A 144,179-nucleotide genomic window follows, 5' to 3' on the forward strand; every position below is an offset into this window, starting at 1 on the left:
ACAGAGGTTTTTGGGTGGAATAAAATGGTAGAATAAAGCTTCTAATATAGGCATATACGAAAAAGAGTAAGCATCGGTAGACGGAAATCATAAATCCATCAACAGTGTATGACATACAGTGGTCATGTCCCACAAGTCATGAGGTGAATCCATCAACCCGATTCAGTTCAGATTCACCTCATGTAGATCTACACAGTGAAGAACATTAGATTAAAAAGTATTGCAGGATACACCCTTTGCATAGGGTATAGGAGAGAAGTGTCTACGCAAATACTCATCTCCTCCTCTAAAAGAGGGTACACGGAGAGAAACAGTATCCATCAATGAAAGAATGGATATGATCTATTTAAAACGATGATCACTTGTTGTCTCAGAATGTATAGTGGGAAGAAAATCATATACCTTCTTTCACTTCTGCCCTTAGGGTAAGCTATTTTGGGTGAGAGAAGAAGAAGATTCATGGCAGGATCAACCTAAGATGAAGACATCTCATCTGATACTTAAGTGAAGAAGACGATACTAACTATTGCCTCTACATCTTAGATATGGCCGTAATGACATCCAAATCTGTCGCAAGAGGGTTGAGACAGATGGAGAAGAAGAACGAGGGCGCAGGAAGGAGAGATGGACCAGCGAAGCACCTTGCGGACGAACGTCTTCACTCCTTACAGAGGCGGTGCAGTGCAATGAGCTCACTGCACTGCCCGATGTCTTGGTACTGTATGTAATAAATGCATGTCCAGGCTTTTCTAGGTTGGCACTTGTATAGCCCGCCACGTACAACCGTGGATTTCAAATCCATTTCAAACGACGGAAATTATATTTTTTAATAATAAAACAATGCAATATGAAGTGGGCTTGCGATCCAAACACGCCCTAAAGGATTACATTAAGAAATGTAAATCGATGGGATAATTTGAAAGATAGATTTCGTTTATTCTGATTGGTGTGAGACGATTCTTTGTTCCTCTCTCCACTACTTGGCTTATAGATACTTTCCCTGTTCTGCTTTCTTTGTTTTTTCTTCTTCCACGTGTCATGCAAACACTTGAGCTTGGTAGCATTTCTCTTGGCGACTCTAGTAACGGGCGCCGCCACCTAATACATCATAACTCCACTTATCAAGAAGTCTCCTCTATACATATTCGCACATCTATGAGCGTACCAAGCAAATCCGTACACATCACACGTGATCCCTTCTAATTGGTCGTGGCAGAGTACAGCCCTGGTCGGGACAAGGACAAGCAATCGTAAGTGCGGAGGTGGACCCAAGTACAGGTACAGTGTCCTGGATCATCGGTGCAAGTGGGCTTCATGTTGGGCGATCGAGAACATCGCCCAAGCGTAGATGATGGATCAGTCTCACAAATTCCTTGATGGGACGATCCTATTCCTTTGACCGTTGACCTGCAAACGGTTCACACACGAAATAAAGACACGGTTCACGTTATCTGGGAAAGGGCCAAACATTAGACAGCTGGGATCTTCCAATCTGAGACTTATTTTAGAACGTGGTCCATCCCTATAATGTTCCTGTCTATTCGTGCGCGTTCTTTTATGAAAGAAAACAAAAAAAAAAGAAAAAAAAGAAAACTTATGGATTTTGATTTTCCTTATCTTGTTTGTTCGGGTCCTTTTTGGAAAATGATGCTCAAGGGAGTGGCCACGTGGACCATCTATCACCTTTGAATCCAGAATTCATGCTGATCCAATACTCAGGTGGGCCACGCCATAGGAAAAAGGGGTAAGGGGCGCCCACCATTAGTTTTGTGTAGGTCCCACCTTTGGTGTCTATATACCATTCAAATCATTCATCTACGTGCCTTTTAACCACATGGAATTATTAAAAAAATCACACTGTTTTTTGGGTGGCCCACCTGAGTGTTGGATCAACCTGATTTTTAGAATCGTGGAAGGGTGGTATACCCAGTGGACAGACGGGGTGGATTTCATGCACGTTGAGTCTTTCCCACGTTAGATAAAAATAGCTCCAGTAGGTAACTAAGAGAGGCCCACAAGCGTTTTCCATATTGACACGATCCATAGCTCAAGTGGTAGACTGAGTGAAAGATACCTCGTTTCAACGCTGAAGTCTTGGCATCGATTCCTAGTGGGGGTGGCTAACAGTGAAGTGTGATCTGAGAGTGGGTGTACTTGCAAGCTAACAAAAAAAAAAAAGTGTTTTCCATATTGAAGACGGCCACCACACGCCAATGCAGGCATGTGGAATCCTGGCCCATCATATCAACGATCTGGATTGCCAAACTGTGAGCCCCACAGAGCCTCACTAACCCTATGATGCCTCCAATGGAGACTCTATTGAGAAAAACACACTCATTTCCATAAGAGAAAATAGAGGAGACCGAGGGAGAAACATAGCTCTCTCAATGGCAAGAAGAACACCATGCAATCTCTCTTTGAGTGCATGCATTTAAAATGGAAACGTCCATACAGAGTTACAGTTAAGAGCTATTACAGTTAATGGTATGAGGCGGCAAAGACCGATCCATGACCATGCCACTCATCACTGGTGCCGGCGTGCTCGATGGACCCTGAGCTAACACTGCCTGTCCATCTTCTGCTGCTTCCAGGCCCGCGTCATCATTGCTTCCACCAACATTCTCTGTACGGATTGTACGTAGCAGGCCCTGCAATCTCAACAGGTAACTCTGGCCCACCGGCTGTGTGTGCACGTAGCTTGTGACCGTCACAACACTGGCAGAGGGCTGCCGCCCAGAGTCAGCGTGGATGTTGGAGAGGGCGCTGAGGTCAAGGTTGGGGAAGACAGAGCAGCGGCAACGAGGGCACTTTACATTCAGCCGGAGCCACTCGTCAATGCATTCCACATGGAAATTGTGGGCACAAGGGAGCCCCCGAACCTGCACATGCCCTCAAAATAGGACCCATTCTCAATTTTCTAAAATAAACAATAACTTCTCGTGATTCATGATAAAAACAGCAGGCAATGTTTTATGCCGGCTGCCAAACTGACACAACCATCCTTCTTTATCCAGGCTTGGGACTAGCAATAAGAGAGCACAATACAATACTCCCACTGGCAGATGATGATGAAATAATCTTAAATTTTCAAAATGATAGGAGGGATGATCTTGTGTGCAGACTGTGGACAGAACTCTGCTATCCAATTAGTGAATGTGCATGCTGCTCCGCATCATCCAATTGGTGGGTGACTTCTTGGGTGGGGCCGTAGTGGATGATGCATTGTTCCTACAAGTCATGCTTTACTGCCCAGTTCATGATTACCTGTGTGCTGACCATCAACAGAAGTAATGGGCATCGGCCCACATAAAAAGTCTGCTGAGGGGACGCCTACGATTTCTCTAACCAATGCAATTTTGGTATGATCCATCCCAGGGGTGGCACATCAATCAGGAGGTCTGGATCAATTGCAAGTGCACCAATCAAATCAGCAGAGACTGGTTTATACAGCAAATTCGTCAAATCATTTACACACTTGAATCAAAACCCAGCCGAGTCAACTCGACAAGATTCAGAGAGAAGTCACCGAGAAACTCATTGGTGAGCTCGACTCACAACTTAGTGCGACTCGAGTCCCTCACTGAGCTATCGCTCGTTGGTGTAAAAAGTATGTGGCACGTGGTGATATTTGAACCACCACCTCAGCTTCACAAGCCGACAGCTTTTCAAAAGGTTGAAAGGTGCCAATTTTTATACTTGTCAATATCAAACATCTATCGTTACTCAAATCTACTTAAATATTGAGTTGAGTCAAGTCTTTGAGTCTGCCCAACTCAGCTTGACATCAAGTCGAGTCTTGTTTTTGAGTTTTCGAACAATGGTTTTTACACAGGATCAATACTGTATGGTCTATGCACAGGATCAATCCTTGTGCATGGTCAAGACTCCATTTTATTAATTCAGTTTGGCTAATGTTATGATCTCCCGACACCCAAAATGGGTCCCACATCTGCAACTAGTTAATGATTATCATGATCAGGGAAATGCATGCCCCACCAGCTATAACTACAAAAGTGGCCCATGGGTTCCCATTGGCTGAAGCAATGTGGGCTCTCCAACTGAAAACTGTGGACCCAGCAGGCAGCACTCCATCTAATGGGAATCATTGGACTAAGTGACTAATCAAACCTCATAAAGGCCAAACCCAGGCTGTATCTAACTATCATTGAATAAAATCTAGTCCATCTAAATTGTACCTCATTCCCAACGCGAAACTCTTCAAGACAGATGGGGCACTCGCTGCAATCAGTTGGTACAGCCTTTAATCTGAACTTGGGTAGTTCTTGAATGAGTGCCTCCACAGCATCTCTCTGCATGAACAGGATACCTCAAAACCATCAAGCAGCAAAAGAACAAAGGGGCAGTAAAGAAATGAGTAAAAGACACACATGCGCGTTGGCTTCTTCTATTCGAGTGAATCCCAGATGTTTCTGTGATTCTTTCCTTTTTGTGAGAAATGCTTATAATGATCAGTGCTTCATACCAGGGAAGTTCCATGAATAGCAGCCCCCACCATACAAGACAAAGGTGTATGGTGATGTGGACCATTGACCCAGTCCTAGTGGGCTAGCACATGGACAGGCCATTGCCCAAATTTCAGGGCAACTAATGGCCTGTTTGGCTTTTCATTTTCCCATGAAATGCAAAGTAAATGAGTCATCATTATCATTTCCAGGTGTTTGTTTAATAAGAATTATGGCTTGAAAATCGAGAGCTAAATACACTTGTAAAGGAAGTAGGTAAAGTAAATTGTAATCATTACATTTTCATAATATAAAACTACCATTTTTACATTGATTTCTTGAGTGAAACAAACAATGATGCAAAATCATCATTGCCTTCAAATGTGAGTGATGCCACCACACAATTACAATAGTAAATAATCATTTACCCATTTACAGCCATTTACCATTGTAATTGGAAAACCAAACAGACCCTAAATGATCCTGGCCATTCCAATTTTTGTGGTTGTCCATTTTTCTGGTTGAATGTAGACCATTGCTCATTTTTTTTCTCAACTTTAACATAACACTGATCTTAAAATGTGATAAGTCATCCGTACAGTTGTATTTATACTATTATATAAACATCAACTCATGCCCACATATAATTCACAAAACATATCCATATAAAAATTTCAAAAAATTACATTATACCTTTAAGAAAAAAAAAAAAAAGAAGAGGCGCATCAATACCAGATAAAGAGTGCAAAAACAAGTAGACAACAAAAAGATAAATTGCTGGTTCAGCCTCAGGGCTATCATTCTGTCAGCGGGCTGGGCCTAGGTTGTCTTAGGCCCAGAACCATTTGGGCCTGGATGTCAGGCAGAGGCTATTCAAGATTTTGCATTTTCTAGGTCCACGCCCAGCCCATTGACAGCACTGTAGATGTTGCACTGCAAATTATTAAAAGAAGTGGGGTGCCCTCCTTACCCAGATTGAAATAATAATAAAAAGACGGCAACGGATCACCTTTTCTACCCAATAAGAATTACCTGTGTCGCAGTTAAGTAAAGTCCCGGATGGTATGCAATAGCATCTTGGCCCATCCCTATCAGCTCCTGAACAGCAGCTTCAAATGCCCAATCTGGCACTCGGATTATGTCAACCAGAACCTGGGTTGAGAAGGATCATCATTTTAAACAAAACCATTTTCAGTATAATAAAATAAATAAATTAAGTAGATGCAAAGGGATTACATCCTAAGATGATTCAGCACCAAAAAACTTTAAAATGATTCACATAGAGATGGAGAAATTTGGCTTCCTGCTTCGATAGAATCATGATGGTTGGGGTTTTGATGCAAGAATTATAACTGGAAGTTGGTGGGCACAGGTGGGGATTTGCAAAGAACAGATGACAGCAAAGTAGAAAGAACCGCTCACAAACTCAGATCTTGGTGATAGCTTGAATCGTTATCTAGGACATAAAGCAGCATTTTAAGAAGCCATGGCAAGAGCATTATTGGAAGGAATATAGGACTTGATCTATTTCTTTCTGGTTGCTTTGCTGGTTCACATCCCTAGACAAGTTAGCAACCTCTAATAATGATATCCACTCATGTTCTATCAATTCAAAAGAAAGAACCAGCAGTTCAGAAAAACGACCAGAGAAATTGTAACACTTACCCCATATTCCGATATTGGAATTCCTTGCTGAGCACGTAGTAAATGTGCTTGCCTCCGTGTTAACCACTACAGGGTATATGGCAGAAATCAGGACCGCAGGGAAGAATATATTTGATATATGAACAAATAAAGAGATAACCAATTATGAAGAGTACATCCATATGAGACAATGAAGTATATTAAAACTTTAAATTCAAGATGAGAAAGAAAGGCTTTAAAACCAAAGAACAAATTTGCACTCAATCATCCATGCCAAATAAATGATTGATTAAATAGGAAGTCCATTGAGATGACAGGAATCTAGTTCTAGAAGAGCTCTGCCTTTGAATATGGTTTGCAGGTTAGTGGTTATATTCATAAGTGACAATCCGGAGAGTTCAATGGTAGACAGTGCATTTCCACATTGAGTTCTCAGGTTCGAACCAGCAAGCCGTCATCAATTATGTATTAGTGTTTCTCCTTTCAAAGTTCTAAATCATACCCAGCAAGCTTGTCTAGCATCACATGCTAGAGACAACAACTGTTCGCAAACCTCTCTTTCTGGATAAATGTGCAATACTTACATAAACTGTAGTGTTAGCCATGATTTGTGTAGGCATCTGAGTGGTGTTTGCTAAACATGTATCTGTCGGCTACTGTTATTCCATGCAACCAACTACTTGAGCATGCCCTTTCCACTTGTGGTGCGATTGCAGTACATCTGTCTGCCTCAGGGTGACAATTTGGGTCTATCTTCATTACCATTTTTACACGCACACACACCCCACATGGGCACTCGAACCCATGAGCTCAGTGTTGAAACACACTCTGTCTACCACTCTTCATTGCCTAGTATAAGAGAACTCATCAACAAATGCTTCTTTTACAGCTTACTCTTCTGGTTGTGGGTGCTAGGTGGTGGACCCTGAGTGGCTGCTTTTCAGGGGTTGGTAAATTGACTATTGCTTGTGGCTCATAGGACATGTTTTCAGATATGGAGAATGCTACCAATTGGACTCTAACCCTTATTACGTTATTTTTTAAGGTACTGGCTCTTGTCGCGCCCTTCGCTCTTGCAGTGAAAGATGGCATGCTCTGTTGCTCCCCCCGCTAGCATCATGAAGTGATGCCCGCCGCCTAGTTGATCCTGTCATTAGTCCATGCTTGCCCCAAAGATTAAACCATGCACGTGTAAATATGAACTAGGGAACTCATCCACCATCAGTTTGGATGTAGCCCTAGTTGCTTCCTTCTTGGCTTGCAGGTTTGCCAAGAAAGACAACCCGCTCTGTTGCTTTCCCCATTGTTTGGGTGGTAAGGGTGCCGGTGTCATGAACGGATGCTACCTAGTTGATCCTGCCAGTAGTCATGTGCTTGGCCTTGACTAAAAGATTAATACATGCATGTGTACATATGAACTATGCTCCGGGCTTCTCTAGCACTGCATGCTCTTTTTTTTTTCTTTTCTTTTTTTTTTTTTGAAAGGTTGCATGCTCTGGACACCTACTATTCATGAGTTTTCCTTTGCAGGTAGCTAGCGGGCTACAGCAGTGCTAACGCATAGCCTTGAGCCTGACCAAGTTGACATTTGAGTTGTATTGGTAATCATGTATTGCTGAGCTCCCCGAAATTTCAAGCAGTCAACTACTCCAGAATGCCCCTTCATGTGTGGGGGTGCTTTGTGCTTAGCAGTTTTCCCGGCAACTAACTGTCCAAGACCCGACATTGCGTGAACATCTTTTGGGGCGTTGAAGTAATAGTTGAGCTAGGGACAAATATTGGTTGGGACCATGACAGCATGTGAGTGGTGTCAATGTCAGACTCTCACGATTGGCTCCAAGAGCTCGGGTAAAAGAGGAAGTTTGACATCCAGTGGTAGCAAATGATAAGACTTTGCCAATCAACCATTTCAAGGTCAACACCTAACTGTTGAGGAAAGGCTAGGATGATGATGGCTTCGAGCCCGTAGCTCAATGGTAGATGAGGTGCATTACAACATTGAGGTCTCAGGTTCGAACCGAGCTTAACTATTTAAAAAGAAAAGGCTAGGATGATGATGATGATGACGATGAAACACACACGTGTGCGTGCATGCATGTACATACGTATGCATGTATGTATGACTGCCTGAACAACTTCAAGAACTGGCAACAACTCATAGGTAGAATGCGGCCAACCCAGCCTCAACAGTGAAAGTCAGTTATCCTATGGGTATAAATCCCCAAATAACTTGAACTTTAGACTTTTTATGGTCTCATTGTCATATGAATGTTTGTGGTGCGGCAAGGACAATCAGAAGAAATTTCATCTCCTAGACTCGTAAGAAGTTTGCAGCCATTTCCAGGATGGCAGCGCGAGCATCAAAAAGCTGAAGGTCATGAATAGGGCCCTCTTGGGTAAATGGTCCTAGAGGTTGGGATCGTAACCGGATGCCTTATGGTGTAGTATTGTCAAAGGAAAATATGGGTCTTCCCCAAGGGGTTGGTGGACGAAGGATTCTTCAGCTTACAGAGCTTCACACATTTGGAGAGGTATTCTTCGTTCCAAAAAAGTTGTTGTTGAGAACATTGGTTTCGATCTGGGGAACGGCTTTGCGATTCGTTTCTGGGAAGACCACTGGCTGGGGGAGACAAGACTGAAGGACATATTCCCATCTATTTACCGCCTCACCGTTAACAACGAAAGTCCTGTCACCAGCTTCTATTCTCATTCCGTTTCAGGCATTGTTTGGGACATTCCTTGTTGCAGGAATCTTCACAATTGGGAGGTTAGTGAATATGCCGATTTACTCGATTGTCTTTCTAGCGTGTCCCCGATCTAGGCGGAGCCTGACAGAATCACCTGGACGAGGGATAAATCATCCCACTTCTCGATTAAGTCCCTGTACGTTGTTCTTGCCCCCATTCCTCCCCTGCATCCCTGGCCTCTCCATTTATCTGGAAATATCTAGCTCCCCCCAAGTTTATCTGTTTCGCCTAGCTTGCGTCTAAGAATCGGATCCTTACGATCGACAATTTGAAAAACAAAGGCATGCAACTTGCGAATATCTGCCTTTGCTGTATGGGCAGCGAGGAATCTGTCGACCACCTGCTGGTCCACTGTCCGTTTATCTCCCAGATTCGGGCGGATTTTTCTAACAGATTTAACGTCAGCGGGTGCGTGCCGGCCTCCGCCTTCCATCTGCTGGCATACTGGCACGGCTTCAAGTTGGGTAAAATCAGATCCCAGGTCTGGAGAATGGCAATCATCGCAATCTGGTGGGCGGTCTGGAAGGAGAGGAACGACAAATGCTTCAACAATTCTCAATCTTCGGCTCAAGTAGTGGGCTCTATGGTGAAAAAATTACTTATCGAATGGGCTGCTAATGTCTCTTCTCTTAAGGATTTTAATTTCCTGTTCTTAGGCTTGTAGTTTTTTCTCTTTTTTTGGTTTCTGCCATCTCGGCAGCCCCCTATTTGTTTCTCTACTTCTTTTAATATAATCCCATTGCTTTCAAAATAAAAATAAAAATTTGTCATATGAATGTTTCCTACTCATTTCTAGTGACTATTGATCATTTTTTCTTTAATTTAAAATATGCACATGTATCAGTATCTATATGTATTTTGCTTATTATATAATTAACTTGATATAAGAATGCATCATCATAGAGCAAATTTGCAGTTTACTTGAGATATTTTGGTCATTCCACATCCCCATGCCTGCTTCCATGAAAATATTAAAAACCGCATAAATAGCCATGCATATCTGTTTTTTTTTTTTTTTAAAGTGACAGATTATATTAAAAAACAGAGGGGAATTACAAAGAGGGAGGGAATTCCTGCTGAGTTAGCGAGAATAAGAACCTACAACAGAAAACAGGTTACAATCCTTAATGTTGAGAAAATTATGGGCCCAGTCTGCTAAGTATAGCTGCACTCTCTGAAGAGAGAAATCCAGAAAATTTGATATATTGTTGAAGCATCGCCCATTTCTTTCTTCCCAAACCGCCATCAAACAGATCTTCCAAATCTTATTCCTTTGGATTCCCAGATTGGAGCCTAGAGAACCTTTGAAAAAATCTTCGATTGAATAGGGAACACACCAGGACATATTGAAGAGCCTGAGAACTGAGAGCCAGATTTGGTAAAAGAATGTGCAGTGGACGAATAAATGGTTCACAGATTCTTCAGATTTCATACAGCAAAGGCATATGTTGGGAATTATCATACCCCTTTTCCTCAGGTTATCCACTATCAGCACTTTCTTTTTAGCAACTGGCCAACCAAACACATATATCTTAGGGGGGACTTTGAGCTTCCAAATTTTGCATAACATATCCTGGTTCTTTACTGTTGAATCTGTAGTAATAAAGTTGGATAGGGATTTAACTGAGAATAGAGCCGACTGATCACACCTCCAGACTAAGGAGTCTTCACGAGATTGGTCAGGCTTACAGCTGGCTAGCCAACTTTGAAGGGACACGAATTCCTCATTCTCCCAGTCATGCATATCTGTTTTGTTAAAGCTATGGTTATCTCAGCCATCTATACATGTTTCTCTTGAGACAACAGATACACCCTATTGATTATTTCCCATCAATAGAATGAATTGGATTTTCTTTCCCAATTTTCAGCCACAAAAGTTGTCTTTTATCAGTAATTGCTAGAAAAGATTGAAAGGATACATGAAGCTTTCCAAGTAACATTAATAACCATTTCTCCTCACATTACTGAGCATCAGATAAAACATATTTTTGAAGTTCAACTTATTAAGATGTGAGTTGCCTCACAAAGAAGAAATACAAACCTTGCGGATTGACATACAAGCAATGCAAATGAGTCCACAATAGCTGAAAAGCAACCAAATAAGGAAACCCCATTTTTGACCCTCCTCGGGTAACTGCAAACATTAAACATAACACATACGTTAGATAAAGTTCGTTTGTAAATTATAATGTCTTCTAAACAAAACTTATCTTAGATGTGAACCAAATACCAAAAAAAAAAAAAAAGAAGAAGAAGAAGAAAGAAAAAAGGAACGTACACAGCTTCTTGCACTTGTGAACCATAGCGTACCAATCACAGTCCAAGCCCATAAGAATGGATAAAGTAACAGAGAAAGAATTGAAAGAACCACAATTCTTCCACAGAAGCGAGCGTAACGTTGCTGCCACCCCAGATCCCTAGAAGAACATAAAATAAAGAATGAAAGAAAAAGAAAATTAATTGCATTTTGAGGCGTAACAACAACTGTAGGAAAGTAAAATAAATAAATAAAATCTCTGCCCATTTCTATGGAAAGGAGAGTTAGTCATAAGCACCATCTAAACACCCTGGCAACCACTGAATCAATTGAGAAGAAGATGATAAGAATATTAATATCTTTTAATATCTGTCCACTTCTATTTTATTCATAATCAACAAAAGACCTATTGAGGCCGAATAATGTTTTATCTCAACTGACTGATCAAAGAGAAAATACCTGATTGTGTACTATTCAATTAAGAATTTTCCAGACAATTTAACCAGAAATCAAGGAACTTTCTGTCAACTTGACACGTGGTCAGGTAAAGGTAATGTTTTAAAACCTAGACCAGATGGTCGTACCAGTCGGAACAGAACCAGCCACTGCAACCATTAAAAACCTGGCTCAACTAAGGTTGTCATTTGTTTAAAACAGACACCACAACTACCATGGCAGATGGGTATCCCTTGTTGAAATTGATTTACGGTCTGGAACAGATTGGAACATGTCTGACCAATTTTACTGGAGGTTGGGACGAACCACCCCAAAAATCAGATCGAGGTGCAGTCCATGTTTTAAAACGCTTGGCAAAAGAAAACCAGAAAACATGTGCAAACTCAAATTGTGTTAATAAGGGGCATGGTGTGCCGTAAAGGCCGTTACGTAAAGGTAACGGTGGCAACCGTTACACGTTACGGGGTTGTAGTAGTCATAATGGCCGTCACAGAAAAAATGACCCATAACGGCCATTACAGCCCCCGTAACAGCCCATTATGGGGCCAATATAGGTTTTTCGGGTCTTTTTAAAAATAAAAATAAAAAATGAGAGACCATTATGGCTGTTACGGCCCATATTGTAAAGGTAACGGTAGTGGCTATTATGGCTAGACGGCCAATGTTTTAAGTATTGACGATATTGACCGATATATCCCACGATATATAATGCAAGGGCATTTTCACACCAGGCTCGAGTGGGGTAGCCTGTGGGATGCAGGGACACACTCGGGATGGGTGACTCATGTGATTTGGGACCCACGGGGGAGGTCTCCTGTTCGAGACTCCTCGCCAAGGGTGATTAATACGCATTTCACACCGGGCTCAAGTGAGATAGCCTATAGGATGCAGGGACACACTCAGGGTGGGCGGCCCATGTGATTTGGGGCCCACAAGGGGGGTTCGGCTGAGGTCCTAACCCATGAGATGTGGGGCCTGGGCTATGAGATAGAGGGATTAATTCGTCATACTTTAACAGTTCGAGCTTTTAAAGCAAGTGGTTAATTGTCCTACATCAAATTGGTATCAGAGCGGGAGGTCTCGTGTTCAAGACTCCTCACCGGGGGTGATTAATACAAGAGTATTTTCACACTGGGCTCGAGTGGGGTACCCCGTGGGATGCAGGAACACACTCGGGCTGGGTGACTCATGTGATTTGGGGCCCACGGGGGAGGTCTCGTGTTCGATACCCCTCACCAAGGGTGATTAATGCGCATTTCACACCGGGCTCAAGTAGGGTAGCCTATGGGATGTGGGGACACATTCAGGGTGGGTGACCCATGTGATTTGGGGCCCACGAGGAGGGTTCGGCCGAGGTCCTAACCCATGAGATGTGGGGCTTGGGCTATGAGATAAAGGGATTAATTCGCCATACTCTAACCGTTCAAGCTTTTAGAGCAAGTGGTTAATTGTCCTGCATCAATATATCTTGTCTCCCACCTGTGCAAAAGAAACGCACAGGTAGTGCCAATATATCCCACCTATTTGATCCGGTGAGCATTTTCAATTTTCAATCCATTATTTTCCTGTAAATCACGTTAAATCAATGTCAAATAATTACAAATCTATAATTTTTAATGTTTTCCATGAAAAATCATAAATTTGGAGCTTCGATTTTGATATTTGGGGGAGATGGGCCAAGTTGCGAAAAATTGAAAAGAAATCAAAATTTCTCAATTTCTCGCAAATCAGTTGCAATGTTCGTATCCAAACACAGAATCAAACATATATGTAACCTAATTTAGTTGTTCTTCTTTTTGTTGTTGAATGTATTGCTTATGTTTCCATACATGTCTTCTTACGTTTATAAATTATATGGATAGACTTTGAATGTAATTGCATCAGTTTAGTTAGACAGCAAATATATTAGAACTACATACAAAGGAAACCCCTATTATGTGCACTTTTCTTTTATAATGTTTTGATTTTTAAGTGTGCATTGATGTCTTTTTCAACAATCCTTGAAGTTTCATTGAAAAATTCGACCAATTTCCCAATATTCTCATGTTTCCCAACAACAACGATACATTACGCGATACAACTGATATATCCCATGCAATAACCGATATGTATCCGTATCCCAAGGGCACGATACATTATGCGATAACGATATTTAAAACATTGGTTACAGCCACCGTTACCATTACAGAATACTTTGATAAGGGGGGATTCGACAAATAGCTTGGCAAAATAGAATTGGTAAATTTCCGTTCTCATCACTCAAAAAAAAACTGGTAAATCCCATACTTACCTACCCAAAAAATAAAAAATAAACTGGTAAAGCCAACCCAAAAAATCTGGTCACGGCTATGGTGATGGTGGTGGTGGTTGTGGGTTTCACCACCCTCCATCACAAGCATCTCCATGACACTTTCCAAGGATTTCATACTTCGGAAGGGATGAGCAGTCCCTATTTCCTAGGAATTATAGCCAGAGATGCTTCATGGCTACCAATTAATATCCCAAAATTATAGCAAAAACAGATCTCACCCATGGGACCAACCACTAAAGAAGTAGTGAGTATAATCAAACATCATGAAAAAACAAGAACTTTGTGCCTCTCTCAATCTCTTTTAAGCATTTAACATGAGTTCAAAAACATCATCTACTCACACTCTAACAGGAAACTAGAGCAATAAAGGAACTTTAACAGTCTCAAAATAATTCGATCGGTTTCAATAGAGTAGTAACCTCTGACCAATTAACAGCAATGATCATCCACTTTCAGAAAAGACAGATACAAGCATCCTAGGCAATCTTGGCCATGAATAGATTGTTATTCACAATGAGTTTTCAGCAAAAGTTGATAGTTTCATACACTTCATCAACATATTCCGCTGAACTCGCAAATTTTATACCAACCATTATGTGGATCTTCCTGCACACTCCAATCACGGAGTAAGCTGTGGACAATCCTTTCAAATAGTAGACAAGCACAGTATAGTTTAACTCAAATCAAGACCAAACACAACCATAAAGCTCCAAATGTCATTGGCAAGGAATGGTCCCCAACCATTGTTGACAAAACATTGAAAGATGCACCCAAGAAAAATCAGACAGTTTCCACCATTGTCCTTTTTTATTTTATGGTTTCCTGATTGTTTGATTGGGCTTGTTGGTTCCACCATTGTCATATATTTATTCAATTGTCTAGAAACTTCCAAGTCAAGGAGCACCCTCAAGATTGGACCAAAATCAAATAACACAGTTTGGCTACTTAATTAACACTGAATCAACTAAATTTGTGGAGAGAGAATAGAACGCCCATTTCAGCTAAATTGAGATTTGACTCGGCCTATGATTCGTCAGTTCACTCAATGGATCAAAGTTCAACAGAATTTGAACACATATATGCAAACTTGTATTGATCAACACACTAAAAGTTTCCATTCTCTAAGAGTATGTAATGAAGAAAGAGACTTTCAAAAAAAGAAAAAGAAAAACAGATAGACTTTTTGTTATACTCATAAATTGCACTGAAATTCATTACAACATTACGATGATGCAAAAGCTCTGTACAAACAACATAGTCAGAGTCCTTACAAACCCATTCCTGCAGCCAGGCCATTGTCTATGAACATCAGTAGCCGAAAAATAAAGACAGTTGTATAGTCAACCTAACACAAGATGAAGGCACGACAATGGGTCATGGTTAAGCTCTCTTTCAAGAAATCCAGGCAAAGAATGAAATTGAAGTTTATCAACTGTGTGAGACTCACCACAATCCATATATGCAAAGGATATGTACAAAGATGGTACCGCTTCCAATTGATTGAAACAATGATTCTGAGAATCAAACCGTCAAAGAAGGCCAGAGATATAACCTTCAAACTCAAAAGAATCACTTGATACTCTAATGATGTATGAAATGTATCCACAGAGACAATGGACACATTGCTTACATATACGACATGCCTAAGTAAAACCAAATTGCCTATATTGCTGGCCCACTGTGTAGTGGAAACCCAAAAAAATTGCACAAAACGGATGATCCTAACAACCAGTTGGGTGGCCATCACATGGACAGTTTTTAAAAAAAATGACAAATCCAAATTTGACAGACATTTACTAATCAATCAAACATTAGGACAATGTCCGGAATACAATATTTTGGATACCTCATCTAGTGTGGGCCCAACGATTTGAAAAAAAAAAAAAAAAATTGGATTGAGGTGTGTGTGTGCATACCACATACAGTGGCCATGTGCATGCAAATGGATTGCCATTCTCTGCCAGAGTATCAAATAACTTCTCTGAGAGTTGACATCCAGCCATTGGGTGGTCTAATTCAGAATGGAGAAAAATCAACTATTTCCATAACATAAAATACAAAAGTAAAAACTCATAAAATTGAAGTCATGAAAGTAGTGAAATCACTATCCAGATCCAGAGCCAAGTCCCTCGAATCGAAAACCTCCTTGTTTGGCAGATGCCTAAAAATGAGTTCCTCTCCTTTTAGTTAATCATACATATGTATTAGGGATCATATTTCTTTTTGGCAAAATAATCTTGATAAATGACGACCCAGCAATTATAATCTCTTATACATAATTACGATTAACTAAAATGAGATGAACTCATTTTTAGGCATCTACCAAACAGGTCCTAAGGAAATTGCACTTCATATGAGTCTTTACACATTTTCTTCTCAGCTAATGGTGTGTTCGGGTGTCTTAAAAATGCGGTGGTCGGGCATAACTGATCCCCACCCAAAACTAATGCCCCACTCATCTCACATCCTGCATGAAATGAGCTCCGAATCAATTTCTTGCAGGAAAAAAAAAAAAAAACTGAAAGATAAATCCCACTTTCAATGCCGCCCAAAAGACCATGCCATTTCAATCGTGGGTTGACTCTTAACACTTCCACTGGAAACGTCATTTATGCAGACGTCCAAACGCACCCAAAACTACTCTTTCAAAAAAATCAATTCATTCAGTATAAACAAAGAAAATCTAAAAGATTAAAATATATATATAATGCATGGAAAAAGGATACACGCTCGTCGCAAGCATCGACAGAAAGAATCCGTCATACCTGCAAAAACAAAAATATTCAAAAAATAATAAACAAATACAACCACAATTCTCGACAAAAACAAAAACCAAAAAAAAAAAAAAAAACACTACAGACAGATAATTTCTTGCAACAATTTTCGATTCCGGCCAAAAATATTTTAAAAAACAGAGAGAGAGAGAGAGAGAGAGAGAGAGAGAGAGATCGAAGTCCGACCACTTGAAATCGACGCCTTTGATTGCCATTACAGAGGACCTTCTTCATCTAAAACCCTAGAAATCTCTTCAAGAAAACGCTGCCCCTACTTTCACCAGTGATTAGACGAAAACCACACAAAAAAAGGGGGGGGATGCGAATATTAAAAGGGAAGATTGCATCGAAAAAGAGGGAGGGGGAAATCCCAAGTAAAATGCAGGGGACTCTCTTCTACTGATAGAGACGCCGACAGAAAAGCTAACGGCCGTTTCTGTATTATTTAACGGCGTCAAAATGGGCTCGATTGGAAGCTTGTAAACAGAGCTAAATGGGAAATGGAGTAAATTGTAAGTAAAACTTAATCAATTGTGTTTAGGCTATTGGAGTACATAAAAATAAGTAAATTTGAGCCTCCAGGACTCCATTAAACCACAAGCATAAGGATCATAAACAAGCAGCCTACCGGTATTTTTTAACTGCCTATTAAAAAGCTGATTTTGTATGGTTTAAATCATTCTATTAGTATGATTTTAGTGATCTAGTTGATAATTGAATTATTTCCAAGTATTATTATTGTGTCATGTGTAGGGTGGATATGTGTATACTAACACTTGTTAAATCTTACAACTCTCTAAGAGAGCTCACGAAGTTGTTTCACCTCGTTTACTTCTAAATCTTACACATGAGAGGGAATTTTATTCACGGATGCAATTACTGCAATGTCATTTTATTTTCATGCATTTACTCTTATTCAAACGCATCTCATATATCATTTACTCTCATTTACCTTAGGGTCTGTTTGGGCAGTGGGATTAGAAGGGATTAAATGGGATGGGATTCAAAAAATATAATCATTACACATGGCAGGGATTATCCCCGTTGCCATGGGATAAGATTAATGCCCTCCTTTGTTGATAATAGGGTGGTACATTGAATGGATATACCCACTATCATTTGAAATTACTGCGAATAACACACGTGTTATATCTAAACTATTCATTTGTTTTGTAACCTCATTTTATGGCATGGGCTTAAAAATGAGGTAGATCCAAAACTTATGTGGCCTCAAAGAAGTTTTCAACGGTAAGTATTCAATCCCCATTGCTTTCTATGTTGGGGTCCACTTGAGCATTAGATTTGTCTGATTTTTTGGCCCATGATCTAAAATAATCTCGATAAATGGGTAGACAGTGTGGATATAGCCCACACATCATGGTGGGACCTACAACCACTTGCTAACATTAAGTGAAATTTGCACAGGACCCAATGCAATTCTATTTAACTTCATTCTAAGCTTTTCCATTCTTCCTAAACATGAACTGAAATTGGCAGAGCACCCGGTGAATCCCATCCCACCTAATCCCTTCTAATCCCATGGCCCAAACAGACCCTAATTTACTTTTGCTTAAATGGTAGAGAATTAAGAAATGATCAAATACAACGGTTGTATCATAAGGTCTAATACATCCATATCTTTTCACATACTTATAATATATATATGTAGAATATCCTGTCCGTCCAATAAGTGAAAAATACTACGTTGATCACTTAGAGCCTGCTAGGTTTTTTTTTTTTTTAACGTGAAATGCAAAATGCGGGGAAGTCCCTCATTATTACCACCCCGCCAGTAAGTGGTGTAATAACTTCCCTTCCGCGGCTGAGTAATCACAACACCTTCCTTATAGCATTCCGTGATTTCCAAGGGAAATCCCCGTGAGATCCGGACGTCAGCCTTGAGGCGGTGATGCTACTCTCGAAATGGTACAGTACTTCGCGGGAGTTTGTATGAGTACAATGATCCTCCGATACATAGATGGCTTGGATGATGATATTTTAATAGTAATCAGATGATGTTAATATCTGATTATGCTTCATAAGTCATTTCAATGGTATGGATTTCCTTAGAACACCGTTCAAAGTACAAATTTTGAGCGAACAATCGGGCTTGGCTGGTGGCCAATGCTATTTGGACGAGAGTGCACTAAACCCTCGGTAGTTCACGGAAACCGATTGGCTACTGACCATGCCACGGCCCGTGGCTGGTGGTCGGTGCTGTATGAGCGCATCATGATATATGTGTTTCATATATTCCATTCATCCATTTTTAAAGATTGTTTCAGGGATTTATCCTAAAAATTAGAGGGATATAAGTCTCAGATGGACCACACATAGGAAAGCAATAGTGATTAGATATCCACCATTTAAATCCTCCTAAGGCCTATATTTGACATCCAATCTGTTGATTAGGTCATAAATACCCAGATGAAGGGAAAAAACAAAGATCAGCTTGATCCAAAACTTTTATGCCCCCAAAAAGTTTTTAATGGTCGATGTTCATTCAACACTGTTTCTTGTAATGTGGTTCATTTGAGATTGGGATATACCTCATTTTTGGTCTTATACCATAAAATGATCTATAAAAATAGATGGATGGCATGGATGAAACACATACATCATGGTGGGGTCAATAAATCACCAACCACCAGCTATTGGAGCACAGTCCGTTTGGTGAAGTAGCCAATCCGTTTCCCTCTCCCACCGCCCAAATTTTGGCGCGCGATCCAAACATGCAGAATTAGTTGTCATCGTGAATTTCCTTTGAACTGACCACCTCCAAACAAGTAAAATGCCTCGTGATGGATCTGACATTTCACAGCAAATTACTGTGAAAGTAATAAATGCAAAATGAAATTGCATTTACCGGATTTCTCAAAAAACAAACAGGCCCTTCATTTAAAAAAAAATGCATATATATATATATGGAAATAGCAACAATATAAATACAAAGATGAAACTTGCAATTTGATGTCTTATGTGGCTCACTTGCTAAGCAGATGAGTAATATTTTAAATCCATGTGATTATTATGGTTATGGTAATTGTTTTTGCCTTTGTGATATTCTTTATATGTTATAAGTCAATGGAAATATGTGGATGCACCGTAGCTTATGATACAATTGTTGTACTTAAACATTTTTGTGGAAAGAATGTGGAGAGAAAAACTTGATACAGTGGCAAAGTGAAATTGGTGATGCACACTGAATATCCACGTTGAAAATGTCAGTGATCTACAATGAATATTGGCGATCCGTCGTATAATATTCATCCATTACAACAATTGTCAATCTTAGCAATATTTTATTACAACATTATTACAATTCAACCACTATAACATTCACCCATTTACACATCCATCGTATTCATTCATTACAATGTTCTTCAAAATCAAAATTCATCCATTACAAAATTCATTAAGTTCAAAAACTCCCGCCATTTATATAAAAAAAAATTATGAAGAGGACCACCATACTATTTAATAGTGTCTCGCTCTCTCATCCAATTCGCAAACTCTCATCATCCATACAATATATATATATATATATATATATATATATATATATATATATATATATATATATATATATATATATATATATATATATATATAAAGAACCAACGAAGAAGGAAGAGAGTAGTATTAATAAACAAGGAAGAAGAAAGGGAACTAAGAAACACCATCCTTCATTTCACGTTCTCCTCTTGTGGAAAAAACCAAGGAACGAAAAAGGAAATGGTCAAATTGTGTGACAATGGCCCCATGGTTTAAACTCATTTACATCTTATGTGGGGCCCGTTGTAAGACCCGTATCATAGTCCGTACTGTTCTGTCGACTGTCGCGATCCTTCTCGTCGAATTCCGGTAACCTGCGACCTATAATCGACATTTGCGCGCGATCCTAGGTCATATCCTGTAGATTTGAGCCAGCTTAACCTGAGACTCGTACCATTACGATCGCACCGTCGCCGCAGTTCCAACGCCCCGTCTCATGCGCCAATCTGACGCTTAGATCATTAATTGTGGATTGTGCATTATAATGGTCGTAGACCACATATTGCGGGACCCACCTACTCCATGTGGCACCAATCCCTAGAAAATCATGAGAGTGATGACATCACCTTATCTATAGCCACCTTACCCTAGCTATAACCATCCTTCCTTAGCTATGGCCACCCTACCTACCCCTAGCCCTTCTTATAAGCACTTATGAATAGCCACCCTACCCCTAACCCTTCTTACAAGCATTTATTTCTAGCCACCCTCTCGTACAAGTAATCATGGCCTACCTAAGCTACTTTCTCTCTCTCTTTACAACTCTCTCTCTCTCTCTCTCTCTCTCTCATTTCTCAAACCCACATTCCTGAGCAAGGAAAATCCCACGTCCAAGCCTTCCCATGGAGAGAAAAATGTGATGTGGTGACCCACTTCTCATCCCAAAAATCCTTCATCCAAGTCATTCACTTCTCATCTCCCTCCATCAAAGTGAAGCACAAGGAGATCGGCTTTCCAATGGACCAAGGAGATCAACGGTGGGTGCTTATTAGGATAGATTTTTATGTTTTGATGATGGGCCAAGTGAGGCCTACCGATTGATGGTGTGGATCTCACTTTGGACCCTTGATGTGGCCGATGGACCACTTTGATCCTCATGATCATTCCATGATGGGGCCATTCTCCATGGAACCCATCATGATGTTTATTTTCCATGTATGGATAGGGTCATTTAGACCTTGCATTTGGTGGAGAAAGGGTCTCCACCGCTAAATCCTTGATTTGGTTGGCCCACATGTATTGGGACCCACTTGATGTATGTTTTAAATTATGCAAGGGAGGGCCCATGGTGCCGGGGTCCCTCCATCACATGCGTCCCACTCTATTTCCCTCTCTCTTTCTCTCTTTCTCTCCTTTCCTTTTGTATGATGGTGTAGTTGAATGGCCCACTTGGATGGACCCCACTTTGATGTATGTATTTCCCATGCCATCCAACCCTTTCTTTTGGTGGCCCACGTCCATAGGTGGGGTCCACATCAAACATTGTACTATGCCAAAGCTGTCCAGCATCCAGGGACATTGGACGTTGAAAGGAAAACATAAAAATTAGCCTTGGTTCAAGGCTATTTGGGGTGTAGGCCCCACCTTGATGTAAGTATTCAATCCACGCCGCCCATTCTATTCTCGAGTTCATTTTAGGCGTTGAGCCGAAAAATGAAGCTAATTCGAGTATTTGGTGGGCCATAGCATGAGAAACTATAGTGGTTACCGTTGAAAAACCAACTGCTGTGTTTATTCATCAAAATATATTCAATATTGGGCTTGTTTGGCTTGTATTAAGCCATGGGACCCAACGGCGGGGTCAGATTCCACTGATGCAGGCCCCATACATGAAAAACCATGATATTTCGTGATTTCAAAAAAATAATAATAAGAACATGCAGCAGATGTTGTTGCTAGCAGGCTGGCGGACGAGTAGGACCCAAGGTCCTAGCTGTGGGCCCCACAATGATGTATATTTGTCATCCAATCCGTTCAGTAGATGGGCCCCTGCTTGAAGTAGGCCCCCTCCAAAAATCAGCAAGATCTGAAGCTCAGGTGGCCCACATCATACGAAACAGCGGTGATTAAAGCCTGCCATTGAAACCTATTTTTGGGTCCACAGGAGTTTTGGATCAAGATGAAATTTGTTTTTCCCTTTCATTCAGGGCCTGTATGATTTGTGAAGTAAATGGGAATTACCTGTGAAATAAGTAATAATTACTTACCAGGGAATTGCCTCTCGTTTCCTGTGCGCTGTTGTTGACGGCGTAGCCTTTTGGCGTTAAAATCGAGGATGGCTGTGAAAGGAATATAGGGTCCCTGTGATGTACATGATATATCAACACCGTTCATCTTGTATGTCAGCTTCATTTAGGCCATGAACTCAAAAATGAGGTAGATCCGACCACACCACAGGAAAGAGTGGAAATTTAATGTTTGCCGTATAAAAATTTTGTGGCGCTTAGATGTGTTGGCTGAAGCTGATATTTGTGTTTATCCCTTATCAATTTTAGACTTAGGCTCTAAAATATTCTGATAAAATAGATGGACGGTGTGGATATGTCATACACATCACAATGGGGTCCACAAATGCAAGTCAACTTCTTCGGACCAAATTTCGAGGCAGAATTGCATTTGAAAATCTAAACAAAGGAAAAGGTAATAATGAACTTTTACAAGGGTATTTCCCAATTCCCTTGAAATCAAACAGGCCCTCAGGGTCGTGTGACCCTACCAACGGGTTAGATTGCAAATAAACATTATGGTGGGCCCCACATGGACCCACGGTGGTGTAAGTGTTTCATTCACACCGTCCACTGGCCGTGGACGGTGAAGCCACCGTGATTTATGTGTTATATCCACATTGGACAATGGGACCCACCCCACGTGTGGGGGATGGCAGTGTGTGTGTGTGTGTATTATAATATTGTATATATATATATATTATATTATATATTATATAATATACATGATGGTGGGCCTTTATGTGGACCCCCCCACCATGATGTTTATGTTGCATACAAACTGTCCAACCATTTTGAAAGCTCTTTTTACAGACTTGAGACTAAAAATAAGACAGATCTATAGTCCAAGTGGACCCCACTTTGGTATAAATATAAGGCCATAGGATTAGGCCCATCTTAATGTATTATGGCCTATTGTTGGGGCCCACTTGAGTATAGACATGGGGCCCAATTGGTGTGGCCCATCTGATTAGGCCCATTCAATGTATTTGTGGCCGTTGTTGAGGCCCACCTTGATATGAATATAAGGCCCATTGTGTTGTATTCAAGGCCCATGGGTTATGGCCCATTCCAATGCGCACAAGGCCCATTGATGCGGCCCACTTGATTTATATAAAGCCCATATGAGGGGGCCCATTTGATGTATCTAAGGCCTATGGGTCGAGGCCCAATAAGATGTATATAGGTCCATTGCAATGTGTGATTCCCTATGGTTTGGGTAATGACATTTTTATGGCGGGCCATGCCTTGGGAGCAATGTTAGTTTGACATCCACGTTGTAAGAATAATGTTGGTTAAATGCCCGCATTATAACTCTCCCTAGGGCCCATTGGTAGGCCCATACTTGTTGATGGTTCATCACTTTGTAACATGCTTAGTATATCTCCATGATTCATGCCCATACGCATCATATGTATGCTTGATATGAGAAATGTTTAATCATTGCATAAGTCATTGGGCTGAGACATTTACGGGACTCCTTATGAGATGGAGTGCCCCACATGAGCGCGTGGTACGCGCGGGATTACTGCATGACTGACGGTGTGACTCGTGCATTTCGCATTGTATGTCATGATTCACTGCACGCCCTAACGACATCAGGGCCGTGGCCTCCACAGGCACATCGTGGATGGTCGTATGGGATACCAAAAATATTGGCTCTAGCATTGTGGGCACTTAGGATATCCTTGGGTGAAAATCACAGAACCTTTTTGGTACTGGGAGATGCTCCAACGTCTAGACCGAGTGGATACATGAGTGCCCGAGTGTCGAATACTAGTAGGCTGCGTCTCCCACTGTACCATGGTCGGTTGGAAGGGGGTGTGGCCTTATCCGCCCGAGTGAGAGGGCTATAAGCTAGGCTGAGTTTGACCAACTCGCAAATGAGTCCATTATCGACGAGCCGGGTAGGTATTGGCAGACTACTGGTCAGGCGGATAGTGTGGTCTCTTCCACTTGCTTGACTGTGCAGCTAGGGAGGAGGCAGTCAGTGTGAGGTGTATTAGACTCCGGTGATATCCAGAGAGGAACTGTACTGATATGTGTACTTGATGAGTACTGACACGCTTGCTTTGCATCTCGCATATGACATTTGGCTACACAGGCCTCGCATTATATGGCCTTAGCATGGTCGATGCATTCATGTCTTGCATCACATAGCTTTGGTACAGCTGATAGCATTCATGGACTTACCGCATATTTCTGCATTACTCTGATATTGCACACTTGGCGCTTGCCTTGCGCACACACTTACACCACCCTCTAAGCTTTTGTAAGCTTATGCAAGACCGTTGCGTGCAGGTGTCGTTGGACAGCAGCAGCGTTGAGGCAGGAGCGTGCATCTGATCATTTTGGAGCTTTTTGATCACCTTGTATTTCTCTTTTCCGCATTGTACTTAAAAGTTTTTGATATAGTAGATGTGTGGTGATGCTGTTTTGTGACTTGGTTATGCTTGTGGTTATGCTTCATTACAAAAAAAATATACTGAAAATCCTCCTTGTAGGATCTCATGATCGAAATCTGGTATGTGATTGTCAGGATCCGAGAATGGGACACTACGGAAGCTGTCGGCGCTGGATTTGACAATCGGGAATTTTGTGAGCCCGTTTTCCGAGTTTGGGGTGTGACACCCGTTGAGTTGTCATGAAACAAATCCAACCCATCCATATATAAGGGGTTTTGATTTCATGTTATCACCCTATGTTTGATGGCAAAACTTATCACAATCAGAAAACTGAAAAAATCTCATCATATGTTCACGACTATTCAATTAAAATAAATGGATTCGATCAATTGAGGAGTGAGCTGAATCTTTATTTTTTATGAGGCCCATATCCTTTTTAGAAAAATATTTCTCCTTCTGAGACGAGCCCACCCTACATATGATAAACAGTTGTGGCATAGGTGCATTTTCATCCTCATAAAAATGAAAAAAAACCATTAAAGCTAAAAAAAAAACTTAAGTTTGAAAAATGAGTGGCTAAAGTCATGAACACATCATATCACAAGCCTATTGAGACCCAAAAAAAAAACCCCATATTAGGAGGTTATTGGGACCAAAAACCCCATTTTAGGCGTGCTACTCTTGATACGCAATGACTCAAAAATTATACACATCACACCCATTAATTCATATTAAACTAATTAAATTATGAACCCATTGTTTATAAGTAGTGGTTCCAAAATCAAATTGGTTGAACAATCCTAAACTATGCTTCGTAGACACTTGTCAGTGATAATAGAGCCATTAGATTTTTCTTTCATTTTCAATCGTTAAATAAATGTCCACCAATCATAGAGGTAGATAACCAAATAAGCGTAATCTTTCATTTATATACATCTAAGCTAGGAGCAAAAATATGAACAGCTTAGTTTGAGTTGTGTACCATGTATGCAATATTCACCTATCTTTGCAAAGCGTCCGATGGATATGTGGGGTCAACAATGGGCCAACAAGGGTGGGCTGTAGACTAAACACGGTAGTAGTCAGACATCCTAAGCAATCAAAGGCTTCAATTAGACAATTAAAATGAAATTAGTGAGATAAGTCAACTAGTCTGAGTGGTTGGGATCATGCGACGTGTGTATTGATGCAGGGATGAACGTGATGAGGTTGAGCACTGTCTTCCTCAGGAGGATAATTGTTCCGAATCCTCGAAACTTCTCTGGACTCCTCACAGAGACTTCTCGAATTCGCGAGCAAGAAAGCAAGCAAAATAGAAAATAAATTATATAAAATTCGAAATTGATTAATGAATGAAATAAACGAGTTCACAACCCTTTTAAATAGGGATACCAAGCAATGGGTGAGAAATCAGAAGCAAACTACAAGTAAAACTCCTAGAATTCGTAACTTATTATAAATAGTAAACTTACTATTTATAGACGGTCGCGAAGTCTACCAATGTGCAGGGTTTTTGGCCAAAAATAGTAGGTGTCCTATTTGGCTTCACCAAGCTGTTCTCCTAATCATTATAAGCTCTTTTTGTGTTGAGCGCAACTCCAAAAACCCAATAGATAAAGAGTTATAATCAAACTAAAACTTATTATTTATAGTAAAAACGGAATTAAAATAGGGAAACGACCATCGATCTAGGAATATTTTGTAAATCTAGCTTGCATAACCGTGCATAGATGGGTTGGGTGGCTAAAGTAGCTCGTTCTACCCCGAAATCATATATTTTATGCTCGATTATTCATTTTAGATTGTGAGATACGCCCGATCTAAGGTCTGATGGTCCGGATCACTTTTGTCGTCGACCAGGCCTTTTCTGATCCATCTTAGCCACGAAATTGTCCGCAATCCACTCTAACATCATGTATGGTACATATTGGGATGACGAGGAGAATGATGGGATTTTAAATGATACCGTGCAACAAAAAGTTTTCTCACCCGCATCAATGTGTGTGACATCCACTTTGTCAATTATTTTCTTACTTAAATGGGCCACACTATATGAGCAATGGAGATGGGATAGTCATCCCCAAAGCTTTCTCAATGTCTATCGTGATGTTTATATACCATTAACACGTTCACGATGTGAGTCCCACCTGAATGAAAGGAAAAAACGTCAAAAACTTTGGTGCCCCTTGAAGGTTTCAAGGGTATAGCCATCCCATTCCCATTTTTTTCGTATGATGTGGCTACTTTAGTTTTGATTCGGCCATATGTTTTAGGCTCATGTTCTAAAATGAGTTAGCATAAGTAGTGGACGTGTTGGGAGCTATGGAAGCAAATTCTAAATTTGAATCAAACACATGAAACATAAACGCAACAAAGCATGTATAGAAACATAATTTTTACATTGAAAATTCTCGCAGGAGGGAAAAAACGGCACAAAGCGATGACAAAATTCACTATGAAAACAAATTATAAGAGATTGAATCACTTATCGATACGAAACCCTTCAAAAAACTCTAGCCTCCCTTCAAAATACTCGTATAAACATTTTAGCCCTCTTAATCATATTCTAATCCCATATTATACCCATATTTATAGTATAACAACCGGAATAAGAAACAAATTCCATACTTACGCAAAAATGCACATACCGTCGATTGAGCAACCCTCGATCCATTGAGCACCCATGTTCGATCAATCGAACATGCTCAAAAGTGTCCAGAGAATTTTCAAGTATTTTTAAAATTTTGTCGATTGATTGACCCAGCAGTTCAAGCAATTGAACCTGTTTAAAACTGTATTGAGACCATCTGTATAATCCGAAGCTCACTCGGTCAATCGACCAGGTTATTTAATCGATTTAGATCCTATGTTTCATTATAAATTGAAGACATTCAGACAACAATCACCACTACGGCTTCAATCATCATGAACCACAACTCCAAGCTCCGTTTCTAATCGCCTCTATCATAGCTCTCTCATCGATGACACCTTTCATGCACACTCCGTCTTCATTGCCAGATTCAGAGAAGTCAATCAAAATTCGAACTTCTCTGTGAGAACCACTTTTACAAGTATATTCATTAGATTCCTACTTATATGGTTCTCCTCGATAGTAACACTGACTTCCTCAACCATACACCCTTTTTGAATTTATATGTCACTACATATTCGTCGATATATTTTAGATTCAAACTCGAAAACCTAATGTATAGCCCTAACACTACTTGTTAGGAGCCAATGAAGCAAGCTTCAAATTTGAATTAAACACGCAAAGGGTAAACATAACAAAATATGCACGGGAACACGTGATTTTTTTACATGAGAAACTATCATGAGAAAAAAACCACGGCACAAGGCGACATGAAATCCGCGTGAAAACAAATTACAATAGATAGAATCACTTACTGATACAAACCTTCCAGAAAACCATAGTCTTTCTTCAAAATACTCTTAATCATACCCTAATCCCAAATTATACCCATATTTATAATACAACGACCGAAGTAGAAAATAATTTGTGAAATTATGCAAAACTACGCACGCCATAGATCCAAACATCTATCAAACAATCCTCGATCAATCAAGCACAACTCAAAAGTGTTTAGAGAGTTTTCAATTATTTTTTAAATTTTATCAATGAATCAATCTGACAGTTTTATTGGCCGAACCTGTTTAAAACTCTTAAAAGACCCATCTATATAATATGGGGCTCACCCATCTATATAATATAGGGCTCACTCGATCAACTGACTAGACGGTTTGAATGCTCTAGATCCCCTGTTTTAGTATAGATTTAAAACAGACAACATGATATAGTAGATGTTACAAACACATGAAGGTGGCCCCACAGATTTACTATTGGACGGGTTAGGCTAGTTATAGGACAGGTTCTTCATGGTGGGCCCCCGCCTATTGCACCACTCTAAAGTCCCACACGGATGCAACTGCGGCATGAGATGGTTGTATTTTAATTAGGGTTGTACATCGAGCCGAGTCAAGTCGAGGTGGGCCAAGCTCAGCTTGACTCGTCCATGCTATACTCGAGCTCAACATTGAAGCTTGGCTTGTTTGCCAAAGCTTTTGAGTCGTGCTAGTGGTTCGAGTCTAGTCGAGTTTACCTCAGTAGGGTAAGGGAAAGAAAAAGATTGAATGGGAACGGGTAGGGTCGGGTAGGATTTTTTAGTAAAAACTTTTAAGTTTTAACTTCTTTTCTTTTAACTTAAATATTATATATATATATATATATAATATTAATATAATATATATTATTAAAATATATTACTCGAGCCGAGTCGAGCTCGAACTCGAGCTCCGAGTTGAGTCGAGTTGAAATACACCATGGTTGAACTTGGCTTGAACTCAACTCGAGCTTTAGTAAACAAGCTTGACTCGCCTTGAGTCGGCCTTTCAAGCTGAGTCAATCCGAGTTGAGCCGAGCCGAGTCGAGCGAGCTTTTCAAGCTAGCTTAACTCGTGTACAACCCTAATTTTAATCTACCCCTCGAAAGGTTGTATGTAGTCATAACCATTATCCTACTCATACATGGGACCCACTTTGCAGTCGTGCCGATCTTCTTCTTTTTCCATCTATTTTTTTTTCCTTCTTTTAATTCTAACCATTAGTTAGTCACAATGCATACAGATCATCCACACTGTCCATCTATTTTTTCATATCATTTTATAGCATAAACTTAAAAAATGAGATAACTCCGAATCTAAATTGAACCACATTATAGGAAACTGTGTTGATTGAAGGGCCGCCATTAAAAACTTAACAGGGCCACAAAAGTTTTGGATCAAGCTGATATTTTTTTCCCTTTCATCCAAGCTTCCGGTGTTGTAGTCCACCTAAGATTTTGGAAACGGATTGGCGACTCCCCCTGCCACCAGCCAATGGCAGATGGTCGGTGCTCTGTGGGCCCCACCATGATGTATGTGTTTCATCCATGCCGTTCATCTATTTTTCTAGATCATTTTATAGTATGAGACCAAAACTGAGGTATATCGTAGTCTCAAGTGGACCACATTACAGGAAACAGTGTTGGGTGAACTTCAACCATTAAAAACTTTCTTGGGGCCATAAAAGTTTTGGATCAAGATGATCTTTGTTTTTTACTTCATCTGTGTCTGTATGACCTAATCAACGGATTGGATGTCAAATAAACAGTACAGTAGTCTTTAGGAGGATTTTAATGGTGGATATCCGATCACTATTGTTTTCCTGTGGTGTGGTCCACCTAAGATTTATATTCCTATAATTTTAGGTTTCAAGCCCTAAAATGATCTGTAAAAATGGATGAACGGAATGGATCAATCACATACATCATGGTGGGGCCCACAGAGCACCGACCATCAGCCACGGGGCTGATGGCAGGGGGAGTGGCCAATCCGTTCCCGAGATTTTGATCTACCACATTTTTTTGATCTGAAAATATGGTTAAACCGCGTGGATAAAACACATATCATGGTGGGCCCATAGAGCTTGGAAGCGTCACTGGCCAAAATGCGTCCCATTTAATGAAGATGGATAGTCCTCGAGTCTATTCGTGGTGGGCTGGAATTTGTTGACATTGAGTTTATACTACGGCCGATGATTGCAACCACAAATCCGAGGTGGGCCCGGACACTTAGACTAGGATTTGGCAGTGACACCTCCAACACTAGATGCGGATTAGCTACTGATTATTTTGCTAGCTATCTGGTTATTGAAGTGACTTCACGAAGTTTTATACTATCCATTCATTTGGAGAGATCATTTTAAGGCATAAGCTGAGGTAAATCTAAATTTCAAGTGGACCCCACCACATAAAATAGTGGGGATTGAACACCTATCATTAAAAACTTATTGGGAGCGACGGAAATTTTTGATCAAGCTTATATTCATGTCGTCCCTTCCTCCACGTCGATGTGCAATTATGCATGGGTTAGATCTCAAATAACATCACAGTGGCCCTAAGAAAGTTTAACAATGGCATCACTATCCCCATTGTTTTCTATAATAGGGTTTACTTCAACTTTAGATTTATCTTATGTCCTGAAATAACCTCTCCAAATGGAGAGACGATATAGATACAATGCATGCATTGTGATGGGGCCCACATAACTTGGTGATGTCACTTTAGTGGTGAGACAACTACTAAGTCCTTGGTGACTAACCTGCCTCCTCCATGTCGAAAAGCTCTGTGAGCCCAACACGATGTATGTGATTTATCCATGTTCATCCAATTTTCCAGGTCATTTAAATGCATGAACCAAAAAGTGAGGTAGATCTAAAGCTCGAGTGAACCACACAACAGGAAGTAGTGGAGATGATCACACCTACCATTGAAACCTTCTTAAGGCCCATCCGTGTTTATTTTGCATCCAATCTATTAATAAAGTTACATAAACGTGGACCAAGGGAAAACACAAATATCATCCTAGTATAAAACTTTCACCGGAACTCAATAAGTTTTTAATGGTGTGCATTCAATCCCCATCATGTGGTCCACTTGAACTTTGGATTTGTGTCATTTTTGGGCACTTCTAGTTTGTTTTTGGGATATCGAATGGTATTTGAATCAAGCAATTCTTGTCCCATTTAAAACCTGTCAAGTTACATTTCCGACATGTAAAAAATTGTTCAAGGGCATGTTTGTTAACGCTGAATTTTTGTACTTAATGCGAAATTTGGAAAATATTCCATGTTCAGTGGTGTTTGTTAACGCATAAGGAGAAAAGTGCTCCACTATTTTATGTTAAAAATTTTCTGTAATGGAAGTCCTTTACATTGAAACTTTTCCACGGTGGGAGTCTAACTTAATGGGGAATGAAGAATAAGATGTGTAATTATTATTTTTTAATCCAAAATTATCCTTTGGGAGAGAATTTTTCTCCCTTGCATTATTCACATCCCAACTTCTAACATGGGGCACATATTTGAGGCCACCATGATGTATGTGTTTCATCCATTCCATTCATTCATTTTTAAAAATCATTTTAGGGCTTGATACTAAAATGAGAGGAATATAAATCTCAGGTGGACCACACCACCGGAAAACAATAATGATTGGATATCCACCATTAAAATTCTCCTTAGGCCCAATGTACTGTTTATTTGACATCCAATATGTTGATTAGGTCATATAGACCTAGATGAATGAAAAAAAATAAAGATCAGCTTGATCCAAAACTTTTATGGCCCCAAAAAGTTTTTAATGGTTGACATTCATTCAACACTGTTTTCATGTAATGAGGTCCACTTGAGATTGGGACATACCTCATTTTCGGTCTTATACCATAAAATGATCTAGAAACATAGATGGACGGCATGGATAAAACACATACATCATGGTGGGGCCCACACAGCACAGACCATCAGCCATTGGCTGGTGGGAGGGGGAGTAGCCAATCCGTTTCCCATGCAAATGCTTTTTGGTGAATGTGGCTGAGATTTTAGAACCGGAAGGCGGTGCACCCATCTCCATCTCGTCAGGTTCTGATGGACAGCCGAGATGATTTCCTGATGTGGCCATTAAGCACATCATGGGGCCGTGTTTTGGTGATCCAGACAATTGAATGATGGCCCCACTGGATTAGAATGGAAGATGCGTCAAAACCTTCGAATGTCAAGATAATTCGAGCAGCAGACCAGAGAGAGAGAGAGAGAGAGAGAGAGGATGCTACCATCCACATCTTTTCCCAGCGTATCAATGGCTTGGATCACTGAATCATGGCCACCACACGCAGTCACCATGCACCTCACAAACCCCTCTGAAGTTTCAACCTCTCAATGGAGGGATTGGATTCGGTATGTACGGACATTGGCGGTGCTGGCAAAGCAATATGAGCCTGACCATGATTTATGTGTTTTATCCCCGCAGTCTTACATTTTTCAGATCATTTTAGGGTATCCTCGTATTCCTTATACCATTTAGGCAGCCAAAAGTGGAATGAAAGTCGTATTTTCTGAATTTTTTTAGTATCTTAGCGTTCAAATTTAGGCCCCTTTATTGAATCTGAAATCTAAAGTAAAAATATTTGTTTGATAATTATGGCTAAAGTTTGAAAATTAAGTACTGAATTTGAAACAACCTATTTGTTAATAAACATATTAAATGTCTGAAATATGATAGCCCGCACAATTGCATGGGAAATGGATTGGCTACTCCCCCTGCCACTGGCCAATGGTTGGTGGTCGGTGCCATGTGGGACCTATCATGATGTATATGTTTCATCCACCCCGTCTATATATTTTTATAGATCATTTTATGATATGAGACCAGAAATGAGGTATATCAAAATCTTGAGTGGACCACATTACAGGAAATAATGTTGAATGAAGGTCGACCATTAAACATTTTTTGGGGGCCATAAAAGTTTTGGATCAATCTGATCTTTGTTTTTTCCCTTCATCTGGGTTTGTATGACCTAATCAACAGATTGGATGTCAAATAAATAGTACAGTGGACCTTAGGAGGATTTTAATAGTGGATGTCAAATCATTGTTGTTTTCATGTGGTGTGGTCCACCTGAGATTTATATCCCTCTCGTTTTTGGGATAAAGCCTTAAAATGATCTGTAAAAATGGATGAACGAAATGGATGAAACACACTGACCACCGGCCACTGGGCGGGTGGCAAGGGGAGTAGCCAATCTGTTCCGGAAATAGATTGGCTACTCCCCCCACCACCAGCTAGAGGTGGGCACATCGGGTCTAATCTGGTGGATCCGACCTGAGTAGGCCTATTCCGAACTGAACCGACAATCTGGATCGGTGCGAATCGAGTTCGTCCATCCAGATCTGATTGTTTTTCGAGTCGGGTTCAGATAGTGGTCTATCCGGACTTATTCGATCAGAAAGGATCCAGACCGATCCGACCCGACCCGATCCGGAGTGGGTAGTCGGGTAGTATAAATACTTTTAAAAAAAAAACTCTAAAACATTTACCATCTTTTATTACCCTGCCGAACGAACGTTGTTGCCTGCTCGAATCCCGATCTTCTTCCTCTCCTATTCTTCTTGAAAGCTCGATCCGAATATCCCGATTTTCGATCTTCTTCCTCTCCTATCCGATTTCCATCTCTTTTTTATGGAGAATGGTGCTTGTATGAGATTGATTGAGAGAAAAATATTTCTTGCGATAGTGGGTTTTTCACTTTTAAAGGTGGGTTTTTGGTGGGAAATGGTTTGGAGTGAGGGAGAAAAGAATTAGAGGATTTGGTGATGTGGATTCTGTTTATCTTTTCCTTTTTTTATGATTTTTATTTGGGTAAATGGAGATGGGTCTTGTTGTGCGGTAGAGAAGGGTGCCTGAGAACTGGTGGAGCTCTTCTTGAGGAGATGAAGATCGTGGGGGAGCTTCAGTCTTAGTCAGGCTAGTATTTATTTATTTATTTAAATTCAAATAGAGTATGTGAAGTTTGTGTCTTTCAAAAAAAAAAAAAAACAAATAAGAAAAAAGAAAAGAAGTTTCTAATTGCTATGTGAGTTTGCTACATCATTAGAGAGCTTTATTTACAGATCTATAGTAAACCCAACAGAAGATGTGAATCAGGTCTCTTTCCTCATAACGTGTGTCCCACGGATGGACACTCCTGATATTGCACCTGCATGCCATGGTAGCATGTGTTTGAGAAGAGTTGGATTGGTACGTGTGAATTCTTGTTGGAAATGGTTGAGTTCCGTAAGAAATGGGTAAGGCCGGGAGCACAACCGATCCGAACCTGGCCAAATCCGATCCGACTCGGTTTTCTTGACCGAGTCAGACTAGAATCGATTCAGGCCAGCATGTGTTAGGATCGGATCGAGTCAGATGACCCGGACTCGGTCCCCGATCGGACCGAGTTCGGGTTAGGCCATGCAAAACTCGGACCGAGACGAGTTGGACTCAATCCGATTCGACTCGGTCCGATGCCTAACTCTACCACCAGCCAATGCCCGGTGGTCAGTGCTATGTGGGACCTATTATGATGTATATGTTTCATCCACATTGTCTATATATTTTTATAGATCATTTTATGATATGAAATCAGAAATGAGGTATATCAAAATCTCAAGTGGACCACATTACAAGAAACAATGCTGAATGAAGGTCGACCATTAAAGACTTTTTGGAGGAAGTGAGGGTCATGGTTTGATAATGGGGAAAGCGGATTGGCTGGTGTACCACAGACCACCTACCTGGCTGGTGTGTTGACGTCACCAAGTTCTGTGGGCCCCATCATGAGGTTTGTGTTATATCCAAACCGTCTGTTCATTTGACAAGGTAGTCCAAGTGCTTGAGCCTAAAAATAAGAAAGATCTAGAGATTAGGTGAACCACGCTATAAAAAACAGTGGGGGATTGAACATCTACCATTGAAACACTTTTGGAGGTCACGGAAGTTGTGGATCAATATTATATTCGTTTTTCCTCTTCATCCAGGTCTCTATGACCCTATTAACCGATTGGATGTAAAATAAAAGTTATGGTGGGCCCTACAGATGTTTTAACAGTGAGAATCATTTTCCCTCTGGTTTTTTGTAATGTGGTCCACTTTAGATTTGGATATGACTCATTTTCTGCATCATGATCTAAAATGATCTTGAAAAATGGATGAACAGTGTAAATATAATAAATACATCATTACGTGGCTCATATGACTTTAATCTCCTTTGAATCGTTGTTACACCTAGGAGCTCGAGCAGCGTCAGCGCTCGTCTTCGCACGAGTACACACACCAGCCAGGTCGGGTGGTGTGTGGTACACCAGCCAATCCGCTTCCGATAATCGGAACCACTGGTTGTTGTGGGCCATAGTTGATAAGACAGTCTTACCTTTCAATTTTTCTAAAAGATAGTCCCAATGTTTCAACCTGGAGTATCTTGCGTCTATCCCCCTTCACATTGGTTTTAGACAGATTGATGGTCTGGATTAGAGAACCATCGTTTGAAAACTTTCAATCGGATGAGCATGAAGCAGTTGATAAGGATGAAGGTTAGGCAAAAATCCAAATTCAAGAGATAAATGTCCACCTCTTGGAGATTAGGATCATCAAGTTGGTCTGATTCCGGGGACCACGACCTTTACAGTTTGGATTGAAATGCACGCTTCGATAGGCACTCATACATGGAAGTGGATTGCGTACCAAGAAAACTCTGTGGCCTCCACTGTCATTCATGCATCGTATCCACTCCGTCCATCTCTTTTACCACATAATTTTAGGGCTTTATCCCAAAAATGGAGCATATCCAAACCTTAGGTGCACCACACCACCGGAAATAGTGTGAATTGAACATCTACCATTGAAAAATTCTTGGAGGGCAACCGAAGTTTTAGATCAAGCTGATATTTGTGTTTTCCCTTCATCCATGTCCGTCTGATATTCATATAAACAGGTCGGATGATAATTAAACATGACTGAAGCCTTTAGAAAATTTTTAACAGTGGAAATCAATACTTCCACTTTTTCCAATGTATGGTCCACTTGAGCTTTATATATACATCAATTTTAGGTTGAACCTCCAAAATTAACCCGAAAAATGAATGGATAAGGTATATAAACCGCATGCATTCACGGTGGGTCAAACAAAGTTTACTCAGTAAGATAAGATCATCCCAAGAAATTCAACTATCTCATCCCAAAACAAGTTATGGAAATAGTTGGTGGAGCAAAATACCTAAGACATACTATCGGCTAAAGAGGAAATTTTTATGTTAGAAACCAAAATCCAAAATGTAAGAAGGAAATAAGAAATTAAAAAATATATATAATATTAAGGACGGGTTGATGCATATATCATCAAATTGTCCGCAAAGTATTATTTGTCCCTTATCAAAATAATTGAAACGGCTTACAGGTTGTAGGAAAATAACTTCCAAGATATATAGAGCACATGTGTGGATTCGCATTCAACAAGTATGGAATTCTGTAAACATAATTTTACGACAAGTGAAAATGAAAAAGAAAATTTTTAGAGAGAAAGAGAGAAAAAATGAAGATTAGTTTATTTTGATTAGACCGCTACACCGGTATGATTCTTGTGGACTTGGTAGTCTCAAGTTCATAATAAACCTGCTGGCTTGATCAGAAAATACTCAAATTATGGTTACTTGTTTATATTGTGTTGATCAAATTAATCAATCTAAGCTTTGTTTATATATGCAAGGGTGGTTGGACATTCTGGTCCAAGGTCATAAACATAATAGACAGTGTCCTCATCTCCTAGGATAGCCGCCAATATTCAATCTAATCCTGCCATACTGTGGTTGTGTCGAAACGCCTAATACCCAATGGAACTTCCTTTCAAACATGCTTTGTGTGAGCTTCTTCTTTAAAAATAATATACTAGCTAATCTAACCGCAGCTTAGGTAAGGCAGAAGATTATACCGTGTGTTCAAACCTTCCATCAATGTTAGGTAATATTGATGATATTATGTGTTTCAGTGGTTATCACTGGATCCGACCGTTGATATTCCAATGCTACCAGATCCAACAATTGACATTCCATCATTGTAAAATCTAACCGTTGGTCACCCGGTATGAATGGATTCTATAGTTAATGTTTTGGTATTGTTAGTCTGGACCACTAATCTTCAATCAAATTGCTAATCATACATCATCACTATATATGATCATTGATTATCGATCATCACCGTTGATCTATACCAAATCTCCCCGTTGATATCTAGTATGGACCTCTCATTGATCAATCTATGATGGGTGAACCGTTGGTTTCTATCTTTACCATCCGATTTTCATTTACCAAATCACACCGTTGGATCTCATTTTATTGAAGGGCAGTGCAAACCTCCAGTTTTAGTGGGCCACACCATTTATTTAATGATCCTGGCATGGATTAGATTATTCCCATTTATGAACCAACCATTGAAATAGATTATTTTTCAAGTCATCTACTCAATCATCTCTAATGATTGCCTGCCTTAAGCCACTACAGGTGGGCCTTGCTTTCATTGATTGAAAGTTGTTCATTTTACACCATTAAAGGTGGAAATGATTGGGTGGGCCTTCGCTCGAGATAGAATCGAACTTTGTCCCACAACAGTTCATCCAAGTCATGGAAATATGCTGAGATTGCACGCAAATTTTGTATAGATGACCGAAATGCCCTTCACGCAAACATTGCCATAAGGTCATTTTATTTTCATGCAGGGTTAGTTAATTTCAGGAAACTGGATTGTGTACTAAGCAAACTCTATTGGGCCCACCTTGAATATATGTGGTTTATCTATACTACTCATCCATTTTTTCAACTCATTTGAGGAGTTGAGCCCAAAATCAAAGCATATCCGAAGCTCAAGTGGACCACACAACTGGAAACACAATGGGAGTAAAGATTTCCACAGTTGAAATCTTTGTAGGGCCTATAGTGATGTTTATTTGTCATCCAACCTATTCATGAGATCACACCAGCTTGATGAAAGGAAAATACAAATATAAGCTTGAAATTTGAATCCACCTCCTACCACGATCAGAAAAACCCTGCTTGTTGCAATCTAAATGGACCACATCATCGTACATTGCATTTAATGCAATGGTGCAGACAACATCAATGATGATGATGATATGAAATGCATAAAAATAAAATTTTCCTACTTGTGACAAGTAGAGGATATGGGTTTATAAGCTTCATCCAAAACTTCACTAGCCCTCAATAAATTTTATATAAGTAGATGTTCAATTCACACTATTTCTGTGATGTAATCCACTTGAGCTTTAGATATATTTCATATTTTGTTCAAACTTTATAATTATTTGTGAGCTCTAGATATGTTCCATTTTTTGTTCAAACTTTATAATTATTCGATAAAATAGGTAGACGAAGTTATAAAATATATAAATCATTGTGGGTCTCACATAGTATACTTAGTACACTCAGCAGTCCATTTGGACAAGGAGGCCATAATAAAATTGAAGCCCACCTTAGTAACATCCACCTTTTTTCATCATTTGTGCCAGCTCATGCTAGAACACGAGCTAAGCTGATGCTGGGACATGAAAAAAAGAAAAGATCAATACTCAATGGGCCACATGCAAGGTGTGGATGGCAACCCTCATAATCAAAGCTTTTCCGTGGTTAATTGTGATGATTATATGCCATCCAACCCTTTATAAGATGAGTCCCACTGGAATGAAGGGTAAAAAACTAAATATTAACTTGGTCCAAAAAGTTGATGACTCCCCCAAAAAAAGAAAATTTGTTTCAATGCATCGGTATATTGGGTGCTGCCCTTTCATAGGGTTTTATCTACGCCGTCCATCTATTTTTTAATATCATTTTAGGGTGCAAGTCTAAAAATAAGATAATTTTAAGGCTCAAGTAAGCCATATGGTAGGAAAAAATGCCCTCAAGAATTTTTTTTATTAGTAGATGTTCAATTCACATTGTTTCCTTTGATGTGATCCACTTGAGCTTTGGGTATACTTCATTTTTTTGTTCAAACTTTATAATTATATGATAAATTGGATGGGCGGAGTGGATAAAATATATAAATCATTGTAGGTCTCACATGGTTTACTCAGTGCACTTAGCAGTCAACTTGGACAAAGAGACCATAATAAAATTGACGCCCACCTATCTAACATCCACCTTTTTTCATCACTCGTGCCAGCCCATGCCTGGATAAGAGCTAAGCTAATGGTAGGACATGAAAAAAAAAATAGAGAGGCACATTCAAAACTCAGTGGGCCACATGCACGCTGTGGATGGTGACCCTCGTAGTCAAAATTTTACTGGCTTATATTGGGTGCTGCTCATGGGTTTTATCTACACGTCCATCTATTTTTCAATATCATTTTAAAATGCAAGCTTGAAAATAAGACAGTTTCAAAGTTCAAGTGGATCATATGGTAGGAAATAAATACTTACCACTGAAAACATTTTAAGGGCATAGAAGTTAAGGATCAAACTGATATTTGTGTTTTCCCTTCATCCAAGCTTCCTGTTGCAGGTACCTTGAAATTGGGTTTGCATCCTAAAAATGAAATGGTGGGTGGACAAAACCCAATTAGAGGTGTACACAAACCAAGCTAGCCCAGTTAACTCGCTCGACTTGGCTCAACCTGGAACTGAGTTTAGTCTGGGACGGACCATTTTCTTCAGCTCCAAACTGACTTCGGGCCAAGTTCGAACAGGTTCCAGTTTGGCTCAACTTGGTCCGAAACTCGATATATATATATATATATATGTATGTATGTATGTATGTATGTATGTATGTATGTATGTATGTATGTATGTATGTATGTTCCTAAATTCTTATCCTAACCATTTAAACTTGCCAAAGCACTTCTCATGAATTTACTGTAACGTCTGAAACTGGCCCGAACTCATTCGATTGCTAACCGAGCCGAGTTCGGATTGGATATGTTGGCCCGGTGACCGGGCCGGGCCAAGTTCAGGCTGGGTTTGGCTGGTGACTGGGGCGGGGCAGGTTGAGCCCGGTTCGGCTTGGTTCGGCCCGATGTACACCCATAAACCCAATCAATATCCCAATCTCTGCCCTTGCATGTGGTGCGGCCCACTTAGAGAATTGGATTAGCCTTATTCTTGCTCTTAACGTACTCAAGAGGAACTAAACAATGCCCCAATTTGTCTGTTATTATCACGTCAATACTCTTGCATGGTTTGATGGATAATATACACGCACGTGGAAATTGCACATATCATGTGTATCAAAAATGGTACGGAAAATGGATGGACGGTGTGAATTTGATACATACATGATGATGGGGCCACGGAAGTTTGACACGTTAACAACACTGCTGGTTTAATTTCACGTGGATCAACGGAATTTCTTTACCCATCAAATTCACATTGGCCCATGATCACGCATCTCTTAGATTCATATCATCCATTTATTTTATTCAGATAACCGGAGGACATGGGCCCAAAAAAAGGTATATGGAAATATTAGGTGTACCAAACAGTAAGGATTGATGCTACCGTTTAAAACTTTTTATAGCCACGGGAGGTTTTAATGAAGAAGCTGATATTTGTATTTTACCTTTATGAATATATGAGTGACCTTATGCGCAGGTTAGACGGAAAATAAGTGTTGCGGTTGGCCTAAAGGAGATTTCAACGGTAGTTTTTTCAACCCAACTGCTTTCTATTCTGTGGTCCAATAAAGCCCTGGAAGATATTCATTTTTGAGATCATGATCTAGAGTTATCTAAAAATTTTGATGGACGGTGTAGATCTATAAAAAAAAAATCATGGCAGGGCCATATAAGTTCCCTACGTTAAAAGTTATGTTGTATACTACGCGGAAATACAGCGTAGCCTACTTTGCTAGGTGGAGTCATTGAAAATGACGCGGAGTAATGAGAATAGACGGCACTGGAATTCCCGGTGTCTTCAACGACGCTCTATACACGTAAGTAGAAATTGCACGTGTGACACGTATCGAAGAATGGCTCTCGGCCGTCAGATCTGAAAACGCGTGTATACCGTGCTGAGAGTCGCAGGGGTACCATTGGGGTACGTAGGATCCAAGGTTTCGTGATCTAAACCGTTCGTAATATGGCCCGTGCTCATCATATTGGAAGAATCCGAACCTTATAGTAGATAGAGGAGTAACATACGATCGAGAAGGAAAATAGATGAACGGTCGACATTAAACAGAGAAAATGGGCAAATATCACACATGTTTTGGTGGATCATCATCTACAACTGGTTCTGATCATTGACCCAATGGGCCCCACTTGTACGAACTCAGAACCCGAACATACGACTAGTGTACAAAGTCTCGTGCCAGCCCGACTATTGAGAATGAGGAAGTATATGATACTCAGGCCGCGTAGGGCGTTTGATACGCAGGCACTGCGAAATTGCACACTCGGTATAAACGCGGATTGAATGCTGACCCTGAGGCTGACTGTGCTGACTTAACCATGGTCGATGCTCGTGGGCCCACACCATGATCTACATGTTTTATCAGAGTATCAAAGTTTTTGTTTTATATAAATATTAAAAATGTACACAAATCAGGTGGAACTCTGCCCTAGCTTAGTTGGTCCCGTCCGGCATGGCTCGAGCTAGGCTTGAATTGATCATTGAGCTGGCTTTAGAGAGTGGAAACATATAGAAGACAAATCAAGTAAAGTACGTGCAATTGCATAACCAAATTCAAATAACAACAATTCAAAATTTGCGTGTGAAAATCATTACGGATAAAAAATCGTAACACAAAATGATGAGTATACATTATGAAATCACGAAATTTAAAGAGTATTACTCATTCGAACAAGTTTCTAATCGGCTGTCACAAACCTTAGTTATGCCTTTAAAACCCTTGTGAACAAATTAGAAAGCATCTCTATATCTACTCCCAAATCTTGATTAGACTTGATGTATAAAGTATTACAACTGGAATAATAAATAACTTCCTTATGCAACTTTGCATGCACACTCGATGAAATTTTTGATCGTATTGACATCCCATTGGCATTGAACACCCTTGATGATATTAAGTAGCAACACCAAAACGTTCCGACAACTGATATATATTTTTTAAAATTTTTTCGATGGGATCAAATGCCCGTCAATGACATTGACCTTTGCTCGATAACATCGAGTGGTCTATCAATAACATCGACAAACCCTGTTACTTATAGATTTAAGATATCAGTAACAAGCTCAACCTTGTTTTGTAATTGAATTGAGCAAAACTCAAGTCAAATTTGAGCTGATTTAAATTCTAGCTACTTTCAAGATACATTCAAGCTAATTCATTTAAAAAAGATATATATTTTTTTGCCAAATTGAGTTATTTAATTAGCTAAATTTTGTAATTGTAGACAAATGAAGTTAAATGGATAATAAATGAACAATGTTGATGCAAAAATCTGGTCCAACTTCTTTAGACCTCCGAGGACCTATATAGGAAGAAGACAAAGGAAACCCTGACTAGAGTAGGGGACCCTCCAATGCCAAAGTTAGGCTAGGAATTTGGGTCTTATGGTATTGAGAGGTTCTGAGAGAGAGTTTTTGCGTACCTTTTCACCATTGGCGTGTCTCCCATTTATAGGAGAGGGAGAATCCCGCCGTACGGGGAATCTCTCCCTAATATTAGGAGATTTAATTTGATTGTAATCCGCTTATGGATGCTTCCCGATATCGAGATCCTCGGGATCAGAAATCCTTTCACAAAATTTTTGGAACGGTAATTAAGCTTACACCGTTTCTTTCTCGCTTGGCTCGACCTTAACTGACTCAAGTAATAGACAAGTCTCGACTAACTGAATGGATAAAGTTTTTTGTCTCGTGTCGAATGAAACAAGATCAACTTATGGCCGAAGTACTTTCTCAATCCAATAGCCGATACTATAATCGACCTAATATGAGTCGGTTTTATAATCGGTCTGGTGACTTCTAGCGTTCGGGTCTTAAACGGCCCTTCTAGATGTTGTTGTCTCGTTAACTGAGCCAACTTTATGCGTCTTATTTTGCCTACGGATCCTGACTCTTAAAGTCTCTGTCGGGATTCATTTCCCATAAATCCGAACTAAGACCCTCCTTTAGGCTTTGTCTCGTCTCAATCCAACACGTTGCCTCGGACTCTCGAGGAGTGCTAATAGAACTGGTCCATTCCATAATCGGGTCTCCGGACTTCGCATTTTTTCCCCCAAAAAAACAATAAAATTTGAAGTTCATGAATTAGAATCTATGGTAAACTAAAAAATTAATTAAGTTAATATGGTGTTCAAACATTTAAATATTTAATAATACAAGCTGAATCAAGCCAAGGTTCGAGGTCGAACAAAACCAAGCTGGGGTATAGCTCATACTCGTCCTATTTTGTAATGAGCTGAGATTTCAGACTCGGCTACGCCCGAAGGTACTCATCAGGCGAACTAACTAAGCCAAGTGAAATCCGACCGCGTTCGAGTGAGCTAACCCAGCTGGCTTGGTTTGTGTCCAGCTCTTTTATTTACTTCAACCTTTAAATATTACAAAAGTCGAAGCCCATTTCTCTAACAGATTTCCTCCCCTCAGAAAATCAAATCCGTCTTTCACACAAGTTCTCGCAAAGCCTCCTTTCCACATTTCATAGAACCCCCGTCTCTCTCTCTTCTGTAAAATCGCAACCCTCTGGACAGAATTTTCTAGAAATTTCCAGCGATTTCTCGTTCTATGGGAGCTTACGACGGAAATCCGAGTAGTGAAATCGGTTACGGTCGCGACTCCCGATCTCAGTGGGGCAACAGCAACCCTCCGATCGATGGCGCGATCGGTAATTTGGTCGATCGGTTCTCAGGCCTTGGTGTCAGCGGCAACGATCCTTCCAAGGAGAGCCTGTTTCAGGTCATGAAGGCGGTCGAAGCTGCTGAGACCGCCATCAAGAATCAGGCAAGGGTTTCCTTTTTCGGTACTGTTTTTGTAATCCGACGGTTGAGATTTGTTCCTCGATTGTGATTGTTTGCCTGTTATTATCAGTATTGAAGTTGAATTTCATGTTTAAATTCTGTTACTGTCGTGTGCAATTGGTACACTGTACCGTTTATGTGTGAGGTATCATGTGATGCTTGGATGCCCCTGCAAACATGCAAATGGGGCGCTAGTTTTATTTATCTATACCATTAATCGGGTGGGCCATGTCATGTGATGGGCAATGTGGAAAAATGTGATGCTTTGGATGATCATAGGTATCTGATTGGTGGGTAGTTATTGGACAGCTGGAATGCAATGCAGACTGCAGGTAAAATTGATGGGAGAAGTCCTGCAGTTGGATGGTTTTGTTCATCCAATGGGGACATTTTGGAGCATGGCATATGCACGATGATCCCACCAGATGAATGGTACAGTGGCACCTTGGATCACCAATTGGCGTGTCCCTCTTTTGTGCCGGAAAGGAATCAAGCAGGGAAAGGGGTTGCAGTTGAAAAAGGATCTTCTTCTGATGTGGGTATTCCAGTGGTCAAGGAAGGGTTGATATCATTGGAACAAAGGGGAGGAGGAACGATAGTCCGTTTGAATGAGGAGGTCATTGACAGATCCTGGGATTGGCTCTACCATTCAGTCGTGCTTTCCACATTCTTAAGGGCCACCCTTTCTCAGATAAATTAGTGGGTGGAAGAATGTTACTGCCTGAAGTTTAAGATGCATTCCTTGAAACCCATCGGCCCAAACAACGTTTGGTTATGGCCAGTTCCGGAGGTGAATGTTGACAATATCTTCATCGCAGGGGCGATCCACAAGGAAAGCCCAATCGTTCGGATTTGGAGACGGGAGGAGTTCTCATTGTTCGGAAGTGAAGATGCCTAGTTTCTCATATGGGGAGTGCCTTTAGAATTTTGGTCTCAGAAGTTTTTCACTGCGATAGCTTCTTGCGTGGGGGAAGTGCAACAAATTGATCCTGCCACGGAATCCGAGGAAGAGTTAGGAGTGATTTGATTGAAAGTAAGGCACAAGAAGGGAACTCCGACTCCATCGTCTGTCTCGGTGCTGATCGATGACAAGTCTAAAAGCTCTAAAAGCTTGAACTGTTAGAGAGTGGTGAATTAATCCCTTTATCTCATAGCCCAGGCCCCACGTTGCATGGGTTAGGACATCGGCCGAACCCTCCTTGTGGGCCCCACTTCACATGGGCCCGCCTCTCATGAGCCACCCGCCTCACACGGGCCATCCACCCTGAGTATGTCCCCGTATCCCACAAGCTACTCCACTTGAGCCCGATGTGAAAATGCCCCCGTATTAATTACCCCCGGTGAGGATTCTCGAACATGAGACCTCCTGCTCCGATGCTAATTTGATGCAGGACAATTAGCCACTTGCCCTAATAGCTCGAACTGTTAAAGAGTAGCGAATTAATCCCTTTATCTCATAGCCCACATCTCATGGGTTAGGACATCGGCCGAACCCTCATCGTGGGCCCCACATCACATGGGCTCGCCTCTCATGAGTCACCCGCCTCACACGGGCCGCCTATCCTGAGTGTGTCCCCGCATCCCACAGGCTACCCCACTCGAGCCCGGCCTTGCATTAGGGCTCGATTTCGACAACTGGTGAAATGTGTTCCATAGGAGCACCGAACCCTCTTCGCTCATCTTTGAACCTATTTCACAAGTTAGGGTTGGGACCCGAACCTCCTTCTAACCTTGCTTCGGGGATCGAAGCAGGCAACTATTGCATGGATCAAGAGGTCGTTCAAGACAGATGGCTTCATTCCACGATCGCAGCTAAGTCGGACGTTTCTCGTCCGCTTGATCTCGAGATGGATGCAAAAGTTGACATGTGTTAAAAGGAGTTTTAAAAGCTTTCAATGAGCCTTCTTTCGCACGTGAATCTATCATTGATAATTCTTTGCCGTCCTTAGCACGTGGGGAGGGCTTTTATGCTCCCACACGCCTGATTTATGAAGGCACGTGCGATGCCAATGGCATTACTTGCGACCGAGAGAATCAAGTTGGCATTTCTACCAGGAAGCTGAGAAGAGATTGGGGCTCAAGATGGTGGTAATAAATGGGTAGGCAGGGAAAGAGGTGTTTGAGATGACAAGGAACGACTTTTCTATCAAAGATGAAGGAGATGATGGGGCTGTTCGGAGTGTTGTTCGCTCAATGTGGGAAGGAGAGATGCATATGGTTGTAGAACCCGGCGAAGGCGAAATCTTGGAGAGTGCTTTGATCGTTTCCCCCATACGTTTAGAGAAATCCTCAGAGGCGAAGATGACGACGGCTCTGGCTGGGTTTTTGGAAGATCATAACACTCTTGGGAAGTTCAGATGGTTAGGCTCGATATTGGTCGAACAATTCCTTTGGGCTAAAGATGTGCTTTTGAGAGTGGGAGGCCTGGCGGGTCGTTCTTGTGGATCTAGGGACGAGGATGTCTACAAGTTTTTGCGATTCTCCGAGGCCCTGACAGCTTAATGATAGCAGGAGGATCAAGGTGTGAAGCCTAAGAAGTCTCCCAGAGGTTTGAGGGATTTGTTGAGCCTTGGCCGTTCAATAAACTACGGGCATCTAGCGAAATTGAGTGGATGTAAGAGGGCAAGGTCGGGAAAGGGCGGTGCTCAATGTTGATCCTTTCATGGAATGTTCGGGATCTGTGCAACAGAGTCAAGAGGGCTTAGGTCAGGAAGGTTTACAAGAAGTCGAAAGCTGACATTATCACACTTCAAGAAATAAAGTTGCAAACGATGGATCCAGGTATGATTTCTTCTGTGTGGGGGGTTAAGAATTTTGATTGGGTTGCTGACGACGCGGAAGGATCTGCAGGAGGGATTCTCGTTGCCTAGAAGTCAGACAAATGGAAGAAAGTCGCAGTGCTTCAATCCTTGTTCAAATCTGTCTTTAGGTTTTCAATGAGCCTTTTCTGCTGTTTACGGCCCATGTCTAGCATTCCTTCGTAGTATCTTTTGGGAAGAGCTTAATTCACTCAGAGACAGGTGGAAGGCTTCCTGGTGCGTAGGTGGGGATTTTAACGTAGTGTGCTTTTTCTATGAGAAGTATGGGGGGGTTTCCCAAAGTATGGCTTCCTTCTCTGATTGGGTCAATGGCCAAGAGATGGTGGATTTGCCAATGAGCGGGACTAAATACACGTGGTTGAATGGCCAGGTTTCTGTAGTTGTGTCTCGCTTGCACCGTTTTCTGGTGTTGGCTTACTAGCTTTAGAAATTCCCTTTGGTGCATCAGCGCAGCCTACCAAGGTTGGTTTCTGATCACAGACCCACTATGCTTGAAGTTACAAAGTTAGATTGGCATCCAAAGCCTCTTAGATTTGAAGTGGCCTGTCTAGAAATAGGAGGATTTGCCTAGAGGGTAGAGGAATGGTGGGCTTCTTTCACGGTTGAAGGGTATGCTGGTTTTGGGCTATAAGAAGTTGAAAATTCTGAAGGAGAATCTGAAGGGCTAGAAAAAAGAGGTGTTGGGGGAGAGGGAGGTTGATTTGAAAGGTTAACGGAAGAAATCCAAGCTCTCGACATTTTGGAAGAAGGGAAAGGTCTTTTGGTTGAAGATAGGGCCAGGAGGGAGAGTATATCTCTAAGTTTAGAATAGTGGACCAAAGAAGAAGAGATTAGATGGTGCCAAAGATCCAGACTGGTTTTGGTTGAAGGAGGGAGACAAGAATACCCGTTTCTTTCATAGTATTGGGAGTGCGGGGGCTCGAGCTAATAGAATCTCTTGCTTAGAGATCGACGGGGAGAAAACTTCGGACGAAGACATAATTTGAGAGGCCATAGTTGCTTTCTTCATAGGGTTATTATTTGCCAATAGCCGGGGAAAGCCTAGGTGGGATAATCTCGATTTCTCTAATTTTTCTATTGAATAAGTTAACGTGCTGGAAAGGCCAATTTTTGAAGATGAAGTGGTTGCTGCCCTCTCTTTGCTGTGTGGGGACAAAGCCCCAAACCTCGATGGTTTTCCCATTCTCTTCTTTCAGAAGTTTGGTCATGTCATTAAGAAGGATGTTATGGACGTTGTGTCTAAATTCTCCACGCCATGTTATTGTCAGAGCTTGGTGCTTCTTTTATTGCTCTTATCTCGAAAGTTGAAGGGGCCGTTCGCCTCAAAGATTTTAGACCCATCAGCCTTGTTGGGGGGCCTTACAACAATTTGGCCAAGGTGCTAGCCTCAAGATTTAGAGAGGTGATCTCTGGAGTTATCTCAGAAAACCAATCAACTTTTGTTGTAGACTGCCAGATTCTGGATAGTGCCTTAGTGGCACATGAATGCATCAATTACAAGTATAGAGAGAAGAGAAGCGGGCTAGCGTGCAAGTTGGACTCCTTTTTTTTTTTTTTTGAAAGATAACTTATATTAAGAGAAAAGAAAAAAACAGAAAAACACGGGACACTGCTGAGATAGCAGAAGAAAAACTAAGCCTCAAGGAAGGCTAGATCTACATCAAGCCCATCCATATGGGAAACCCACTCCGCAAGTTGGACTTTGAAAAGGCTTACGACTACGTTGACTGAGATTTCTTAGACTATATGATCCATAGATTGGGGTGTGGTACGAAATGAAGGGGGTGGATAAGATCCTGCGTCCAATCGCCTTCGTTCTCCGTCTTGGGTCAACGGATCTCCTAAAGAATACTTCAAAGCCTCTCGCGAGCTGAGGCAAGGGAACCGTTTGTTGCCTTGTAGTGATAGGGGAGGCTCTTAGCAGGATGCTAGGTAAAGGTGTAGAAGGTGGTTTGTTTAATGGGTTCAAGGTGGCAAGTGAGGGGACTCAGATGTGTCATCTTTAGTATGTAGACGACACTTTGCTTTTTTGCGAGGCTAGTGAAGAGGTAGTGGATAATCTTTGGAAGTTATTAGTTTGCTTTGAAGGAGTTTCAGGTATGAAGATTAACATGGCTAAATTGGAACTCCTTAGGATTAATGTGGGGGAAGTCGAGCTTCGCAAATATGCAGGTATATTCGGCTGCAAGGCTGGTGCTTTTCCTTCTACTTATCTGGGTCTTCCGCTCTATATCGGGAAGCCGCCTAAACATTTGTGGGGATAGAGTGATTGAGAGGATTGTGAGGAAGTTAGCCTCTTGGAAGTGTCGCTATCTTTCTTTGGGGGGCCGGCTAACGCTCATTAAGGCGGCTATGGCTAATATGCTTGTGTATTTTATGTCTCTTTTCAAATGTCCCAAGGTGATGGTGAACAAGCTTAAAAAAACTAAGGGAGTTCCTATGGAAGGGAACTTGTGAAGGAGAGAAGTTCCATCCTCTCAGATGGGAATAGGTCTGCAAGCCATATACGGAGGGAGGTGCTGGCATCAAACCCTTGGGAGTCACGAACACTGGCTAGCTTGGAAAGTGGATTTGGAGGTTCGGTGTCGAGAGGGGTAGACTATGGAGGGAGTTGATCACCTCTAGGTATGATACTTATGAGGGCAGTTGGTTCGTCAAGCATTTGTCTCTCCACAGAGCCTTTGCCATCTGGAAAGCAGTGGCATCTACCGAATCTATTGTTCATCAGGGTGTTGCCTATTTGGTGGATAATGGCCATCGTATTCGTTTTTGGGTGGATGTTTGGTGTGGAGACCAAGCACTTGAAGGCCAGTTTCCTAGCATTGCTCGTAGAGCCCTTGATCGCTCCATTTTCGTGGTGGATTGTTTCTCCTTATCCGGGGGATCCGTGTCTTGGGCTCCCCCTTGCTGTAGAAGTCTCTTGGAAAGTGAAGAGGGAGATAATTTAGAGCTTCTGAAGACTCTATCCAAAGTCACTTTTGCTGACCAAGAGGAGTACTTGATATGATTTGGGTTAAGAGCACCAATGGCTTATTTTCAGTTAAGTCACTTTTCTGCTTGATTGGGATCTCCAACCCCGGTCCCTTGTCACTCCCATACCACCAGTGGTCCTATGGGGCTATCCCTTGTGTTTCAACGTTTGTTTGGCTGTTGAGAAGGAAGCGGATCCTCACCATAGGCAATTTGCAAAGAAGGGCCATCATCCTCCCTACCATATGTCTAATGTGTATGGAGGATGGAGAGTCGAACGATCACCTTTTCATCCATTGCTCCTTTGCTGCAAAGACGTGGAGTCATTTTCTCGCTTTGTTTAACATGGCATGGGTGATGCCGAGATTCGTGGAAGATTTGCTATGGGTGTGGCATGGTGGAGTTGGTAGGGTTGGGAAAATTAGGTGGAGGCTTACTCTTATGGTAGTGTCGTGGTCTAATTAGGGGGCTGGGAATCAGTGTTGCTTTGAGAATCATAGTTTCAAGCATGTGGAGGTGATTTCGAGGGTTGTAGTTCTTTTGGGGATTGGGCCATCTCTGTTTGGTTGGCTTAGGCTGGCTTTCGTGTCTGGCGGTTTATTTTGGTTTTGTTTGTTTGCTTGTATTCTTTCCTCGCTTTTTGCGAGTACTCTAATAAATTGGCTGTTCTCTCTCAAAACACACACACATATTTGTTTTTGGAAATGCATGAATATGCTCCTTAGGGAAGGGATCCGATTTCCATTGCGCAAATTAATCCCCCCCCCCACACACACACAAAACTCACCGTTCATTCAGGATGTTTGTGCAATGAAATTGCACCGTGGAAATCATTTCACACTCCTCTTTATCCAGTCGGGATGTTAATATCTGGTAATTGGATTTCTGCTTTGGAAATCCATTTTCCTCCCCAACTCTTTGTCCACCTTTTCAGTGGTGATGTGTACATGAGGTTGTAGGGAATGAATTATTGCTCCTCATGCTCTCCTAGCGCCGTTTGCTGCTCCAAAAGTATCTTGCTCAGGCGAAACGATTTGTAGTATTTGTTGATTCCCCCATTTACCCTTGATAGCTTGTCAGGGGAGGCGTTTGCTCAATGAGGAAACGAATGCCGATTTTTATCAGACTTGTTTGTTTTTGTTTTTGTGTTGAAGATAATTTTGATTGAAAAGAACTTGATTAATTGAACAATGTAATGCTTCTGAAATGCGATTTTCTTTGTTTTTTGTTGTGGGAATGGGAAAAACCTTTGGATGTCTCTCTCTCTCTCTCTCTCTCTCTCTCTTGTCTCTGTGTGCGTGTGTGCATGCGCACGCGCGTGTGGATTGATTAGGTCACTGCACCGTAGGTTCTTGGAATCAAAACGTTTGTGTCAGCTGTTCTTATTCCTGATCCCTTGAATTGTGAATCTGTATTTTTATTTCTCTCAAACTGCATCAGCTGATGCATTGTGTGACATACATGTCGCTATACACTTGGAACACAATTTTGCCCTGTCTGGAATTGCTAAATCTGTCTGCAACTAGAACACATTACCACTAATTTATTGTTCATCCTCTTTTGAGTTTTCTAATGTTTTAAAGGTCATTGGGGGCTTTGGGATGCCATTGTTATTACAAATTGTTTGTTGTAATTTGTTGTATGACATGGTAAAACTTTTTTTGCCCATGAGATTTATCTTCTTACGGTTCATGAAGGGCATCTGAATATAATCTGGTAAACCTTCACTCATTTCCAGATGGAAGAGAATAACCACTTGAAGACCGAGCTTCAAAGAAAAACACAAGAGCTGGAAAAATATGTAAGTTCTTTTCTATGCATTATTCCTTAGAAGTATGTTTTTTAAATTTATATTTTCTGCAATTTCCTTAGAAATTCTTTGTTGTTTAAAACCCACTGGCATGCTAGATAAACTCTTTCTTATTGGAAACCCATTGATATTTCATCATGCTTCAGTTACTTTAATATGTTGATCACATGCTTTCCAAGTTCACTTCTGATAATTTTACAACATGTTTTAGAAAACTGTTATGGCATGGCTGTATTGGTTGCGTTGATGTCATATTGGGCCCTCTGTTATGCGATGCGGTAGTGAATCGGCCTACCAGAAAAAAGGGGCCATATATGGGTTGTACTAGGTCTGATATAGAGCCGAGATGACCTTTAAAGGTGGCGCACATGCACACACACACACACACACCCCTTTTTCTTCTTTTCAACCCCAGAGGAGAGGCCTAGAAACTGATTCTAGAGTAGGTCTGGGCCTATTTTGGGTATAAAAAAATAAGCATTGAGTGGGATTCGACAAATTGAAGTGGAATGGACCATTTGGGAAAATCAGAAAAGGGGTAAAGCATCAATTATTATTATTATTATTTTTTTTCCCATTTCCATCTTTTTGTTCTATTTCAATGTTATGGGCCATGACGAACCAAATAACACTTGATTTGTGTTTGATTAGGGTCTATTCGGTTGACTTTCAGCATGTTAGAGGCTGACATAGTTTATCAAAGAATAGTTATCTTCCAAATTTATTTATTTATTTTTATGAAAGAATAGTCTGATACACCATGAATACATGTTAAAAGAAGTTGGATTCCAATGTTTTACATTTTTCCTATTTTCCCGGTATATATATATATATTTTTTGGTTAAAAAGGCTGATGATACGGGCTTTTCAAAGGAAATGTACAGTCGAACACCTTTCCTTGAGGTATAATTACAGTTATATACCTATTAATAACCTAATTACACTTATACCCCAAGAATTTTAGAACACTTTATTTTATGTACTTGGTGGGCTGTTGAACGTCTTCATGTTGATATCTTTGTATTCCGGTCTATTTCGGATTTGTAATTTTTCCTTTTGTTGTTTTCTCTGTCTTGTCTTTTTGGCAAGCTTTTTCTAATAAAATCATTCACAGCCCTTACAAAAAAACCCTAATTACACTTATACCCCAAGAATTTTAGAACACCTTATTTTATGTACTTGGTCAAAGAGTCAACGAAGAAACTTCATTTAGAGACCAAAATACCCTCTTATTATCCATCCACTTATAACCTCTTCTTATCTCTATTTAATACCTTCTCCCTGTTGAAGAAATAATAACTCTATTTTATTTAAAGGTGAATTTTAAGCAACTCTTTTAATACACATGTTTGGAGCTCTGCCCATCCCCATGCAAGTACAGGTGCTAATGTTGCATACGCAGTAGGTATTCAAGCTTTCTATGTAGGCCACACTACTTGGATCCTCTGGCATAAAATGAAGCCGTTTCACTTATTAGGCAGACCACAATGAACAAGAAGAAAAATGGAAGGCTACAATCTCTATTATACTGGGCCCACTTGAGGAATGAAATCATTTATGTTTTTGCCAAAAGATCTAATTAGTGTGGATCACCCGATGGGATCTTGAACACGTTCTTCAACAATGGCATATGTGCTTGCATGTGGAGGACATTTTTTAGTTTAGCGCAGACTTTTATTGTACCTCTTCCTATCCGTCCATGCAGAGGAGAAACATTGAATGGCAAGGATGGTCCATTCATGGTGGGGGTCCAACAGAGGGTTCCAGTTGTACAAATTGAAAGGCTTTAGTACTATGCACAGCCTTGGTCAAGGATCACAGAATTCCTCTTCATGGGACGTAATAAGCAAGTTTTATACTCTGGCAAAGAGGGATGGATGATACGCAGGTACTTAAAAATCACAGCAAAATTGCATACGTGGCTTACAAGATATTGAAGTTAAGCTGTCCAACTTATGGGTCTAGTTTAGATGTATCATGAACCAAAGTTAAGATTATTTGATTATCTGACCATCTGATTGGTGGACATTTATCGAACAGCTGAGAATAAAAAATATCCAATTGTCCTATTTCAATAAACAATTGTCCACGAATCAGTGTAGGATTGTTCAACCATTCTGATTTTGGGATTGCGACTTTGCAACAATGAGGATGATATAGTTGGTTTAATTTGAGGTTATACTGTCACACATATAATTTCTAAACTTGTGTATCAAGTATCATAAGCTACTGGAGCATCAAATAGCTCCCCTTCAAAGTATTCAGTGACTGTAACTGTCGGCGTAACAGCCGGCAGTGTGATTGCTACAATACCGGCCATAACAGCTGTTACGACCTTTGTAAAGGCCATTACGACCATGTAAATGGTCAAATTTTTTTAGAGGAAAAATATATTGGAAAAATTCATAAAATTGTGAGGATCTAAAATGCGCATTTTTTTCTAGTTTTAAACTTGTATTTGATGGTGTAACGGGCTATTCTTTGTTGAGATGCTGTCTCAGGCTACCTAATGCTATTAACCCGAGGTTGACTCTAAAACAGTAAAGCTTACATATTTTTAGGCTTCTAAATATCTAATATTAATGTTTAATAAAGATTATAAATCTGCGAATGAGTAATGATGAGTTGATGACACAATTATAGGTCTGTTATGTAAGCATTATTTTGGCTCTGAGACAAGTCAATCATGATTTGGTGGATTAGAGTCTATTGTTCACAAGTACAACAAAATGAAGAAAAAATTGATAGTTTTATCCCTTTCGATATTTCACAATATGTTCCACTCTACTTGAGTTCATCGAATAGCACTCAATTTTGTATTTGATTATCAAAATAATCCTACATCTAATTTAAAATTAGTTTCTAAGTGTCGTTCTTGTTTAATATGAATAAAGAAGTGGAAAAGGAGAGAAAAATTGATAATACAAAAAAATTTCAAAACCGGGCCCTTTATGATCATGTAGGTCTGTAACAGCATATTGCTATCGGCCTCCTTAACAGTGCCCATACGGGCCCACACAACCCATTTTTTCATAACGGACTGATTCACCCCCATATTGTGTAACATGTGTCACCTTTTCCTTTACGTAACAGACTTTACAGCTGTGGCGTTTTTAATACTATGCTACCCTTTAAGAATAAGATTGTAACTGCTTAATTAATCAATTATTTTTTTTCCAAAATTGCGCTTTTTTCCTCAGCGCCTATCCCCCTGTTTCCTACAGTTGTTTCCACGTCTACAAACTTGTGAAAAGCACTCTCAAATTTGAGATCTCCCTCTTGTTGGAAGGTTTGTTAATTGCACATGAGTGTAGAGCTGTACAACTCCATATGTGCCATCACGGTATGTAGGTCCAAGATCAAATACATCCACTGGATGGTCCAGCCATGTTTTCCCTAAAATTAATCTGGTCCACTCAGAAGGTGGGCCCCAATATTGGAAACAAGTGGATGTGTTTGAAAACTTCAGCCAAGTGTTTTAGAGCCGTACATTTGTTTTGCAAACTGTGGCCCACTTGACCAGTGGATCAACCCAATTCTTGGGCTAGGGCATCAATATAGCGGTGCCTTTCTGATGGATGGATTGGATCTCGGACCCATATGCCATGATGGCAAAAAAGTGTTGCGTGTACATGAGTTTTATTGCACGCATGCATGGGCTTAAAAAATCTCATCTTTGGAGAAGCCGGCCGGACGCGACTTTCCTATAACCCCCGCATGCAGCACTGTGGGGCTACTGCGATGATCATGCAACATCTACTCTGTCCACTCGTTTCACCATATCAGGTTAGGGTATAACTCCAAAAATTAGGTAGATCCAAGACATAAGTTGTCCACACCACAGGAAACAATGGGATGTAATGCTTGCCATTGAAACTTTCTTGGGGAAATTGTTTTTCTTATTCATGTTTACTGAACATGCACTTTTTCACATATGCAAGTTGAACTTTTTCTTATGCATGTTTACTGAATAATTCCAGAGAACTGTTTCTTGATAATCAATTCTCAGTTGCCGGAAGCAACACCAAACAGGCCCTAAGCTCTTCATAACCCACTGTATATGTGAATTCCACTTCGTTCATCAGGTGTGCTCCTTGTTGCTAGGCACTGGGGCAAAAAATCAGTTGTGCCCATGACTCAGGTGGGTCATACCACAGGGAACAATAGGGATGGGATGCCAACTATAGGTTTGTGTGGGGCCACCATGGTGTCTATATTTCACCAAATCCATTCATTAGGTGTGACTCACAAAGATGAATGGTCTGTACAAAAACCAGCCTGGTTCAAAACTCAGGTGGACCACAACACATGAACTGTTTAGTGCCAATTTTAAATCATTCTTGTTGGTGTTGCTCACCTTAGTTATCTTGTTGGGCTGGTCTTCTGTTTTTACGGTGAACATTAGGGTTATCAGTTATCACCTGATGGGTAGAGTGGATTTCACACATGCACTTTGTCAGATGATTTTGGTCCCATAAACAAAACCATAAACTAGGTTTAAAAATAGGGCATTTTGGCCATTTAAATGAAATTCGTTATGGACTCTTTGACCAAGTGTATAAAAGAATTTGTCGTAAAATTTTTAGGGCATCAGTGTGTTTAGTTGTTTAATAGGTGGATAACTGTAATTATATGATAGATATAAGTTTTTGACTGTAATTTTCCCTATTTAGTATGTTGTTCAAAGTGTCAAGGAGCACACAAGCGGTTTGAGAAATGATAGATTTCTGTTCAGTGAGGACTTCTGTTACACTGTTTTCTACTAAATGGTACCTGCCTTGGACCCTAGCAGGATATGTTGCATAAACACTGCACAAGATGTGACTTGCATTATAATCAAAAGACACATGCTTGTGATCCGATGAAATTGGTCGTCCTCCCTTGGACCATCTTTTTTATTGATTGAACTTTTGATTCCTTACAATCGAAGCTTGGTTTATAGGTTTTAGAGAGCGTGATGTTGATTATTGGGGAAGGTACTCCAAGTGTGGAAGCATGTTGATGTTAAAAATAGGGCATTGGCATTCCTTCTCAAAGGGACCACAACAAACCACTCTCACAAATGCTCCATTAGAGTGCGGCAGGCTGAAAAGCACTCATCAGTGTCAAGCTCCCATAGCCGCCTGTTGACACCAGATTGAGGAATATAAACCTCCTCAAGTGTTGCCTACAACTGAGACAACCTCGAAATCTCCTTTTTCTTAGATTTTGCCTAGATGTTGGCCCCCATTCAACTACTACAATTCGCTGATACAAATAATTTACTGCTGGCCTCCTATTAACTGCCATAGCATACCTCTTCTCAAATTTCCTTCACAGTGGAACCTCACAACACCACTGATCTTACCAGAATAAAATCCTGCCACCCACATCTGGACTGCTTGTTTAGATAAAAAATTGTTGCTTGACCATCTGAATAGTTGGGTATCTGGTTGCCCAACAAATGTGTCATGTTTTGTATCTCAGAGGAATTGTTGCATCACCTACTGCTGCATTGATCTTTTGTTCAGTCGATGTGGTTTGCAAATTCACTATTGAGTGGGTGATACAGGATTGGTCACAGCGCTATTTGAGGGTTGGTAGAGCCAATTTATCACTTCCTCGGGTCTATGGTTGTTTAAACTACTCTTTGGTGTCTGTGGCTACAAAGGAGTTGCAGGATCATTGTGGAGAAATCTCGATCAGCAAATTCAGTCGCTGGGAAGATTGTTGGTATGGTGGAAAGGGAAAAGGCAGATAGAAGAATGAAACATTCGAAGAATATGTTTTGGACCAATTGGGAAGACATTTTTTGTTTGTCTGGAAGTGAAGGTGGAAGAGAGATGGAGAAGTCTCCCTGCCGGATCCTTAAAACTGAATTTTGATGGGTGCTTTCAGGGAAACCTTGCCCTGCTGGGATTGAAGATATCATTCATAATGATCATGGTGTCCCGGGGATTGAATTCTCTGGGCTGGTGGGAGTGCAATATTCTAATTTTGCAGAGGCTACAGCCTGCAGCTCTTCTCCAAAGGGTGAAATGGTAGTTACCTTCAACCGTTCTTTGATAATAATTGAGGGAGATTTGATAAACGCGATCAAGTGGGCCACATCTAGTCATCGCAAGTTGAGGATGGCCAATTTGATTGAGGAGGTGGACTTGTGCCTATCGATAGAGTTGTCTTTCTCTCATGTGTTTCATGAGCAAATTTGGAGGTGGATAAACTTGCTAGAGTGGGGCTAGTTAAGGAATCTCTCCTTGTATCTGATAGGAGGTAAATGCCATTTTGTTTGTATGATCTCAGCCTATTGAGCGAGATGTAGTTTCTTTTCTTGTGCTTGTCGGTCCTAATCTGGTCAGTCTTGGGTTTCCATTGTGTCTATCTAATGTCCTTGGTTGTTGGGAAATCATGCTCCCACGTGTATCACAGGGAGATTAATAGGTGCATGGGTTGATTCTCAGCCAATGTATGGGACGAGTCTTTTGAAACTCTGGTGCAAATTTCCTACAATCGTTGTTGTAGGTAATCATGCAACAGAAAGCTCTATGGTGGCCACCTTAATGTGTTTGTGAAATCCAATTTCCTACAATTGTTGTTGTAGGTGACTGTGAAACAAAAAGCTCTATGGTGGCCGCCTTAATGTGTTTGTGAAATTCACTCCGTCTATCATTGTGCGAGCTTTTAGCCAAAAGATCAGGTCAATCTGTGCCATAGAGAGTAGGGAAGGGGACGCCTACCGTTGAACTATTCTTGGGGCTCAGCATTGGATGACACCAATATTTGGTTTCTTCCTTCATCTTGGTGGGACTCACCTTATGAACGGGTTGTAAGGCATATAAACATCATGGTGGGCCCCAGGAAGGTTCAATGGTGGGTGTCCCCATCCACACTTTTCCATGTGATGTAACCCACTTGAGTTATGGATTAGCCCGATTTTTGGGATCAAGTCCTGCCATAAGCTGGCACAAAACGATATCTGTTATGAGACCAACATTTTGGACAGATTGGATTGTGTACATAAAACTTTAAGATGCTACATAACTACGTATGCTATCGTGAATTGCATCTAATGACCAGAAAGCATTGAAAAACCCAAGATTGGAATCCTCGCACCAACAAAATCTGAGGACCAGAATCCTCTACAAACCATTTTACGCACGACATAAAACATCCTTGCTCGGTGGGCCCACATTGCTACGTGACATCCTCTCCATCCATCTAGTGTGCTCATTAATGTTGATCCTTAGGGTAAAAAATCAGTCAGATAGAAAACTTAGGTGGACCACACTATGGGGAGCAATGGGATGTTATGCCAACTGTAGTCTTGTATGTAGGACCACCATCGGGTGTGTATTTTCATCAAACCTGATCATTAGGTGTGGCTCACAAGGATGAAGGTAAGATACCAAAATCACCATAATCCAAAAGTTAGGTGGGCCACACTATATGAACGTATTAGGCCGTGGCAGCCCCATTTTAGATGTATTTGGGGGTAAATGGATTCCTCATGCCTGCTTTTTGTGTTTGGTGCTGATATATTTGGAGGTAAATGAAATTAAAGGTATTTGAAATACACAGTTTTGGTGTATTTTGAAATCTCACATTTTTTTTTGAACAATGATGAGATTGCATTAAAAAAGGCCGAGGCCAAAAGAATACAATTGTACAACAATTTACATCTGAACCAAAAGAACTCAACCCTCGAAATCGAGGAGAAAAACCCTAAACCACGCTTCCGCCCATTCCTCCACATTTTGAATGGCCAATGTAAAGACCTGCACTGCTCCTTGCATTTTGTTTCTGAAGAATCTCTCATTTCTTTCCCATCATAAAGCCCATAGGATCGCTAACAAGCCTAATCTCCACGACCATTTCCCTAATTTCCCTAACCCTCCATTGTGCCAAGCGGTGAGAAATTCCTCTATTGTGTTCGGGAACACCCATAAAACCTCGAAGAACTAAAGAAAACGATCCCAAACCTCCCTAGCATATGCACAACGGATAAACGAGTGCTCCACAGATTCCACATTTTTTAGACATATCAAGCATACGTTTGGAAGGATCATCTTCCTCTTACAGATATTGTCAACCGCAATGTTGTCTAATCGCATATGCGATGCGATCGCACAATCGCATATGCCATGGCATATTTTTTATAAAATAATAAAAAATTTAAAAAATTTAAAAATTGAAAAAATTCTATAAAAAAATAGGAAAAACTTGACTAATTAGTACACATGATTGGATTGGGTTATTTTACTTATTTCATTATAGTTTAAGTGTTTCATTAAGTTATATATTTAATTACTTATATTATATTATATAAATTTTAACAAAACAATCAAGCTACATTAAAAGAGAACTAATTATTATAAACTTCGAACAAAGAAATTTTACTGATAAATGGATAACTTGAAACAACTTACAAGTTATAACTTACAACTTAATTTACAAAAGCACAACTTATAAAATACAAAAAATAAACATATTTGAAATTATTGTAGAGAGATTAGAGATTAGAGTAAGAGAGAGAGAGTAAGAGATTTAGAGCTTTGGAGTAAAGAATAGTGAAAATGGAGGCGATATAGTGCCTATTTATAGGAAAAAGTTCTCCACATTGAAAAAAAATAATAATAAAATAAAATTGCTTCTACTTTGGCTATTAGGAAATATGCGATCGCATACTGGTTGCATATAAAAGTATGACATGGCATACTTGCCAGGATCGCATGTGCCATGATGGCATATGCGATTCAATCCACAGTATGCGCATATGCGATCGCATTTGACAACAATGGTCAACCGTTAACACTTTATTCTTCCCTACCAACCACCCAAAAACCACCACCCAAAAACCGCTACCTTCGTTGGGGCACCATAATGCCAAAGAAAGGCCGTTGGAGAGACCCTGATGTCTTCATCTCCTGCGCTCAAGAATCGATAACATGATCTACATGAGAATGAACATGACTTAGCCTTTAAGCACCTTATGGAATCCACCTTTGATAACACTAGAGAAACGATTGCTAGCATCTCAAGCAATTGAACTAGCTCTTGAATCTCTGCATCCAACAAATTTCTTTTAAAGATAGGGACCCATAAAACCTCATCACCCTAGCTGAGTAACGACTACTCACCGTCACCCCCTCTTCCCTTGCTACCCTTGCTAGTAATGGGAACCTTTCACCCAATTTCACGTCTCCCACCCACGTATCTTACCAAAATCTAATTCTTTTACCATCCCCAAATGAAAGCCTATACCCTCCCATACTCTTTCATTTAGGGATGCTACCGATTTCCACAAATAAGAAGATCGATACAATGATGATCCCTTAGTCAACCCCCCCTCCCCCTCAAATATTTCCTCGATATAACTTCCCTCCGACCCAAATCTCCAATCCCATTTCCCCAATAGAGCTAGATTCATCTCTTCTAAAACTTTGAAATTCCCGCTTCTCCTTGATTCGTCGGTTTACAAACATCTTCCCATTTCATAAGATGGAAATTTTGTTTCTCACCCGAGCTTTCCCACAGAAAGTCCCTTCTAGGTCTTTCCAAAGCGTTGATAATGACATCTTTCTATCACTTTGCCCCTTATGTGTTTTTGCCGATCTCCCTATGCATGGTGGTAAACACAGATACGTTGTTGGAAAAGAGGCTTACATACAACCAAGAACCTTTGCAAACTCCCGAACTTTTTCATTGGAAATGCCTACTCCCAAAATCTCACTTATGGAAATATTTACCTTCAAACCTGAAACCACCTCAAAGCTGACTATTATGGAGCGAAGATTTTCCACAAAAAAAAATCATCTGCCTCACACAATAAAAGGGTATCGTCCACATATTGAATATGAGAAATCTGAAAAATCGTATTATCCACCCCAAAGCCTTTGACCAAACCAACTTGAACGCCTTTGTCTATCATTCTATTTAGAGCCTCCATTATTGTGACCAATGTTTTAAATATCGACGATATCGGCCGATATATCCCACGATATTTCTTGTATCCTACTTGTGTGATACGAAGCGCACAAGTAGTGGGATATATCCCACATGTTCAATCTGGTGAGCATTTTTTTTAAAAAAATTTTCGATTATTTTTATCTGTAAATCATGTTAAATCAATGTCAAATTGTTACGAATCCATGTTTTTTCATGGTTTGCATGAAAAATCATGGATTGGGATCTTTGATTTTGAGACTTGGAGAAGGACCAAGTTGCGGATTTTTTTTTTTAAAATTTTAAAAATCCTAATTTCTCGCAAATCGGTTCCATTTTTTTGTGTCCAAACATAAAATCAAATAGGTATATAACCTAATTTAGTAATTCTTCTTTTGCTTTTGAATGTATTGTTTGTGTTTCCACACGTCTTCTGTCATTTATAAATTATACGAATAAACTTTGAATATACTTGCATCAATTCAATTAGACAACGCATAGATTAGGACCCCATCCAAAGAAAACCTATTATGTGCACTTGTTTTTTAATAATGTTTTGATTTGTAAGTGTGTATTGATGTCTTTTTTAACAATCACTGAAATTTCATTGAAAAAATTGACCAATTTCCAATGTTTCCAACAACGACAACAATACATTACGCGATACAACCGATATATCCCATGCGATAACTGGTATGTATCCATATCCCAAGGGTGCGATACGTAACGCGATACCGATATTTTGAACACTGATTGTGACGAATAGAAAAGGGGAAAGAGGATCGCCTTGATGAAGCCCACGAGAAGCAGCAAAGAAACCCTTCGGCGAGAACCGTTCACCAAAATGGAAAATTTTGCCGATCTCACGTAAGATTGAATTCAAAAGTGCTACTTTGGTCCACAATCCAGTCTGTCCAACATATATTCTAGAAACGCCCAGTCCATGTGATCGTACGTCTTCTCAACTTCAAGCTCGCACACTATTCCATCCTTCCCTTTTCTATGACAAGAATCAACACATTTGTTGGCTAAAAGAGAACAAGTCCATCTACAAAAGCCCCTTGAGACTCTGAAATAACATTACCCAACACCTTCGTGAACCTTGTAGCTAACACATTTGCTCATATCTTATATGGACCCCCTAACAAACTAATCGGATGAAAATCTTTCATACATTCGACTCCTTACTTTTTTGGTATCGTCGCTATAAACGTGGCTCCTAAGTGTTTCACTATTAGCTTTTCTAAAAAAATTCTTGCATGAAGCCAACCACATCTCCCTTTACACACTCCCAAAATTTTTGAAAAAAAAAAAAAAAAACTAACGGAAAACCATCCTGCCCTGGAGCTTTATCACTACCCAATTCTACCACTGCTTTCTTGATTTCATCTTTAGAAAATGCTTGTTCTAATGAGATCGCCTTTTCTGCTGAGATTGATTCAAAATGCAAATTATCAAGAGACGGCCTGGGTCCCTTATCCTTTAGAAAAAATATCTTTATAGAAATTGAATATGATTTCACAAAAATTTCTATTCCTTTCTATCTTTTGACCTTCCACTTCTAATGAAGAGATCTTATTAACACACCATCTAGTGCTAGTTGTCACATGAAAGAACTTGGGGGGCGTTTGGCGCATGGTATTAGATGGGATTAGGCGGGATGAAATTGCATTTGGTCTCGTGCAAATTCCATCCGACGTTTGGGGAGGACGGAAAGGGTTGGGATTAGGTGGGATGGAATTGCATTTGGTCCCATGTAGGATTTCTGTGGATTTTTAAATCCACTATACATGTGGGCCTCACATTGATGCATTCGTTTTATCCATGCTGTCCATCCATATACGCCCTTTACACGTGGCATTCTAATTTTATACGTATACAAACGACCTACATCCGTTGTGAATTTGGTTCGTTGATTACAATTCCATGGTCCACCAAACCGGATTTTGCTTAATCTAGTGTTTTACCCATAGCAAGAATTTTATCTCAAACATAGGGATTAGATGGCCTAAATACAATGGTATTTCTAGACATGCAATCATTCTACAATAATGGTGTTAATCCCATCTAATAAAATTCCATACCATTTAATCCCACGGACCAAACATGCCCTTAGTGTTTTTATACCCTGCTTTCAACTAGGTTGCCCTAGACCTCTATCGCCATTTAATCTGTTCCTCTGTCAACCTAGCATTGTATTTTGCTTTGTGAACTTCCCTCCAAGCCATTTCCTCTTCCAACAGAACCTTTTCTTCTTCTTCTTTTGAATCTAGCTTTTGTATCTCTACTCTCAAGAAGTATATTGGTCTTTTCCTCGTCTCGGCCAAAGAGAACCTCTTTTTTCCATTCTCCTATTTTCTGCTTCAACAACTTTAATTTTTGAAAGAGAATAACACTTGCGCCCCCTTGAACTCTCACTTTTTTGCTATGATTCAGTTGCAATTGGAGTTAAATGCCTTTTTAGCTCCATTTTTAAAGGCAAGAGAGTCACACATTTAACAAGGGTGACTATTTGCCGTATACATGGCATGCTGATAATCCCCCAAAACAATCCAAACCTTGGTATCGTCGCTATGGACGGTGGATAAACGTTGGTGAGTCACTCGTTTGTGATCCTTATGCTTGTGGCCCACCTAAGGCTTAGAATTTCATCATTTTTGGCGAAAGTATATATTTCAATGCGCTTATTACAATCATTGTGTCAAATACCACACATACACACTAATTTGGGATATTAAAGCTGATTTAGGTAATCAAATTTAGGTCTTCTGAATATACTAAAGAATTCTAATGCACTCCACTCATAGGCATCCAAACACAATTGTTGGATTCCATTGCATTCCAATTACAAGCTGCCAAACACAATTGAGGATTTGGAATCACCTTGATTCCAGTGTAATTGTGATTTGGATTCTAATGCATTCCAAATACAAGCTCCCAAATGAGCCCTAAAGGGAGGCATGATTTCACATTGTTCTTGTTGGTGTGACCCAACTAATTTTCTCATCGGACTGATTTTTTTATTTTTTATTTTAATAATTTTTTTTTAAATTGTATGTGTATAGTGAGGATAATGGTTTTCACTTGATGGATGAAGTGGATTTCACACATTCAACATGGTGAGCCCCAAGAGCTTGGTGTTTTAGGTGCTGCTTAAAACAGGTGTTGTAGATGAGGCTTTTGCTAGGGTATGGTGGCTGGTTTCAATCCCGGGTTGCAACCTTGGATTGATCTGAACTGTTCATGTTACCACTAACATTGTAAAGAAGCTATATTCTTATAGTCAAGCTTCATTGATGATCCTAACCTGTTCAACATTTAAAATGCTATATTCATCTTCATGCACAAATGCTTCTTACCATGGTTTGGGTAGCATAGAATTCACAACATGAATGGTTCAGTTCATCATTTAAAATGCTATCCAGGGTGAAATCCAGCCACTGTACATACTGTGGTATGTGGCTGCCGTATCCTGGTGAAACCCTATAAATGATTCTCCATATGTGGAGATGATTCCCAAAGCAAGTTGGATTGGGTCGAATTGGGCAAACTCAGTCGCATCATCCGTGCCTCACCCAATTGATCCGAGTCGGCCTGGGTTGGCCCAAGTCATCCTCCGGGAATACGACTCATGGTGTCAACCTGGGTCAGTTGGCCCTGAAAATGAGTCGACTTGTTCAGGTTGCAGCTGACTCAGATTAGTCTTAAAATGATGGTTGCATGGGCTCCCTAGAAGAACTGTCGGAGGCAATTCACATCCCTTTCACCTTGTAATCAGCTGGCACTCCTCTCCTTAAGGTTTGCTCAGGATACACGCATGTGTTACCCTGGCAGTGTACACATCACATAGAACAATATGTAAAACATGTGCGAGATCCAAAGTTTCCAACAGGTGGCCACATTGTTTAGATCTTTGGCTTAAAATTCAGGCTGTTTCAATCCGCAGTTCAGCACAATGTACAAAACAAATGAATGGCTAGAAGTGTTTGTTTAAACCGTCTATTTGTTTTGTACATTGTGGTCCACTTGAGAAATGAAATGGTCTGATCTTTGAAGGCAGAAGAACGTCCCACCAGATAGAAAGTTTGGATATCAAACACATGTTCTATTAGTATGCTTGCTTAGATGTATGTGATTGGGATTCATATGTGTTTGGGAGGCTTAGCAAAATCCTCTCCCAATTCAACATTTCTGTATATTAATCATGTTAGTGAGCTTAGCAAAATCCTCTCCTAATTCAAACACTTCTAATATGTCTCCTCGTAAAACGGTTGCACCCATTAATTCCTAATATGTTTCCTCATAAAAAGGCTACAACCATTAATCCCTAATACATTTCTTCATGAATTCTACACCCACAAATCATATCAATGCTTTTAATATTGTATTATTAATCAGTTACTATTGAGTACCTGTCGGGTACCCAATAACCAATCTATTCTTACCTGGTTTCCAAATGGGATTATGGCAATGGGCCCAGGCCTGTTGAAACGGGGTCACATCCCTCGGGTTCCCACAGGTCCAGGCACCTGTTTGACAACCTTACAAAATTGATTCTTTGTTGCGCATGAGGTGTTTTATTGCGGTCACATTTGAAGCGTTTTGCTCTTTGCTTTCTGGCAGAAATCAGATGCTTCGTCAGGCCTAAGATCACCTGCAGATGGTTCAAGGGATGAACGTATACCGGGGCATTACAAAACACCACCACCAGTTTCTCCCGTAGGGAATGAAGAAGATAGGGTCAGATGGGTGGACCGCAAGTCTTCTCTGGATCCTGGAGGTACACTAGTTATCCACCAAAACATACTGCCAAAAAGTGAGGATCCGGTTTTACAAAATCATGCGGAAAGCCAGCACTACTCCGAGAGCAGTAAGGTAAATGGAGCTGTGAAGGGACTTCCTGGTGGACAGGCAGGTGTTGATAATGCTGGGCTCTCTCAGTTCTCCTCACCATCTTCAAGATCCTTTTCTCCAAGCGGGTATTTTACATGGTTCTTTCACTCTACTGAGGCAATTCAACTTGGTTGAGTTTCCAGTAGAATCAGTTTAGTTTATCCAATTTAAATGGGCAAATAAAAGGTTTATTACTTTATATTGGAACTTTGCAAAGGGTCTGTTTTTTTTTTTTTGTCTAGCTTAAACTACTGTATTACTTTTGCATAACTATTTTCTACTTTTGATACGTTCATGTGTTAATTGATGGATTATATATAATGTTTAAAATACTGTTTAAATGCCTAGTTGAGTCTTCAAGTTGACCCAACCCGGCTGGACATCAACTTGAGTTGCTAACATTCCATGACCATCTAACATATGGAAGCCATCATTAACTTCTGATGTTGTTGGTATAGGTACCTGAAGGAAGGAGAATATGATTCTAAGTTTGGCTTATCAGGCCATGGGCTGATGCAAATGTCCGAAGTAAATAATTCAAACAATATTTTGAAGCAGGTATTTTCTTACTGTGCTGTTGGGATAGGTACCAGCCAGAATGGCAATGTGCTTCCATTCAATTGCTTGCTGTGTGTTGGACCAAATGCTTCCTTTGATGCAGGATCTTGTACTTAAAGTCAGAGAACATGAAGAGGAGATTGTGCTGCTTCGGAAACATCTTGCTGACTATTCTATGAAGGCAGGGAAATCATATCTGAACTTGATTTTCTGCCTGAATTGATATGCATCTGCTTCTTCTTCTTCCTCTTTTTTATAATTAGACATTAATTGAATGCCTCCATTCTGATTACTAATAGGAAGCACAAATACGCAATGAGAAATACATTTTGGAAAAACGCATCGCTCATATGCGCATGGTCAGTGAAATTTCTATTCTGTGCCTTTATCTTTCTTGGCTAATTAATGAGCTTTTTGAATTGAATGTTTGCAATCAGGCATTTGATCAGCAGCAGCAAGACCTTGTTGAGGCCGCATCAAAAGCTCTCTCGTATAGACAAGAGATAATCGAGGAAAACATACGTCTTACATATGCATTGCAAGTACTATTTCTTTCTGATCATTATATTGGGCTCTTATCTCCCTTTATATGTAACTGTTTCTTTCATAAAAATTATCGTGTCTCCAATCTCCCATTCTTTCTCATGATTATAACCTTGTTGAAATTGATGCCAAATCTTTCAAGATAACTCTTCCTCTTGTTTAATTTATGTTAACTTGTTATAGATATGCGCACACACAAACATGCACATGCACACGCGCGTGCGCACGCACACCCACTCACACACCCAACCACAGGTCCATGCGCTCATGCAGGATCACATGCAAGCACACTCACATGCACATGTAGACGCATGTGTGCATGCACAGACACATATGGACACATGCATAGACAAATGCGTACGTGCATGCATGTGTGTGAGGTCTCAAGTCCAACTGGTAGATATCTTCCAATCTGTCATGTGTGTGTGTGCGCGCGCACGCGCAGGCATCAAGTCCAACCGTTACCAGTTGGACAATAATTTACCCATCCACCTAGTGGATATGGTAAAAAGTGTCATGTGCATGCAACATCAAATCTGTCCAATAGGTTTGCCTCACCATGAGGACCACCTCGCGAAAATCAACTTGATCATTATGTGGACCACACTCGTATTTTGTTAGTGGCTATACATTGTTTTCTATGGTGTGGCCCACCTGATGAATGGATTGATTTTGATCCGAGGCAATCCCCATGGTGGGGAAAACAAGTTGGACAGGTTGAATGTCACGCTTGGATGACAGACTGGAAATTATCTGTTGGGTGGATGGTAACTTATGCTCCAACTGGTTGGACTTAAGACATTGCATGTTTCACTGTGTGTTTGTGCGTGTGACATCCAACCCACCAAGTAGTTGGCTGCACCATGAGGTTCAGCTAGTCCAAAAATCAGCCTGTTCACTAATTAGTGGGTCACAATATAGAAGAACAATGGACTACCACTGATGTAATTAAAAATAGCCACTAGGGCCCACATGATTAGTGTATTAGGCTGATTTTTGCACAATGTGATCCTCATGGTGGGGGCAACCAACTGTTTTGGACATGTTGGATGTTGTGCACACATGAAAGCAGTTGGGTAGTAGGTTAGTCCAACTGGTTGGACATTTGCATCTTTGTGTGTGTATGTGCGTGCTTGGGTTGGAGTTAGAATATAGAAAGCAATTGCTAGTTTTCGATATAATACTTAAAAAAATCCCGTGCGATCCACTTGATGGTTTAGGTTAATTTTTGCTTAAGGTGATCCTCATGGTGGGGCCAACCTTTTGGACAGGTTTGATGTTGTACACACATGTCCGGATGGAAATTATCTATTGGTTGGACCATTGATACAGGACAATTAACCACTTGCTCTAAAAGCTCGAACTGTTACAGTATGGCAAATTAATCCCTTTATCTTATAGCCCAGGCCCCCAAATCTATGGGTTAGGTCCTTTGCCGAAACCTCCCCGTGGGCCCCAAATCCATGGGTTCCACCCTCTTGTGGGCCCCAAATCCATGGGCTTTGCTTCACACAAGCCACCCGCCTCCACGGGCCCCAAATCCATGGGTTATGCGGGCCACCCACCCCGAGTGTGCCCCTACATCCCATAGGCCACCCCACTCGAGCCCGGTGTGAAAATGCCCCCGCATTAATCACCCCTTGTGAGGAGTCTCGAACACGAGACCTCCCGCTCTGATACCAATTTGATGCAGGACAATTAATCACTTGCTCTAAAAGCTCGAACTGTTAGAGCATGACGAATTAATCCCTTTATCTCATAGCCCAGGCCCCAAATCCATGGGTTAGGTCCTCTGCTGAAACCTCCCCGTGGGCCCCAAATCCATGGGTTCCGCCCTTTCGTGGGCCCCAAATCCATGGGCTCTGCCTTACACGAGCCACCCGCCTCCACGGGCCCCAAATCCATGGGTTATTCGGGCCACCCACCCTGAGTGTGCCCCTGCATCCGACAAGCGACCCCACTCGAGCCCGTCTGAAAATGCCCCCACATTAACCATAGATTAGCAATCCAACTAGTTCGACAGCAGATTAGGGTTCGAAAGTTTCCAAATGAGATTCCTAGGGGTTCATGAGGGATTGCTCATAGAATTTAACCTAGGTGGAAGAGGTGGAGATGTGCTTCTGGATTTTTATGTGATCATTGCATGCCAATCAAATTGAAAGGGAAAGTTTGTAGGATATACTGCAAGCCCCAAAGAGGATGCAATCATGCGAAGGATCAAGGTAAAGAAACAATAAGACGTTTGATTCAAATCATCATAATAATGCATGACACCTCCATAACATAGCTTTATATAGTATGAAAGCCCTAATAACATAAAATGAACAAAATGCCCTTGAATTCCATCACTACTATATGGGTCTTATAAAAATGGGCTATAAGTCACTCGAATGCAATCATAATTGCATGATGTTGGGCTTGTTTGAAAGCTAACTCAATGAACTATTAAAAGGGACCAATTTTGCATCATTTGATACCCAAAAGTGGCCCACAAAAAAGTGACGAAAATACAAAAATGGAAAATTATTAAATACTTCAAACTCTGATAACAAACTAAAACAAATAAATCTTAGAAATATAATGACCATCCATTGATCCTCTTAGCCCCATAATGTAATCATACTGTTGATCCCATCAAATTGATCATCAAACCTCATATCTAATCTAAATTATCAATTGAGACAGTTCAGAAGGTTGGATTTTTAAAATCTTGATCGATCAGCTTCTATGGCCATTTGGTTGCATCAGGACAGCTATAATACCAGCCATGCTTTATGGCGCATAATGTTGGGCAATTAGGAAAACATGCCCATAGGATGTGTAGCTGAAATGAGGATGTTTAGATGGATGAGTGGCAAGAAGAGGAAGGATAGAATTAAAAATGAATACATACGAGGGGACTTAGAAGTGACACCAATTGGTAATAAGATGAGGGGAAGTAAACTTAGATGGTTTGGCCCATAGTTCTAAAACTCACACTGGGCTAAGTCAACTCAACTTAGCGTGATTTCGAGCCGAGTCTTTGGGAAACTTGGATTGGGCTTGACTCGGCTTGTACTCAAGACTTAGTGTGACTCAAATCAAATCTGTTGCCTACGATTGTGGATAGAAATACAATGAATACATTTGGGGGGACTTATGAATGACACCAATTTGTTATAAGATGAAGTAAACTTAGATGGTTTGGCCCATAGTTCTAAAACTCGCTAACTCGACTCGAAACTCAGTGTGATTTCAAGCCAAGTCTCTGAGAAACTTGTATTGGGCTTGACTCGGCCTGGACATAGACTCTACGTGACTCAAACCAAATCACTCGCCTAATAATAATGTTGGGAAGGGGAGATTTGAATCCCCTATCCCAATCTAAATGAAGCAATGAACTTAACCAGTGAAGCATTGGTAATGCTATTACTTTTGAGGTATATTTTATACTATGTATACAAATCTAACTTTTTAAGTATATATTAACATTTCTACTATTTTCAATTTGTAATAATTAATATCGATTTGAGTTGAGCTTTCAGGTTTTTTTTTACTATAGTTCAGCCATGTACAACGGAGACCAAGAATTGCATCAGTTAGAAGGAGTGAGTTGGTTCTAGTTGAGGGCTCTAAAAAGGCAAGGGGAAGGCTCAACAGGATGTGGGTGGAGGCAGTGAGAAAAGACCCGGGGACCTATGGGTTAACTTAGGATAGGGTTAGTGATAGAGTGGAATAGTGTAACAGGATTCATGTACTTGATCCCCATTAGTTGGGATAGGGGTTAGATGATTATGGTGATGATGATTGGGTTCGTGAGGGGGTAAATGAAATTAGACAATAAGCCATGATGTACCATATTGGGGTATGCCACCAATAACAGTATGCCATGTGTATCTTAAAAGCACTTTCAAGAAAAAAAATTGATGTTATTTTCTACTTGCCTCTTGCTGATTGATGGCTGACTATATTATGGTACACCATGGCTTGTTATATCATTTCCCTCGTGAGGAATCTGAGTTGAAGCGGTTCTAAATCGAAAGTTTCCAAAATTGGTCGTGTAGCTTGCCCAAAATTTCTAGCCCAAAGAGGAGCCTCTCTCCTTTCTTTCTTTGAACGGGATTACTTTAGGAGGGTTAATTAGGGCCAAATATTCAGCAAGTGGACCCCACAACAATTAAAAACAGAATTTCTAAAATTGTTTGTCCAATTAAAGCAAGTTTCCAAATTGGGAAAGGGCTACTATATGAAAATCGTTTAGCCTTGTAGAATGTTCATCTCCGAGTATCCTTATCACCTAGGACATGGTTAAGAAGAGGACATCTGGGCTTTTCAATCTTGCATTGGCCACATTGAAGAGGAAACAAAAACTTTATTTATTTATTTTTTTTATAAAATTTTATAAAGAACGATAAGAGACCCACCTAAGCAAAAGCTGGGTGGGGAAAGAATACAACCGAAAATTGCAGACAGAAAAAGGGAAAGAAAAAAAGATTGGATGCATCCACCGCCTGTATGTTGGAAGCCCATCCCACCAACTCAAACTTAGCCTTCCCAACAACCTCTTGTATAGAAGCACTCCTATTTTGGAAGCATCGGGTATTCCTCTCCCCCAAATCCTCCAAAGCACCGCCATAGTAACCAGCCACCACACCGCCTTTCCTTCTTTTTCCCGTCCCTCCTCCATGCTAAGCTCATGAGAGATCTTCAACCGACTTCGGCATCATCCACACCATGTTGAAGATGTTTATGAAGCACTCCCAAACTTTCCGAGTGAAGGGGCAATGGATAAAGAGATGATCAATGAATTCCGCCTCACCCATACACATAATACAAATGTTAAGGAGGATTAAGGATCTCTTTTGAAGGTTGTCGATCATTGGCCCTCTTTTCCTCCCCGCCAACCAAATAAAGGCCCCGAGAGGGCTCAATAAGACCAAGGATGAAAGGGGTATGGCTTGAGGCGATTCTCAAAGCAACCCATAGAAAGAGCAGACGGAAAAGTGACCGAATCTATGTGCATGCCACACCATGGAATCCTTTTCCCCTACTGATAGAAAATAGTCCTTTAGACGATTCAACAATCTCACCAATTCCTCAGCTTACTCGTCTGTCATATCTCTGCGACATGGGGTAGACCACACTATAAAAATGCCAGAAATGGAATAACAACAATCAACTATAATGGTTCCTGTCGGTCGCGATGCGAGCCACTCTTTGAAAGACCTCTTGCAACTTTCTATCTCCACACCACATATCTACCTAAAATGAACATGATCCTCGTCACCTAACGAGAAAGGACCCCTTGGCAAAATTTAGGAGATATCTATGCCACAAATTTCCAAAGAGGGGAGGCACGGTAAAGCGAAGGTCTCTTAACTCCCCATCCTCGCACCAGAGTACTATATTTACATGTAATTAACTCCCTCCATAGCCTACCTTCTTCAATTCCAAACCTCGACAACCATTTACATAACAAAGCAATATTCAAGGATTCTACCTCCCTAATGCTTGCTCTGCCCTCGACTATCGGCTTGCAAGCCTCTTCCCACCGGAGAAGATGAAACTTTTTCTTCTTTTTTTTTTAGCCCCCTTCTACGAAAAATTTCTTCTTAACTGTTTCAGCTTGTTCAACACCGATTTGGGGGCATTTTTGGAAAGGGATATAAAAGACAACAATGTATTAGAGAAAATGACTTTAATAAGGGTCAAACGACCTCCCAGTGATAGGTGACTACCTTCAAACTTGAAAGTTCTCTCAATTCTCTTTATGACCTTGTCCTAGATATGCTTTGCTGACTTCCCAATACACAGTGGCAAACCTAGGTACGTTGAAGGAAAAGTGTAATAACCCGGATTTCCCATACTCGGGTTTGGAAAAGTTCGGATTATTACGTAGAAATTTTTCGCTTAAATGCACTATATGATGTTTTCTCTTCCGCCAGTATGAAAAATGGCTTATATAACCTTCATTGTTAGGAATTAAGAGGAATGTCTTTTATGAAAGTTTGTTTAGAACATAGATTCTAATCAAAATAAGCTAGTTTTCGAATACAAGCATAAATTGCAAAAATTACGAAAATGCCCTTATGGACCCATCATATTTTGTAACCAAACAATGATAATCTATTCCGAAGTAAACCGTGGTATTAGCGTAGATAGCTAAAGGAACAATTCCATAAAACAAAATTCTCAAATGGGCCACTAGATCATGGAGATCTAGTGTATTGACTCATCGTAGTCGTTGATCGAGAAATGTGGTCCTGAAGGTAAACCGATCATTCTCTTCGCCATGTTAATAACCCATAAACCCACCGTTGGAATTACGAATGGAGAGGTATAAATGTGATTTCCAAAGTGACCCAAGATTTATAATGGTTCACATTAACATAGACCTAGAATGATTAAACGGAACACTTTCGGTGATCTGATCGAACCCAAATTTTAAACCTAAGCTATTAGGCACGATTTAACCGTACAACCAAACCTCCTTCCTTAGATCATCGTGTAAATACTCAAACTAACAAATCAACACCTAAGCCCTTCATTTAGTGTTCCATGATCATAAAATTATTTTTCCTTGATTTGAGGCAATGGACTTGATTTAATGAAGGTCTTGGATCACACCCTTCGTGGGCCGATCATGGAAGTCTAGGAGAGAACTTCGGTTTAGTTCAAAATCCACCTAATAGCCATGATTTGATTTGAGACAAAGGCTCCTACCTTTGTTTCAGCGACCACAGACCATTGCATAGACACCCAGGTGTTGCTTTCGTCTCGTTCTCTCCCATGACTTCAATTGCGGCTCCTCTCCAGCAACAACATCCCCGAAAGAAGGGGGAAACAAAACAATCAAAGCTAGAAACCCCAAAACACCAAGTTTCCATCTCCTTCAATGCTTAACAAGGCTCCATGCAGGACGGCTATCATGGCTATCATGTGGTCCTTCTTATAGCCTATAAACACGTTTGAATGAGAGTTGAACCCGCCATGATCAATCAACCTTTTCGGACATCCAATCCATTATAGCAAGTTCCCAATTGGGAGTGTTTTGTATGTCGAAACCCTCACTATGTGATTTCCACATGGAAGCCATGAAACCAATCTTTCATGAAGGGTTTCTATGAATCAAAACTCAAGCAAAACCCATCATGAAGATGCCAGAAACACCACGATACAATCAGCCACATCAAACAGCCCATGAGATAAAAAATAGCAATGGTTTTCCATGTTTCAAAACAAGGACAATGACCCTGTTCTGTAGCTAAAAGCAGTTTACTTGAATCGATTACAATGCATTGAAAATCTACAAGCAATATACCATTTGAAAGAGGAAAAAAGCATATAAAAGTTAAATCCAACATGAGAAAAACGCCCCACACACAAATCTAGGCAAGCATGGGACATGAAGATCAAATACATGGATCAAATAGAAGATTAAAAAAGAAAAAGAAGAAGCTTTTGAGCCTTAGATTCAAAAGATTCTACACTCAAACCATGGTTGTGATGCGACTTTCATAGGCATAGTACAATTGCTTATCTCCTAGGGTGAATGAATATGCCCAAGAATGCAAATCAAAAGCAATTCAAAATGAAAAGCATGGAAGACAAGCATGAAAGTAATCAACAACTTATCTCTCTTTGATCTTCTCGAAGCTCCAAGGATGAAAATCTTCGAGCTAGTCCTTGAAGCTCTGGCCTCCAAGGTACTTCATTCCCCGATCATAGCTCTTTTCTTTCCCAGTACAAGATTATGGAACCCCTTAGAGCTCTCTTCTTAAACTCTAGTTCTCAGAGGAAGAGGGGGAGAAAATAAAATAGTGCTGGGAGTGGGATCCCTTTGGTATTGATAATTAGCAAAGTGCCCATCTCACTAAAATTAGAGCTCCATCACTTCTCAACTAAAGACAAGGCCTTCTATGCATTCCACTTCACCCTTGTAGGTAGCACAAGTCTTCAGACCGTCCACATGTCCACAACCTTCTACTAAGTGGGCCCAAATCTCATGATTGGGCCTCACAGGGTGGAAGTTAAATAACCACACCGTTCATCACAATCAGCCAATGAAAACATCCTTTTGCAAAACAAAGACAATTTCAGCCCAATTTAAAAACTCTCTTGAAAACATTCTTTAACAAAGATGGCATGCCAACATGACTTTAATGGCATGATTAGATGTCGTGACTTCACCTGTAAGACTACACAGACCAAGTTGTTGATTCTTTTTCAGTATACATGGGTGTAATCCACATTTCTTTTAGTAGACTCACAGCACTTAGCTTTGTCCTCTCTTGAGACTAACCTTGGGTGAGTCAAGGTTGCCCAAGAGAGCCTAGGGGTCCATGGCCTACCTCAGGTTAAAGGCCAAGAGATGGATGGAGTAGATGGAGATCATGGAGTTTTTACACTCTTACAATGAGGCCACAAGAGTTCCTTCATGATGATTCCTGTTGATGTGGGCATCCTCCTAGATGGTTGAGACCAGGCCTCATTGCTGTATCAGTCATCCGGTATGAAAACCTTACTGATGAGTTCTTCAAACTCATCTCTTGCTACACTGGTTTCAAGAGGACAAGGCACTGCATTGTCAAATCTCTCAATGTCATCCTCTCAGAACCAATGCACATTAGCTCGCTACGGTGTCAATCCGTGGATACTGTGGACTCAGCAAAACACTGTATTTAGATAAATGGAATGCATGCTGCCCATATATTGGAATGGGAAACCATCTCATAGAGAGTACTTCCATTAATCATATAAAATAGATGTTTGATTGGCTTTCCAGGCTACATATACCAACAAGCACTGTCGTCCAACTAGCTGTATGACATTCATGCATGAAGTGGAAAGGTTCTGAAGATTTTGGATATTGGCATGCATTTTGTCCTTTCAGATAACTATACTATAGCTCAGTTTGAAAGAAGTATTGCAGATTGTTCTTATGGTTATTTATTTCTACAATCCATGCATCTGTAAATTTCTTGTCGGTATGTTTCTCACAAGAAATCTTTTGAATCCATCTGCATTTTGTGTTGTTTCTCCTTAGGTGGCATGTGTTGTGTGGCTAATTGAGATTTGCTTGTCATTATTTCTTTGTGAGGATGTTTGAGCTCCAGTGAGGATCATATAATCTTATTATATATATTTAAACCTTTGAATGAATTTTAAAGGTACATTTTTCTTGTTTTGTTGGCTTCTCTTCATGCAGCCAAATCAAGCATTCCAAATTTCTTAGATGCCGCACTAGTGATATTGCGGAAACTATCTACATAGCATTTATTAGATTGGCATGTCTAGAACATTTATTAGACTTGTTCGAGTTCAATGGACATTTCATTCACATTGAAGGCCTAGTTATGAGCACCCCTTGTGAATTGGTTTAAGTTGGATTGCTCGTTCTTCACTATCTTATAAAACTGACAACTTTGGCTCTTTTGTTTGAAATAAGTTGCTCAATACGGTGCTTGCAATGGACCAAATCGTTGGTGCCTGGAGTTAATATTTAATTAGAGCTAAATTAAATTAGTTCTGCCAAAGAGTTTGAAACACTTCCTGAGATCTTCTGCCGGGTTTTTTTCAGGCTGCACAGCAAGAAAGATCCACATTCGTATCATCATTACTGCCTCTTCTGGCAGAGTACAGTCTGCAGCCACCTGTGCACGATGCTCAGTCCATTGTTAGCAATCTTAAGGTTTGTCTAGTAATGAGTATAGACTGCTTTTCATACAAGTATTCTCAAGGTGGTGGCAGTCTTCCTTATTTTCTTTTATATTAGTTGACATAATTTGATCAAAAAACAATCAAGTATTTGTAGTTTGAAAACCTAGTTTTACAGAATTATGTGGATATTTATACCCAGTGTGTGTTCTCTCATATTGTGCTTCCTTTTTGCAGGTTTTGTTTAAGCATCTGCAGGAGAAGCTCATCATTACTGAGGTGCACTATGTAGATTTCAAGTCCTTAAAAAAAAATTCAGGATGTGATACTGATAAGCTGTTCCAATTTTTATCTGTGATATGGCTGCTGGCATCTTTGATTTTACTAAGTTGAATTAAGGGGCATTTTTGTTTATCATTGTTGTTTTTTGTTCCATTGTCATTATCATCTTGCACATCAAATAGCTGGCATCCTTTCACAGACTTTTAATACGGCCTTGCATTTACATTCAATGTTACAGGCAAAGTTAAAGGAGTCTCAGTATCAATTAGCCCCATGGCGTTCAGATGTAGTGAACAGCTCTAGTTTTGCACCTCAGTCTCCATCTCATTCCTTTGGTGCCGCACTGAATACTTCAGTATGATCACATGTCTTGTTGCTTTTTCCTTTCTTGGAGGATAGATTACTTAAAATTGTGTGTTGATTTCTCAGAACAGAAGTCTTGAAATCGTGCCTCAGCCAACATATGCAAACACACATACACCAATTTCTTCTCCTTTCAATGCTCAGACAACAAAAGCTGATTGGGAAGCATTAGGACACCATAATCATCACATTGGTGGTGTTGCTACAAAAAATCTAGACCATGAGAACTTGGGAAGGTCTTCTCCTTCTGTGAGCAGGTGAGATTTGTCAAATTGAGGAGAAGCTCTCAGGGAAAATTCAAGAGTGAAGCCATTTTTCTTTCTTGATGTGTCTGTTTTCTTTGCTATTATTTTGAGCATTTATATTGTATTACCAGCAATCCTGCAGTGCAAGATGGACCAGCTGGCCCAGCTCGGCTTGTGCCAACTCAGGGTGATTCTCATGATGTCACCCGTTTTGGCGAAGCTAACTTCAACAAACATCCGTCTTTCAATGACCTTGTGAGTGGCAATGAGATGGATGATTCAGATGCAGCTGCGCTCCAAAATGGTAGAGAACCCTCAGTCCATTGGGCTCCTGGAAGCTCCCCTTATTTGACACCTGCACATGATGATCCAAATTCCTCGTTTTCTCCTTATTTGCCTCCAGTACTCGAGGAACCCAGTTCCTCATTTTCTGAAGGTAGTAGATTAACTGAACTCTTCAATTTTCAATTTTTTAGCTGGAGCTTTGCTAAGCCTACACGCATCTTTACACGTGGCCACTGCCTACTTGGCACACTTGTGCTACATTTGAGCTTTGCATCACATGTGTCCCACCGTGTAGATGGCTCGACCCAAAAGTCAGGCCAGTCAATTCAGCTGGTGTGCCACACATGTACTAAAACAAATGATGGCTTAAACATTAGTCTTCAGTCAACGTTCATTGTACACATGGCCCATTCAATGAGTGGACCAACCTTATTCTTGGGTCAGGTAATCTATGTGATGGGGCCTACGTAATGCATGACTCCAATGTCCCTCTCGTGTCAGGTTGGCATGTGTGGCCGACTGCAGATGTTTGTCTGAGGCGGCGCGTGGGCTTAGCAAAACTGTATCTGCTGTCTGTTGCTCATTGAAGAGGCTTCAATCCACAGCAGCAGAAGATGATCCTTTACCAGCCATAGAAGGCCTTCAGATCACTGGTGATGCTTTCCCTGGACAAGAACTTCAAGCATCTGGATATTCTATTAATGGAACAACTAGTTGTAATTTTGAGGTATATGATGGGTTCCCACTTTCATTTCTGTAAATTTGTTTATCAGAACTTTTGGTTACTTAAGCACCTTGGATGTGCTTCCAAGTTGCTAATATTAGTAGAGAGTGTTTTGATTCACTTTCCATTATAACTGACAGTTCTTGCTTATTTTTGCACTGCCAGTGGGTACGCTATTTGGAAGATGGGTCTGTGAATTACATAGTTGGTAATGGCTCTTATTTCTTGTTTTCTATCATTGCTGCCTTTTCCTGAATATCCAGTTTGTAAAAATATTTCTGGCAACAGGAGCGAAGCAACCTAACTATTGTGTTACTGCTGATGATGTTGATTCATACCTTGCCATTGAAGTACAGCCCCTTGATGACAGGAAGAGGAAGGTATTTCACTTGCACACATTTATTGTATAAAACTCCTCCCTCAATGATTTTCTATTCTTGTTTTTTTTCAATAACATGTATCCTGTGGTTATCTGTTCAATTTGCATCTGGAACCTCAAACAATGTTACAGTGATGAATCTAAGAAACAGGGAACAGTAGTAGAATTAAAAGTAATGCTGAATTAGAAAACAAGGTTGTCAGATTGGATGTGGATCATGGGGATGAGTAACACATGCAATTTCAGCTCAAGTTGTACCCTTTTGTATACCTAGTATTGCAGAAGCTACTGATGCATCCTTAATTGAACTGTGCCGCATGATAATGTGACTCTTTTGAAAGTGCGTAACCATTGAAGGGGTGCCTGTTGGGGCCTAAAATAAGGAAAAACAAACTGAACTGAATGCATGTATCACTATGTTATCCTTGTATGATCGGTTTCAGATCTTCCTGTTATCGTAAGTTGTCCTTGATTCCTTGTATGGTCGATTTCAGATCTTCCTGTTATTGCAAGTTATCCTTGTAAGTTCTTATGTCAACTTTCCAACATCTTGTTCCTGTTTAAGACTTGCTATTTTCTATTCTTTTCTTTTCTTTCTTTCTTCGTCTACTTCTTTTATTGGTACTAATCTTAGATACTTCCACTAACATTTTATGTGATCTACTTATGATAGTGAAATCTATAGTTTGCTGAATGTTATCTATGAAGAACTAAGGAATGTGGGAGAGTTCTTTTTGATGTATTTCTATGTTTAATCCTAGCTAATGTAATGCGGTGAATGCGAATGTTAGCTGAGTAGTTATTTAATCATATTCATCCAGCCAATTTGGGGAAACTAGGGTACCCTCGTTTTATCGTGGTCTCAACCGGATCGCGAGGCTCGGAGTGGCCGAAGCATCCCCTCACTTGTGTGTCATAATCCATAATCGGGTTCATTACCCGTGCGACAATTCCCCCATCGATGTGAGGCTAACACTAGCCTGACTGATCGCTAAGGACCCAGATGATACAGCCCAGACGCACAGGGTTAGGCGGCCCATCAATGGGTGGATGGCGTTCACAATTAATATAAGAGTCGTCACTCAAACTTAAGTGTGAAACGGTCGTGACGTCATTACGGTTTGAAATGCTAGGCTCATAGCCTTCTTGGTTGCTCATTGGTCACTATGGGGAGGCTTGTTACCCCAATGTAGGCCGACAGCTCGGACACGGTGTCTCATACCACCATGTCTGGCTCATGAGTCTTGTGGATCATACTACTAACGATTAGAAATAGACTCATTCAATAGTAACGTGGGTATTCTAGGTTCTATTTAATATTATTGCAAACCGCAATTTCCAAGCGATCAGTCGACTTTCAAACTAGTTTGGTCGACCTGGGGCACTTCGGCTTGACCGACATTGGTACAAGTGTCCTGCATAGTCTAGCTACTGTCGGTCGTCCGAGTTTAACCCGGGTTGATCGAATAAGCCAACAACGGGCGGTTTAAACCGGACCACTCCTTAGTTCAGGCGGTTAGCCAACGTTCTCGAGGTGGGAGGTAACCAAGTATGGCTACAATTTAGCAATTATAACGTTGTTCTAGCATAGTATTGACTTCACATCCACATAGGCATTTTATCAAACACGTGAGTACTAATAGGTCTACACATCCATGAAAATATCGCAGTTAGCACATGAGCAGCATTTAACATCACACTTCTACCTAGGCATTCCGTCGAGCTTGTAATCAGCAGTAAAAACATAAATCAGGTCAATCAGGCATTTTATCGAACATGTACACATCAATAAACCATTTTAACAAACAACTTGCAATTAATCTTAAGGCGGAAATGCATAATGAATTGACGAAAATTGCTTGCCACACACAATCATTAACTGGACCCTCAGGGGTCGATAAAAGGCAACCTAGGGTTAATGGTCCGTACCTTTGTGGCAAGTCTCCCGATTTGGCATTTTCAGGGATAGGGTTTGGCGGAAAGCGTCGGAATCTATCCAAAACACGGAGCTTATAAGGGATATGGGAAAGGAAATCCCAATTGCTTTAAGGCTTGGGCCAAGGGTCGAATCTCACCTTTTGTTATTCGAGAGAATCCGAAAGAGGTCTTGGTTGCTGCACGGATTCCTCTTGAAGGAGAGGAGAGCAACTTCTCTTGATCAGCTCTTCCCTTGCACTCTTTTCCCCTCTTGTTTCCTTGCTTCTCTCCCCCACAATTTCCTAGGTCAAACAATCAAATTTGTGTAAGGGGAGAGGGGTAAATACGGTATTTATAGTGCCATATTAGGTGCAAATAGCCCCAATGGCACTTGGTCCCTCATACTAACCCTATGGGATGTAGTTTAGGCTAGTAGGGTCCCATAAGGGGGCATACAAGGTAATCTGTGCCCTCAGGTAGGTGTCCTAGTAGTGGATGAGCGATACAATTTTGCCGCCCGATGATCGGGTGCATCGATGGACTTGGAAGGCCTCAACCCCGATTGACAGTGACCGATCGTCAATCGGGTCCTAATTTGTACAAATCTGGACAAGACAACAACTTTATTGGGTGCCTCTAGTTTGGCCGACATTCAACGGTTTGAACGTCATGACTTTACGATCGAATGAGGGTGCTGGCTTTTCTCAAATTTTATGTTATTGCCTTGCTAATTTGCACTCCTCATGCGCTTAGCCTGCGGGACTAAGTTGAGCAACTTCTGGGCATCGTCTTGACCCAACACCCGCGATGGGCATCAAGCCCGCCAAGGTGGATGTCTTCCTAGAATTTCAGGCCCCGTGGGCCGTTAACACGCGATCCATTACCAAAACGGTGAATCGAGCCATCCCTAGGAGGATTTGGTCCTTGGTGCCAATTTCAGGCCCTGGCTGGCATTTGGGGTTAGCCACGCTCGCGGCCTTACTCGCTCATGATTTAGCGGGGGCAGTCATTAGATCCCAAGTGTCCTAAGCCCGCGAATCCCAACAGGTCGGTCAAATTTAATTTGACTAGTACGGAATTTTCCCGGACTTTACAAATGGATTTAATTTTTTTTAGGTCATTGGTTTTTTCTACAAGTTCACGAAAATTAATATTCTTTTGATGAATAGTCTGCCAATGGTAATATAATTTAGCCCTAAAAGAAGATAAGGAAACAAAAGTGTGAAGGTGGTTATTTACGTTTGATCTTTGTAATATATTATTTATTGATACAAGCTTTTGATTTTGACAACCTATTTCTTATGCCGTACAGGGTGAACTCGTTAAGGTCTTCGCCAATGAGCAAAGAAAAATAACTTGTGGTGAGCTGCCAAATTTAATATTGGTGTAATTGTTGTATTTGAGATTAAGCTATTTACTTGCTTTGTGTCATATGCATGGCTTTCCTTTGTCTTTGGTAGCCAAGATGGATAGCCTTACCACTTTGTTATTGAAATGTCAATGCTGTGAACAATGCATGCTGTTGCATTTTATTGTAATATCTCCTCTTTCACAAGCATTATGCTTCAATACTGCTGTCTTACTACAGTTCCTCAATCAAGTGTAAAAGTTGTTCTACTGTCCTAGGCGTAAGTTCTTGATGTGAAGTCTTAACCAAAACCAGGAGCGGCAACTGGTTTGATCTTCGAAGAAAAAGCAGGATGATGGTTTGACTTAGCTTGGATTGGCCTATTTGAGGCAATCCAAGAGCTTCGAGTAGCTTCTGATTGCAAGAATGGAATAAAATGCAACAAAAAGCAATAGAAATTAAGCTTTTTAGGGTGGAGAAATTAAACAAGTAGAAAATAGTTTAATGTATTCTTGACCCCTATAAGAACTAAATTACCAATGTTCTGAAAATTGATAATGAGCACACTGACGTGAATGGTAATTGTTTTATGTTCTCTTCTGAAGTCTCCCACTTCCACATTGCTACTTCTGACTTTTTCATTCAATCTTTGGTTGGCTATACCTTAGAAAGTTGGGCTTCAAATTGCTTCCTAATCTTGATTATTACTTAAGAAAATAACTCAACCATTTCTACAATTTTCTATTTGTTTCTTGTGAACTAAGAAATACAACTCAAAACGACTGTTGGCTAATCCACTACCGTTATCCTAGCCCAACTTAAACAAACAAAGTATTATTAAAACACAAACTAACCCGCATACCAACCAAAGCTTCATTGTTTGACCATGACGTGGATGGTAATTGTTTTACGTTCTCTTCTCAAGTCTCCCAGTTCCACATTGCTACTTTTGACTTCTTTGCTCAAGTCTTTGGTTGGCTAGACCTTAGAAAGTTGGGCTTCAAATTAGTTCATAATCTCACTTATTACTTAAGAAAATGACTCTTTACCAACCTCCAACTATCTCTTCAATTTTCTAGTTGTTTCTTGGGAACTAAGAAATACAACTTAAAACGACGTTGATTAATCAACTATCCTTATCCTGGCACAACTTAAAACAAAAGTATTATTGAAGCACAAACTAACCCAGATAGCAAGCAATGCTTCATAGTTTGACCATGTTTACCAAAAGAGACCCAACTGAGACCATGTCAGTCCGCCAACCACTAATGCCTCGCAACGCCAACCACTAACCGTCAAGTTTGAGTTTCTAAACGTAAGCCTGAGGTGGAAAGGAAGTCTTGGCCTTCATGATCCTTTCTTTGAAGCCAATACCTACTTTCCAGGCTTATGGAAGCCATTGTTAGATGGCCCTTTAAATTCTTGTCTGACGGAAGCTGGACTAAGAACAAAGGAAAGGATTCTTCAATGGACTTCCATGAAGAAAATTTGTTAGAAATTCCATGATTTCTATTTTTCCACAATCCTCATATTATGCGAAGGTACCATTGGACTTCCACAATCTTTCCACAATCCTCATATTGTGCCAAGGTACCATTGGACTTCCATGAAGAAAAATTGTTGAAAATACCATGATTTCTATTTTTCCACAATCCTCATATTATGTGAAGGTACCATTCTCCAAATTATGATACCTACGGTCGCTGAGGGTCTGTTTTACCACCATTTTTGTTAAAACCCCCAAAGAGACACATTGAACCCAACTTATCTCCAAGAGATCAAAGAAGTTCCACTCATCATTTCCCAACTTACAAATGGATGAAAATGTGATCACTGATCAACCATTTCATCTTCCTTCCATAAATGGAAGCAGGTGATTGGAAAAGCTTTGTTTTTTTTTTTTTTTTTTTTTTTTTGTGCACAAATTTTTGGTAGTTAAGATTTTATTAGTGGTATCTGTCCAAGCAATGTCTCCCCGCTCTCGGAGGTGATTCCCCCATGCCCTTTTTCATGGAGGATGCTCTTTGGTGCTAGAAGTGATCGCACAAAAAATGACATTGAGGAGAAATTGCAAGGTGCCCATCCAAATCTTGCAATCCTCATTCATATATGTACCTCCCTTAGAATGCCCATAAGCTCTTTGAATCTCTTGATCTACTCATCCTTTAGAATGCCTATAAGCTCTAAATTCTGAGGAAACATTACATTCTAGATAATGGTGATCCCAATATATTCATCTCAATCACCTTGGCCTCTTTATGCGTGGATATGCAGTGGAGAGGCGGAAAGGAGGAGGCATGCGTTGCTTCTCCAACCCATAGTTCTTCCCACAAACACACTACATCATCCAATCTGACCTAGAAACAGAGACTGTTGTCGCGAGTCTTAGTATCCACCTTGCGTGAGACACCCCTACCTGTTTGCTGTATGAGTGTTGGCCATTGTTGGATTATCAATTTGGGGGTCATTGGCCAACCGAATTGCTGTTTGAGAAATATCTGGCCAATGTTTATGGTTATATGAAGCCACGTGTATGGATTATATAGATGATTACTTCTTCTTCTTCTTCTTCTTCTTCTTCTTCTTCTTCTTTTTGAATAAGGATCAAAATTTTCTTAAAGAAAAAATGGAGATTATATGGATTATTATTTTATTGGAGAATTTTGATAAACATGCAATTGAGTGGAAGTCCTCTTCTTACTAGTTCATGCAATGGGAATTAATTTTTAGGAGTGAGATGCTTCTAATATCTAGAGGTGAGACAGACTCTTCTAGATGTCCTTGCCTGTGATGTGATTCTCCAAGTATATGTCCTTTCTATATGTTTATGCCTTCATTCTTTTATTTCCTGGGTTTCCATCCCACATATGGTATTGACGCATTGTTGAAGAGATTAAGGAGTTTGAAGTGAGTATTTGATCTGTTGTAAGTGTTGGAAACTTGAAACCGTGGACACAGGTGTGTATATGAACCATTCTAATGCTGAGATAGGTCTCGACTGTTCCATTCTTCCTTTCTCCATTACCATCATATCGTGATCTTCCGCAACTTGTTGATAGCTCCCAGAACTCCCTGAGAACCAGTTGTGGCTTCAATATGTGTATTTATTGTATCGGAATTTCTTAACACGGCTATGGTTGTTTTAGATGTGAGCATCGTTTGAAGTATCCCTGATATTATCAAAATATCCCCAATATTATCCATATCTCTTGCTTGGCGATACCGATAACATTGGTAATATCAGAAATTCCATGTATCGACAATGTATTGCCAATATTTTCGACTATGTAAATTTCAGGTGTCACTTGCATTTCCAATGTATCAATATCGCCAATATTTTTTACTGTGTAAATTCCTGATGTTGCTTGTATCGCTAGTGGATCGACAACATTACGATAATATCGCCAAAAATTTATTATAAACAAAATTTTTTTTTTTAAAAAAAAATCCATTTCAAATTTTTTTATGGGCTCCTGATTGTATGCAGTGTTCAATTTGTTGATGATAATATTGATAATATCGTGAAATCAAGACCACAATCTTTTTTTTCCTTTCCATTTGTCAGCATTTTCTCGGCGAAATATCGTACGTCGTCAATATTATGACATATCGATTGATGGATAGATGGGATGGTTGGACTGATTTCTTATGACAACGCATGCTTTTAGGCCCCCATTAAATGGAAACTTATTATGTATGCGTTCTTTTTGCAATTTTTTAATTCCTAAATATTCAAATATGTGTATTTTAGCATCTTTTGAAGTTCCACTGAAAAATTTCATCGTTTTCTCCACATTTCCGGTTATCAACGATATCGATATTATTTCCGTATCCCTAGCTAGCAAAACTTGTAGCGATACCGATTCTTTAAACACTGGCTGTGAGAAAAATAATTCATGATTTTTGTGATTTCCTAGAATATTCAAAAGTCATGAAATGGTACTTGTGTAGATAATATTTGAAATTTCACTAAGATTAGAAGTTCCAGAATCATGAATTATTTTTCTCTGCTCCTGATGTGTCCGTGATCCCAATGCAGCATAGAGACTACAGATTTTTTGTTAAAACATGAGTTTTCCACTGCAATTCACAGTTCTTCGATTGTGTTTCGATACTCATATCTTTGAGACTATGAAGCATGCATCACAGACCTGTAGTTGATGAATTCTGATATTCTGTGTGTTTTTGTGTCATCTCATTTTAAGTAGTTTGGAACAGCTTGTAATTTTTATTTTTCCTGATCACAGATCCCGTTATGCAAGAGGAGATAGAGAAAACTCTTTTCGTTGGTCATACATCATTTGAAGTTTCATTATCGGTAGGTTTGTTGCTTCATTTCTTTAATTACTTGGACGAAGGTTTCATACTGAAGTGGTTTCTGGATGGAATTCCACTTTCCTTTAAAATATTGCTGTTAACTATTTCAATTTCCAATATTTACAGGCAGGATGTTTAGGTATCTGGGAACCTGCTATTTTGGCCATTAAAAGGGAAGGGTACAGCATCAAGTGCAATGGACCACGTGGTGTTGTTATCACAGAAAAGTTTTCACCAAGCACAGTTGTATGGTTTTCTATCCTCTTTTTTTTTTTCTTTCTTTCTTTCTGAGAGGCAATAATTTATAAGAGCGGCTAAAGCCAAAAAGAGTACAATGTACATGAAAGAAAAAGGAAAAAAACAACAACAACAAAATTAGAAACTATCCTACAGCTTTAAAAGCATTTGTCCATTCCGATGCATTCGCTTTAGCCCTATTGAATACATCCACTACCTGATTGCGTCAAGTTTGAAAGCACCTATTGTCTCTCCTCCCAAATAGCCCAAATTCCAGCCAACAAAGATATCTTCTATTTTGCCTTCCCTTACCGATACCTCCCCCATGCCATGCCTGGAAAAAACTTTCGATAGATACTGACATGGCCCAAGATATTCCAAATACTTCAAAAAACTTTCCCCATACTTCTCTAGCAAAGGGACCATAAAGAAAAAGATGGTCCACTGACTCTTCATTTTGCATTCACATCAAACATACATTCGGCAATACCATCTTTCCCTTACGAAGAGTATCAACCACCAGCACCTTATTCCTTCCCACAAGCCATTGCAAGGCCACCACCTTATGAGGAGCACTATAATGCCACCAAAAAGTTGTATGTCTAATTTACCTCTCTGATGAAGACCCAAAAATGAAATTATAAAATGATTTGATTGAGGATTTCCTAGATTGTTCTCTAATCCACACCATAGAATTTCGCTCTCTCGCCACTGACGTTATCTTTTGAAGTATTCTCAACAATTTAATCATCTCTTCTACTTCATCTTCCAACAAATTCCTTCTGCATAGAGGAGCCCAAATCACCTTATTTCTTTTGATTGAGTAACAACGAGCAACCAAGATATTCAAATCTATCGATGTTCTAGCCAAACTAGGGAAAACTTCTAGAATATGCTTATCTCCCATCCAAACATCTTCCAAAAAATGAATGCTTCTTCCATCCTCCAAAGAAAAGCCAATCCCTTTCGTGAACTTCCCTCCTAATCTTACCATTGCTTTCCAAACCCCTTGATGCTTTGTATAGAGAAGACGCCCTAATCCATCTTTCTCCTTCCTCTAATCCATATTTCTTTACTATGACTTGTTTCCATAAATGACCTTTCTCTCCACGAAGCTGCCAGAGCCATTTCCCCAATAGCGCAAAGTTCATCAATTTCTTCAAACTTTTTATGCTAGCTCCCCCCTCTTGAAATGGTTGGCATACCTCTCATTTCATTAAATGATATTTATGCTGCTCTTCAGCTCCTCACCGTAGGAATTCTCTCCTCATTTTATTCAAACGATCGAAAACCAACTTTGGGCACCTGCATAAAGACATAAAAATAGATTGGAAGATTAGATATAATCGCCTTTATCAATGCCAATCTTCTTCTTAAGGACATGTCTTCTTTTCTAACTTGATAACTTCCTTTCAAACCTTTCTACTACCTCATCCCACAAGTATTTAGCCAGTTTACGTATGCGTAATGGTAAACCTAAATAGGTCTAAGGAAATGAGCCTGATGAAATGAGCCTGATTGACAGCCAAAGATTCTAACATATTTGCCCACCTTCGCCTTAGACAATTGTATCCCAACAATTTCGGTTTACTTATGTTCATCCTCATACCTAAAACTGCCTCAAAACAAGTTACTGTCTTCCTTAAATTATCCACCTTTTTGGCATCCGCATCATAAAATAGAATCGTATCAACCGCATACTGTAAATGTGGCACTTGAAAATTTGACTTATGCACCCTAAAACCTTCTATAAGTTCTATTTCCACCCCTCTATGTAACATAAGACTTAAAAGCCTCTATCACTGCTACAAATAGATACGAAGATAACCGGTTCCCTTGTCTCAAACCCTTTCATGCTGAGAAATAGCCTTTTGGAGATCCATTCACCAAAACTGAAAATTTAGCCGACTCGACATAGATGTGGATCCACGTTCTCCAATTCTAACCAAAGTCTCAGTCCATCTAATCATATGCCTTTTCCATGTCCAATTTACAAACAACCCCTTTTATCTCTTCCGTATGCCGAGATTCGATAACTTCATGCATGATCAATGCACTATCCACCATTGGCCTCAAAAGCACCTCATGACTTGGAAACTACATATAATACTTCTTGAAACCTTGAAGCCATTATCTTCATTAATATTTTATACGGACTACCAAGGAGACTGATTGGTTTAAAGTCTCACAAACTCTCTGCTGCTCCTGTTTTTGGAACCAAAGCAATGAACGTAGCACTCAATTCAACTGCTATTTTACGTGTATCATGAAACTCATTTATAAAGGCAATTAGATCTTTTTGAATCATTTCCCAAAATTCCTGAAAGAAAGCTATAGGGTAGCCATCTGGACCTGGAGCCTTATCCTTTCTTAAGTCATCAACTGCCTGCTTGATTTCCTCTTCCGAAAATGGCTTCTGCAAACCTTTTTCCTTCACGCTTGGAATTGCATCAAAGAAAAGATTATCTAATTTTAGTCTAAACCCACTCTTCTCCATAAAGATGATCTTGATAAAATTCCACTATTGCACCGCACACCTTGGTTTTTCACTCTACCTCCACTCCCTCCACTTCTACACTTTTGATTTTGTAAACTCCTGCCCAAGCATTAGCCATTGCATGGAATCTGTCCCTTTCCTCGAGCCAAATTGCTATGGACCTCCGCCTCCATTTAATTTCATCATCCCTTAGTATTGCATTATATTTAGCCTTATAAACCTCATGCCATGCCATCTCCACATCTTGTAATTCTTCTCCCTCCTCTTTGATGTCCATAGCTTGAATTCCCTGTAACAATGCAAAAATATTCACTTCTTGAACACCAAGAAACGCTTTCTTCCACACAATATTTATTTATTTATTTATTTTTATTTTTTATTTTTTTATTTTTTTATTTTTTTGGTTTTAAGACCACGCAACTTTTGAAATTTAGAGAAACTTGCATAGCCTTGTACCTTGAGTGATGCCCACCAATTTTTAATCATATCCTTGAAACCTTCAACCACAAACCATATGCCAATTCGAACCTAAATGAACGCGGCCCCCAATTTTCTTTATCCACCTAAAAAGTCTTGGACAATTATTAGACACCAGTCTAGGGAGACCCCTTTGATGCACTAGTTGAAATTTCTTGCCCCATTCCAGAGACATAAAAATCAATCGAACTTAGACTTCGCTACCTTTTCTTGGCCATTTGTCCAGGTACTTAACCTCTCTCCCATAGGAAGATCTATCGTCTCATTTTTCACAATCCAATTTGAAAAATTCTTCACGCTTTGAGTAAGTCAACCCCCATTAGACTTCTCAAACCTGAACATGACAATATTAAAATCCTCATCCACACACCATGGCAATTGCCACTTCTTACAAAAAACATCCAATTCCTCCCAGAATTGATTTCGTTGAGACGGTCTATTAGGACCATACACTGATGTAAAAACTTATTTGAAACTAGTTGCCACTTAATAAAATTGACATGATCTTCATGAGATATATTTTCTACCTCTTCTCTCCCTCTCATCACTCTTCGGCGATGTTTTAGCCTTGTAGTTAATTTCCGAAGTTCAGGCTCCTTAATTCCCTCTTGCCTTGTACTGGTTTCAACATCTATCCCCACTGTGTCTCCTTCGGTATTTGCCACCCTCTTTCCTCCACAATTTGAAACAACGCTATATAATCCTCTTCCATGTCCCCAAAGGATAACCCCAGAAGTCGGTCCACACAATCTAGTACATCTTTAACCCAAATCTCCCATATTCCATTGAAAATTTCCTACCTTGCCCATTGACCACCATCACAGAATTTTTTGGAATTGACCTTAAGGAGTTTTGATTCTCATCATCTGATTCTTTGAATTCGAGAGCTACAGCTGCTGCTTGAATGACATTCTCCTGCAATCTCCAATCTTTCGCTCTCTGATATTGCATTTTCTTCTGCTCCTTCAAACAGTAGCTGTCCCACACATGTACATTTTTCTGCTTCTCCCTGATATATGATTACTGTTCTCCCATCTGAAATCGTTGCTTCAAAGGCTAGGAGATCATCTTCCTGGCAATAGACCTCAATTGATTCTGCATTAGCAACTAAAACGAACCCACCTTTTTCTTTCAGCAAGCCTTGTGCCTCATCACTATCCTTTCCATTTAAGCTTTGCAGCATTATGAAACTCCAGACTGATTGCAAAACTGGCATTTAACTGAGTCCCAGTCGCACACATGTGAAGGACTTCTATTTCCTTCACACATGATAAAATAAATGCCTCTTCTGCATGTGAGTTCTCTCCCACCCCACGCGATTGCCTCTCCACTTGTATTGAGAGAGGAATTTCCACATGGCAATCCCACAATCACTCTCTCCACCAGCCCCAGCCACACGTCGCATTTCTCCTGAGAGCCATTAATGACGCTGTCGTCAGCAGCCCCTCAAGACACCCCCTCGCCCCTCCACCCGCCATGTCGGGGTGTACATCGAGTCATGCTGGCCTCAGCTTGACTCGGCTCGAACACTGGTTTGCCTCAGCTCGGCTCGGTCCTCGAGCCTGACTGGCCAGCTAGGCTCGGTTCGTTCAGCAGCTCGGGCCGAGTTCGCCATTGAGGCATTTCCACAAACACCTGAACTGCAACTTCAAAACCCCACTGTTTTACAAACAGAGGCAATGTTTTTACAGGTATTTTCTCAAACACCTTCTAAGTAACATAAAAAAGAAAAAAAGAAAGAGAAAAAAGGTATTAGTTTCATGTGCAAACCTTCCTTGCCACCAGCCACATTTCGTTGAGTCATTTTATCAAACAGTTGGTGAGCAACATCAATGGCAAAGTAACTGAGTCACCGAACTGGTTCGATTCGAGCTGGATTCGATTTGAGTCGAGTCGAGCTGGGGCCTGCTCGAACTCATTTTCGAGCCCAAAAAATCAGCTCGACTCGGCTCGAACTCAGCTTTGAACCGAGTTGAATCGAGCTTTTCCAAGTCAAGTCGAGCAAGCTAACCGAGCTAGCTCGGTTCGTGTACACCCCTACCGCCATGTACCCCCTCCCTCTGCCCGTTGTTAGCAGATGCTGACCTCACCTCCCTGACTTCACCACCCCCGTTTCCATGCGTCATCTCCTCAATCACTCTTGCCCCACCAAACCCCACCGGACCAATCCTCTGCTTCCACGTCCCTTTGTCATGATCCCGTGTTTCGCAGTAACGCCCATACTGTACTCCTGCTTCGGCGCTTGAGGCTGCCATTGGCATCGCTTCAAAGGAGCTCCCCGTCTTCCCGTAATGAATATGTTCATGGCAAAATTCCTGATTTTCTTCCTCAAAACCTATTTCTGCCTCCTTCCCCACTCTGATCAAGATCTGATCTTCAGCAACCCCTACTGCAATGGTTTCCGGCACTGGATCCTGTTTCTTTCGTCTGATGCAGATGCAAGCGTATCGCAACATCTCGCACTCTTCAGACAGAGGATCAATCCCCACCACCTTCCAAGGCAAGAACCCACCACTTCAAACACTTCACTAATCCAGAGCTCTAAAGGGAGCTCCACATATCTGATACCAAGACTCATCCCAGCCAAACACTTACCATTCCTCCCATGTCGACACCTCCCGGATCGTATCATCTTTGAATAGATTACAAGCCATCAGGAATTTGTCAATATCTACCTGCGAATGCATTGAAACCCACACTTTTGAATCAGACATTAGCTTTATCATGTTGTCTTCTCCGTCCACATTCCAATTCTGCAAAAGCCAATCTTCAACCTCTCTCCCCAATGTTCTGGGCCTGACAGATACAATGAAACTCCATTGAAAGGATTCCCATGCCTTTTACACCACCTGCACTGCCGGAACATCCTTTGTATCCACTCTCCACCTTTTTCTTTCAATTGGTGTGCAGGAACTTTGTTACTGCCCCTGTTCTCCTTCTTCGGTCCTCCTCCCTTACCGCTGGCTTCTCATTGTGTTTACCCTTGTTTATCTCATCTGGGCCATACCTAGCAACATTAACCCTAAGTACTCTCCCTCGGACATGAACTCCATTGATGGCTTCAACAGCTTCTTCCATCTCTTCCCTCATCCAAACAAAAGAAAATCCCCATGCTTCCATCGTCCCTTTCTTTTTTGGTATTATGATTTCTGTAACCTCCCCATAATCCCAAGAGATCTCCCCAAGGTTCAGATGGTTCCAGTCTGTAGAGAAATTTTCGACAAAAACTGTCGGGCATTCCTGCAATTTCTTTATTCCCTGGCCATGCTGATAACACACCTTCCGATTTTTCTTGTGGGTTGTTCCACTCTCTCATTTCCTTAGCCCCCCTGAAAAATCCATCTTTAGACAGGAGTCCTCTTCATCTCTGATGTCTCGACCAGAAGACAGGATTTCTTTCCCTCTTTCTGCTCTCCTGCTATCTTCGATTTTCTTCCTCTGATTCCAAAGAGATTTGTCTGAACTCCCACCATACACATAACCTTCACTATGATCTGCTTGTAGAGCAACTTACAATAACTTCCCTGCAATCAACCCCATGACAGTGCTGAAGAAGATCCTCGAGAGAAACTGCTCCTTCCTTGAAGATCCATTCTCGTCACCTACCATCACGCCAGCTCTGATTTCTCGTCGCCCATCATGCACCATCCTAGATATTTAACCTTCATGAGGAGGAGAAGAAACCCTTACCATTTTTAATAATAGTTTTGTTGTTCATCAAGAATTATGGTTTTCTATCTGTTTTATAGTTTTTGAAAAGATATGGTTGTGAAAGACAGCTTTTAAGAAGACACAAATCAAGGTCAGGAGGGAATGTAGATAATGCCTGGAAGTACCTATAAATTGACATGTGGTTGAGTACGTTGGTGGCGTGTCTTTCTTTTGAACTTACAGAGCATTTGGGTGGCACATAAATCAAAATTTGAGTTAATGGGTTATGAATTTTCTGCCCATTTGCCTCAAAATAAAAATTTTCTTCTTCTCAACACAAACAAAATATTAATTTGCAAAAAGAAATTTACATGCCTCCAGGTACTTCTGAATGTGCCCCAAAGGAAGCTGATAAGTCTGATCTCCAATCTGGACAATTGGATGGGCCTGATCTGTATTCTGAACCCTTGGATGTGCCTGATCTGAAATCCGCACTCTTAAATGGGACTACTAATTACACAATCTGCTATTAGTTGGATCACTCTGCTTCAATTGGATGATCAGATGGCTTGGATCCATCAGGCCCATTCATTATAGGACCTACTGAATGAATGGTTCTGATCTCGTTTTGTGTATGGCATGTGCATGGTATTGACATGGAGAGATGTTACTTGTCATGGCTCCAGCGGCATGGGATCAGCTGCCATTTTGCCATATTTTACTGATATTGTGATTACTGCTTAGTTTTTGTCTATTACTTGAGGCTGAAACGTTGTCACAATGTTTACAAGTGCCTTGGCTTATTTTCAAAGTAGATTTATACTTTATACTAGCATCTAAAATTTTATTTCTGCAGGTTACAATCCCATATGGACAAACTACGGAATTTTCAATAGTCAGTTCTGGTGGACCTGACTATGCTCTACGTACTGCTGGGAGTAGCTCGTAAGTGCCATATGACCTCACCACTAGAATAACTTTTGGGTTCATGTATTTAACTAACATTCTGGGTATCATAGTTATTGCACAAACTGTTTTCGTATGCTTTTTTTTTCCCTCAAGCGACATATAACCATGCAAGGTCACACTTGTTACTAATATTCTGGATGTTTTTGTCATAGTAGTAAATGGAACTTTAAACCTCTAATGATGCATGCTCGGATGCGACTGTCATTGTTGATCACGATATGTTTCTGGAAAAAAGTGCTGATTTAGCTAAGTCTGTAGTTCTCATAACTAAAGATGGAGCTTCTATTGCAATGGTTCGTCAATGGTTCCTGCACAGTAGTACCGGTGTTCAGTTTGGATTGTCGGACTTTAAACCTCTAGGGTATAATGCCCTCTGGGTCAGGTGGGGGGCCAGTATTCACCTAGAGAAAGTCCCGACGGAGAAGCTTCTGTCTGCTTTGAGTCCAGTGATCAAAATATTGCCTTGGGAAGAGTTTTCCATATTTGGTAAAGAAAACCTATGGGTCCTCATTTGGGACATTCCCTTGGAATGTTGGTATGATGAGTTCTTAATCGTTGCTGCCTCATCCTTGGGTTTTTTGCTGGAAATGGACTCGAAGAAGAAACTCGGATCCGAATTGGGAGTTATCAGAGCTAGAATCAGGAGGAAGAAAGGTTTCCCTTTGCCGGAAGCAGTTAAGATTAGGGTCGATAAGTGTACTATTCTTCTCCCGGTTCAGCAAGAAATTCCAGGGGCTATCCATCCTCATTGGGGCGAAATTTGGAGTTACAGGCAATCGGTGAGGCAGTCCCCGGCGGAGGAGACGGTCGTTGAAGAAGGAGCTCTTCAGCCTTTCTCCCACGGACTACTGGACGTACACGAGGCGGGAACGGGACCGCTGGCCCATCAATGTCCCTTCAGTAGCAGCAGGAGGGAGACAGGTGGCAGTTTCTCAGCCGTTTTAGATCCTCTGTTGGCAGAAGATATTTTGAGCGTCGCAGTCAAGGGATCCTCCACGATGGAGATGAAGACACGTGGATCTACTCCTTCTAAATCTCGGAAACTGTTCCCGCCTTCGCTCGAGTTATCTCCGGAGAAGACACGTATGCACAGCCCCTCCATCAGCTTTAATGAGGGAGGTATGCCAGCCGTTCCTACGCATGACATGCCTGCCTTAGGCTCAATCCCTATCCTAGCTGCACACGTGGAGGACTATGCGTCTCGTCCAGGGCCATTGACAGTCCTCGACCTCGGGTCTATTGTATCGGGTCTGGGTTCGATCCGTTTTAACCTATCTCCTAGCAGATGGGACCCGATTCAAATTTCAGATGCCTTACCAGCTAACCCAACCTTATACCAGATTCCTGCCCTTTCCTCCCTCCCTACCATTCAGGCCCCCCCCTACAGAGAAAATGGGAGAGGTTCCTTCAGACGGGGACGATACCGAAAGTTTGTTCTCTGATACTCATCAGACTACTCCAGTATCTGAACCCAACTCCTCTTATTCAAATAGGGACTGGTCTGATTTGGGCCCTCTTACTCTGTTCCAGGAAGGTCCTCCTAGCGAAGTATTAGAAGCTGAACCTTGGCAAGTTTATCCTAACCACCCTATGCTGCAGTAGGAAAACAGCATCTCTTCCTCCCAGTCGATGATATATCCTGAGGGCAAAAGTCGAGACGAAGTTTTTGAAGAAATACAGGAGAAGAAATGGATCTGTGATGCGGTTGGACATGTTGGAAGGTCTCTGGGTTTGTCTTTTGGAAATAGGCCTGAAGATTATATTAGCCTATTTCAATTCATTGAAGATAGGGGCAGACCCCTTCCTCCTCCCAGAACCCCATCTACAGCAGTTAAGCGTTCGATCAACGGGGAACTTTATCGCCTTCAACCGACTCTGGAATTACCGTCCTCTTCGGTGGGTCATCGAGGGCGCAAGGGGGCACGAGGTAGCATGGTTCCTCAATTAATGTTATCTCCTGGAACGTTAGGGGGGTGGGATCCAAGCAAAAGAGAGGGTTGATCAAGGATTCCATCAGTGGAAAGAATTCGGATGTCGTTTGCCTTCAGGAAACCAAAGTCCCTTGTTTCTTTGATAGGCTGATGGTGTCGTTATGGAAAGCTAATGATATTCATCAGGTCACTATGGACGCTGCGGGGTCGTCGGGTGGTATTCTGATTGCCTGGAAATGCTCCAGATGGGCTTTGTTGTCCTCGGCTACGGGAAACTTCTCTGTCTCAGTCACGCTGCAAGATAAGTTATCTTCCTTTTCCTGTAGAATCATCACTGTTTATGGTCCTAATGAGGATGCCCTTAGGTCTTCCTTTTGGGATGAACTGACTTCGGCCCGTCAGTCTTTCCCAGGTCCGTGCTGCATTGTTGGAGATTTTAACGTTGTCTGTTTTCCGGAAGAACACTCGTCTCAGGAGAACTTCGACTGCCATGCACCAATTTTCTGACTGGATCCAAGCTCAGGAGTTGATTGATCTTCCTATGTCAGGCGCCTCATTCACGTGGTCTAATTGTCGTAGAAGCCCCATTCAGTCGCGGTTGGACAGATTTCTTATTTCCTCCGAATGGCTCGAGGCTTTCCCTGCGGTTCACCAGGTTGCGCTCCCTAGAACTACTTCCGATCATTGTCCGATCTTGCTATTTATGAAAGATCTCAACTGGGGCCCAAAATCTTTTACATTTAACCTGGCATGGCTCAGAGTTGAAGGATTCAAAGAAAAAATAGCGGAATGGTGGCACTCTTTTCAGGCTGAAGGCTATGCTGGTCATTGTCTAATGTGTAAGCTGAGATGCCTTAAAGAGAAAATTAAGGAATGGAAGGCGAATGAACTTAAGAACAGAGAGAAGGAAACTGTGTCCTTATTGGCTGAGCTGCAGCACATAGATGTGTCTTATAATGAAGAGGAGATCCCGCTTGAGTCTTTGTTCGGACGGATCCAGATCATCCAGACGTTGTCTAATAGATCCATGGAAGACGAAATTAATTGGAAGTCTAAGTCCAGAGTGAAGTGGTTGAAAGAAGGAGATAGAAATACCAAATATTTTCACAACATAGCAAACATGAGAGCTCGTAGTAAAGCTATCCGGGTTATTACGGTGGACGGCAAACAGATAAATGACAAAGAGGAGATAGAAATTTGTACGATCGACCATTTTAGCTCCATTCTCTCGGCTAATGGGTGGTCTCGTCCCCGCTTGGACGGTATTGCTTTTTCTGCCATCCAAAGGGCTGAGGCTGACTTATTGGAAGCCCCTTTTTCCGTCGACGAAACCAAAGCGGCGATTTCTGCTTTATCGGGAGAGAAATCTCCTGGCCCGGACGGGTTCACCATGTCTTTCGTTTAGGAATTCTGGGAAATCCTTCAAGATGATTTCATGGCTTTTCTCAACGAGTTTCACGAAAGGGGGATTCTATCGAAAAGTTTCGGTGCTACTTTCATAACTATGATTCCTAAAGTTCCCGGTGCCTCCTCGCTTTCAGACTTCAGGCCTATCAGCCTTATTGGTGGTCCTTATAAAATTCTGGCTAGAATCCTGTCTTCCCGCCTATCAGTAGTTATGGGAGGCCTTATTTCCTATCATCAAAATGCATTTATCAAAGGGAGACAAATTATTGATGGTGCGCTAATCGCTAACGAATGTTTGCACTCCTGTCATAGATCAGGTACGAAGACTCTCTTCTACAAATTGGATGTAGAAAAGGCATACGACCATGTCGACTAGGAATTCCTGCAATATATGCTCATTCGTATGGGCTTTGGGGTTAAATGGCGTAGATGGATTGGGTCTTGATTTCAGTCGGCACATTTTTCCATTCTTCTTAATGGGACTCCTAAAGGCTTCTTTCAAGGATCGCGAGGCTTACGCCAAGGTGATCCCCTCTCTCCCCTCCTGTTTCTTCTGATCTGTGAGGGGTTGTCGCAAATGATTATTAGTGGGCAGAATGCTGGGCTCTTCAATGGTATCTCAATCTCGGATGAGCTTCCCCCCATTTCCCACATTCAATTTGCAGATGATATGTTGATCATGATTGGGGCAGATGTAGAATCTGTTAACAATCTTCTCACGACCATAAGATGTTTTGAGGCAGTTTCAGGTATGAAAATCAATTTGTCCAAATCAAAACTTTATGGTGTTAATGTTTTGGACCAGGGGCTTTCAGTTTTAGCTGATAATTTGGGTTGCTCATCTGGTTCCTTCCCAACAACGTTTGTGGGTCTTCCCCTAGCGCTGGGTCCGCCCCCGATTGAGATGTGGGATAAAATAATTGCCAAAATTCATAAGAAACTAGCTACCTGGCAATGCCGCTATCTTTTGATTGGAGGTAGGATCACTCTCATTAAGGCAGCGCTGGCCAATCTCCTGCTCTACTTCATGTCCTTGTACAGATGTCCGACTGTGATTTTGAAACGCATCGATGTGCTTAGATGTAATTTCCTTTGGTGCGGTAAGGATATCCATGACAAATTTCATCTTATGGAATGGCCGAAAGTGTGCAGCCACTTTAAGAATGGGGGAGCAAATATCAAAAACCTCAAAATCATGAATTCTGCGATGTTGGGCAAGTGGGTTTGGCATCTGGGCAATGAACCTGAAGCTTTGTGGAATATCCTTGTCAAAGGTAAATATGGTCAGTCTCCAGGTGGATGGTGGACCAAGGACACTTCTAGATACAGGGCCTCTTACGTGTGGAAAGGTATTCATCGTCATAAATCAGCAGTTATTGCTAATATAGGCTTTGTTCCGGGTAATGGATCGTCTATCAGATTTTGGGAAGATCAGTGGCTTGGAGATTGTACCCTGAAAACTAAATTTCCGTCTATTTATCGTATAGCAGTGAACAAAGAGGGCTCGGTTGCAGCTCATTACTCTCAAGGGGGAACTACCAGGGTCTGGGAAATTAATTGTCATAGGAATCTTCAAGATCGTGAGGCTGATGAATACGTGCAACTGCTCCACTGTCTCTCTTCAGTGAATCTGGATCTATCTTCGCCTGATAAGCTGAAGTGGTTGCGTCACAGGTCCGGGAACTTTTCAGTTAAATCCTTATATTGGGTGCTGCCCCCCGCCCCTTCCATCTCAGTGCAAGCTTGCCCATTCATCTGGAAGTATCCAGATATTTGTTTTGGGTGGCTCGCAGCTACGAATAGGATCCTTACCATCGATAACCTCAGAAAACGTGGGATGCAGATCGTTAATATATGCCTCTGTTGTATGCGTAGTGAGGAGACTGTCGATCATCTCTTCGTTCATTGCCCTTTCATAACCCAGATTTGGTGGGACTTCTGGCCTAAATTTAATATTGTGGGGTGTAGCCCTTATTCAGTATCCTCCTTCTTAGCAGCTTGGCAGGGTTATAAGCTTGGTAAAGTGCAAACGAGAATATGGAGAATGGCAATCGTTGCAATTTGGTGGGCTGTTTGGAAGGAAAGGAATGATAGATGCTTCAATGACGTTCAGGCTACTGTGAAAGATGTGGGATCCTTTGCTAAAAAGTTCATGTTTGAATGGGTGTACAATATTTTGGGTCTTAAAGACTATGATCTAGCTTTTCAAGGTGCTTAGTTTGTTTTCTGTCTGCTATCTCAGCAGTCCTCTTTCTATTTTTTTCTTTTCTTCTTAATATATTCTCTTCGTTGCTTCTTTTTTTTTTTTTTTTTTTAAAGTAGTAAATGGAACTTTGCTAAGCCCATGCGCGTGTGTAAGGCAACTCATGCACATTCCACGTGTATGCTAGCATGGCATGTAGTTGTGAGATCCAATCCATTCATCCGATGGGTACCGTTATGTAGATGCTGTGGCCCAAGAACCAGGTCGGCTCATCAATTGGGTGACATGCAACAAATGTAAGACTGATAAAATTGGCTGAAGTGATTTTACATATCTAACTGTTCCTAACATTGCGGTCCACCTGCTGAATGGGCCTGAATTACTTTGGGGCGAGAACAGTTAGACTCGTCCGATGGGTGACTTGGATTTTGCACACGTCAGCCACACTGGCACATGTGGTGGCGTGTAGATGGTATTTCTTGTACACATACGTATGCTTGGCAAAGCTCTACCATTTTTATGTTTCTGTTCAAGTAGCAGTCATATAAAACTACACAGGAGATTATTTAGCAACCTCATCGAAGTATATTGTTTTGTCGAGGTTAGTCCGGCCCTACGCAAATTTTTTATTCTGCTAAGCTCTGGTCAGGCCCATTTACACTTGTTGTTTTGCTAGGTTTTTATGTCATAATTTGTCATAGCAACATCCATCCAAGGTTTTTTCAGGACTCAGAATCTGCCTCTGATGTTGTTATCTCTAATGTTGCTTTCTGTTTTTGATTGTACAGGACGAGAGATACCATTGTTCTTACAATGAGATTGTTTATCATGAGGGTATAATTTCTAACTGCACGCTATTCTTTTACAGTTAATAGGCAGAATGCTTTAGCACATTTAAATGGATTTGGTGCAAATTTTTACATTGTGTGCCTGCTTCCATTCAACAGAATATCGATGACTTCTCCTTCACTCTTTTTTTTGTTTTCTTTTTTTTTTTTGGGGGGGGGGTGGGGGGGGGGGGTGGGTCTCAATGCATTAGGAGAGTGATACACATTAGCTGGGATACTGAGCTGGGTGTATGACTTCCCCTTCCACAATCATTCAAACCTCTCTTTTCCCGTTGGATGCTTGAATTAGATGGTATACATTTTGTCCTTTGAAATGTCTTAGAGGGCAGAATGGTTGTAGAGGTGCTTAAACTTTGTCTTTCAGCCCTATTCTGGCTTTGCCTACATTCTAGTTATTTTCAAGCATTTCCAGTAGATCTGTTCAAGTGCATTGTGTTTTCTAAAGGCTGTTCTAACTGCATCGTGTTGATGCAGTTCAAAAATACCATAGTGCTGGATGTATGATGTTCACATGAGTCCTAATATGACGCTCTCTTTTTTTCTTTTCTTTTTTTCCTGCCCTTGTTAACACTCAAGGTTCATGTCATCCAAAAAATGACACTTGAATATTATACCAAATTGAATACGTGGAGAGAGCTCTCAAAGAAAAAAAATAAAACACACACACACACACACACAAATGGAGAGAGCATTTAGGAAATTCGGATATGCAAACAATGAAACAACACACATAGTAGGTTTTATTTAACAGCATTGACATAAAAACAGCCAGGCTGAGATTTCGTACAATGTTTTTTTTTTTTTTTTTTTATTACATATACAAGTTGATTGATGGGATGGAGGTGCTACCTTTGTAGCTTGCTTAGGTACTGCCCACTGTCTCTGTTCTAACAAAGAAAGAGTGGCTCCTGACCTTCCATGAATATGGTAGTGGAATTCTTGAAAGACAATTAGTAGGCTCGTTAATGGTTCCCACTTCATTGCTGTGGAGACCTTTACTCTTTAGGATTGAATGATAGGGTGCAGATATTGGAAGATCATACCATAACAAGGAAATTTAGGTAAGTGGACATATGGGGGTAATCAATCTTTATATGATTTGTGCTCCGACATCATAATGTGAAATTTTTATAAGCTGGCTTTGGATGTGCAACCTCAATAGTTGCAGCACAGAGCAAGTTTAAACACCAGAACCTCGATTTGGAATCACCATAAGCAATTAATTTCATCCACTGTGTATTCTTGTAGCAAAAGTCTCTTGTCAGTTGTAGAGAACCCATTGATGAAAATAGAAGTCGTCAAAATAAGTAATAAAACCATTGGACATACAAGGGAAGGACGACATTCGAATCAATATTAATATGGAGACTGAGCAAATAAAGGTATTTTTAATTAAGAAAATGGAGCGGATTGATGAAAATCCTTACTGACAAAAAAGGGAGAAAAAAGAAAAAGAAAAAAGGAGATCTGATAAAATAAACTAGAAAAGAGTCCGTGAGAAATGAATGCCTTCTTATTTTCGGTTTTCTTTTTGACAAGATAGTGATGCTGGAGGTGGATGAGAGGAATGAAGCAAGCTCTAAAACTTGGTGACTCGAGTTGGAACTTGGCGGTGTGAACTTGGCCAGAAATCCAACCGAGACTCTGAAACTTGGAACCAAGCTTAACTCAGTTCAGACTCGGCATGATTCATCAAGTCAGATTTACTCGACAGTCCGTGGCATGACTCTTAACTGAGTCACTTGTTGAGTTGATTTGTTCTTAATTAAAAACAAAACAAAAATGATAGCTAGGGGGACTCAAACTCACAACCCAAGTTTCTCAGGCCACACACCAACAGGTCAAGCAGTCTATCGATTTAACTTTCCTGTTTTTATACTTATAATGTTTTTAAGTGGCTATTATTTGTGCCATATTATACCTAGATTACTTATCGAGTCTTTGAGTTGAGTCAAATCGAGTCTTCTTTTCAACTTGACCCCACTGGATACAGAGTTTAGTCAAGTTTTTGAGTTATAGAACTGTGGTATAAATGAGTTCAGATGATAAATTGAGTGTCTGAAGAATAAATTTCATGGAAATATTTTAAATTCTATTCAACTTGGATGTATGCACGTGTGTTGGTGTCGTTGTGGAGGCTTTCAAAAGTCAGTTGCCTGCTGTACAAATATTTGTACTTAAATTGAATGTTGTAACTGTTTAATGTATAAATTCCTAAAATAACATACAAATCATAATATGTAAAATAAAAAATAAAAAAATTGAATGTTGTAACTTTTATGTAAAATTTGTAAAAAAAATTATAATTAGATAAATATTAGGTTTTCCTTTGACCTGTGTTTTGGAGTGTCAGACGTGCACACACATGTCAACAAAGCATAATAGAATAAAGTGCAATAAGTCTTTGTTACATAGTTTACATTCTATGGTATTCATATGTATCACGAAGCAAAGGGTTGAAACTGGACGCCCAGTACTCCAGTAGCAAACCTCTTTTTTGAAATCTTGAAGTGTCATCAGAAAGGTGCAAGTACATTTACAACAAGCATTTCTTTATTGCAGGCTGTTGAGAAGAGGAAAGGGAAGAAGAAGGGTCTTTTCTTCAACAAGTAGAGAAAGAGAGAGAGCATGCTTTTTTCGTGCTCAGAATGCGATGTTGTCTGTACAGTGAGTGTGTAATTATTGGAAAGTGAATGGTATCCACGAGTGTGTGATTACAGTTTTTAATCGAAAGCTTCAGTGGTTGTACTACAGTTGTAGGTGTAGTTGAAATTCTATTTTTGCTCTAATGAAAGAATAAGAATAGCTGTATTTGGGGCCCTTCATATGATGCATCTAGTTCCTTTTCTTAGTTTTGTGCAGGGGAAGAGAGCTTGTTTCCATCTAACACACTTGAACGAGTACCGACATCTCCCATCGGCGGGCCGGAATCCGTGTCCACTTTTTTTAAAAATTTTGAAAGTGGGTCAGAATCCATTTGAAATGTTCACAGGTATTGTACATGTTGCCCATTTGATTGAGAGATTTTGGACCAGAGCTTCCGGTTGAGGCCATTTCTTTTTGCATTTTTTGCTCCACTCTTTCCTTGCGAAAGTAACTGCACCCATGATGCTGAGGTTTGATTTGGCTTATGGTGTGTTGGTTCATTAACAGCCGGCCATGTGGTTGGCGAGTTCAGACCGTCCATCTGGTGGTCCCTGATCATAACTAGCCCATTATTCCATAAGCGACATTTACTGGGCTAGCCCATACAGTTCATGGATTCTAACGGACGGTTTAAATTAATTGCAACAGTCCACAATCAAGGCCAAATTCTATTAATTTGAAATCCACGGTTGAGGCCCAAGGGCATTTTGGCTATGGGAATTCACCTGTATACACTTGAAATTCGCTAATTCCACATGCGAAATGGGACACAGGTGTGAGATCTAAGCTTTCCAACAGGTGAGCTGCACTGTTTAGATATTCCATAAAATGCACCTCAGGTGGGCCAAGACTATCAGGACAGATCAAGGGCAAGTGACTGTAAACTAGGGTTGTCGGTTTAAGTAACCTACAGCTGGTTGTTGGTGATCAGTCATTAATCTGAAAGCATCAGCTGAAAAATACTCTTAAGAAGAAATAAGCAGGTGGATGATCTATCATCTAGTTGGAAAAGAGCAAACCAACGGCCCAAATTCAATATTACGTGTCACCCTGTGGATGGGTGATCCGGCATAATTTTCGTGGTGAAATGTTCATGATGGTGACCACCTCTTCAATGGTTTGGATCGACTGGATCTTGCACGTGTGTGCCTGATTTCAGGCTATGTATGGACATGTCTCAGATGGGCACGTGTGAGCATCCAGGAAATGAAATGTACAGTTGGATGCTATTGTACGATCTTGATGGGCCCTATCATAGTATGTGTCTTGTCTATAAAACCTAGGCCCGTCGGGTTTATCAGAGCAACTGGGCTGTCAAAGCCGGGCCCACGAAGAAAACACTAGGCCCGAACCCGATTTGGCTGTCGAGGTGATGATAGGTGAAAACGAACGGATCAAGACCCGGTCCATCATGATCTGTTTGGTAGGTGTGCCCCACCAAAAAGCCCCTGCAACACTAAACGGCCTGGATTTGGATTGGGTGATTACACGTTCATCACCCACGTGGCGGGATGCGATTGGGGTGGACGCGGATTAGCTACTGACGTGACGGGTTTAAGTAGGGAGACTTGCTACTGAAGTGACGTCACCAAGTTCTGTGGGCCCCACCATGATGTATGTATTGTATCCACACCGTCCATTCATTTGTAGAGATCATTTTAGGACATCAGCCAAAGAATGAGGCAGATCGAAAGATGGAATGGACCCCACCACAGAAAACAGTGGGGAGAGTGACGCCCACCATTGAAACCTTACTAATGTCCACCGTGATGTTTATTTGAGATCCAACCTGTTCACAGACATAAACGAAGTTAAAACATAAATATCAGCTTGATTGAAAATTTTCGTGGTCCTTAGAAGTTTTTAATGGTGGAAGTCACTTTGTCCACTGTTTTCTGTGGTGGGGTGTACTAGAGCTTTGTATCTAATTCATTCTTTGGCTCATGCCTTAAAATGATCTTTCCAAATGAACGGGCAACGTGGATACAAAACACATGGTGTACCCACATAATAAGGTGACGTCACTCCAGTAACGAGTCTCTCTACTCAACCTGTCCTTAGCTAATCCGCGTCCGATTGGGGGCTGTACACGGTGTCAGCAATGTGATATGTTGCTTTTTAATTGTTTTATTTTTTTTGTTTAGTACTCAGCTGTGGGTCCCATATTGACACTGCATATGGCCCACCAATTGCATCCCACCACGTTAGGTGATCACCCAGATCCATAGCTCAAGTAGTAAACTGGGTGAAAGATACCTCGTTTCAACACTGAGGTCTTGGCATCGATTGATTCCCTAGCGGGGGTGGCTAACAGTGAAGGGTGAACTGACACTAAGTGTACTGACAAGCTAACTAAAAAAACAAAGGGTTCTTAGGTGCGGATAGAGTTGTACACGAACTGGGCTAGCCCGGTTAACTCACTCGACTCGGCTTGAAAAAGCTCGACTTGGCCTGACCTAGAACTGAGTTCAGTCCGGAACGGGCCATTTTATCCAGCTCGAAACTAAGTTCGGGTTGAGTTCGAACAGGTCCCAGTTCGGCCCAACTCGATCCGAAATCCGACTCGGCCTGACCCAGCCGTGAAATAAAATGTTGGAAGAAGATTGTGAATTGAAATTCTATCAGAAGGTTGCAAATGTGGCCAGATTTTTTATGTGGGCCCACTTCTATGCCCCCACATGAAGCTTAGAATTTCTTTATTTTTATTAGAAGTATATGTACTGTCAGGGGCTCAGTGGGGCCACTATAATGTCTATGTTTTATCCACCCCGTTCATCTATTTTGACATATCATTTAGAGCATGAACCTAAAAAGAAAGCAGATCAACTCGACTGGACCACACCACAGGAAGCAGTGGTGATTGAATTCTGGCTGTTGAAAATTTCGTAGGACTCAGTGTGATATTTATTTTCCATCCAACCTATTCATTAGGTCACATATACCTGGATGGAGGGAAAACATAAATATTAGAGAAACACTTGTGTCTTCAATGAATCTTCATGGATTTTAAGGGCTCATATAGCATGGCCAAGCTGATAGAGAAACGCACGGACGATAGTTTTCCTAATGAACAGTTTAGATCTCGCACATGCAAGTCACGATCCATTTGGAAGCATGTGTGTAGCATTTCTCCGTCGCATTTCTCTTTTCTCCACTTAATTTCCTATTTCTACCTCCCACCATTTGGAAGCATGTGTGTAGCATTTCTCCGTCGCATCTCTCTTTTCTCCACTTAATTTCCTATTTCTACCTCCCAACCTAACTGCCTAGAATGCTTTCTCATGTGCAACACACGTGCCGCATTCTTATTCCTGTAGGTGTTAAAAAGCATCAAGGGTTTTCTAATAGCTTCCTTAGCAAATTGCAGAAAGAAGAAAGACTCTCTCTCTCTCTCTCTCTCTCTCTCTCTCTCAGGGTGCGTTTGGATGCTGCAACTTTTTTAAGTTGTGACTTACAGGTAAGTCACTTACGAGTGAAACTCACTCGCAAGCAATCGTATTGAATGTAAGTGTAAGTCAACTACAGGTAAGTCGGTTTTTATGTGTAGATAATTTGTAACTCAATTATAAATAAAAAATATAAATTTACATTAAATATAGTTTCGAACAAAATCATTCAAAGATATGATTGACATTTAGGTATACATTTATGTGTATTTCTAATATAATATAATATAATATATATTTGCGTGTATACATGTATATAGGTATGCATACATACATGTAGACATATATGTAGAGGAATGCTCACCTGCGCACCTTCCTACATGAGCACCCATGAGCACTTTTGCACACATGTCATGGGAGCAGAATTTGAACGGTCAACGTGATGCAGCACCCCTTGAAATTCTATGGGCCCAATTTTCAGCATGATCCAAAACTCTAGTGGGCTATAGCAAAGAGAAATGTAAATCAATTGGAGAAATTATTTCCTTTTTCCGTGGCCCACAAGAGTTTTGTATCGGGGGGCTTATGAGGTTTTGAGGGGTATCCAATCAAGTGAATCATTTAGATTCCATGCCTATGACATGTGCAAAGGTGCTCACGGGTGCTCACATAAGAAGGTGCACAGGTGAGCATTCCTCCTTGTGTGTATACATACAATGTGTGTGTGTGTGTACACACACATAAGTAGTATATGTGTGTATACATAGATACATATATAATACACTCATATACATATAAATATATGTATATGCCTATGTATACAAAAGTATATAAATCTACACATATATTATGGGTGTGTATGTATATGCATGGATGTGTGTATATGAGTGTGAGAGTGCATATATTTGTGTGTGTGTGTATACATATATTTGTTTATACATGTGTGTGCATGTATATTTGTATATATTTGTATGTGTGTGTGCGCGCATATATGTATGTGTATATGTACACAAATACACACAAATACACATGCATATAATATCCATACAAATACACACATATACGTGTGTACATACGTATAATATTTTTTTTCTTTAACACACACACTCCCTACACACTGACAGCACAATGGGATTTACCCACAGTGGACCCATGACCTCCTGTTGAAACTCTTGGAGACCACCCATAGACACCCCGCCTTATACTGCTCTCGCAGAATTGAGCTGTTGGGAGAAAGCATTAATTACCATATGACGAAAGGCTGAGAGGAAGTGAGGGAAAACCATTAATGAATGATGGGCACCTTCTCACCAACAGCCTATAGGCTATGAAAGGCCGGGATCCTAATGACCTCACACCTGCAACCTAGTTCCCTCTCAATGACCGTCTATACCCCGTATCACCTCAGTTTTTCTTTTAGGGCCTATATAGTTTTCCAAATTACATCCTATTTGGATGTAAAGGAAGTAATAATTACTTCTTACGTGTAAAGATAATGATTGGTACCACGTCTGTTGACTGTTGACTGTACTCACGTGCTTGTTTTGTTTTTTTTAAAAAATGGTGGACTAGGGATGAAAACACCTTACATACATATAGAAAGATGTCCAAAACAATGCATATCATACATGTATGTCTTACGTACATATACAAAATACATGGTAACCTGAAGAGGACAAATCGAATTGCGATAAAGAACATAAAAAACCCTATAATATCACTTGCTATCGTTTGGAGAGGCTACAAAATCTGCCGATGAGCACGTGGTAGACAGGGTCCAAACCACGAACCTGTCGAGAATGAGAACACAGAAGGAAGATGAGAAGTAACAACAAAATGCAAAGAGGTTAGGAGAGAAGAATCATCTCTGAAAACGAACTTTGTTCCTCATCGTCTTCCTCAGACTCCAAAATGACTACGACCTGTGGTTCGGCAGCTTGTAGAGGACGATGCAAATGAAGGCCTGTTTCATGTTTTATAAAACCCAGTTGGTGTGTTTTATTGTTGTGCTCCTGCGGACTATAGAACGAACGCTGTCAAGGAGACGGGCCTCAATATCCTGAACGGATGGGATTGCAGAGAGCTGTTATTTTGGGCAGCTCCTTTATGCGAGATTACCGCCATTTCAGGCGATACGATACTGCGTCCAAATACGCTAATATTCAAACAAATGTTAGCATGTCATCATTGCATCTTTACACTCGAATGACAATAACTCTGGAAACCAAATGAGCCCTTATAAATTCACACCATCACTAACCAAACGAAGGGGCAAAGATAAGGAACCGCGAAGTGAGCAGAGAGTGAAAGTCGCAGATTCCTCTAAGTCCATTGGTGTGAATCCATTAGCAATTCCCAGAATAGTTGATCATTGAAGTAGCTCAAGTGAGGAGTATGGGTATAATCAGGGACATTCGGCCATTTCTCTTCAAATACGAGTGTCTGATTTGTTACCAGATGCCTTACAATCTGACAATTTTTTTTGGGCCGCTCGACCGGTCGAGTGGGCATCTCGACTAGTCGAGGATTGCTCGACTCAAAGTCCAGTGTCTTATAATTTTTGGTGTCTGGGCCGCTCGACCAGTCGAGGTCATGCAGATTCAAGTCCAGATCTTTTGCGGACTGCGGAAATCTGAGGCGGTTTCACAAGGGTGCGAAAGGGAAATTTTCTAAACTATAAATAGGGGTTCATAGGGCTATTCTAAGTGATTATAAGGCTTCCTAAAGGTATTCTAAAGGGTTCTAAGGTTATCAAAGGGTGTATAAAGGGGGAGATTCGAGGTTGTTCGAATCGGGTAAGTCTTCTTTATTTGTAATTGATACTTTCATAGTGGAATTCTGTCGCTTTGTGCCGTGGTTTTTTCCCGCAAGGGTTTTCCACGTTAAATCTGTGTGTTCTCTTGTGTGCTTGGTGCCATTAGATTGCTATCCTAGATCTAGATCTATGTGATTCCGCAGGCCAAAATCCCAACATGATTCCCCCTTCTTCTCGTCTCTTCAAGACAAATCAATTCCAACTCCGCACATTCCAAGCGGTTCTTTTCATTTATTTCTACTTCTCATTTCATTTCTTTAATTTTATCTATCTGACAAGTTATTATATAATTCCTAAATAAATTAATAAAGCTCTGTTAAGTACAGATCGTACAGGTATATGGGCGAAAAAGGGTATCTAACCCTTTCTTTTTCCATAACTGTGACCCTTACCCAGCATCTATGGTGCAGATTAGTACATGAGTCATTCTAATAGAGGGTTCCTTAGACCTCTTGTCCATTCGGTAATTTTACAAGTTCCGGCTGACTGTAGATTTTAAAGACAATTTGATTGGTGGCGACTCCAAAATATTCTAACACGCTAGAGGTGTCATTCTAGCTCCCTTATAAATGTATTGCAGAGCTAATGTGGTAAAACTAAATCGAGCTAATCACCTATACGTAAGCATCATCCCAAAAGTGACATGGCACGCGAACTTGTGTTCATTATGTCCTCATCCCAAGATAGGACAATCGAGAAATTCGTGGGGTGGCACACACAAAATGACAACTCTGCTGGGGACGCGCTAGCCCCACTAGCATAGGCCCAACTTGAAACATAGGGTTTTCTGATTTATTTAGGAATTTATAACTTAGTTCATTCCAATGTAATACTAGTCTTATGTTCCAGTATGTACTCGTTCTTGTTGACTTCCTAACCTACTAACGGACCGACAATTCTAGTTCACACTTATCCTATTTCTTTTTATGTTATTCCAGTATCTACCAATACAAGTACTTAATTACTCTATGCATTCCAATATATACTCGTCCGGTTTCATTTTCAGCAATTATGGTACTCACTGGTCCTTGCACATGATTATATTCTATAATATACTATACAATGGTCCTTTCATCTGCTTGCCACTTAATTTTTGTGTTTGGCTCTAAAAAAAACTACAAATAGGTAGAAAAACAAAAAAAGAGTAAACACACACACACACACAGAGACACACAAAAGAGAGCAAAAAAAGCTAACTAATTATGAGAAAGTAATAGGTTATTCTACAACCATTGCACCCATAAATTAGTTGCGGATTCACCGCCCTGCAAAACAATTACATACTTACCAAAGCATCATTTGAACCCACGCATAAGCAGCAATGTCAGCTCGGGGTGACGATCCTCCAAACCCACCAGACTACCAACACTACAAGACTCTCAACCAGCCACATTCACTCCCTCAATGACCAACCTGGCCCTCGGCTTAAATAAGTTGGAGTACATGGTAAACCGTCTTCACGCGGGAATTGCATCACTCATCCATAACATATGACAACCTAGCATTTATGTAGGTTTTTCAAATCCAACCGTTAATTAGTTCCAATCCGTCCTCTTTAAAGGAAATCGGGTTCACTTTGAAAACCCACCTGTCACAAACATTCACACTCCAGCACACCCTCCCCCTAACGGGAGCTAACTAGCACATTCTGGTCAATCTCAGTCCTGCCAATTCCAACAACCTTCCCCTAACGGGAATCGGTTCCAATCTCAACTCAGTCAAGCACAACAACTACATGTTGTTCCTGGATACAAATCCAACAAAACTCGCCCTCCTAGCAGGATCGTATTCCAATTCTCTCATCCTACCATACACCAAAACCCTCCAACTGAGGAGCACAGGAACATCAAAGAAATTGATCATTACAAAGAAGAGGCCAACTGAATGCCGTAAGGGGCACGACCTCCTTTGGTCAAATTAAATGAACTCGATCGACTTCAAGAACACTTCGAGGGCCGGCTAAGAGTCATGTGAAGCGAGTTTCAAAAGCGACATAGGGTGAAGCTTCCGTTCACAAGTTTTAGGGATATTTGTCCCTTCCACAATGCAAGGATGCCTTCGAACTTCGAAGTACCCAAATTCAATTATACAACGATACATGATGCCCAAGCATATATTTAAAGGCTTTTTATGGCGAACTATATGCCATGGCAGGTGATGATGGAGCATCAATCTGTTTGTTCCAAAAATCCCTAAGGGGCGATACTTTAGATTGGTATGTCTCTCGACTACCACAAGATTAGAACATGAGAACAATTGTCCCAAGCATTTGTAAATTGCTTTACATATAATTTAAACATAGCACCAAAAGTCATATTTGGCATGCCACGCCCCAGACTCGGTGATCGGACCCACATGGCTGGACGCCCATGGTTGGGACGTCCAGCATGGGCTGGCTGTCCACCCCAGTCTGTGGCCCACCATGATGTGTGTTTTGTCTCCATAGCCATCTATTGTGTGACCCACTTGAGTATGGCCCACCTTAGCGTGGGGTACCCAAGGTGGGGACCACCTTTTAGCTAGTGCATTGGCTAGGCGTCCAGCCCATTGGGACGCCCTATGTGGACTGTCTGCTGGACTTTGGTCCAGCAGTGTGGCCCACCTATTTCCCTGAGTAATATGATGTAATCCTATGTGGTGGGGCACTCTAACTTAATGGCTGGACCACTTGGACTGATGTCTTAATCAAATGGACCATTTTCTGGGCTCCAACAGGCCCATAAACCTGTTGGGTTAAAAAATAAAAAAATTAAAAAATCCAGCAATATGTTATAATAATGCTTGGCCTTTGGGCTGAAATTTTGAGGAGTGGGGCCCACCACGCTGTGAGTACTTAGAAGGAATAAATCATGCTTTAAATTCCCTAATTCTTGAGCTTAATTAGTGCATCTTTCAAGCCCACCATAGTTGGAGTTTTTAATGGGTCCATAAATGTAACTAGTTGTTGGACTCCTTAGGCCCTTTGGACCCTTGGGCCATTTTTACCATATTATTGTGTTGGGTTTATGGGCCGGATTTCACAAGTGGTTGGGCCCTTGGTCGCTCACCAAATCAACTTTATACTTGGGCCGGGTTGTAGGCCCAACTCACTTGACTTTCACATGAGAATTTCACATGTGGTTTGAGTAATGGGCTGCCCATTAGGCCCACCACAATATGTGGACTAATGACATTTATGTTTGGGCCCAAACCTTACATATGGGCCCATGATATTGCTTATGGGTTGGGCTATGTGTGTTACTCACTAGACCCATGTATTGGAATAGGCCTTGGGCATTGATTCGTGATTAATTAGAAATGGACCACCTCTTGGGGACCAGTTGTAGTTGGATGTCCACATTGGTAGCCTTAAGGTAAGCCCATAGGTTTCTATGGGTGGTTAAAGGCCCATCATAGACCCTTGTTAGGACCGTTCATCTATTTAGGCCCATGTTATTATTCTCTTTAGCCTTGTGGGATACCTCAAACTATTGGGCCCCCCCTAGAGGATAACTCCTTAGAAAATTTGTCTAAGTACCTAAACTTAGTCCCTCCTTGGAAAAGAGGTGTGTACTATGATATCATCGCCGTATGACGCAGCTAGTTCATCCTCATGACCCATGTGCATCATTATGTGATTTGATTGCATTGTGTGTGGTCATCAGGCAAATGTGATAGTTTCATCCTCATGACCCATGTGCATCATTATGTGATTTGATTGCATTGTGTGTGGTCATCAGGCAGATGTGATAGTTTCCCAGAGGGATGAAGTTTCCCCTCTTGTGCACGTTGAGTGCTTGGAGCTGATGCATGATTGGTATGCGCGACTTATGCATCCGGCATTGCATTTCATGGATATTATTTGGCCTTGCTTCATCAGGGTCAATGCCTCCACTGATATATCGTTGGTGGCCATTTGTGGATACCGAAAATACTATTCGAGCATTTGAGGTGCATAAGATGCCCCCGGGTGAAAGCCCCTAAACCTTCAAGGTACTGAGAAGACGCCTCAACGCCGTGACCGGGTTGAAAACATGAGCACCCGAGTGCCTTACACCATTAGGCCACGTCTCCTACTGTCGTGAAGTTGGTTGAGATGGGATGTGGCCTTATCTGCCTGAGTGAGGGGGCATTGCTAGGCTGAGTCTGACCACCTCGTGAATAGGTCCACTACTGTCGAGCATTGCTAGTGATTGGTTGTCCATAAGCGGGTAGTGTGGTCTCTTACGCTGATTTAACAGTACAGTTTTGGAGAGCGACAGTCATCCTGCAGTACATTAGACCCCGGAGATATTCCTTATGATAGAACTATATTAGATATGTGGATTGGATATGAGCACTGACATTACTTCGCATTTGCATTGGCATCGGCTATTTAAGCCTTATTGCATTGCATAGCCTTAGTACGGCTCCTTGCATTATAGCTTAGCCTCGGTAAGGCTAGCAGCATTAGTATTGATCATGTTTCCCTTCTGCATTTCATATTTTCTCCTGTGCAATATTGTCACACACCTTCACCGCCTTCTAAGCTTTGTATGAGCTTATACATGATTAATGCATGCAGGAGATCCTATATCAGCGCAGTAGCGGAGGAGCTGTGGATTGGATTGGCGCGAGCTGAGGACCTATTGTAAACCTTTCCTTCCATCTTTCTATATTATGTATTCCCTTTTGAGCCTTGTACCTGTACAGTTTAAATTCTTAGTAGATTTTACGATGTGTTCCTTGTTTATTTTCTGAGATTTACTTGCTATGATCTTGGGTATGCTCGATTTAGTTTGGAATTGTGATATGAAAATCCTCTTTATAGGATCCCAGGATCGGAACCTATGATAAGAGCCGAGAATGGAGTGCTACGGAAGTTGTTGCGGCCGGAATTGGCTATCGGGTTCCTTGTGGGTTCGGTCACTGAGTCTGCGGCGTGACATGGCAGCCCTCTGGCAAAGGAGCGATGAGACACTATTGGTATATGCTGGACAATGGAGAGACATGGCCGCACGAATAAAAATGCCTATTGACAAAGAAAAAAATGATTTTTATGATTGTCCATTCACCCAATCTGAATATATTTGGGTATCTAATTTTCATAACTGTACACCACTTTCACTCAGTTAATCCATGCAAGGGAATAGGTGGAAGCCGGAATAAAAGCCGGCACAATTGCACCATAGCCCCGCTAGTTTGCTTTAGAACAAAAAGAAAAACCTAAAGAAAATGTGGGCAAATAGGGAGTACAAAATATTGGAACTTCAAGAATGCTAATCAAGATGGCATGTGTTTGGTTATCCCAACTATCATGAAATTCCAAGCTATTTCATGATTAGACAATCTAATTTGCTGCAACATATCAAGAAATTTTAAGATGTCTGTTGCAACCAAACATGCCATTCCACTGTTTAGTAGGGCCTCTCTCACATGGAAGGAAAAAAAAAAAAAAGAAAAAGAAACGCATGAGCAATCCACAAAAATTTCCCAAAATCATTAGTTTCATGACTTGAAAATCAAACTTTAATGAGCATTGCATACGCTCACTCAACCATACAATACTTTCCTCATTTTCATAATTAAACCAAAAGTAACTAAATCAATGGCTTCAATTTTGTACCCTATAATATTAAATGATATGCCACGTAATTGGTATTCTCAGCTACAATTTACTTACGCATCGCAAAGTGAGACGCATGAAAAGAAAAATCATATTGCATCAAACAGTCATAAACATTGATCAACGGTATGGACGACTATGATTGCCATTGTCTATGGGTTGTGGGGCCCTATCAATTAATGTTACATATGACTATGATGGATGAACCGTAAAAATATGAATTAGTGGTTTGATTTGTAGCTTTCAGAAAATAAAAATAATAAAAGAAAGGTTTTTAAAAACTACAAAAAGTGATTTTTTGCTCCGGCTGCTTTTCCTCTTTTGATGTTTCAAAGGAAACAAGCAAAACATATCAACGGGATTAAGTCTAAAGCCATTTCTACTGTTGGCCTAACCTAAATGCCATTCCAGTGGAGGATTTTCCACTATAGTTAGCAGACACCACTAGATCAATAATACTTTTAAATAGGACATGCACATGGTTAATCGAGCCCATTAATATAAATCCACGATTGATGGATGAGAGAATGTAGTGTGACTCACATATCAGGGGTGCAGATGGAAGAACCAAAAAATAAAGAAGACAAAAAAAATCATAACATAGTCAAATAACATAAACACAAAATATATATATATATATGGGCTTTTTTCATAACATTCAATAAACCTTTGGTTGACTCTACAATATCATTTGCCATGGAATTGCATACATCTGATTAATTACAAATCTGATAACGAAATGTGGTAGATTGTCTTACCTAATGGATGACCTTCTGTCAGTACCTATCTTGATTAAGATGCCCCACACCTTTCGTGTTGAGAGTCGATCCTGACCATGAACGATCGGTTCCATCATCTGCAGCCAAAACCTTTAATGAAATGGATTGCAATCAGAAAATAAAAAAGACGAGATGATTATGTGAAATTGATTGCTATCATAAAATAGAGAGAAAGAGAAGGGTGTGGGGGTGGCTGGTGGGAGGGATGGAGGGAGAACAACTCAGGTTATAGTGAGTTAAAACCCCATTTTCATGTGGCCGTATATGTACTGGACCTCATGCAATCGGTTTTACCGGTTTTGGTGTTTCTACTTTGTGCTCTAATCCCGCCGTTAATTTCAAGTGTTACCATTTGACGGCTCACCGTTGAACAACACTCGACCGCCAGATTATTCCATGCGCTCGATCGCATGTTGCCTTTTATATATATATATATATGGGAAAAGGTTCTATGCGCTCGGCCGCTCCCGTGAGGTCGAGCTGTGTGGGCCCCACCGTGATGGGTGTCGACCATCAACACCGTGCATTTGATGAGTCCCTTTTAAGTTATGAGATAACCCAAAAATCAACCGTTTACGGAACTCAGGTGGGCCATACCATCTAAAATCATGTGAAGACACCGTTAAAACATATAAAAGCACTTTCTGGGACCCACCTGAAATTTCCATGCGTCTGAAACATGGTCTGGACCCTCATCCAAGTGGGACACACATAATGGATGGTCTGGATTTGCAAACCACATCTCGGTGGGCCCAAAAAATGGTTATGAATGTTTTAATGTTGCACGGCCCCTCTACACTTCTGTATGTGGTGCGGCCCACACAAGTCACAGATTGACCTGATTTTTGAGACCTAGGCCCACGATGGAATGCTGCATCTAACTGATGGGGTAGATGTTTTAAACGCATCACGGTGGGGCCCACACAGCTCGACCTCATGGGACGGACATGTGAGGTCGAGCGTATAGTACCTTTTCCATACATATATATATATATATATATATATATATATATATATATATATATATAGAGAGAGAGAGAGAGAGAGAGAGAGAGAGAGAGAGAGAGAGAAATTTTTTTATTACTTCCAAACCCACTCAGCTCATTTTAGGCCATGAGCTCAAAATTAAAGCATATCCAAAGCTCAAGTACGCCGCACCATAAGAGACAGTGAGGATAAACCTTCTTAAGGTCTACTGTGATGTTCAAGCGGATCGGCCGCTGTTACATGGGCCTCACAGTTATGTATTTATTATCTCCACAACGTTCATCCATATTTCGAGATCAGTTCGGAGCATTATCCAAAAGAAAAAATCATATCCAAAGATCAACTGGACCATGCCACAAAGAGCAGCAGGAAATTGATTTTCACCGTTGAAACTTTTGTAGGGCCCACCATAACATTTATTTTCCATTCAATCTGTTCATAAGGTCACAAAGACCTGGATGAAGAGGAAAAACAAATTTCATAATGATCCAAAACTTCTACGACCCCTAAAAGGGTTTCAATGGTAAACGTTCAATCCTCCACTGCCTTTTATAGTGCGGTCCACTTGATAGCTAGATCTGTCTTATTTTTCGTCTCAAGCCTTAATATGAGTTCACTAATTAGATGAACGGTTTGGATATAACACATACCTCATAATAGGACTCACAAAAAGCATTGAGGATTACAATAGAGAAAAAAAAAAACCCCAGAGCCTATGGCTGGGGGTTTTTATGGCTACGGATTATAACCGTAGCTATCACCATAGGCCCTGCTTTTTTAAATATGCCCTTTGATATGTATCGAAGGTCTTTCGATATCAAAGGTCTTTCGATTTGATTGAAAAAGGTCCAGAACTGTCCAACGAGTTTGCCTCAAAAATCTTGCAATTTTCAATACATATCGAAGAGTATTTAATATGTATCGAAGCTAATTTTGCCTATAGCTACGAATTATAACCATAGCTATAACTACAGTCCGTGCCAGTCTATGCAATTTTTTAAATTTTTTTATTTATTTTATTTATTTTTTATTTTTACATGGAGAACTTTATTCTACCTATAATTTTCTCTAATACATATTTATATAAATATGTATATATAAGCATATAAATTTCTTTTTTCTCTCTTTTTTTCATTTTTTTCTTTATTCATTTAACAAGAATATCTTCTAAACCAAAATTAGTTACTTGACATACCCTATATGATTTTGGAGTAGGAGAAGCTACTTTATCCAACCAACCTGGTTATTTTCCAATATTCCATCAGGTCGATGATCGAAAATCCATTTCATTCACTTCGCGGTCAATTCAATCAGTTCGCGGTTAATTTCATTCATTTCATTTACTTCGCGATCAATTCCATGCATTTCACGGTCAATCCCGGCGATTCCGTTTTGATTCACGGTCATTTCCATGCATTTCACGGTCAATTCCCTTCACTTCACGGTCATTTCCATGCATTTCACGGTCAATTCGCTTCACTTCACGGTCATTTCCATGCATTTCACGGTCAATCCCGACGATTCCGTTTTGATTCACGGTCATTTCCATGCATTTCATGGTCAATTCCCTTCACTTCACGGTCATTTCCATGCATTTCACGGTCAACTCGCTTTACTTCACGGTCATTTTCATGCATTTCACGGTCAATCTCGGCGATTCCGTTTTGATTCACGGTCATTTCCATGCATTTCACGGTCAATTCCCTTCACTTCACGGTCATTTCCATGCATTTCACGGTCATTTCCATGCATATCACGATCATTCCCGCCTATTCCGTGTTGATTCACGGTCATTTCGACGCATTTCACGGTCATGCCCCTTCACTTCATGGTCATTTCTGCGCATTTAAAGGTCAATTCACTTCACTTTATGGTCATTTCCATGCATTACACAGTCATTCCCGCCTATTCCGTGTTGATTCATGGTCATTTCGACGCATTTCACAGTCATGCTCCTTCACTTCACGGTCATTTCCGTGCATTTCACAATCCAATCACTACACTTCACCGTGAAATGCGTCGAAATGATCGTGAATCAACACGGAATAGGTGGGAATGATCGTGAAATGCATGGAAATGATTGTGAAGTGAAGCGAATTAATCGTGAAATGCACGAAAATGACCGTGAAGTGAAGGGGCATGACCGTGAAATGCATTAAAATGACTGTGAATCAACACGGAATAAGTGGGAATGACCGTGATATGCATGGAAATCATGGTCATTCCCGCCTATTCCGTGTTGATTCACGGTTATTTCAGCGCATTTCACGGCCATGCCCCTTCACTTCACGGTCATTTTCTGTAATTTTACGGTCCAATCGCCACACTTCACGGTCATTTCCATGCATATCACAGTCATTCCCGCCTATTCCGTGTTGATTCACGGTCATTTCGGCGCATTTCACGGTCATGCCCCTTCACTTCACGGTCATTTCACGATCACGATCAATTCGCTTCACTTCACGATCATTTCCATGCATTTCACGGTCATTCCCACCTATTCCGTGTTGATTCACGGTCATTTCGATGCATTTCACGATGAAGTGTAGCGATTGGATCGTGAAATGCGTGGAAATGATAGTGAAGTGAAGGGGCATGACAGTAAAATGCGTCGAAATGACCGTGAATCAACACGGAATATGTGGGAATGATCGTGAAATGCATAGAAATGATCGTGAAGTGAAGCAAGAGGAGGTGGGCCACCATCTGCCTGGCAAGGAGCCCGGTTTACATACAGATGGGGGTGCAGGAGATGTTAATGGACGAGAGAGTGCGACAAGGTAGGATTAGATATATCGAAAAAGGTCCACAAGTCTCTAAAGAACTTATGTTCATTTACACGATTTGAGGTCTTCGTATCGATCCATAATGGGGGTGGATAACATGGAGTGTGTACCGACATGGGTGTGTACTAACAAGCTAACCTTTTTTAAAAAAAGAGTAAAAATTACCCTTCGATATATCGAACAGTACAAGATATATCGACATTTGCTGCATTTCGATATATCGAATGTCAGACGATATATCGAAATTAGTCCAAAACTGTCCAGAGACGAAATGATGTTTTAAAACAATTTTCCGATTATATCGAGATAGTTTCGATAAATCGAAGGAAGAAATTTCGATATCAATCGAAAGACACTCGATTATAAAAACAGAATCCACTGAATTTTTGTAAGGAAAAAACAAAAGTACGCTTCGATATTATCGAACTCTAATCGATGACATCGGGCTTAAGTTGTCGATAACATCGAACTCTAGTCGATGCTATCGAACTAAGTCATTGTTAGAACGGAACGATACATCGCCTTGAAATCGATGTCATATGTCGATATATCGACTATATTTCGATTTATCGAAAATGGTCAGAAAATGTCCAGAGACAAAATATTTTTTTAAAAGGAATTATCGATAATATCGAGAACATTTCGATATATCGAAGAGACGATATATCGACTAAATTTCGATATATCGAAAATGTTCCTCAATTGTCCATAGACACACTGCTCTTCTGAAACGAATTATCGATAATATCGATACTCCGTCGATATATCGAAGATTCGATATATCGATCAAATTTCGATTTGTATGTGCATACAAATCCTCCTTGCATTTGGATTGAACATGATATGCGCCAAAAGGACCGTGAATCAACACAGAATAGGTGAGAATGATCGTGATATGCATGGAAATGACCGTGAAGTGAAGGGGCATGACCGTGTATCAACACGGAAATGACCGTGAAGTGAGGCGAATGGACTGTGAAATGCGCAGAAATGACCGTGAAGTGAAGGGGCATGACCGTGAAATGCACCGAAATGACCGTGAATCAACACAGAATAGGCGGGAATGACCGTGATATGCACGGAAATGACCGTAAAATGCACCGAAATGACCGTGAAGTGAAGGGGCCTGACCGTAAAATGTGCCGAAATGACCGTGAATCAACACGGAATAGGAAGGAATGACCATGGTATGCATGGAAATGACCGTGAAGTGAAGGGGCATGACCATGAAATGCACCGAAATCACTGTAAATTAACACGGAATAGGCGAGAATGACCATGATATGCATGGAATTGACCGTGAAGTGAAGCGATTGGACCGTGAAATGCGCGGAAATGACTGTGAAGTGAAGGGGCATAACCGTGAATCAACACGGAATAGGCGGGAATGACCGTGGTATGCCTGGAAATGACTGTGAAGTGAAGCGATTGACTATGAAATGCATGGAAATGACCGTGAAGTGAAGGTAATTGACCGTGAAATGCATGAAAATAACTGTGAATCAAAACGGAATCGCTGGGATTGACCCTGAAATGCATGGAATTGATCGCGAAGTAAATGAAATGAATGAAATTGACTGCGAACTGATTGAAATTGACCGCGAAGTGAATGAAATGGATTTTCGACCATAGATTTGATGGAATCTTGAAAAATAACCAGGTTGGTTGGCTAAAGTAGCTTCTCCTACCCCAAAATCATATAGGGTACGTCAAGTAACTAATTTTGGTTTAGAAGATATTCTTGTTAAATGAATAGAGAAATAAATGAAAAAAAGAGAGAAAAAAATTTTATATGCTTATATATACATATTTATATAAATATGTATTAGAGAAAATTGTAGGTAGAATAAATTTATCCATGTAAAAAATAAAAAATAAAAATAAATTTTTTTTTCATAAACTGGCACAGACTACGGTTATGGCTACGGTTATAATCCGTAGCTATTGTTCATATCACCTTCTATACATATCGAATACTCTTCAATATATATCGAAAATTGCAAGATTTTTGAGGCAAACTCGCTGGACAATTCCGCACCTTTTTCAGTTAATCAAAATACCTTCAATACATATAAAAGGACATATCAAAACAGCGGGGGCTACGGCTATGGCTACGGCTATAATCCGTAGCTATAGAAAACACCCTAGCCATAAGTTCCTGGCCTATTTATTTATTATTATTTTATTTTGTTTTAGTGTTGTAATCCCCACGGCTTTTTGTGGGTCTTATTACGAGGCATGTGTTATATCCAAACCGTCCATATATTCGACGAACTCGTATTAAGGCTTGAGACGAAAAATAAGACAGATCTAGCTATCAAGTGGACCACACTGTAAAAGGCCATGGAGGATTGAACGTATACCATTGAAACCCTTTTAGGGGTCACAGAAGTTTTGGATTATTATGAAATTTGCTTTTCCTCTTCATCCAGGTCTTTGTGACCTTATGAATAGATTGGATGGAAAATAAATGTTATGGTGGGCCCTACAAAATTTTTAACGGTGAAAATCAATTTTCCCGTTGCTCTTTGTGGTGTGGTCCAGTTGATCTTTGGATATGATTTTTATTTTTATTTGATAATGGTCCCAAATGATCTCGAAATATGGATGAACGTTGTGGATATAATAAATACGTAACTATGGGGCCCATGTAACTTTGATATCTTTTGAACCGTTCGTGCAACTCGGAGTTTAGAGGAGTGTTAGTGCTCGTCTTCGAGCACCACCGATCCGCTTGAAGGAAAAAGCAGGGCCATTTTCAACCTTTGGCAAGCCATCCGTACAGCTGGGGCTTATTTTTGCAAGGTAAAATAAGGTGGGCTTAGTCTTGTAAATGGGCCATAAATGGGTTGTACAGTCGCAAATTTCTCACACACACACACACACACATATATATATATAGAGAGAGAGAGAGAGAGAGAGAGAGATGCTCACCTACGCATGTGCGTACCTTTGCACACGTGTCATGGGTGTCGAATCCAAACAGTCCATAAGATGAGGAATCCTATGAAACCGTAGAGGGTGAATTTTCACCTTGATCTAAGATTCTGGTGAGCCATAGCAAAGAGAAATTCAAATCAGGGGAAGAAACTGTTTGCATTTTTCATGGCCCACCAAAGTTTTGGTTCAAAGTAAAAATTGGTACCAGGGGGTTTCATGAGGTTCTGCTTCATGTGGACCGTTCAGATTTTCGAGACTCATCAGATATGATGAGTTCTCAAAAAAGTTTGTATGTAGTCCGTACGAACTGGTTCGCAGGTGAGCGTTCCGCTATATATATATGTGTGTGTGTGTAGTGCACGTGTTAAATATACACATGCAAACACATAATACACACACACACACACACACACAAACACATACACATATACTTATGCATATATACATGTATGTTAAGTCTAAAGTCTCTTGTGCACCAGTCTACAGGAAATCTTATCTATTGTATTTTGTTTCGAACTTTATATTAAAATTGAAATTTTAAATATTTTGATTTCTCTCCATATTTGAAATTTCTGATGCTTTTGAATTGTGAGTTTTGTCCCACATTGGATTTACTAAAGAAAATCTTATTGGATATAAGACAGGCCTTTTGCTTTAGGGCTTAAGCCCCATTCAGGGAGCATGTGAATTTGGTCGTGTGGGACAGGTATGTCAATAGCTCTAATCTATACCATTGACCACATACATATGCGCGTGACATGCCGAGTTCGAGTCCTTGTGCACATGCGCAACGGGACGGGCCGTGTACAGGTGTACTCACATGGGTGTATGTGTATAGATACTCGCAGGACTTTATTTATGTGAGAGTGTACTTGCACTTATGCCTTTTTGTTTTAAACCAGAGAGATGTGATCGTTCGATTGGTCGCACATGTTGGGCTTAAACCTAACGGACCAAACCTTTTGAAAATGGTACTTAATAAACCACTTCGGAGTCTATATGAGGACTTCCCTTCCAATTTTAAAATTACGTAAAATATTTTTCTATTATGTAAACTCTCCCTGTCTTCTGGTTTATGAGTTTTGGTTGTTGAGTTTGTCATTGAGTCAACTCAGCACTTTCAAATTAAACTGCAAGTGGTTTGAGCCCGCGTACGGTGAATGCACTACTGAGATTGGGTCATGGTCGTTGTATCCTGAAAGTCAATTGCTCTGGAAACCTATTACACTTGAGACGTTGTCCAAGGAAAGCAAATTCGATTTTAAGCCGAGTGACTTGCATCACGCCTCGACTTAACTCTATAAGTCATCTATCTCAAAATTTATTTTCTTTTTTGGTTCTCGATTTTTTAATAGTTCATTTGATTCAACCAAATAATCCAACATTATCTACGGTCTTAACATTTGGCTAATGAAAGTATGTTCTACTATGATGTTTTAGTGAAATCCACCTCAATCACTAGGCAAGTCATTCGATTTTAACGGTAATGGCTACATATCAACCCTATCCACGATTCAGGTGGGCCATTCAAAGGGAAACGATTTAAAAGGAATGTTTACCTTCGAAACAATTGGAGGAGATTATTCACTCTTAATTTATTTTAGAGACTTGTAAGAAATTCACTTTAACCATTATATGACTTATTAAAATTTAGGTGCACAACTCAAATTCAGCTATATTCATGACTTAAGTTGGCCAATGGCCATATAAAGAAATACAGCTTGGAGGGTAAGTGTTGTCACATACATTTTTTCAATTTCATGGTCTACCTAAATCCAATTGAATACTTGGTTCCTTATAACACTTTTATCATACCAAGTAAACTCTATTGAGTGCGTTGTGAATAAATATGGGTCATCTATGCCGTACGTTTTTCCATCTCATTTTAGGGGTTGGTTCCAAAATTAAAGCATATCTAAAATTCAAGTGGACCACACTACAAAAAACCATAGGAATAATATTTTCCATTGTAGAAACATTCTTAAAGCCATGGCAATGTTTATTTATCATCCAACTTGTTCACAGTATCACACAAAGATGTATAAAGGAATAACATAAATATAAGCTCGATCGGAAACTTCCACTGCTCCTACTAAATTTTCACAAGTACGTGAAGGTCCAATTGACGTGGTGCGGTCCACTTGAGCTCCAGATATGCTTCATTTTTGTACTCAAGCCCTAAAATTATCAGATAAAATGGATAGAAAAAGTGGATAAAATACATCAATCAAGCTAAGGCCGACGTAGGAGACTAAGCCCACCTCATTTTCCCTTGCGAGAATATGCCCCAGCTGTACGGATGCCTTTTCAAAGGTCAAAAATGCCCCTCCTTTTTCAATTTTTGTCCACTGTCTCATTTACGCCCAAAAACATGTCCGGACTCGTGTCTATCAACCCTATCTCTTCTTTTCACGTATTTTCTTCACTAAATCGCCATATAATCTTCATTTTCTTCACTAAATTGTCATATAATCTTCATTTTCTTCACTAAATCGCCATATAATCTTCATCATACTATCACATTACATATTCCCTGTTACATTCTCCTCGAGCCCAAGTGCATTCTTTTTACGAATGCACGTGAAATCTTGAAGACTTTTCTCCAAAGAACGTGTTTCACGTCAATGCACTCTTTTTTTTTTTTTCTCAAACACGGATTTCACTGAGTGTTAGGGAGTGATTGTAGTTCGTGGTCAACTACCTTGAAGTTTAAATTTTAGGTAAATTCGTAATTGTTTACATAGAAGACCATGGTCAATTGCACGTGGTCAATATCATGCATTGCTGAGTCAATTTTACGTGACTATCCAATTAGATGAAGTATCGTGGTCAATTTCACTCACTTTCCGGTCAATATACTGAATTGATCGGTCAACTTCATACACTACTTGGTGATTTTCACGCAATTTACTATCAAATTGTAGTGCGTTTCTGTAATACGACGGTGAATCTGTAGTGCATTTAGTGTAATACGTTTGTGAATGTTATATATTGAATACATCCGTTGCTTTCTTTGAGCTGTTTGGTTTTCCATAATCCAGGTAAATTGCCGTAAAAAAAGTAATTATTATATTTTTTTCACTTGTTTAGAAACGAGTGAGTAATTTCACGTAGAAAACCGGTCCGAAAATGTTGCCTTAAATCCATGGGCCCACCATAATGTATATAATATATCCGTGTCGTCCATCTGTTTATTTAGAATATTTTGAGGCTAGATGCGAAAAAATTCGAAAGATCTAATGTTCAATTGGCCCACATGAAAGGAAACAATGGATTTAATTTGTCCACTGTTGAAAGTTGATTCTTTTACTGGGCCCACATTGAGGTTTATTCACCATCTAACCTGTTCATAGGGTCACATGGACATGGATAAGTGAAAAGTATAAATATAAGCTTGATCTAAAATTTCTAAGGCCCTCAACAAGTTTTTAATAGTAGGCATTCAATTCTCATCATTTCGTGTGGTGTGGTCCACTTGATGTTTTGATTTGCCTATTTTTTAAGGTCATGCCTTGAATTCCTTTGGCATAATGTATGGGCGGTAAATTCCTCAATTTATGAGTCAGCATTGGGAAAGATCTTACCTTGGTAAATAATGATTACTCATTTACAAGATAATCACACTTAAGCCAGAAAACCTAACAGGCCCTGAAATTGCAAATTATTATCACTGCGATTCAAATTTCCAATAAGACATTCATTTGACGGCCAATTCCATTCATTTCACGGTCAATCCCCTTCACTCCATGGTCAATTCCACGCATTTGTACGGTTAATTCCATGCGAATCCCCCTAACCTCACGGTCAATTGATTTCATTTCGCGGTCTACATTGGGAAAGATGTGGTAATTACATAGGTAAATAATTATTACTTGTAATTACATGGTAAATACAAGTGAGCCCAAAAATCAAACAGGACCTTAAGTTCACTTACTTTGCAGTCATTTTCAATCCTTTCAGGACCGAGAATTGAATGATAATTCATCGTGAAAAATGCGAACCTTCCCTAGATGTGAGTAAAATTGACTGTGAAGTGAGTAAAAATCATCGCGAACTGAGTGGCATACATCCCTGTAATTTAAAACTTTGCAAATCTGACCGATAACCCTGTCATATTTGAGCTGGTATAATGGTGGATTTCCTACTACTCGGTCAAATCTACCATATACATGTGAATACTAAACGAGTTATATTATTATGTTTGTTTTCAGAAAATGGCTTCGGTAATCATCCTATGCTCATATGGTGGGGAGTTAGTTTGTGAAAATGATCGTTATACGTACAAGGGTGGAGAATCGAAAACTACAGATGTATGTGTTGACATTCCATATGAACAGCTTCTATTGAAAATGTACAAAATTGTGAAGAGTAGACCTGAGGATTACGATATAAGGTTGAGGGTATTGTATCCTTGCACAAACCAATCAGTCCCTTCAGCTGTAATTGAAGATGATGACGATGTGAGAATGTTCTTGACAGCACAACTGAAGCACCAGATCACTACTTCCCTTTATTCATCGAGACAATGCAGTTCATTAATGAACCAGTACTCGAAGACCAGGTCGGTTATAGTGGGTTCAAACATGATGTCCCAGTAGTAGGAAGTTTGGGTGAGGAACATATCTTCACTTACAAATATAAGTGTTCACCTTCACAGGTTCCTCTAAGCAGCACTCCGGTACCCGTGCCGGCTCATACACCAAACTTGATGATAAGTCAAGGTCATACATCAAACTTCATGACAAGTCCAGTGAGGTTGTTGGCTGACGTGAACCTCAAACTTGAATATACGGTAACACCTTCATTTAAGAGAGTAGATTTACCCTTAACATCCAACATCGGAAATGTGAGTGGAAGCGACATTCCATTGCCTGAGCAGGGTCGATCATTGGACTTCACCACCAGGCTTCCCATCGTGCCTTTCGATGATGCTGGTTTTACCAATGCGGACCTATCACTGTATTCATGTCCTGTTGATGACCCGTTTGATATAGTCATTAACCAAACGTTCGAGGACAAGAGCCGGTGTCAATATATTTTGAGCCAATTTGCAATCCGCAACAACTTTCAATACAAGGTGTTGTATTCCACAAAGAAGAAATTCGTCGTGGCATGTATGGAAGATAAGTGTGAATGGAGGGTGCACGCATCTAGGGTGAACGATGCAGGGATATTCAAGATTAAGACCTACAAGGAAAAACATACTTGTGGAATGTCATGGATGAAGAGCGATCATCGGCAAGCAAGTAGTAAGCTGGCTAGCGAACTGGTTGTCAATCGCATTGAGCAACGCATGGGGTTAAGGCCGAAGGACATAATATTCGTAATGCAAGAGAAGTATAATATTGTTATTAGCTATAATAAGGCATGGCGTGCTAAAGAGATTGCAATCGATCGCGTAATGGGGTCTTATGAAGACTCTTACAAAGAGCTCCCGATGTACTTGCATGAGTTGAGGACGGCGACCCAGGGACACTGACTTCATTGCTTGTGAATTAACAGACGATGAGGTTTGAGAGATGTTTTGTTGCGCTCGGACTGTGTCAGAAGTTTTTAAACATCTCTGCGAAGGGTCTTGGCCGTTGATGGGACGCATCTAAAAGGTAAGTACAAGGGTGTTTTGTTTGTTGCTACGGCTTTGGATGAAGACAATCATATCTTTCCAGTCACTTTTGGTATCGGAGAATCAGATAACAACAGCAGTTAGAATTGGTTCCTTACCTACCTCAGCGAATCGTTAGGGCATTGCCTTGGTCTTGTGATCATATCAAACCGGCATAAAGGTCGATGAAAGAAGTTCCACAGTCTTCCAGGCAAAGAATCCATGGGTATTGCGCCTACCATATATACCGAAATTTGGTGGATACATTCAAAGACAAGTCATTGGAAATCTACTACTGGCTGTGAAGACTTGTAGGAGGGCTGATTTCGATAAATTAATGCATGATATCGAACATGCCAACCCCAGTACATGCATGGCTAAGGGAAATAGGTTATGAAAAGTGGGCATCTTTGCACTTTCTAGGAAAAAGGTTCAATTTGGTAACTACAAACATAGTTGAGTGTGTTAACGCTCTATTCAAAGAAGCACAAGAATATCCGGTGACTATGCTAATAGAGATGGTCAGATTAAAAATTCAAGAGATGTTCTATAAAAAAATAGAATCAGCCTCATCATTCATTGGACCGTTGACACCGTGGATCGAGAAACAAATAAAAGATCTCATACCGAAGGCACGAGATGTTCGTTGCCACGCAATTTTCTGGGATGAATACTATATTGTGGGAGACTACTATGATACCGTCAAGCTCAATGAGCTTTCATGTACATGTCGCGAGTTTGAAGTAAAGGGTTTGCCTTGTTTTCATGTTCTTTTAGCATGTATAAACTACAATTTTTCTCATTACTCGTATTACTCCCCGTTGTACACAGCGAGGAATTATCCAACTACTAAGGAAAGATTAGCACAAAATTTTTCGGGTCATTACAAAAATTTCTCCTGTATTCAAGGAGTATTGTTCAAGAATCCGACACCCGCTACAGATGAGATCAGCTGGAAGACCAAAGAAGGTACGGATCCTTTCCCGTGGAGAGGAACAAACAACAAAAATATACAGACGTTGCAAACAAATGGGGCATAATTGTCGGAGCTGTAAATTTCCAATATCTTCGGAATAATGTAATTTGAAGTGCATTTTTTATAATACGACTATGAATGTTGTATATTGAATACATTTGTTGCTTTCTTTGCAATTGTTAGAGTAATTGAATTATGCCCATTCACTTCATGTTGTGAGGGCACTTCATGGTCATTTCAATGCATATCACGGTCATTCCTGCCTATTCCGTGTTGATTCACGGTGATTTCGATGCATTTCAAGGTCCAATCGCCTTACTTCACAGTCATTTCCATGTATACCACGGTCATTCCCGCCTATTCCGTGTTGATTCATGGTCATTTCGACGCATTTCACGGTCATGCCCCTTCATTTCACGGTCATTCCTGCCTATTCCGTAGTTAATGTATGATCTAAAGGAACAACAAGCATGGTTATTGGTTATCTTGTAAACAATTCCGTGTTGATTCACGGTCATTTCCAGGGACTTCAGGGTCACTCCCCTTCACTTCACGGTCATTTGCATGCATTTCACGGTTCACGGTCATTTCCAGGCATATCACTGTTACGCCCCTTCACTTCACGGTCATTTGCATGCATTTCATGGTCAATTCGCTTCAATTCATGGTCATTTCCATGCATTTCATAGTCATTCCCAAACAATTTCGTGTTGATTCACGGTCATTTCCAGGCACCTCACGGTCACGCCCCTTCACTTCACGGTCATTTGCATTGCATTTCTCCATCAATTCGCTTCAATTCATGATCATTTCCATGCATTTCACGGTCAATTCGCTTCAATTCATGATCATTCCCATGTATTTCACGGTCATCCCAAACAATTCCGTGTTGATTCACGGTCGTTTCGAGGCATTTCACGGTCATGGAAGGGTATTGAAGTCAGATGGAATTGAAGGAGCCATTCTGCTTTTAGCAGCTCTCTCTTCATTTGCATGAATATCCACCATCCTTGTGGAATGATGCTTCTACCACATCAAAACTCTTTTTAGATCTAGTTTTGTACTGGGAGGATACTTCCAATACTAACTTCTTCGTATCTACAACATTGCATCTAGTCCCAGTTATTTCAACATCACACGAGCTCAAAGAAGCACTTCTACTTCTTGCAGCTCCAGGTAATGCACCTCTTGAGTTTTCAATGAATTGCCTGAAATAAGATATGGATTTAGTCTCCAAAAAAATCAAGGACAAGAGCTGAGAGGAAAGATAAAATCAAATGAATAAACTTCAAAATCTGTCATTAATTTAGATGTTAATCTAAAGCTATTTGTAGAAACAATCGAGAGATTTGTAGATACAAAATTGATGTAAAATCCATGCCTACTACAAAAACCAGTCATTGAGAATAAATACTCTTGAGATCGGATCCAGGTTCGAATTCATGCCTTTCAGACTGTAGTTAGAAACAGATAAGCACACACAAAACAGTAAATTTACATTGTACCACTTTTCTTGAAGGGCCGTCTAAAAAAAAGAGATTCATTTACAAACAACCATCTCAATTCCGGCAAAGCTTGTACAGTAGCTATTCCAGATTTGCTTGCAACATTTGTAGCCCCATTGACTATCCTTCCACCACAAACCCCAAACAGTTGTGTGGTTATTGATACAAACATCTTCTTTATACTTGCTCCTTGGAAGAGATCTCTTGCAAATACACCATACTAAATTAGCTCCTCCACGAAAAGAAAAAAAAAGTTCCTCATAAGAGGTTGACCTATACCATCAATTTGCAAATAATTGAAAGAAATTTTCATTTTTATGCTGATATTAATTAAAAACTTATAGCACAAAGTGTTTGGGGGGTATAATCAGTCTTAATCGAATGAATGGCCTGTGACAGGGTGGCATGGAGGAACAAGATTCATGTAGTTGACCCCAATTAATATGGTTAAGGCTCAGATGATGATGATGATAACACAAAGTTTGAGAAGTGTCGAAAGAACTTGGGAAGTAAGTGTACTTGTGATTTGGGGTATTCTGCATATGGTTCAATGTGTAATAGAGTAACACTTTGATGATTTGGTACAATATGCCCAATTTGTAATCGTATTTTCTTCTTCACCAAATATCAGAAAAGATCTTTTTTATAGTAAACTTATGTTCTAATATTCTAATTAATCAACGGGCAGTTCAATATGGGGTATCGACTCAACCCTCCTCCGTCACTCCAGCGATCTTTGAACTATCTCGCCATTTACAAAGAGTTCAGCTACAGTTCAAAACAAAGTTCAAAAAACACAACATAGGAAATTCCATCAATCTCGGTAGGCCTTGGTTATTAGAAATCTTACAGAAAAAATTGTAGATCTATGATTGAGCCCGTAAATAGTCTCATTTTCAATTCAAATTTGACAACTGGCAAAAGTATCAATGATGCCTACATAAATGAATCCAGGGATTGAAATGGGCCTACTGGATGAGCTAAAGAGATGAGTCACGTGCCTAAAACCACTATTAAAATATATGGGACTGTTTATCACCACCGCCGTACATTCGGCCATTGAGTTACAAATCCACTCATCAGGCAAGTCACCGCATATGAGAACAACAGGCAGTTCAATATGGCCATTGAGTTATGTCCCATTTGCATATATCATCACCAGCATTATATCTTCTATTGTAGGCAGAAGGATTATTTTACAGCTAAAATGAACTTCATTTTCTATTTTAAAGCAATGAACACAATAAAGAACTTCATTATGTGAAGTGTGGAACGTGAGGAAGAATTTCGATGTGCGTCCATTAGCATTCAAAGCAAAACATTGCCTTTTAAGGTTGTTTCACTTTGCCAAGCTGGACTGAGGATATAAGAAACACAGCATACATCCATAATCAATTTACTGACTAGAAAAATATAGTATGGTCTTAATAAAATCAGTTTCCCTGCTTACTGATATGTGTCTCCATTGTACAATTGTTGAGAGAACTTTAACTCGAGTTGATTAGCATTCAAAGGAAAATATTTCCTTTAAGGCTATTCCACTTTACCAAGATGGACTGAGAACATTAAAATCATGGCTTACATGACGCATCCATAGAATTGTATGTTCTCTCCATATTGATCTGCAACTCCATTGAGTGCATGAAATGCAGAACTGATAGAGAGGACTTCAATGTGACTCCATTAGCCATAGGTGGAACTTTCATATCATAAATTGCTTCGAAAAAAATACGATAGTAGGAAAACTTTAGAATCTTCTCATGATGCTGAAATGCTTACCTCCATAGTCCTTGTTCTCAGCATCAACATAGGAATCTGGAAGCACAAATAGGATGCAAAGACCTGTAGAGAGAGGGATAAAATCAGGGAAATATGTTTTTTAAGGTACAATCAGCAAAAAAATTTATTAGACAACAATTTCATCATAAATTTAAAATGACTTGATACCAGCCTTCTAGCTTATTTGAGGTCTCCTCATCAATCTCACATCCAAAACCAAAATATCTCTCATAAGAAACATTATAGATCTTCTTCTTTCCTTCTTCCTCACTGATAAATCATACATTACGAAAACAGTAAAACGAAAAGCCCCAATTACCAAAATAATTAAAACAATGCCATTCCAAACAATAGAGGCTGAAACAAACAATATGCAAAGAAGACTATATTAGAAAAGAGATGGCGATCAGTCTATCCAATTTTCAAATGTGACCCACCTGATGAGTGAACGGGCCTGATTTGTTGGCCTGGGCATGTCAACAGTGCGTCCTACTTGTTGAATGACCTGGATCTATAAGGTGTACCACATTAGCACATTTATGATGAATGTCCTCTTTTGTCTATTTTTAGGTCTCTAAATCATATTGATCTCTTACATGAACAGAAGAAACTGCATGAAACTGAAGAAATCACATTGCCAAGATGGGTGTACACATTTATTCCCAAATAGGAATTAGGAACAGAGAAGAAAGAGGAAATCAAGATTAGAAAACTAGAAATCTCAAGTGTCCAAGATGTCCGACATTTGAGACTGGAAGTTGAAATTCAGACTCCCAAGCCTTGAGGTAGACTCTTATTCTGCGATTGATGTCAATAGAAGATAAAATAAATAAATAAGAGGAAAATCTTGGATGGAAAAAGAAAGACCGTTAGCAAATATCTGAAAGTATCATCTCTGGTTGCCCATTAAGGACTGTAACCCATTAATAGATGGCATATAACCTTGCCAGTCCAACATGATGGGTTCCTTTTTCTGTGTTTGGCAAAAAAAAAAAAAAAACAAAAACAAAAACAAAAACAAAAACAAAAACAAAAGAAAATAAAAACATAAACAAAAACATAAAAAATAAAAAAACAAAACAAAAACCCAGATTAAAATGGAGTGTATATGCAATCCAGGCCATTCAGACAGTTCACTGAGCTTGGATGAAGGGTCGGGCTAAAAATCAGGCTGTTTTGAAACTCGCGAGGGCCCTGGTGCAAATCAAGGGAGGGTGTTCCTACCCATATTCATTCCCCGTGATGTTGCCCCACCAGAGTGTTCAGCTCATGCATCTGGTGCATGGATTAGGATGTCACATCACATAGGCTCCACATTTGCCTGGTACCACCATAAGCTGGAGCACACCTCATAATATAAAGCTAAGGTGATATTGTCCATGGTTACTACTACTTCTTAACCAAATTAAGGTCATTAGGATATTTTTTTAAAAACAAACCTCCATATTTTGAGCAAGGAAAAAAGATAAGATCAGGAAAAAAAAAAGGCAATTACTACAATTGATGTTTGCCCATATGAGATTCTCCGAGGGGTTGTGATATGAAGGAAAGCTGCACATGAACAGTCAATAGCATGGCATAGGCAACTCACAAAAACCTTCTGAGTGGCTGAATCCCAAAGCCTTCACTATAATATTGTGTTTCCAATCAAAGTCAACCTACTGTTTGTTAGCCTCTCCCCTTGAAACCAAAGGTGCAGGGATTGAGATTGGCAGGCATATATAAAAACAAAAGGAAAAAGACCCACACAAGCATTAGGATTGAGCTTTACTTAAATATTTATCATAAGTTGCCAACTCACCCATTTCCCTCCCCTACCTGTTATCTACCCAATAAAAATGCCTTAATTTGAAGCTGTTTAGCAGAAAGCATGATAATGCAATATTTCTCCCTTCCACCAAAATCCTCGAATGCATTTTGTTCCTCCTAGCAAACAGTAATAATATTGCAATAGTGGACTATAATACTAGGAAAATATGGCAATAGTTTTGTCGTGTCCATTCAAAACGACTAGAATGTATCTTTCGAATGGATTGAATGGCATATAATAGATATGTTTGGGCCTCATTGTCTGCCTAAAATGTTTTGATGGTTGGGCTTTCCCACACTCATGATCTTCAGGTATTTTGTGAAGTTAAACAGGTGCACCTTATGGATGGCTTAGATATGGTCCTACACTACACTGGACCCCACACACCGCATTCTATAATAATCGTATTATAGAAATGTGTTGGGTGAGATATGTAGATGGGAGAAAAAAGAGGAGCTAAATTCGTAGATGAGGGACAAAATCGTTTGCAATGCCTGTTTTACACATCACATAATATACTTACTCGGGCCCTCCAAGCATATGCAATGTTGTCTATTTGAAATCCATTCCCTCCATTAGGTGTACATGAAAAAGATCACCTAGATAGAACAATGTGAATTGTGCCTAGAGCCATTAAGTTTGAGCATTGTGGCCCCACTTTGGAGGTAGCAAGGGTAGAGCAATGCAAGAAACACAGCATATCATAAGCCCAACAAATTGCTAGACCACATATTATAATCTATCACCCACACCCAGTAGCATGAATGAGGCACACCTACATAAACAGGGCATAGAGACTGCCCAAGCAGAGGAAAAGCAAGAGGCTGATGCTAGATGACAATAGACCTATACTACCTGCAACTGGATTGTTTGCATTGATTGTGTGACAAAAGGATGAATTCATAACTTCTAATTCAAATATAACCTTGCTAATTATGTACCAATGGGTCCAAGGCATTGCCCTATTCAATTCTTTAGCATATTCCACCACCACTTGCACGTCATCATGAAAAAATGATTGTCTTACGAGAAGGCACCCACTGTATTGCAGTGATAGATAAACGCAATTCATCTACTAAATGCGTCTACTATTGAGACCCAATCCATTGCTTGGTCCAACCAACATTTTCACTTGCTCCTTGTGTGGTGTGGCCACCTAGCTAGCTAGCCATATTAAAAGTCTCAAATGGTTGAAAACCAAAATTATCATCATTCATTCATTGATTCACCATAGTCACAAGCAAAATTACTACCCCAAGTTTGGGTAGTATGATCATCGTCCAAAAAAATAATAAGAAGCCCTTTACGGGCATACAAAATCTAAAAAATTTCAATTTACATAATTTTGCAACTACGCATCAGGCTGGGGTGAAGGACCGGCACCATGTGGCACGGTGTCATCTCGTCTGCATGTGATCATCGACATCAGGTCATGCAGCTTCTTCTCCACTCGCTTGACAGCTTCTTTCGTCGCAACTGTGATCTTCTCGATCTGCGACAATCGTTAATCGTGCTAGCGAAGTTGTTCATCTTGCTGGCGAAGATGGTATATAATCAATGTTCGACGGTCTCGGTGGCCAGCATGACAACGAGTATGTGGGACTGGTGAGAACGTCGAGTCACTGTGTTGGGGCCTCTCATCTCCAGTGTCTATTGCCTCGGTGTCCATCGCATCAGTCTCAGCTCCTTCAGCTTCGTTTTCGGCCATAGTATCAAGTAGAGCGGATGAGGAAGCTGGTGTGTCAAGCAATTTCATTCTTTTTATGTTTGTTTTGGTAAATTTACGAGCTGTCGAGGACGGTCAGTAGTGGGAAGCAATCCCACATGTCAAGACAATAGACAGATAAGATGAGGGAATGGAATGTACACATCTCTAGTGGCTTGGATTACCATGGCCAGCTGATGCAACATGAGAATAGGCAGACACAGTTTCACTTTTTGACTGACGGCATAGAGAATCCCCAACATGAATGGGGTAAGATCAGACCTGTTGGTGCTCCTGGGATAGACGTTTGTGCAAAAAATTACGTGAAGAATGTGAAATTGTGCAGACATGTGGGTAGCACGCAGAGAGTTGCCCTCATGCCAAGGAATGTCTTGGCCATTGCATACATGTTTTGTAATTTCTGAACGAACTTCAAGTGAGTTGAAGTCGTAGTTTGCAAAGCGTTGGGATCTACACGGAATTCCAATTAACTGACCAATAATGGTAGGAGTGATGTGAGTTGTGGTTTGGCCAATGGTGACATCTATGGCCGGGGGGTCAGATACGAGGGAATGACAGTAAGCTAAAAACTTGTATATTTGTTCATTCCATGTCACTCCACCAAAGTCAAGTATATGAGACCAGTCAATGGCCTCGAGCATTGATACAATCCCATATGGAGCTAGACAAGACCTATCAACTTGTCTTTCATAGTCCATATTCCTTCCCATAAACTTTTGATATAGATCCTCAGGAGGTGGTGGCACATTAGGGATTAGAAGTTCAGGTGGCAGAATATTTGTAGGTGGTGGAGAGACATTTTGGGTCGCCGACTGAGCATTTTTTCTTCTGGCAACTATTTTAGCACGTTTTGGCCTAGAATTGGACGATTCTCCCTGAAGAACCGATTTACTCCTCTCTTTTCCCATGTAGATGAAAACTTGAAGAGGATATCCTAATAAAAGAAGTGGAAATCAAGAAGATTGAAGAAGTGGAGAGCAAGTAGGGATGAACAATGAACAGAAAAAGAAAAAGGAGAAGAAAATATAGGGTTTTGAAAAATTGACAAATAAAAATGATTTACAAACCTTAAAGTGCTCCACCAAAATGGCTCAAATGACCGTGACCGACTTCTTGGAGAGGATTTGTCACAGAGGAAGAACAGAGGAAGATGAAAATGGAAGGAATGAAATGGAACGTCGGCAGCGTATTTTAAATAAGCTCACAAATTCGATATATCGAATCACAAACGATATATCGACCGAGAAACCAACGGTCGGGCAAAGGGCTTATGCCTTTTCAAATATTTTTTCAATCGAGAGTACTTCGATATATACCGACAAGTTATTCGATATATCGAATATTAATCGATAAACTAGAAAATTCGTTTAAAATAAGCATTCATCCCTGGACAGTTTTTGGTGTTATTCGATATATCGACAGAGTATCGATATTATCGATAATTCGTTTAAGAAGAGCAGTTCGTTGCTGGACCATTGAGGTACATTTTCAATATATCGATATTTACTCGATATATAGTTACTTCGATATATCGAAATATCGGAGATATAATCGATAATTGCATTAAAAAAGCAGTTCGACGCTAGACATTTTCTGACAATTTCTGATATATCGAAATCTAGTCGATATATCGATACCCAGATATATCGACATCTACTCGATTATATCGATAATACAATTTAAAAAGCTGAACAGTGTGTGACCATTTTTGATTAATCGAATAATAGTCGATATATCGGTCGGTTGTAAGGATGACTTACTACGATTATATCAACTAGATTTCGATATAATCGACAACTTACGCTACGATTAGTCAATTAGGTTTCGATTATTTCTAAGAGTTTCGATATATCGTGTTATATTCGATATATCAAAGTGTAATTTTTTCATTTTTTTTCTAATGTGTTTTTCTTATTATTTATATTTATTTTTTTTTGTTTTGCTTTTTTAGGTTAGCTTGTTAGTACACACCCATGTCGGTACACACTCCATGTTATCCAAGTTGTGTTCATAGTGTGCTTCTTCTAGTCTCTTAAGTTGCAATTGCATTCAGTGCTTTTGACTTGAGGCCAAAAATAAATGAAACTGTAATTTGGTTGGCACTTCCTCATTATGAATATGCTTGCTAGGAAACGTCATTCATCATCATCATCATCATTTCACGGTCATTTGCATGCATTTCGCGATCAATTCCCTTCAAATCATGATCATTCCCATGCATTTCACGGTCATCCCAAACAATTCCGTGTTGATTCACGGTCGTTTCGAGGCATTTCGCGATCAATTTCCTTCACTTCACGGTCAGTGGCATGCATTTCGCGGTCAAATCGCTTCAAACCGTGATCATTCCCATGCATTTCACGGTCATCCCAAACAATTCTATGTTAATTCACGGTCGTTTCGAGGCATTTCGCGATCAATTCCCTTCACTTCACGGTCAGTTGCATGCATTTTGCGGTCAATTCGCTTCAAACCATGATCATTCCCATGCATTTCACGGTTGTCCCAAACAATTCCGTGTTGATTCACGGTCATTTCGAGGCATTTCGCGGTCAATTCCCTTCACTTCACGGTCAGTTGCATGCATTTTGCGGTCAATTCGCTTCAAACCATGATTATTCCCGTGCATTTCACGGTCGTCCCAAACAATTTCATGTTGATTCACGGTCGTTTCGAGGCATTTCACGATCAATTCTCTTTACTTCACGGTCAGTTGCATGCATTTCGCGGTCAAATCACTTCAAACCATGATCATTCCCATGCATTTCACGGTCATCCCAAACAATTCCGTGTTGATTCGCGGTCGTTTCGAGGCATTTCGCGGTCAATTCCCTTCACTCCACGGTCAGTTGCATGCATTTCGCGCTCAAATCATTTCAAACCATGATCATTCTCATGCATTTCACGGTCATCCCAAACAATTCCGTGTTGATTCACGGTCGTTTCGAGGCATTTCGCAGTCAATTCCCTTCACTTCACGGTCAATTGCATGCATTTCGCGGTCAAATCGCTTCAAACCATGATCATTCCCATGCATTTCACGGTCATCCCAAACAATTCCGTGTTGATTCACGGTCGTTTCGAGGCATTTCACGGTGAATTCCCTTCACTTCACGGTCAGTTGCATGCATTTTGCGGCCAATTCGCTTCAAACCATGATCATTCCCGTGCATTTCACGGTCGTTTCGAGGCATTTCGCGGTCAATTCCCTTCATTTCACGGTCAGTTGCATGCATTTCGCGATCAAATCGCTTCAAACCATGATCATTCCCATGCATTTCACGGTCGTCCCAAACAATTCCATGTTGATTCACGGTCGTTTCGAGGCATTTTGCGGTCAATTCCCCTCACTTCACGGTCATTTGCATGCATTTCGCGGTTAAATCGCTTTAAACCATGATCATTCCCATGCATTTCACAGTCATTTGTATGCATTTCGAGGCATTTCGCGGTCAATTTCCTTCACTTCACGGTCAATTGCATGCATTTCACGGTCAAATCGCTTCAAACCATGATCATTCCCATGCATTTCACGGTCATCCCAAACAATTTCGTGTTGATTCACGGCGTTTGAGGCATTTCATGGTCAATTCCCTTCACTTCACGATCATTGCATGCATTTTCGCGGTCAAATCGCTTTAAACCATGATCATTCCGATGCATTTCATGGTCGTCCCAAACAATTTCCGTGTTGATTCACGGTTGTTTCGAGGCATTTCGCGGTCAATTCCCTTCACTTCACTTAGAAAAGCATTTTTCGGTTAAATCGCTTCAAACCATGATCATTCCCATGCATTTCACGGTCGTCCCAAACAATTTCGTGTTGATTCACGGTCATTTCGAGGCATTTCGTGGTCAATTCCCTTCACTTCACGGTCAGTTGCATGCATTTCGCGGTCAAATCGCTTCAAACCATGATCAGTTGCATGCATTTCACGGTCGTTCCAAACAATTTTGTGTCGTTTCGAGGCATTACACGGTCAATTCCCTTCACTTCACGGTTAGTTGCATGCATTTTGCGGTCAATTCGCTTCAAACCATGATCATTCTCATGCATTTCATGGTCGTCCCAAACAATTCCGTGTTGATTCACGGTCGTTTCGAGGCATTTCGCAGTCAATTCCCTTCACTTCACGGTCAGTTGTATGCATTTCGCGGTCAAATCGCTTCAAACCATTATCATTCCCATGCATTTCACGGTCATCCCAAACAATTCCGTGTTGATTCACGGCGTTTGAGGCATTTCGCGGTCAATTCCCTTCACTTCACGGCCTCAAATCGCTTCAAACCATGATCATTCCCATGCATTTCACGGTCGTCCCATAATTCCATGTTGATTCACGGCGTTTTGAGGCATTTCGCGGTCAATTCCCCTCACTTCACGGTCGATTGCATGCATTTCGCGGTCAAATCGCTTCAAACCATGATCATTCACATGCATTTCACGATCTTCCCAAACAATTTCGTGTTGATTCACTGTTCGGTTCCGAGGCATTTCGCGGTCAATTCCCTTCCCTTCACGGTCAGTTGCATGTATTTCGCGGTTAAATCACTTCAAACCATGATCATTCCCATGCATTTCACGGTCGTCCCAAACAATTCCGTGTTGATTCACGAACGTTTCGAGGCATTTCGCGGTCAATTCCCTTCACTTCACGGTCAATTACATGCACTCAACTCGCTTCAAACCATGATCATTCTCATGCACTTCACGGTCATCCCAAACAATTCTGTGTTGATTCACGGTCATTTCGAGGCATTTCGCGGTCAATTCCCTACACTTCACGGTCATTTGCATGCATTTCGTGGTCAATTCGCTTCAAACCATGATCATTCCCATGCATTTCACGGTCATCCCAAACAATTCCGTGTTGATTCACGGTCATTTCGAGGCATTTCGTGGTCAATTCCCTTCACTTCATAGTCAGTTGCATGCATTTCACAGTCAATTCGCTTCAAACCATGATCATTCTCATCCATTTCATGGTCATCCCAAACAATTCCGTTCAAATTAAAAGAGGCTTTGCCATTTTTATACATTTTTGTAGTATAAATTCGCAAAGAACCCTCTTATATCTTTACTATTTTGAACTAAATGAAGGGCACAGATAACCTGATCTGTTCTTTATGTATAGATTTGCTTAATTGCGTGAGTGTACAATAAACGTCTCTTCATAAAATACCATTCATGAAAACAACTGACCCTAGATAGCTAGGACAAGACCATGATGATAAAGATCTATACCATCAATCACAAGTCATATTCTACAATTGCAGTCAATTTTATTTTTGGAGGACTAATCACCTGCAATCGAGATACACATGCACATACAAATTTATGAAGGCAGAAACTAGGCTGTGGCGTACCACTGGTTGTAGGTGGTGATCATTCCCCCTATTCTCTTAAGATTATAGAATAATTGTACAGATATCGATATTAGTTTCAACGGCATCACCTTAGCAAACGCTTAGTCTAACCTGAGAGAATATACACTGGGCACTTCTCTTTCAAGTATTTCAATCAATTACTATAGGAATTTGGAACTACAAAAGGAGATTATTTCCATACCTTAGCTTTTGCTTGAATAAAATCGTCCAAATTCAGAGGCCTCAATACTCACGGTGCATTATTTGTACCTCCCTAAACCAAAAGGCAATGGCAATTTAGCATATGTGAAAAAGTGAAAGAGAGAGTAATGAGTAATCAGATGAATTGTAAAAATGCATAAGTGGACACATCAATGCCCGTCCACAAAGCCCAATGCCCATGCACTGGTCCATATATTTTCAGAAATGAAGTTATTCCTTAAAGCATACATAAATCTGGTTCGACTCTAACTGCATCCAAGGAAATAAACAGACATCAACAGTAACCTACAAGTCAAGGAACATAGCCGCTTTTCTTCTTCTAGAAGTTCTTGCACTGGCCTATATGCCGCTGCGATACAAAGGTTCTGTACAAAAAGAAAGTAAGAAATTGAGGAATAGATGGCCAAGAAAGACAACAGGTGTAGGTACTTCACCTTCAAATCACTCCCTAAATATCCTTCAGTTGCATTGGCAAGTTTGTCAAATCGGAATACAAAATCTAGGTTTTCTTGGGCCAGAAATATTCTTAGAATTTTCATTCGATTCTCAGGATCTGGGAGGTCCACATATATCCTACATACCAAAATTTTAGTCACTAGAAGCAGAAAGAAAAGGAAATGGTAGTGAAAAGTAAAAATTCAACTATTTCTGATCAGAAACATGCTGAAATCATAAGGCTGAGGGAGCAGACGTGCTAAGTATACTATTCATAAGTTAATAACTAGCCATAAAATTTTTTGTTTTTTTTTTTAAAGTAAACAAGAAATGGGAAAGAGTGTATAAAGATGTTATATGGACACTTTAAATTGCTATGATGCCATGTAGCATAACAGTAAAACCACGAATATGCATGGCATCCTTGGGTTCTAAACTTCTGTGACTGGGACCCACTGTTCAGTCATCCAGTTCCAGACCATTGATTTGATGGGACCCACAGTGGATGGAATGTTCCCCCAAACTCTCAATCTAAGGACTAGATTACTGGCGAGAAAGTAATTCAGCCATGGTGCACATTCAATGGGAAAAGGCCTATGGTCAGTATCTGAATTTTTGGTGAACAGTCCATCCAATGTGGGTCCCTTAGATCAACACTCTGGATTACCAAACAGTGGGTCTCATATGCCTTTTCTGAAATGCCTTTCGGAAGGTTGTCCACCGTGAGGACTCTGGATTACCAAACAATGGGTCTCATATGTGGGTCCCTTGAAAAAACACTACCTAATTGAAGGTACACATTCATGATATTCATATGCCTTTTCTGAAATGCCTGTAAGAGATTGAAAAAACACTACCTAATTGAAGGCACACATTCATGATATTCAGATGCCTTTTATGAAGGTTGTCCACCATGATCTTTTTTATACTAACATTCCAACCAACCGAAAGTAATGACCATAGGCTACGACTAAATATATTCAGTTGGATCGACACCCAGATCCATAGCTCAAGTGGTAGACTGAGTGAAAGATACCTCGTTTCAATACTTACGTCTTGGTATCGATTCCTTAGAAGAAAAAAATAATAATAATAATTCAGTTGTATTATGAGGCCCTGGGATTCAGTTGTATTGTGATGTAATCTATTACCAATTATGAAAAAAGGGCCTCAATAGCCTAGTTTTTGGATCGAGGGTTGGATCTTACCTATTTGTGGTCCTGCGAAACCCGAAAGGCGTCCCGGTCACAGCACGAAGTCTTCCCAAGGAAAAGGAGATCAATGTTCCTTGGTTGGATCCTACTTCTCCAAGCTTCCTCTTCTCTTCTCCTTATTTGACCTTTTCAAATGCCCTAGGGAAAAATAGAAAATTCATGCAAGGTAAAGAGGTGTGAGAAAATGGGGTTATATATAACTCC

The 144,179-nt window shown here is 40.4% G+C and overlaps 3 protein-coding genes and 2 long non-coding RNA genes across 7 annotated transcripts in view; 1 reads left to right on the plus strand and 4 right to left on the minus strand.

Annotated features, from left to right (window-relative positions):
• LOC131227587 (uncharacterized) overlaps window positions 1–672 on the minus strand; it is a 6,218-nt gene extending 5,546 nt beyond the window's left edge. The window contains exon 1 of the long non-coding RNA XR_009162371.1: window positions 403–672. This is a non-coding gene — a long non-coding RNA (uncharacterized LOC131227587). The remainder of the gene's footprint in view (window positions 1–402) is intronic.
• A 1,716-nt stretch (window positions 673–2,388) lies between these two features.
• LOC131227233 (E3 ubiquitin-protein ligase SIS3-like) lies at window positions 2,389–17,074 on the minus strand. 2 transcript variants are annotated; one of them, XM_058222987.1, is made up of 10 exons: window positions 16,839–17,061; window positions 16,605–16,643; window positions 15,326–15,392; window positions 15,150–15,223; window positions 11,133–11,271; window positions 10,896–10,988; window positions 6,129–6,194; window positions 5,496–5,615; window positions 4,197–4,310; window positions 2,389–2,879 (listed from the first exon to the last, which is right to left on the minus strand). In XM_058222987.1, the coding sequence occupies exons 1-10, from the start codon at window positions 16,865–16,867 to the stop codon at window positions 2,463–2,465; spliced, it is 1,158 nt and encodes a 385-aa protein (XP_058078970.1). In that variant the 5' UTR covers window positions 16,868–17,061; the 3' UTR covers window positions 2,389–2,462. The 2 variants fall into 2 exon arrangements, with proteins under 2 accessions (XP_058078970.1, XP_058078971.1); XM_058222988.1 differs by lacking the exon at window positions 4,197–4,310 and having other exon boundaries at window positions 16,839–17,074.
• Window positions 17,075–43,778: 26,704 nt separating this feature from the next.
• Window positions 43,779–104,236, plus strand: LOC131227232 (uncharacterized). Of its 2 annotated transcripts, XM_058222985.1 has the most exons (21): window positions 43,779–44,169; window positions 51,714–51,776; window positions 66,330–66,685; window positions 67,058–67,157; window positions 67,261–67,338; window positions 67,457–67,516; window positions 67,595–67,699; window positions 77,260–77,370; window positions 77,574–77,615; window positions 77,857–77,973; window positions 78,048–78,238; window positions 78,358–78,662; window positions 79,117–79,238; window positions 79,401–79,443; window positions 79,524–79,615; window positions 82,844–82,892; window positions 87,127–87,197; window positions 87,323–87,442; window positions 94,915–95,003; window positions 101,357–101,402; window positions 103,979–104,236. In XM_058222985.1, the coding sequence occupies exons 1-21, from the start codon at window positions 43,954–43,956 to the stop codon at window positions 104,027–104,029; spliced, it is 2,427 nt and encodes an 808-aa protein (XP_058078968.1). In that variant the 5' UTR covers window positions 43,779–43,953; the 3' UTR covers window positions 104,030–104,236. The 2 variants fall into 2 exon arrangements, with proteins under 2 accessions (XP_058078968.1, XP_058078969.1); XM_058222986.1 differs by lacking the exons at window positions 43,779–44,169; window positions 51,714–51,776 and adding an exon at window positions 53,644–53,673.
• A 28,907-nt stretch (window positions 104,237–133,143) lies between these two features.
• Window positions 133,144–133,774, minus strand: LOC131226628 (multiple organellar RNA editing factor 5, chloroplastic/mitochondrial-like). Its single transcript, XM_058222213.1, has 3 exons — window positions 133,639–133,774; window positions 133,363–133,471; window positions 133,144–133,264 (listed from the first exon to the last, which is right to left on the minus strand). Exons 1-3 carry the CDS (start codon window positions 133,674–133,676, stop codon window positions 133,181–133,183), a joined length of 231 nt encoding a protein of 76 aa, XP_058078196.1. The 5' UTR covers window positions 133,677–133,774; the 3' UTR covers window positions 133,144–133,180.
• Window positions 133,775–142,244: 8,470 nt separating this feature from the next.
• Window positions 142,245–142,895, minus strand: LOC131227878 (uncharacterized). The gene is made up of 3 exons (XR_009162561.1): window positions 142,761–142,895; window positions 142,628–142,691; window positions 142,245–142,374 (listed from the first exon to the last, which is right to left on the minus strand). It is a non-coding gene; the product is annotated as an uncharacterized LOC131227878 (long non-coding RNA).
• Between the last annotated feature and the right edge of the window lie 1,284 nt (window positions 142,896–144,179).

Source organism: Magnolia sinica, chromosome 15, assembly GCF_029962835.1.
Source record: "Magnolia sinica isolate HGM2019 chromosome 15, MsV1, whole genome shotgun sequence".
Classification (NCBI taxonomy): Eukaryota; Viridiplantae; Streptophyta; class Magnoliopsida; order Magnoliales; family Magnoliaceae; genus Magnolia; species Magnolia sinica.

Coding starts and splice junctions, on each gene's coding strand:
- LOC131227233 (XM_058222987.1), bottom strand. CDS start 16,867: ATGGCAATCAAAGGCGTCGATTTCAAGTG. Junction 6,195..10,895: donor CTTGTATGTCAATCCGCAAG/GTTTGTATTTCT, acceptor TATACCCTGTAG/TGGTTAACACGGAGGCAAGC. Junction 2,880..4,196: donor AGTTTCGCGTTGGGAATGAG/GTACAATTTAGA, acceptor GGGCATGTGCAG/GTTCGGGGGCTCCCTTGTGC.
- LOC131227232 (XM_058222985.1), top strand. CDS start 43,954: ATGGGAGCTTACGACGGAAATCCGAGTAGTGAAATCGGTTACGGTCGC. Junction 67,339..67,456: donor TTGCTGACTATTCTATGAAG/GCAGGGAAATCA, acceptor GATTACTAATAG/GAAGCACAAATACGCAATGA. Junction 79,239..79,400: donor CAACTAGTTGTAATTTTGAG/GTATATGATGGG, acceptor TTGCACTGCCAG/TGGGTACGCTATTTGGAAGA.
- LOC131226628 (XM_058222213.1), bottom strand. CDS start 133,676: ATGCCCAGGCCAACAAATCAGGCCCGTTCACTCATCAG. Junction 133,472..133,638: donor CAGGCCCGTTCACTCATCAG/GTGGGTCACATT, acceptor ATGATTTATCAG/TGAGGAAGAAGGAAAGAAGA. Junction 133,265..133,362: donor AGCTAGAAGGCTGGTATCAA/GTCATTTTAAAT, acceptor CTCTCTCTACAG/GTCTTTGCATCCTATTTGTG.